Below are 141121 nucleotides of genomic sequence, written 5' to 3' on the forward strand. Positions count from 1 at the left end.
TCCTCCCTGGGAAGGAAACCTCACAAGAGCAGATGGGAGGTAGAAGTGAGACTTCAGCCTCCAGCCGAGGGCTGGTCGAGCGAGCACCAGCACTGCAGCTCTTGAATGACATGGGAGGGGCAGTGAATCAGGGTCTTGTTCCCTTTCATTCCTCCTGCCTTCCCCTGTGGAATGCTGGGATTGCTGGTGTGTGCCAACACACCTGGCAGGCTTTCCTTTTTGTTTTGCTGACACAGGTTGTCACTATGTATCCTTGGCTGGCCTGGGACCTGATATGTAGACCAGGCTTGGCCCTGGCTTCACCGATCCTTCTGCCTCTACTTGCCAAGTGCTGGGATTAACAGAAAGGCATGCATCACACCTGCCTTTTTATGCGGCTCTGGGAATTGAACTCAAGTCCTCATGCTTGTGTAGCAGGTGTTTTACTGACCAAGACATCTCTCCAGTCCCAACCTTCTCCTCCTAACTCTCCCGTCTGTTGAAGGGCCTGAGGACCATGGGCTGAACCGCCCACTGCCTGCTGAATGAAGGCTATTTTCCAGGGATGCTCACGCTTCACACCCTGACACACAGCCTGGAAGACAATGGAAATTAACAGAACTGTAACTCTCAAGTGATGTACTGGACTTCCTTGGAGCAAAGCAGATGCCCATGGGATACTGGTGTGCTGACTGGAAGCTCAGGACCTGAGGCAAGCTGTGTCCCCAGTCCCACATCTAAAACAGGGCCTCACTAACTTGCTCAGGCTGGTCTCAAATTTGCAATCCCCCAACCTCAGCCCTCATGCTGGGACCACAGGGTGTATCACCACACCTGGCCCTATAGTTTACTTTCCCTGTTTGGACCTCAAATTACTTATGAATGTTACATGACTTTTTCTGTAGTTAACTTAAATTGCTGGAGCTGTATTTAATATTGTCAATGTCAGGGGGAATATCTATCAGAGAGCATTACATGTGTGAACTTTAGCAGATGGGCTGGATGTCGGGTAACCTGTGGTCCTGGGTTCTTAGAGGGCTTCAGTCTGCTCTGGTCTTCATTCCTGCAGGGACCTTGTGGGTGACAGGGAAACTGGTCCCTCACCAAACATCAATAAACCCTGTGAGTTTGAGCAGGCAATAATACCACATGTGCCTTTGTTTAAACACCTTTTCTTGTGTGTTCATAGGGCTGTGTCTCCCTCTGCTGCTCTCCATCTTTGTTTTTTTTGTTAAGACAGTCACACTATGTAGCCCTGGCTGGCCTGGAACTTGTTAAATAAACCAGGCTGGCCTTTAAGAGATCTGCCTGCTTGTTTCCTTGGTACTGGAATTAAAGGCACCACCACACCTGACCTCCAATTTATAAAAAAGTGTCTGAGTATATTCCACATGTAGGTGCCTGCAGATTTCTGAAGACATCAGAGCACTTAACATTCTAGTAACAGCCAGGCATGGTGCGGCACACCTTTAATTTCAGCACTCGGGAGGCAGAGGCAGGTGGATCTCTGAGTTCGAGGCCAGTGTGGTCTACAAAGCAAGTCCAGAACAGCCCAGGCTAACAGAGACCGTCTTGAAAAAAAACAACCAAACAAAAAGATTTCAGTAACAGACCTTTGTCTGTAGTAGTGTGCATGTTTTCCTTCCCTCTCCCCAAATAAGGACTCATGAGATTCAAAATATATTTACAAATCAAATACCTAAGCCATATAGCTAGGTCCCTCTGACTAGCTCACAATTTAAAATAACCCATTTATACTATCTACATTCTGCCATGTGGCTGGTTACCTGTGCTACGGTACCATGTATCTGTCCTCACATCATCCTGGGTGAGTCTGCCACACCTGCCTGGCTCTATCCTAGAATCCTTTCTCCTACTGGATGTCCCACCTTCTAGTCTACCCTTCCCAATAGACCATAGGTTAACTGACCAGTGAAGCATCCACTAAAACACAAGATATTCCTGCTACACTTGTCAGCTGCCCCACGTGAATGCTGGGAACATAACTAGGGTCCTCTGGCCAAGCAGTTCACCCTCAACCGCTGAGCAGCCACCTCATCTCTCCTGCATTATGAACAAGTAACTGTAAGTGAACCTGGAAGTTTGCTGATTACTCACCAGTGAGCCCCAGGAATCCTGTCTCTGACTGGCCAGCACTAGGCTTTTTACTTGGGTTTTGGGGAATCCAAACTCAGGTCCTCCAGCTTGCATGGCAGGCACTTTATCTACCGAGCCACCTCCGCCCCTGTGTGTGTGTGTGAGAGTGAGACAGTCAGAGGGCAGCTCTGTGGAGCTGGTTCTCATTCCACCTTCATGAAGGCTCCAGGGAGGAATCTCAGGTGGCCAGGTTTGTGTGACAGGTACTTGACCAGCTGACCATCTTGCTAAGACCCTTTTGTCATTTTGAGTCTCGCCCTGTAACCCCCAATGTCTGGCACTAAATTCATGGCAATCCTTTGCCTCAGGACCCCAGGCCTGTGCCACCATGCCTGGCTCTGGTAAAGACCTTTCCCAGAAATGAAGATCAAGGGTTTTTTTGTTTTGTTTTGTTTTTAACAATATCTCTGTGTAACAGCTCTGGCTGTCCTGGAACTCACTACGTAGATTCACTATGTTGGCCTTGAACTCAGAGATCTGCCAGCCTCTGCTTCCCAAGTGCTGGGATTAAATGTGTGCACCACCACCACCGGCCTTAAGATCAAAGTTCTTGGCCTACAAATTGAATCCAGGACAGCCTAGGCTACACAAAGAAACCATGTCTCAAAACACCAAAAAAAAAAAAAAAAAAAAAAAAAACAAACAGGGTCTGGGGAGATGGCTCAGAGGTTAAGGGCACTGACTGCACCTCCAGAGGTCCTGAGTTCAATTCCCAGCAACCAACAGGTTCAGAACTAATGTGATCTGCTGCCTTCTTCTGGCCTGCAGGTGTACATGCAGACAGAGCACTGTATACATAATAAATAAATAAATCTTTAAAAAAAGAAAAAACAAACAAGATCAAGGTTCTTAGTAATGACCCTGAGGTCCAGAGAGGAGCAGGATGTGCACTTCCTGTCTAGCCCCTTTCCTCGGACATCATAAATTCAGTCTGAGAAGAAATGACTGCCACAAGTTATATTAGAAAAACACCTACAACACAATTGTTAGACACTGACACAAGAGGGTCTTACATTTCCCAGGCCTGGACTTCCTATCAAGTACTTGGCATTCTAAGTTTGTGGGGCTGGGGAAATGGCTGAGCAGTTCTGGCTATTCTTGTAGAGGATGGAAGTTCACTTCCCAGCACCCACATGGAGATGCACAACTCTCTGTAACACCCTTTCCAAGGTACCCAGCACCCCCTTCTGGTCTTCCCTGGCACTGCACGCACAGGGTGCACAGGCATACTTGCGGGCAAAACACATAAAGTCAAAACAGATCAACCTTTAAAAACAAACAAACAAACAAAGAAAACAAAGAGCCGAGCATGGTGTCTGTGCCTGTAATCCCAGCACTCGGGAGGCAGAGGCAGATGGATCACTGTAAGTTCGAGGCCAGCCTGGTCTACAAAGAGAGTTCCAGGACAGCCAGGGCTATTACACAGAGAAACCCTGTTTCCAAAAAACAAAACAAAAACCCACAAAAAAACAAAAACAACAAAAAATAAAAACAAAAATCACTCATACACATTAATAACCATTTTAAAATTATGGTGCGTGCTACTGTGCTTGGCTTTATTTCTTAGGAGTTATTTATTTATTTATTTACTTACTTATTTACAGCAGGCACAGGAATTGGCACACTTTATCAAACAGAAAACCAATAGCTGCTGCTGCATTAAAAACTAGATTTGCTTTTGCAGATGCTGTGGATAAAGACATCATGAAAGTTTTAAAATCTGTGCTTGGTTTTCCTCTAGGCTGCAGTAAATGTCAGGCAAATTAACTTTGTTTGACTTGGGCATTTTTCTCCCTTGCCTGTAAATCCAGTTTTATTTATTTTTTAATAATTTTATTTTTTATTGTGTGTGCATGTGTGCAGTGCCTAGAAGGTATCTTTTTTTAGTTTGTCTTTGTGGCTTTGGCTGTCCTGGAACTCACTATGCAGACCAGCTGGCCTTAAGCTCAGAGATCACTTGCCTCCGCCTCTGAGAGCTGGGATTAAAGGCGTGTGCCATGCCTTTTGTGGAGTCAACTCTCTTCTTTCACCGTCTCCTGCTGCAGTCTCACCAGCCCCGGGGACCCCTTCTACTATCAGGATCTAATAGGTAGAAGACACTAGCTTTCCCCAAGGCCTCAGGCAATTGACTAAGCCTTGTAAGACAAACATACTAAGGCTTTATCAGCAATCACACCAAGACTGAGGCCTCCCCACCATGCCCCGTGTCCAGGGGCTGAGGGTGAATCTGGATACTGAGGAGCAGAGGTGTACTGGCAGCAATGTGGACATCTTCCAAAGCCCAGCCATGTGCAGGTGAGGCTGTAGCCCAGCTGGCAGAGTGCTCAAGTTCCATCCCCAGTACTGCCTGATGTAAGCATGACACACACCTGCAACCCCGGCACTCAGCAGGCAGAGGCAGAAGGATTAGGAGTTCAAGGTTACCCATTGTGCAGGAGTTCAAAGTTAGCCTGGGCTACAAGAAACTCTATTCTCACAGAACATAAAACTATAGCAAGCTTGTTCTAGCAAAGTCTGAGGCACATCACCCCGTGACTGGAAGGCTGGACCGTCAGTGTCTAAGTGACAAGGACTCTCCTAGTTTCATCGATGGAGGACGTCTCAACTCAACTGGCTACCGGAGCCATGGTCTTCTGACACAGCCTGGCCAGGAGCCCAGCCATCTGCAGCAAGGAGTTCACACCTTCCGCCACTTTCATGTGAGTGTATCCGATCTCCTGCAACGTAAGCCGAAGGGAACAGGTGGGTAAGCTGGGACCCTTTATTCCTTTCCAGTTAACCAGTGGTGGGTCCCAAACGGACACACCAATCTCACAATGCAGCAGGGGGAGGGGCTGCATCAAGCTTCGCTCAAGTTCAGCCGTGCTGTAGAAGGGTGCTCCAGGCTTAGGGGGCAAGCCCAGAGCTTCCAGTTTACTAGGGTCTGACATAGCCCAGGCTGGTTTCAAGCTTAAGGATAGCCTGAGCTTCTGATTTTCCTGCCTCCATCTCCAGAGTGTTGAACTATGGCAGGCACATGGACACCCAGCTATTTTTGCTTTGCTCTTTTTTTCTGTTTTGTTTTGCCTCCCAAGTGCTGGGATTAAGGGCATACACCACCACTACCCACCTTGCTGTTGCTCTTTTAAACAAGGCCCCACTATGGAGTGCTCACGGTGCACACTTACCTAGCAGCACCCATCCTATGCAGGACTGAGGATCAAGCCCAGGGCTCTGCATATCTGAAGCATGCATTCTCCTAGCTGAGCCAACCCCAGTCAGTCTTATAAACATACATTTGTCTGCGTCGGTGGTCTCACGCCTGGGAACTCACCCAACTAGAACAAGAACTTGGCTGGCAGTCACGGTGGCCCATGTGTGCCAGTGTGCAGTGGCTTTAGCTCCAGAAGCCCAAATGCCTTTCCTGGAGAACAAGTGACCATGACAGAGTCACACAGCAGAATACTGCTCAGTGATAAGGGCCAGGCCATGGACACATGTCACAACAGATGCAGAAGGCACTGTGCACAGTGGAGAAGCCAGTGCAAGGTAGTGTGGTGGCACACGCCTGTGGTCCCGGCTCAAACTACATTGTGAGACCCCCGACTAAAAAAAAGAAAAAGGCCACTGGACTCAAAAAAAAAAAAAAAAAAAAAAAGGCCAAAGTGCACAAGCTCTTCCCAAGCTCTGACTAACCTTGATGAACTCCAGTTTCAAGTATTCGGCCATCGGGAAGGTTTTGCACACTCGGAAAATGTTGCCGATGACGTCTTCTGGTGAGTAGCCCAGGTGCCACAGGTGCGCAAGAATCTAGACAAAAGACCCAACAGGCTCTCAGCACTGAGCCGCACGGACAGGGAGATGGAGTTGGACCCACAGTGGTCCTAGCCTTCACACCACAGGTAACGGCCCGGTTCAGGGGACCAGAGGCTTTGAGGATCACCTGAACCTTACAGAGGGTGGGCCCCACAGATGCCTTGTGTCACCCAGCCCTCTGATGACCGTAGGTAGTTTAGCTCACTTCTCTAGCAGGCCCCACTGACTACAGATGGTCTGTATCTTGCCTAGATCGTGTCTCTATCCAGAGCCTTCCAGGATGACCTCACCAGCCTAGCTGCCCCAGCCTCAGGCAGAAAGAGGCCCCTGCCTAATGGGACCAGACAACCAAAGAGGACAGGATTTCATTAGTCCCTCACCTTCCCCCTCCCTGCCCACTTTCCCTAGCCTGGGGTTGTGTCTGGAGATAGCTCACTGGGTCATGGCACCTTGGGATGGACCCTGGTACTGTTAGACAGGGACAGAGGGTTAGTCAGCGGTCAGGCTCAGCTGTATTCTTCCCTCAGGAACCAGCCTCTGGCTCCACTGCAGTCCCCTGCTTGCCTGCCATTTCTCATTAAGTCCAACCTTGCCCTGACCCTGGTTGACTGAGTGTAACTTGACACAGCTAGAGTCATCAGACAGGAAGGAGCCTCAGTTGAGGAAATTCCTCCATAAGTTCCAGCATTATGGCATTTTCTCAATTAGTGATCAGTGGGGAGGGCTCAGGCCAGGGTGAGAATGCCATTCCTGGGCTGGTGGTCCTATGTGCTATAAGAACCAGGCAGAGCAAGCCAGTAAGCAGCACCCCTCCATGGCCTCCGCATCAGCTCCTGCCTCCATGTTCCTGCCCTGTGTGAGTTCTTGCCCTGACTGCCTTCCATTATGAGCAACAATAGAGAAGTGTAAGCTAAATAACCCCCACCCCCACCCTGAAATTTGCTTTTTGGTCATGGTAGTTTGTCACAGCAACAGAAACCTTGACTAAGACACTGGGACTGAGAAACCTGTGATCAGATAAAGGGTCTGCAATCACTCCTCTGGCACCTACAGTCACCCAAGCCCTCAGGCGTCTGCTCAGGGAACCAGCCTCTCCCTACCCCCAACCACACACATTAGACCCTTCCTGACCTCTCCTCTTCCAGAAAAAAAAGACTGCTGGGTTCCTGGTTGGCCCTCAACATGATTCTCAGGAAGACAGAGCAGGATGTGACATGTTCCCCTATCCAGGACAATGTGACATCACTGGAGAGGCTCTCAGGCTGAGAATCCTCTTGTAGAGGATGTAACTCCAGTAGGCCATGACGCTGGCTTCCATCCAGGTCTGCCACTTACCGTGTGGCCTGGGACAGGGAACCAGCCCCTGTCAATCAGCTTCATGGTTTGTGAAATACCACTTGGTGCCCTGAGGGTGGCGCTGTTCTGGGAGGGCATTTAGGAGGTAGAGCTTCTACAGCAAGGTTTCTGATCAATCAAGATGTGAAGCATCTTATGGGGGCTGGAGAGATGCTCCGTGGTTAAGAGCACCGGCTGTTTTTCTAGGTCCCGGGTTCAATTCCCAGCACCCACATGGCAGTTCACAATTTTAACTCCGGTCTTAGGGGCCCAATGCCCTTTTCTGGACTCCATGGCCATCAGACACATGTGATACACAGACTACATGGCAAAACACCCATACACATTAAAAAAAAAAAAAAGATGTACAATGTCTTAGCCATGCTCCAGCCCCCATGAGCTCTGCATGCTTCCTGCATACCTCTGCTGAGCTGCTTCTGTAGGGTTCTGGCTGAGTGATGAGCAAAGTAAGGAAAGTTCACCCGAAGCTGAGAGTGATTTTAAGGGTTAAGGGTAGTGACATAGAGGCCTGGAGCCCCCATGGGCTCCTGCCACTTAGGTCAAGAGACACAGGCACCATGGAAACAGGAGACAGGGGCCCACCTTGTAGGCCTCATCAATGTTGGCATCCACACAGTGCTGGAGCATCTCCTTCACCAGCAGGGGGTGGGGCTCATCACAGACCTAAGAGAAAGAGCAGGAGACACAACATCATGGGGCCCCACAGACTAGTTTTCACCAAGTCTCCAGCAACTGGAACGGGATTTAGGGACACCCTTTTGACTACCAAAGATACCCCCGAATATGACAGCTCCTGATGAGGTTAAATTGTTGATATCCAAACTGAATGAGCCACAAAGCAGCCAAAGGCCCCCAAAGACTCTCTGCTTGGGTGGCATTAAAGGCACACAGTGCTGGGCATGGTGCCATGTGCCTGTGACCTCAAAACTCAGGAGGACCTCAAATTCAAGGCCAATCTGGGCCACACATTGAGACCTGTCTCTAAAATAAATGAATAAGCTGGTGATGGTGACACACGTTTGTGATTCCAGCAGTAGGGTCAGAAGTTCAAGGCCAGCTCGGGTACATGGTCTGGGCTACGGAATCTGGCTCAAAAAGAAAAGAAAAAAGGTTGGAGAGAGGCTCAGGGAGGACAAGTCACTTCGGACCAGCCAGCCGAGGCCAGCCCTCAGCACAGGAGAGGGTGAGAGCATCTCTGCGGGGAGGTGATGAGGGAAGAATCTACTGCTGGAGAGACAAAGCTATGGTAAAACAAACAAGAGGCAAGGACCGAACACTGTCTGGAGCCCACCCCACAGAGCTGAGCACCTGTCACCTTTATCCTCCTGCCTTAGAGCCTCCTGACGGCTGGTACCACAGGTGGGCATGCCTGGTGCACATGGTGCTGGGTATGGAACCCAGGCAAGCACACTATATATTAGATACACATGCCCAGGCCTGCCTTCCCTTCTTTTTGAGGTAGGTGTTACTCTGTGGCTGAAACTAGTCTGGAACTTTCCATCCTTTTGCTGCAGCCTCCCAAATGCTGGGATCACAGGTGTGGAGCACCACGCCCGGCCCTATTTCCGTCCAACGGTTGTGCAGGTCCACTGTGCTGCAGACCAGCCCTCTCCCAGCCCTGGTACCTTGAATACATTCTCGCTGTTGATGTAGCCAAATCCTGAGAAGGTGGACTGCAAGTTGTTCAGGGCCTGGAGACAAAGGACATATCCAGGGTGGCTATGATGTCTTCCCCTGTCCTATCAGAGACCCTATGCCCACCCTCCAGCAGCTCACACCCTCCCTGCAGGGTGCTGGGTCCTCCATCTTCATCTTAGCCAGACTTGGTACAATAGTCATCCCCAACCTCAATTTGTAAGGGCAGTGTGCTGGCTAGTCTCATGTCATATGAACCGAGGCAACTTCAGCATGGAAAACACCTCCATATGATGTATTTTCTCCATTAGTGATCAATGTGGGGGGGGGGGGGGGGGGGTAAGGGAAGGGGGGGGGGACAGGGGTGGTGTCATCCCTGGGCTGGTGGTCCTGGGTGCTATAAGAAAGCAGGCTGAGCAAGCCATGAGGAGCAAGCCAGTAAGCAGCACCCCTCCATGGCCTCTGCACCACCTCCTGCCCTGACTTCCTTTGGTGACGAACAGTGGTGTGAAAGTGTAAACTGGATAAACCCTTTCCTCCCCAACTTGCTTTTTGGTCGTGGTGTTTCATCGCAACCACAGGAATCCTAAAGTCAGTAACAGTCACCCACCAACCTGGCGCATGTCCCCCTGGGCTGTGAAAATAATGGCCTCCAGGCCATCGTCTGTGTACGGCACTTTTTCCTTCTCAATGACATTCATGAGCCTGGTGAGGACCTGAGCATCAGTGAGCTTGGTGTAGCGGAGTACTGCACAGCGGGACTGGATGGGCTCTGGAGGGAGACAGCAGAGTGAGGGCTCCTGGGCAAGGCTGAGCCCAGTGCCAAACCACCAGGTAAGAAGCAGATGAAAGTCGGGAGTGGTGGCGCACGCCTTTAATCCCAGCACTTAGGAGGCAGAGGCAGGTCGATCACTGTGAGTTCGAGGCCAGCCTGGTCTACAGAGTGAGTCCAGGATGGCCTCAGATAACACAGAGAGACCCTGTCTCAACCCCACCCCCCCACCCCACCCCCGTCCCAAAGAGAAAAGAAAAAAAAAAAGAAAAAAAAAAAAAGCAGATGAAAAGGCTGGGTTTTCGGCTTTCCAAATTCCACCCATTGCTCTGCAGAGGGTCTTTTTTTTTTTTTTTGCATGTGTGTGTTCCCTTACCCCCCCAGTAAATGCCCACTTGAAATGCTTACAAGAAAACAACAAACAGAAACAGCAAAGAAGCCTGAGCTAACAACATCCAGCACACTCAGGTCTGGCCCTGCTTCTGAGGGAAAGTAAGCTTCAGGGGACGGACGCGCGCGCGCGCGCGCGCGCGCGCGCACACACACACACACACACACACACACACACACACACACACACACGAAGTTAGGGCCTCTGGGGTCACAGTGAGGAATGGGTGGGCCCTTCGGGGAAGATCACAGTGCGCTCAGGCTGGGCTGGGCAGGAATGGCACTCCAATAAGCTCTTTGAAGCTTCACAGGGGAACAAAGCAAGAAGCTGCTGGCCTATAATTCCAACACTTAGGAGTACATAGGAGGTAGGGGCAGGAGAAAGGACAGGTCAGCCTCAGGTTCAAGGCCAACCTGTGCTGCTTGAGACTCTGACTCAAAAATCACAACAAAGCCAGGCGGTGGTAGTGCACACCTTTCATCCCAGCACTCAGGAGGCAGAGGCAGGTGGATCTCTGTGAGTTCGAGGCCAGCCTGGTCTACAAAGTGAGTCCAGGACAGCCAAGGCTACATAGAGAAACCCTGTCTGGAAAAACCAAAAACGAACAAACAAGAAAGTAAAGAAATAAAAAGGAGCCTTACTAGATGCCGCTGCCCAGGTTGCCTGCTCACCTATGATTTTGTCTGAAGCGTTACAAGCCAGAGCGAAGCGTGTCGTCTTGGAGTAGATTTCCATGGTCCTCCTGAGGGCCTGCTGGGCACCGTCTGTCATGCTGATGTAAGCATAAGAGGGAGGTGGGTGCCAGGCCAAGGGTATGACCCTTGTGTTCTGGGTGACCTGGTGTTCTGGGATGGAGGACTGGACACCTTAGGCTAGCCTGGGCTACCTGGGGAAACACACCTGTCTGCTTCATCCAGGATGATGATCTTATGTCGGCCCTTGGGAAGGGTGACTTTCTGCTGGGCAAACATTTTGATTTTATTCCTCACCACGTCAATGCCCCTGAAACAGAAGGAATGCATGTGTCACAAACCAAGAACTTTTTATTATCATGGGGAGCGGTGGGGGAGAGAGAGTGTGAGAGTGTGTCTGAGAGTGTGTGTGCATGTGTAGGTCAGAACAACTTTCAAGACTCAGTTCCCTCTTCCACTTTGAGTTCTACAGGCTGAACCGGGGCTCTCAGGCTTGCACAGCGAGGGTGTTTATCCACTGAGCCATCTCGGTGGCCCTATGTGTCTTAGTAGATGCACGGCATGTGCAGGGGCCGAGGGGGCCTGTAGAGGCCAGAAGGTGCCAGAACCCCCACGCAGTTGCGAGCTGCACGAAAAGGAATCCTGGGACTCTGCAAGAGCAGCATGTTCTTTTTCAAGACAGAGCTTCTCTGTGGCGCCTTGGCTGTCCTAGAACTTGCTCTGTAGACCAGGCTGGCCTCAAACCCCCAGAGATATGCCTGCTTCTGTCTCCCGAGTGCTGGGATCAAAGGCGTGTGTCACCGCACCCAGCCTGTTTTGAGAGAGGATCTTCACATGGCATCTGGGCAGACCTGGAACTCTGAATCCACCTGCCTCATTCTCCCACATAGCACTCCAGCTCACAGGGGGCTGGGAAATCCTCCTCATACTCCTCAGGGCTCCAGGGCCTTATTTTAGCTTGGGACATGAGCTAACAGTCAGACAGGCAGAGCAGAAGGTGTGCTGTGGCTGCCGGGGTACAGAAGAGAAATAGGGAGCACTTGAAGGCAGTTTCAGTTTTGTAAGTGCAAAAAGCTGTTGCACAATACTACGAACATAGTAACATGGCCAAAGCGGTTTCAGCTGAGCATGGTGGTGCGCGCCTTTAATCCCAGCACTCGGCAGGCAGAGGCAGGTGGAGTTGTGAGTTGCCATGTGGTTGCTGGGAATTGAACCCAAGACCTCTAGAAGAGCAGTCACTGTTCTTAAGCACTGAGCCACCTCTCTAGCCCCCACTTTGGGACATTTTCATCAAAACAAGGGACTCTGTAGGTGCTCCTCAGACACTTGGACCAGGCAACAAGTCCCTTGTTAAATGTGGGGCCAGTGAAGCAAGTGCCAGGCACAAGCTAGAACCAAGTAGACCTCCTCCACTCAGGCACAGCAGGAGGCCTCCGCCCCCCTCCCAATGTACCTGTCATTTGACGCATTGAGCTCCAGAACCGCTTCCTTCAGGGCCGGGCCCAGCAGCGCTCTCGCCAAGCAGAGGATGCTGGTCGTTTTGCCAGTTCCTGGGGGACCCTGTGGGCAAGAGCTCCCCTAATTGCTTCATGCAAGAAGGACCCAGAGGCTGGAGAGACAGCTCAGCACGTATGAGCACTGGCTGTTTGTCCAGAGGACCTGGGTTCCATTCCCCGTGCCCCAAACTGACTGTGACTCCAGTTGTTCCAAGGGATCTATCAACACCACTCCACCCTCCAGGGCACCAGGCACGCCTAAGGTGCACACACAGTCACCACCACCACCCCACCCTCCAGGGCACCAGGCACGCCTAAGGTGCACACACAGATGTAGGCACAACAGCCATACACATACAAATTAAGCAACTGATTTTAATGTTGATCTTGCATTCCCACAAACCCCCACTGATAGCAGTGATCCCCTGACTCCCCAACAACCCAGCCAGGGACCTGTGGGCCTCCCCAGGGAATGCAAGATACCCAGAGGACCAGCCCCAAGTACTCACAGCGATGATGATATTGGGCACATTGCCTTCTTTTGCAAAGACCTGAGTAAAATGTTCATTAAGTTAGGTGTAGTTGTGCACGCTCCTAATCTCAGCACTGAGGAGGTTGAGACAGGAAGATCAGGAACTCATGCCAGTTTAGACTACATGTCAGAACCCTGTCTCAAAACAAATACATTAAGGCCGGGCGTGGTGGTGCAATCCTTTAATCCCAGCACTCGGGAGGCAGAGGCAGGCGGATCACTGTGAGTTTGAGGCCAGCCTGGTCTACAAAGTGAGTCCAAGACAGCCAAGGCTACACAGAGAAACCCTGTCTCGAAAAACCAAAAACAAATACATAGGGTGAGGTAGCTCAAGCCTTTAATCCTACACTTGGGAAGCAAAGGCAGGTAGATCTCTGTGAGTTAGAAGCCAGCCTGGGCTACATAGCAAGTTCCAGGCCAGCTAGGACTACACATTGAGATCCTGTCTCAAAAAAGCAAGCGAGGCTGGAGAGATGGCTCAGAGGTTAAGAGTACTGTGTGCTCTTCCAAAGGTCTTGAGTTCAATTCCCAGCAACCACATGGTGGCTCACAACCATCTATAATGAGATGTGGTGCCCTCTTCTGGCCTGAAGATGTACATGCAGGCAAAACACTATATGCAATAAGTAAATTAAAAAAAAAAAAAAAAAAAAAAAAAAAAAAAAAAAAAAAACCCAAGCAAACAAAAAACCCAAAAGTAAGCAACAACAACAACAACAACAAAACAGAGGTCAACAAGATGGCTCAGCAGATAAAGGCACTTGCAAAGGTTAACAAGCTGAGTTTGCTCATCCATTATCCGGCCCCACTGTGTAGCAGAAGGGAACCAAACGGGATCTCCACTGAGGTAGGAAGACCCACCCAAAATATGCTGGCACCAGCTGGGGTCCTGGACTCAGTGAAATGGAGAAATCGAGCTAAGTGAGCAGCAGCATTCATCTCTCTCTGCTTCCTGACTATGGATGCAATGTGAGCAGCTGCCTCATGCTCCTCCTCCAGGGCCTCCCCCGCCATGATGGACTGTGTACCCTCAGACTGTGAGCCAAAGCCAAAGCAACTCTTCTTTGCTTCCGTTCTGTTTACCAGGTACTTTGTCACCTCAACAAGGAATAGGTGGCACAGCCTCTCCTTCACAATCTCAGCCATCTTGCTCCAATCACCACAAGCTTATCAGATCTGCAGTATCACGTCAAGGGGATTGCAGAGGCCCTTACCTCCAGCCTGCTCACAGTGTCTTCATTTCCCACTATTTCACTGAGCTTTACTGGTCTGTATTTTTCAACCCTGTTTGAGGAAAAAGCAAATATTGACATGGCTATCCTGAGTACCCAGGAAACAGGGCAGAAAGGGCAACCCTGCAAATTCTGGCAGGATGGGACCATGTTGCCTGTAATGCCAACACGGAGGCCGAGCAAGGGGGACGCGAGTTCCAGGCCAGCCACATACGCAAACTACCTCAAAGACAAAGAAATAAGAAACCAGCAAGATAGCTTGGCATATAAAGGCACTGGAGGCAAAGCCAGTCAGCCTTAGTTCAATCCTCAGAACCAAGATGGTGGAAGAAAAGAACTGATTTTCCCCACATGAATACATGGGACTCGTATGCATGGCATATACATCCACGAAAGAAAGAAAGAATCATGGGCTGGAGAGATGGCTCAGTGGTTGAGAACACTGGCTGCTCTTCCAGAGGTCCAGGGTTCAATTCTCAGCACCCACATGGCAATTCACAACTCTTTGTGATTCCAGCTCCTGAGGATGCCCCTTCACACAGACATACATGCAGGCAAAACACCAATGTACAGTAGTGGCAGATACTGCAATCCCAGGTTATCTTGTGGGTGGAGGTAGGAGGTTCAGAAGGTCAAGGTTATCCTTGACTACATAACAAGTATAAGGCTAGTCTGGGCTAAACTCTGAATAAGTTTAACAATAACAGCAACAACAACAATAATAATAGTAACGGCTATAGAGATGACTCGGGTTAAGATGGCTTGCTGCAGCCAGGCAAGGTCGTGCACACCTTATCCCAGCACTCCGGGAGGTAGAGGCTGGTGAATATCTGTGAGTTCGAGGCCAGCCTGGTCTACAAAGTGAGTCCAGGACAGCCAAGGCTACAACAGAGAAACCCTGTCTCAAAACAAAAACAAAAACAAGATGGCTTGCTGCTGCAGAAGACCAGATTCAACGTCTAACATCCACACAATGGCTCACAACCTCCTGGGACTTTAATTCCAAGGGATCCGATGCCCTCTCCTGGCCTCTTCATGTCTGCATGCACACAGTGCCCATATATACACAAGAGAGAACACAAAATAAAATTAATCTCGAAAGATCAAAACCAAAAGAGGAGCAAGATGGCTCAGTGGTTAAGGGAGCTTGCTGACAGCCCTGACCACCTGAGTTCAATCCCTGGGACCCAAACAATAGAAGAGGGTTGTTCACAGCAGGGGCCCCCCAGGAAATGCAAAAAGAAAGGGCTTTAAATGAAAAAAGCTAACAGAACATTTGCTATGAATTGGCTCTTTGCCTGTCCACACGGACAGACAGACGGACACACACACAACTATAAAAGGGTGTGCACACATGACAACCATTTGCAGGGCCTGGCAGGTACCGGGTGATAAACCATGTGTACCCACTTATGCTATACCAAATGATGTAAGTGCTGCACCTCCAGGGAGTCTGTTGTGCCAGACTGTGCTACTGTGGTTCTGGGCTATGACCTTGACACCTGTGTGGGCAGTTCTTAAGCAATTTTGACATGAATATTGTTCCCTCAGGGCTGGAGAGGTGGCTCAGTGTTTAAGAGCACCGGTGGCTCTTCAGAAGACTCAGGTTCAATTCCTAGCACCCACATGGCAGCTCACAACCATCTATTGACCCCAGTTTCAGGGGATCTAAGGCCTTCTTCACCTGAGGGCACTGAAAACACCCACAGACATAAAATACATTAAAAACAAAACCAAAAATACTTGTGCCCGTTTGAAATATATTTACTTATAGAGAGGGTCTCCTGTAGCCCAGGCTAGCCTGGAACTCACTATGTGACAAAGGATGGCCTTGATCTTCCCATCCCCCAGTTCTAGGGAGAGGCACATTATCACTGTAAGCAGCTTGTGCAGTGCTGCGGATGGAAATGTGGGTTTTCTGAGTGGCAGGGAGCAGCTTATCAACTGGGCCACATCTCCAGATAGCCTGGAACTCGTGATCCTTCTGTTCCAGCCTCTTGACCACTAAGTTCTACCTTCTACCTTTTCCAGCTCTGTGGTAGTAGATTTGCCACAATCTGACCATCAGGCATTTGCTCTTCATTAGTCTTTTCTTCCTTTCTCTATTTTTGGAGGCAGGGCTTCACCCTTGCCAATCTGGAACTCCCAATGTAAGCCAGGCTGGCACTGACCTCGGAAATCCACGAACACCTGCCTCCCGAGCACTTTATGTTTGTTTTCTTTAAATAAACATGTTTGTTTGTTTGTTTATGTATTACTTGTGTGTGCCACAGCACGGGTGTGGGGGTCAGAGAACAACTCTGGGAGTCGCTTCTCTCCTTCCAACATGTAGAATCCAAGGATGAAACTCAGGCTACAAGCACTGTCCGAATTGAGCCATCTCACATGGATATTTTTGGAGACAAGTGCTCATATAGCCAGGCTGGCCTCAAACTCACTATGTAGCTAAAGATGATCCACATGGTATTCCAAGTGGATACCCATTTTCTTTGTACTTATTTCTGGGGCTACCAGGCAACATTCATGGTCCTCCCCTGGCCCCACTCCCCACCCCTGAGCGCTGGGGATGGAACTCTAGGCCCTGAGCATGCCAGGCAAGTGTTGCGCCACTGACTGGTATTTCCAGCTTGCTTAATATTTTTCCCACTATTATTCTAGATCAGTGGGTCTCAACCTGTGCGTGGCAACCCCTTGGGGCACGTTGGACCACCCCTTTAACCGGGGTTACCTAAGACCACCGGTAAACACAGATATTGACATGACAGTTCATAACAGCAGCAAAATTACAGGTGCAAAAGAGTCGCATTAGGTCAGTTGAGAACCACTGCCCCAGTCAGTCCAGATCCTTCAGTGAACTAAGGAACCTCTCTGCTTTCTGGTGCCACAGACCTTACATTTGATAAAGGAAACCTGTGCTGGGGGTAGCTCTGTGATAGAGTGTGCTTTTGTACAAATGCCTGGAATCAATTTCCAATCGCCCCCCCCAAAATAAGACTAGAAATAGTGACACACACCTGTACATAAGTGGGAGAGAGAGTAGGGTTAGAATTTAAGGTCATTCTTGACTATATATAGAAAGTTCACAGCTAGCTTAAGGTAGTAAGACCTGTCTTAAGATAAATAAAAATGTTTGGTTTTGAAACAGGGTTTCTCTGTGTAGCTGACTGTCCTGGAACTCACTCTGTAGACCAGACTGGCCTCAAACTCAGACATATCCCTGCCTCTGACTTAATGCTGGCATTAAAGGCATGCGCCACCATGGCCCAGCTGAAGCTGATCTATTTCAGATGAGATTTTAAATGAATAACAAAAAAAGTAAGTGGCCATTAGCATTGCACTGCATTGCTAAGTGACAGGTAAACTCTGAGACACACCTATTCTTCAGTTTCCATAAATAAAAACCTCTATCTGGTGGCGCACACCTGTCATTCTACCTCTTGGGAAGCTGAGGCAGGCTCACTGCTCAAAGTCCAAGACCAGCTTGGGATACACAGTGAAATCCAGGGCTGTGAACGGGACTCAGTCCGCAGAATGCTAGTTTAGCATACACGAGGCCCCGTGTTCCATGCCCAGCATGCATTATGTTAGTAATGTATGCCTGTCATCCTCCGAGGGGAGGCAGAAGGATCAAGTTCAAAGTCATCCTCTGTTACATACTGAGTTGGAGACCACCAAGGTTATACAATATACTGTTTCAAAAAAGAAAGCGAAGAAAAACAGAAACCCAACTTCAAAATGAAAAAGGGAAAGGAAAATCTGCCCTTCTGGGGACATCTGCATCTTCGGTGTCCCCCAGACCCAGCCCGAAACCGGGTCCCTGGAGCTCTCGGCCCGCCCTCACTCGCCATCACCTCTACGCGCGCGTTATTATAGTCGCGCGCTCACCACGGCAGCTCGTAGTGGCTGGCGCCGCCTGCGGTCTTGCTGGGGACAGGCGAAGGCTCCTGAGCCCCGCTCTCGGCCGCGCCACTGCCACCCTCCTGGACCTCCATTCCGGCGCCTGCTCTTCCCGCCACCCGAAGCTCCGCCCCGTGACGCTTTCACGGAAGTCTGGGCCCTGGTTTCCGGGCAACGCCGGGAGGTAAGCGGAAGTGCGTGTGTGCGGAGAGGCCTCTCGACCGGCGCCTGCGCAGAGAGAGCAGCGTAGCCACGTACTGGCCGCTAGAGGACGCTGTGGCTTCAGGAGCCCTCATTTGAGGGACGGAAGAGGAGAGAATGATGAAATCAAGGCAGGTGTTTCTTTTTTCATTCTTTTCTGTTTTATTTTCTTTTGGGTTTTCGAGACAAGGTCTCTCTATGTAGCCTTGACTGTTCTGGACCTGCTTTGTAGACCAGGCTGACCTCGAACTCACAGCGATCCGCCTGCCTCTGCCTCCCACGTGCTGGGATTAAAGGTGTGTGCCACCACACCCGGACATGGCAGGTGTTTCTAAGAGGGAACATCTTGTTTGTTTGTTTTGTTTTGTTCTAGCTGTACTGGGCTCACTCTGTAGCCCAGGCTGGCCTCGAACTCACAGAGATCCACCTGCCTCTGCCTCCCGAGTGCTGGAATTAAAGGCTTGCGCCACTATTGCCTGGCTCATCTTTATATTTAATTGTACTATAATTTGTTTCATTTCGTTTTCCTTTCACTTTCTTCGGTTTTGTTTGCTTGTGTTTTGTTTGTTTGTTTGTTTTTGTTGTTGTTGTTGTTTTTCCAGACGGTTTCTCTGTGTAGTCCTGGCTGTCCTGGAGCTTTGCTCTATAGACCAGGCTGGCCTCGAACTCACAGATCTGCCTACCTCTGCCACTCGAGTGCTGTGATTAAAGATGTTCGCCACTATCACTTGGCAAAAATATTTTAAAAGAGGTAATTTCTAGGCCCAGGCTTGGTGGCACAGGCCTTTAATTCCAGCACTCGGGAGCAGAGGCACGTAGATCTTTGTAAGTTCAAGGCCAGCCAGAGCTCTGTAGTGAGACACTCCCTCTCACCCCCCACGTCCACAAAATCCAAACAAAATCCAACCAAAAGATACTTCCTGCCCAGGCATGGTACACAGCTGCTATTTCAACACTAACAGGATAGAGGCAGAAGGATAGTGAGTTCTAGGCCAGCCTGGGGGAGATTCCGACTCAGCAAAACAAAACAAAACAAAACAAAAGAGCTGACATGACACATACCGGTAGCCTCAGCACTTTGGAGATAAGAGGCCAGCCTGAGGAACAAGAAATGAGATTCTGTCTCAAAGAAATAATAGGGCTCTTGTCAGAAGCCCTGAGTTCCATTACCCATACCAAGAGGTGGAGGAGAAGGTATTTTTCCCCAAGGTGGCATTTTCAAGCCTTAAGGCTGGTGATTTCCAAGTGGGCTTGCCCTACTGTTAGCAACCTTAGCAAAGCACTCACCGGCTCTTTTCATAGGAACCAGTCTGCCTGCCTAGACACATTCCACCCAGCCCCTCTGGTAAGCACAAAGGTTTCCATTTGAACTCTTCAGTTAAACATTAACAGTTTTGAATTGCTTGCCTTGCTTTTTGTTATTGTTGAGACAGAGTCTCTCTGTACAGCCCTGGCTGACCTGGAACTCCCTGTGTAGACCAGGCTGGACCCGAACTGGAAGAAACCCCACCCATCCACCCCTGCTCCTGTCCCTGGGATGCTGAGATTAGAGGCTGCACCACCACTTCCCGCCATGCTTTGCCTTCTTGCTTCCTCTTTAATAATAAGAAAACAAGGCAAGAACTTTCCCAGATGGGCACAGAGGACAGATTTTTATGTCACAGGATGTGGGGTGACCTTTAAGACCTCTGCTGTGGGTGGTCTGTCGGGCCCCTGTACTACACAGGCCCGCCCATCATGGAACTGTGCGTTTTCTTTACTTTTGTTTTTGGTCTGTTGATTTTCTTTCTGTCCCTGCTGACCCTGCTGGGGGACCACTTCATCTGCTGAGCAACAGGGACAGGGACGAGGCCACTGTGCACTCATGTGTGTGTGTCTTGAGTCCCTCTACAAATGATGAGAGAGAGGGGGGAATGCCTTCTTCCTTGTTTTGTTTTTTTGTTTTGTTTGTTGTTGTAATTTCGAAGACAGGGTCTCGCTATGAAGGCGTGGCTGTCCTAGAACTCACTTTGTAGCACTCCAGAGGCAGACGCAGGTGGTTCGCTGTGAGTTCGAGGCTAGCCTAGTCTACAAAGCGAGTCTAGGACAAAGGCTACACAGAGAAACTCTGTCTTGAAAACCAAAAAAAAAAAACCCAAAAAACAAAAAATAAAAAAGAACTCACTTTGTAGACCAGGCTGGTCTGCTTCCTGGAGTGCTGGGATTCAAGGCTTGCAAGAGTACAGCCTTGAACTTCTTAACCCCCTGCCTTTACCTCTGGAATGCTGGGATTACAAACAGGCATGACCACACCTAATTTACATAGTACTAGGGACAGAATTTAGGGCTGCATGAACCCTTGGCAAGGGCTGAGCCACCTCCCCAGGCCGGCTTTGGTTCTTGTTTCTTTTTGAGACTGAGTGACCACAGCTTCAGGCATGTCCTGTTTGAAGCATGCATCACCACTTTCAGTATTTTATTATGTGTGGGTTGTTTGTATTTAATTTCCTTTTTCTAGGGCTTACCTATCTACTGATTTTTTTTTTTCCTCAGAAAAACTTAATGGTTTCTGAAGAACATTTTGTCAGTTTCTTTTCCTAACTTTTTTTTAAAGAGCTTTCTTTCTTTTTTTTTCTTTCCTTTTCTTTCTTTCTTTCTTTCCTTCTTTTTTTTTTTTTTTTTTTTTTTTTCCTTTCTTCTTTTTTTCCCCAGAGTTTCTTTGTGTAGCCTTGGCTGTCCTGGACTCACTTTATAGACCGGGCTGGCCTCAAACCCACAGCAATCCACCTACCACTGCCACCCAAGTGCTGGGATTAAAGGCATGTGCCACCACTGCCCGGCCTTTTTTTTTTTTTTTTTTTTTTTTAATGTTTGGGTGTTTCGACGGCATGTATCTAAGTACACTAACAATGCCAGGTGTCTGAGGAGGCCAGAAAGGGCAATAGAACCCCTGAAACTGGAGTCACAGACAGTTGAGAGCTGCCATGTGGGTTCCGGGAATTGAACCTGGGTCCTCTGGAAGAGCAGCCAGTGCTCCTAACCACTGAACCATCTCACCAGCCCTGACCTTGTCAGTTTCTAATGATGCTTTAGAAGTTTGCACCTCTTCACTCAGAACTTGGTTCTAGAGACACTTCTCACTGAAATGTTTGCCTGAGGCTTGGTAGGATAGCTCAGTGGGTAAAGGTGCTTGCTGACAAGCCTGGTGGAACCAAGTTCTATCCTCAGGACTCGTGTGGTTGGAAAGTGAGAACTGATGCTTGTAAGCTATCCTCTGACCAGCACAGTGTGCTGTTGTACATGCATACATGGACATATACACATCCAACACACTCACATTAAGTAAAATGAAAATAAATGCTTGCACAGATGCACATAGGTATATTACTAGGTTGTTCATTAAAATGGCTGGGGAGGGAAGAGAGAAAATGAAATAAACATCCATCAGTAGTAGAATGGGAAGAGAAATGGTGACATCATCAAACTGTATAGTCACTAAAAACTGAAAGCCATCTGTCTACCTGCACTGACAGAGAAAGATCTCAATGTCTTTCCAAAAACAAAGTCACAGAGGGAGTGGTTCTGAGAATCCCCCAATGAGGGGCTGGAGTGTGGCTCAATTGTAGAGCCTCTGCCTAGAATCCCCCAGTGAGGGGCTGGGGCATGGCTCAGTGGTAGAGCACCTGCCTAGAAACCCCCAGTGAGGGGCTGGAGGTGTGGCTCAGTGGTAGAGCCCCTGCCTAGACTCCCCGAGTGAGGGGCTAGGGTGTGGCTGGGTGTGGGGAGAGACCATTTGCATAGAATCACAGACTGACCTCCAAGTTACTATGTAATTTGGGGTGGTCTTGAACTTTTGATCCTCTTGCCTCTTGCTCACAAATGCTGGGATTACAAGTGTGTCACACTGCTGGCCAGTGGTGGTGCACACCTTTAATCCCAGCACTTGGGAGGCAGAAGCAAGTGGATCACTGTGAGTTCGAGGCCAGCCCGGTCTACAATGTGAGTCCAGGACAGCCAAGGCTACACAGAGAAACCCTGTCTCAAACAAACAAGTGTGTAGCACCACATGCTCCTCTCCTTTTAAGATTTATTTTTATGTGTATGTATGCATAAGGTCTGAGTGGGGCTGTTTGTCTGTGGGATGGGGATGTGCCCTTGGATGCCATCACCAATTCTCTGGATCTGGAGTGCTAGGCAGCTGTGAACTGAGAACTGAACTGGGTCCTCTACAAAAGCTACAAGTACCCTTAACCCTGACCCATCTCTCTAGCTCTTTTTCCTTCGTCTTCTTTTTATTTTTTATTTTTGGTTTATTGAGACAGGATTTCTCTGTGTAGCCTTGGCTGTCCTGAACTTTCTTGTAGACCAGGCTAGCCTCAAACTCATAGAGATCTGCCTGCCTCTGCCTCCTGAGTGCTGGTATTAAAGGTGTGCGCCACCACGCCTAGCATTTTTTTTGTTTTTTGTTTTTGTTTTTGTTTTTCCTGGGACAAGGGTTCTCCGTGTAGCCTTGGCTGTCCTGAACTCACTTTGTAGACCAGGCTGGTCTCGAACTCAGAAAGATCCGCCTCCCTCTGCCTCCCAAGTGTTGGGAGGCATGCGCCACCACCACCCAGCTATTTTGTTTGTTTGTTTGTTTGTTTGTTTTGTTTTTGTTTTTCGAGACTTGGTTTCTCTGTGTATCCTTGGCTGTCCTGGACTCACTTTGTAGACCAGGCTGGCCTCGAACTCACACCGATCCACCTGCCTCTGCCTCCCAAGTGCTGGGATTAAAAGCGTGTGCCATCACACCTGGCTTGATTATTATTTTAAATTATGTATGTGTGTGTGTGTCTGTGTGTCTGTGTGAGGGTATGTGCATGTGAGTGCAGTTGCCAGTGAAGACCAAAAACTGGATTTACATATGGTTATCAGCTGACGTATGTGCTGGCAAAAGAACTCCAAACCTGCTGCAGGAGCAGCACACGCTCTTCCCACAGAGCCGTCTCTCCAACCACCCAGCCCTTTTAAAAATCATGCTAGGGGTCAAAGCCAGGGCTTCGTGCAGCCCAGGCTAACACACCAATCCATGAGCCACATCCCCAATACCTCAGCTTATATGTGTGTGTGTGTGTGTGTGTGTGTGTGTGTGTGTGTGTGTGTTTTCTCTCTAATCCCAACCATCTCTGTGTGTGGGCTTCATTATCTGAAGAATTCACAGTGAGCCCTTTGGCACCAGAGTCCTGGCCTGCCCCGGCGTGTGCTATGCGTGTGTGTACACACCTACGCACAGACTGCGCTGCCCTGAGGGCACGCATTCCAAGAAGGCTGAGTCTCGCAGGAAGTTTGTTTTCCTCATACCTAGTTAGGCTCAGGATATAAACATGTCAACCTTAGCTACTCTTCCAAAGCCTAGACTTCAATTTTGGTGCCTTTTTTTTTTTCCCCCCAAGTAGATCTTACTGTGTATCCCAGTTGGCTTAAAAATTGTGATCCTCCTGCCTCGGTCACCTGAGTGCTGCTGAGTGAAGCCCCTTGGGTGTGGTGATGGGACAAGCTGAGATCCAAGAGGAGGAAACAATAAACACAAAGGACTCATGGCAAGGGCCATGGTGACACACATACACCAATGTCCCAGCTACTCAAGGCACTAAGACTGGAGGATGGAAAGTTCAAAGCCAGCATGGGCAACTTAGCCGGATCCGTCTCAAAAAATAAGAAAGCAGTGATTTGTGTGTGTGTGTGTGTGTGTGTGTGTGTGTGTGTGTGTGTCTCAGTGTGTCAAGGCACTTGTCACCAAGCCTGAAGACTAGAGTTTGAGCCCATGGACCCACCTGGTAGAAGGAGAGAAGTGACCACACTACCATGCACACAGGCATATAAATAAATGTAATGCAAACCATTAAGTGGTGGGATGGTGTGAGGATTCTGCTCTATGGTAGAGCATTTCCCCAACACCCCTCCAGAGAGGGGCTAGGGCCATGGCTCAGCAGGTTAGTGTTTGCCTCTTAGGAAGCTCCAAGCTCGATCCTCAGAGAACAAGACAGCAACCTACTCCCGCACTCATGGCTGGGCTCATAGCCAATCCTTTACCCAAGATTTGTTGCCTATAACATTGAAAAGGTTACTGGTGGCGCACGCCTTTAATCCCAGCACTTGGGAGGAAGAGGCAGGCAGATCTCTGTGAGTTCGAGGCCAGCCTGGTCTACAGAGTGAGTCCAGGACAGCCAAGACTACACAGAGAAACCCTGTCTCAAAAAACAAACAAACAAACAAACAAACAAACGATGGTAAGTGGGTGGGTATAACCATGCGTGTACAAAGGTGACAAAGACTAAGTAAAGCTACTCTAAGCCCGTTGGCTCTCATCCTTCCTAACTCTGCGACCCTTTAATACAGTTCCTCATGTCATGCTCACTCCCAACCATAAAGTTGTTTTTTTTTGTTTTGCTTTGTTTTTTGTTTTTTCAAGACAGGGTTTCTCTGTGTAGCCTTGGCTGTCCTGGACTCACTTCATAGACCAGGCTGGCCTCGAACTCACAGAGATTCACATAAAATTATTTTGCTGCTACTTTGTAATTGTGATTTTGTTACTCTTATGAATTGTAATATAAATATCTAATATGTGACAGGAAAAAAAAAGCTAGGTGCACTGGCACATGTTTTTAACTCCAGTTCCAAAGAGGTAAAGACAGGCAGATACGCGCCCAGAGCTTGATGGCCCAGCAGCCTCTCCTACTTTCTAAGTTCTAGGCCAGTGAGACTCAAAACAAACAAACAAAAAAAGGCAAGAGCTAGAGAGAAGGTTAAGCAGTTTTTTGCTTTGTTTTTGTTTTTGTTTTCAAGACAGGGTTTCCCTTTGTAGCTTTGACTGTCCTAGACTTGCTTTGTAGATCAGGCTGGCCTTGAACTCACAGAGTGCTGGGATTAAACATGTGAGCCACCTCCCCTGGCTGAAGGTTAAACAGGTAAGAGCATTTGCTGCCTTTGCAGAAGCCGCAGGTTCCATCCGCACCCACATGGCGGCTTCTAGCCATCCTTAGCTCTAGTTCCAGGGGAACGGCTCTCTCCCGGCATCCACAGGCACCAGCTATGCTTGCGGTGCACATACACACATGCAGGCAAGTGAGTCAGACCCATAAAATCAAAAAGAATGATTTTAATGCCTTACAGCTGGATTGTGTGGAGGCATTCTCTCTCTCTCTCAATGTTTGTTTGCTTGCTTGTTTACTTGGTGTTTTTTTTTTTTTTAATACATTTTATGTGTATTGGTGTTTTGCCTTTTCAAGAAACAAAACAATGATGGGGCCAGAGAGATGATGGCTCAGCAGATAAAAGAGCTTCCGCCAGCGATGATGGCCTGAATACAATCCGCAGAACTCACACGATGACAGAAAGAGAACTGACTCCTGCAAGTTGTTCTTTGACTTTCATGCCCTTGCTATGTAACACACACACACACACACACACACACACACACACACACTTAAAAGCAAATGAACATTTTGAAAGTTTTAATTTTTTTTATTTTTTGGTTTTTCGAGACATGGTTTCTCTGTGTAGCCTTGGCTGTCCTGGACTCACTTTGTAGACCAGGCTGGCCTCGAACTCACAGTGATCCACCTGCCTCTGCCTCCTGAGTGCTGGGATTAAAGGCTTACCCCACCATGCCTGCATTTTTGTTTTTTCTTTTTTTTAATAAAGATATATTGGTTGCTGCTGGCACAGGCCTTTAATTCCAGCACTCAGGAGGCAGAGGAGGATCTCTGTGAGTTCGAGGCCAGCCTGGTCTATAAAGTGAGTCCAGCACAGCCAAGGCTACACAGAGAGAACCTGTCTTGAAACCCCAACCCACCCTCACCATCTGGCAAAAGATGCATTGTTGTGAGGAGTGCTAAAAATGTAGCTGAATGAGCAGTGAGTTTGCCTAACATACTTGGAGCACTGGTTTTCATGCCCAGCAGTGTGTAAAAATCCACCCACAGTGCTACATGTCTGTGCCTCAATGTTAGGGGAGACGGAGACAAGACGATCCGGAGTTTATGGTCACCCTCTGTTACAGAGTGACTTCAAGGCCATCCAGAACTACGTGAGACCCTAACTCAAAACCAAAATGAGATCCGTCTTCAAAATGGAGGTGACCCAGGGCAAGCAAGTATGACGGGAATACTACAGAGACTGAGGCAGAAGGACCGCCACAAAGTAAGACCTTCTCAAAACAACAGCAAAGCCAAACAACAAAACCCAAGGCACAGAGGGACATAGAGAGTTAAAGTACATAAAGCTAGAGATGGCACTGTAGCTCAGTTGGCAGAGTGCCTGCCTAGTGTACACAAAGCCCTGGGTTCAATCCTCAGCATTGTATAAACTGGGCATGCACCGAGCGGGGTGCAACCCCAGGATTCAGGAGGTAGAGGCAGGAAGATTAGAAGTTCCAAGCCATTTTTAAGTTCATGGGAAGTCAGGGGTCCAGCCTGGGCTACATGAGACCCTGTCGGAATATAGAGTCACGTTCGTGTGCAGTCTGGGCTACGGGTAGCTGTGGGTGACCCTCCTAGTGGACAGGGGGTGAGGGTGGGCTGACTATGGGGGCCTGTATACCAAATGCTCAGACCACGAATTTCCTTCTTTGCTCTTCTCCCATGAGCAAGAAGCAGCTTCTTTTCAAAGTGACACCTGGGCTGCTATCCCTGTTGAGCAGTTACTTTTGGAAGGCCCAAAGCCACCCTGTGACCTAGTTAGTGGTTGTGACAGGGGAATGTCTCGGGAGGAGACTGAGGGAGAGAGGTAGCTGGGATATGGTGCAGAGGGAAAGTCATTTAGGAGGCAGGTGAGCCTCCTCTGCCCCACCCCCCATCCCCCAGGTCACCAGTGCTCCCCAGAAAGCTCCCAGCCAGGCCACGTTAACCCAAGTGAAGCCTGAACACAGATCTGGGTCTAGCAATCTGGTAGGCATCACTTCCCACTCACAGAGAGACCTTGGGGACCCTGTGCTGAGATTTCCACAGCCGCCACGGGGAACTGCAAAGACTCAGGATTAAGCCATTCCACCTGGGCAGATTGTGAGGCAGCCGGAAACTGAGGCCTGGCGACCAATGCCTATACTCCTAGCACTTGGGATGTGGCCGTAAGATGAGGCGTTCAACTTCACCTTTCCCTACATAGTGAGTTCCAGGACACCCTGGGCTATATAAGACAGAGAGAGCCAGGACATGCTTAGGTGGTAGAGCTCTGCCGGTCTAGAATATCCCCCATTCCTCCAAACACACACACACACACACACACACACTCATACTCCCCACCCCTACTGGCCTAGGAGCACGGAGGGGAGCTTCTGAGGGTGGGCACAAGGCTGCTATGAGAGCCCTTGTGATAGTACAGAGAGGTGGCTCAGTGGTTAAGAGCACCAGCTGCTCTTCCAGAGGACCCACGTTCAATTCCCAGCACCCACAGGGCAGCTCAAGACTGTCAGTAAAGCCAGTTCCAGGGAATCTGACACCCTCACACAGGTGCAGGCAAAACACCAATGCTCATAAAAACAAATACAATTGTTAAAAACAAAACAAAACAAACAAACCCAAACCATTGTGGGAATCTGAATCAACTGGGGAATGAAGAAGCCCCCCGCGGGTTAGGAGAGCAGAATGCAAGCGAGGGTTAAAGAGTATTCGGAGCCTCATTTCAAGGACATTGGAATCCCGAGCTCAGAACACCCCAACACTCAACACCCGTCCATCTGCCTGGGTCTCCACTTTTAACCTATAGCCAGGTGGAGGTGGGCGGGTCCCAAAGTAAGCGGGTGTACCAAGCGTCGCAGCTTTGGACAGCCCCTGCTCAAATATCAACCGCCTGCAAATATTTACATCCTGTTTATGCCACGGCCTCCCAGGGCCTCAATTTTCATGAATAAAATATGAGTTTCTAGGCCAAGCTTAGAGGGGAAGAAACCCAGGCCAGCCAGCTGGTAGGGACTAGAGAGGTGGTTTAATATTTTGGTTGCTGTCGCCTCCCGTATGGGATTTCAGGGGACTTTTCGTCTGCAGTCGAGGAGACCAACGGCCAGAGATTTTTTTTGTAGCAATTTTTTGTATTTCTTAGTCATTTCCTGGAGTTAGACCACCAAACTTTGTTCACAGGTCTGTTTTCAAAGGAAACATTTTCTTGTTTTCTTTTTCTTTGATTAGGGTTTTGCCCCCTATTCCATTAAAAACATTTATTTACTTTTTTTTTTTTTTTTGACAGACTGTCATGTAGTTCAAACTGGCCTAGAACTCAGATCGAAAAATGAACTTGAACTTGAGATCCTCCTGTCTCCATCTCCGTTGAGTGCTGAGATTACAGGCATGCACCACTGCTCTCAATGCTGGGGTGCGGTGAGGAACCCACGTCTTCCTGCATGATAGACAAGCACTATACCCAACGAGCTCCAGTCACGGGGCTTGTTAATTTTGTATGTTTGTATGTATGTATGTATGCGTGGTTTTTCGAGACAGGGCTTCTCTGTGTAGCCTTGGCTATCCTGGACTCTCTCTTTGTAGACCAGGCTGGCCTCGAACTCACAGTGATCCTCCTGCCGTTGCCTCTGCCTCCCAAGTGCTCTGATTAAAGGCGTGTACCACAGCCATATTTATTTATTTTATGTGTGTGTATAAGTGTTTTGCCAGCATGTCTATTGGCCCTGGAGGCCAGAAGAGGGCATCAGAACCCCTGGACCTGGAGTTACAGACAGGTGTGAGCCCTTGTTTTTGTTTTTGATAGTTTCCCTTCAGCCTCCTGAACTCACAGACCCACCTGCCTCTGCCCCCCAAATCCTGGGGCTAAAGGTGTAGACCGCTCTGCCTGGCAGTTTTGGTTTAGCTCAGGGATAGGGTCTTAGTCTCAGTGTAGCCCCAACTTGAGGCGATTCCCCTGCCTCAGTTTCCCAAGTGACGACACACACACACCCCACCAAAGACTTTTATTAATATTTCTGCAATAGTATAATGGAGTCAGACCATTTCATAGCTAGGCTAGAGTAGAGACACCAGGAAACATGGGATGGGAGGGCAAAGGGTTGGTAGTAGACTGTCAGTTTAGCAGGGATTCTTTGTTGGTGGTGGGGTTTTTGTTGTTTTTTTTTTTTTTCCTTTTTGGTTTTTTGAGACATGGTTTCTTTGTGTAGACTTGGCTGTCCTGGACTTGTTTTGTAGAGCAGTGATCTGCCTGCCTCTGCCTCCCTCAGTGCTTATCAGGGATTCTTATCTGTTTAGTGTGTGTGCCTGTGAGCCTGAGACTCCTCCTCACTCAAATGGAGGTCAGAGGACAACTTTTAGGAGTGGGTTCTCTCTTCTCAGCTTGTAGGGTTCCAGGGGCAGAACTCTGGAGGTCTGGGGCTGGACTCTTTTACCCGCTGAGCTGTCTCAACACCCACAAGTACAGCTTTTATTTATTTGTTTTTGAGACAGAGTCTTTTCCTTTGTTTGTTTGTTGTTTTGTGGGAAAAGAAATTATGATTTAGAAACACTGTTGTTGGGTGTCTGGGTGCCAACCGTGCTGGTGCACGCCTTTAATCCCAGCACTTGGGAGGCAGAAGCAGGTGGATCTCTGTGAGTTCAAGGCCAGCCTGGTCTGCAAAGCGAGTCCAGGACAGCTAAGGCTACACAGAGAAACCAAAAAAAAAAAAAGGAAAGAAAGAAAGCCCATTGGGCATGGTGTCTCATGCCTGTAATCCCACGCTGGAGAAGCCGAGGCAGGCAGCCGGCTTCCAGTTCTAGGCTAATCTGGGTTACAGAGAGAGTTCCAAGGCAGCCTTGGCTACAAACTGTGACTCTGACTTAAATTAAAAAAAAAAAAAAAATGTGGATGGAAAACAAAACAGGAAGTTTCCGGCTCAAAAAGGACCATCTGGGAATGTGCTAGAAACAGGCCGGCTGCTGCCATCTCTCCCCTGAGGGGTGTGTGTGTGCGTTTTAACTCGGGGAAGGAGAGAGGAGGGACTAGGGACTGTTGAAAGCCCTGCTTTTGACCTGTCCTTTCCTGTCCCTGTGGCATCCTGCAGGGCTGTGGGCTGGCTACATGGCATTGTAAAGGGGAGGAGGCACAGCTGGTTCCCTGGGCTGAGAGGGTATAGCTGTCAGGGCTGGGGGTGAGGAATCAATTGTGTGGGTGTTGCTCCTTGGAGAGGCCTGAGCCTGCTGCGATCCAGCTGTGTGGGTTCCTGGAATGTGCAGACACTCTCCCAGGGAGTGCTGCCTGGCCAGAGCCTCGCCTGCCTCTCATACAAATGTGTCCCGGACCGGCCTGCCTCTTGAGACAGCAATGATCACTGCATCCCGGAGACCTCCTGTCATCATCTCCTACACAGACACCATCTTGATGGGCAGCTTGATGAATTTAGCATCACCACAGGGAGAATTCTGGGCATTCTGTGAGGGGGAGGGGGTTAGTGGAGACAGGAAAACTCACACTGATGTGGGCAGTATCCTGGGCTGGGGTCCTGGACCTAACACAAAGGAGAAAGTGAGCCATACACCACAACCGTGTGTGTCTCTCTGCTTCCTGACATGTGACCAGTGCATCATGCCCCTGCAGCTGTCTCTTTTCCACCACAGTGGGCTATATCCCCTCAAACTGTGAACCAAGCGAAACCCTTCTCCCCTTAAGTTGTTTTTGTCTGGTATTTTAGCTAACACTCCCCCTTTTGGCCTTTGATGCTTTTAAGACCCCAGGGAATAGTACCAACCCCATATGTTCTTTTTCCCTCTTCTTTTACAATGATTAACAATAAAGTAAAAACACTATGGTACCACAGCAGTTGGTCTGATAACATCTAATAACCCTTCTGTGTGGATATGTTGCAGTCTGGGGCTCAGGTTCTTCTCCTTCACAAATTAAAGAATTAAAAGAGCAAAAGTTCAAGGTAAAGTGAAAGTAAATTTTATGGCAAGTGTCACGCACTCTTTGAGTGAAGAGGAGCCTAGTGTTAGCATTAAGAAATCTGCCGAGGCTGGAGAGATGTCTCAGTGGTTAAGAGCACTGACTACTCTTCCAGAGGTCCTGAGTTCAATTCCCAGCAACCACGCGGTGGTTTACAACCATCTATCATGTGATCTGATGCCCTCTTCTGGCCTGCAGGTGTACATGCAGGCAGAGCATTGTATACATAATAAATAAATAAATAAATCTTAAAAAAAAAAAGCTGGGCATGATGGCGCACGCCTTTAATTCCAACACTCAGGAGGCAGAGGCAAGCGGATCTCTGAGAGTTTGAGGTCAGCCTGGTCTACAAAGGGAGTCCAGGACAGCCAAGGCTACACAGAGAGACCCTATCTCGAAAAACAACAACAACAAAAAGAAAGAAAGAAAGAAAGAAAATATGCCACAACATATTTAATACTAGGAAAGAAGTTTATGATGGAGGGGAGAGGGGAGAGAGAGGAGATGTGCCCCAGGAAGGAGAAACCAAGAGTCAGAGAGGAAGAGGAGGGGTGTGAGGAAAGGGGGGAGGGAGGGAGGGAGGGAGAGAGAGGGAGAGGGAGAGAAGGAGAGAAGCAGAGGGGGGGAGAGAGAGAGAGAGAGAAGGAGGGAGGGAGGGAGAGAGGGAAACAAGGTGGCAGGTTGGTCCTTATAATATATCTGGTGGGCAGCTGAAATGCTTATGGCACGAAGCCGGTTGCAGCAGGTGGTGATGTCAGAGGTTGCGAAGCAACCTGGAAGCAGGCTAGAGGAGCTGCTATGTGCTAACGCCTGGAGCTTGTAGTCCACTGACTTTAAAGAGACCTGGGTTTTCCCAGAGTCAGCCTGCCTCCACCTCCCAAGTGCTGGGATTAAAGGTGTGCCCCACTACACCTGGCCCAGCCTGTTTTTTTTGGTTTTTTGTTTTTGTTTGTTTGTTTATAGAAGCCAGGACCTCTGGGCAGGGATGGCACTACCCACAGTAAACAGGGCCCTCCACCATCAATCACTAAGAAAATGCCTTAGAGCTGGATCGTATGGAGGCATTTTCTCAATTGAGTGTTCCTCCTTTCAGATAGCTCTAGTTGTGTGCCAAGTCCTCTCAAGACATGCCCATTTCAGAGGCTGGATTAAGCTTCTTTGCATTTCAAGATCATCAGTGAGGAGCCCTTTAGTTTCTTATTTCCTAAAAAGAGAACCTTGGATATGGGTGTTCCCAGGTCCTAGCCTATTCCCAACATACTGGCTTTTTCCACCCCTTAGAGCACAAGGGGTTGAATCTAGGGCTTTGTACATGCTCTACAAGTGACCTACCCCTTAGCCCCCAGCCCCTCACTGGGGGATTCTAGTCAGAGTCTCTACCACTGAGCCACACCCCAGCCCCTCACTGGGGGATTCTAGTCAGAGGCTCTACCACGGAGCCACACCCCAGCCCCTCACTGGGGGATTCTAGTCAGAGGCTCTACCACTGAGCCACACCCCAGCCCCTCACTGGGGGATTCTAGGCAGGTGCTCTACCACTGAGCCACACTCCCAGCCCCTCACTGGGGGACTCTAGGCAGGTGCTCAGGTTGGAGTCACACCTCAAACCTTTTTTTTTTTTACTGTTTATTTTGAGACATAGTCTTAGTGAATTGTCCTGGGGGGTCTTTGATCACCTCTCCAGCACAGATGGGCATTTACCTCCTACATACTATGATTACAGGCCTAAGCCACCACACTCCTCTCAAAAGCAAAACAAAATAACGCGCTGCTTTCCTATTTTTCTTACAATATGAAATCAATTTTCTCTTTGTTATTTAAAGCCTGTATAGCCTGGGCAAAGTAGCATGCGCCTGTAATCTCAGCATTCTAGGAGGCAGAGGCAGGTGGATCTCTGTGAATTTGAGGCCAGCCTGGTCTACAAAGCGAGTCCAGGACAGCCAAGGCTACACAGAGGAACCCTGTCTTGAAAAACCAAAAAAAAAAAAAAAAATTTTTTTTTTGCCTGTTCCTCCTCTCGCCCTCTCCCAAACACAGGATTTCTCAGAAGAATGTTGTAGAATAGTGGTTCTCATTCTGTGGGTCATGACCCCTCAGGGGGATTGTATATCAGATATTTTACATTGTGATCTATAACAGTAACAGCAAATTTACAGTTATGAAGTAGCAACAAGAATAATCTTATGTGGCTGGAGAGATGGCTCAGTGGTTAAGAGCACCGCCTGCTCTTCCAGAGGTCCTGAGTTCAATTCCCAGCAACCACATGGTGGCTCACAACCATCTATAATGCAATCTGATGCCCTCTTCTGCAGATAAAGCACTCATATACAATAAATAAAATAAATCTTAAAAAAAAAAAAAGAATAATCTTATGGCTGTGTGTCACCACAGCATAAGGAATTGTATTAAAGGGTCTGGGCCTTAGGAAGGTTGAGAACCACTGTTGCAGAAGGTGGACCTTCCAGCAAAGGGGCCTCCATCATTATTGGATCAGCTGAGTCCCCGTGGATGCGAAGACACAGCTCAGTCCAAAGGAGGTATGAAACAGTTGTTTCTGAAGCCAAATATGAGTGCTCATGGCCTGAGAACTCAGATTTAGGCTACTTGAAATTCTGTCTTCCAAAGAGGCAGCAATTTTATTTAGTTTTTATAGAAAAAAAGCAAAGAAAGTCATACGTCAAAACACTTTTTTAATTAAAGATTTTATTTGTTTTTTTGTTTTTGTTTTTCAATACAGGGTTTCCCTGTGTAGCCCTGGCTGTCCTAGACTCACTTTGTAGACCAGGCTGTCCTCGAACTCACAGTGATCCGCCTGCCTCTCCCTCTCGAGTGCTGGGATTAAAGGCATGCGCTGCCATGCCTGGCCCTTATTTTGGTTTTTTAAGGTAGAATTTCTCTTTGTAGCCTTGGCTGTCCTGACTCACTTTATAGACCAAGCTGGCCTCCAACTCACAGAGATCAGCCTGCCTCTGCTTCTGTGAGTGCTGAGATTACAGGTGTGAGCTATCAGGTCTGGCTAAAGATTTATTTTTTATTTTATGTGTTTGAGTGTTTGCCTGTAGTGGATGTAAACATGTTTTTGTTTTGATCCCAAGTGTGAGGTGTGAAACAGACTTGTGTGAGGTGTATAGTGTTTTTCCACTGCAAACAGACTTGTGAGAGAACAGGCGATGTTTGTCCACTGGAAGAGGAACCGCCTCTTGTGGAGGAATGGTCTTTGCCAACGGATAAACATCCTAGTACGAAGTCTGAGAGGAGATATATATATATACATGAGCTGTTCATAACTCCACTTCAAGACCCTCCTAGAGAGAACCGCTCCAGTGAAGGCTTCAGGGCTCCAGGCTCTGGCTGCTGCTCCAGGCTCCGGCTGCTGTTCCCGGTTCCAGCGGCTACGGTTACAGTCACCTTCACTGAATTGCTGGTTTATTGTTTAATTGACCTGTTGGAATCCTGACAACTACGCCGGTGAAATCGCTCCAGAGAACTGAGTATAAAAAAATGTCTAACTCTCCTGTTCCTATTAACCTCTTTTCTCCCCTATCTAGGGTAGGTGGGTTGGAAGGGAGGTATAACCAAATAAAGTAGGTTTGAAACAGCTCAAAGCCTACAGTTTGCCTGCATGTACGTATGTATATACATGTATATACACCAGAAGAGGGCATCAGACCCCCTCAGACTAGAGTTACAGGCAGTTGTGAGCCACCATGTGGGTGCTGGGACAAACTGAACCTGGGTCCTTTGAAAGAACAGTTAAGTGCTCTTAACTGCATAACCACCTCCCCAACCCCAATACATGTTCCGGCTACATGAGTGGAGACATCAGGACGCCGGGTTGCAGCCAAGCCCGGAGACCTCTCCTACAGGGTTCAGATGCTATCTGAAGACACCCTTAGCTTTGTGGTTGAGCAAGCTAGTTGCCTGCTAAACTAATGCTTTTCAAAACGGCTCACCTGATCGTCACAGGAGGTTAGATCAGGTGTAGAGCAGGCAAAGGAATGGCTTAACAAAGGAGCGCTAAAGACAGCCCAAGATAAAGCCTCATTAGGCTCTGGCTGCAACATTCCCACCTCCTCATCACAGACTGAGAAGTTCTGAACAGGCCTGGCATGGTGGCGCACGCCTTTAATCCCAGCACTCGGGAGGCAGAGGCAGGCGGATCGCTGTGAGTTCGAGGCCAGTCTGGTCTACAAAGTGAGTCCAAGATAGCCAAGGCTACACAGAGAAACCCACTTCACATTGTCTTTTAGAAGGGAGAGGTGGGGAAGGCCACTGGACCCCCACCTGAGATTCCAGCCATTCCTTCCTTACAACTATGCTGTAATTACATTTAGCCTGGAGGTCCTGTCTAAGGACACGCTAGAGTATATAAACTGGGAAGAATCAGCCGAAGCATCTCAGTCCACGTGGCCGTCCAGAAGCCGTCATCCACGATAGACAAAGCCTCTCCAGTGGGATCACCCATGCTCTGTAAGTAAGCCCTATAAACAAACTCCTTGGCCCCCCCAAGGTCACCTCTAGGGCAACCATACTTTGGTTGCTCATTGGGATTTTTTTTTTTTTAGATTTATTTTTATTATTTTGTGTGCATGAGTGTTTTGCATGTATGTATATTAGTGTACCAAATGCATGCATGAGGAAGTTGTAAGCCATCATGTGGGTGCTGGGAATCAAACCTGGGTCCACTGTTCTTTTTGTTTTGTTTTGTTTTTCAAGACAGGGTTTTTCTGTGTAGCCTTGGCTGTCCTGGACTCACTTTGCAGACCAGGCTGGCCTCGAACTCACAGTGATCCACTTCCCTCTGCCTCCCGAGTGCTGGGATTAAAGGTGTGCACCACCACTGTCCGGTAGCCATTATTCTTGCTCTTAAGCACTGAGTCACCTTTCCTGTCCTGTCATTTGGGATCTTTTGAGGAGTAGATGTTGTTTATGTTGCCCTAGGGAAAGGACTTTGTTTGTTTTGCTTTGTTTGACACAGAGCCTCACTCTGTAGCCCAGTGAGCCTGAAGCTCGCTCTGCAGACCAGGCTGGCTTAGAACTCATAGAGATCTGCCTGCCTTTTGCCTCCTGAGTGCTGGGGTTTAAAGGTGCGAACCGCTATGCCTGGCAAGATTTTTTTTTTTTTTTCGAGACAGGGTTTCTCTGTGTAGCCCTGGCAGTCCTGGAACTCGATTTGTAGACCAGGCTGGCCTCGAACTTACAGAGATTCCCCTGCTTCTGCCTCCCAAGTGCTGGGATTAAAGGTGTGTGCCACCATACCTAGCCTGGAGAGAATTCTTGCAGTGAAGATGGGCCAGTGTCACCATTGTTAGCCACCATGCCATCTTGAAATTTTTCTCCGTTTTGGTGACTCTACACCACAATAATCAGCATTAATCCAGGCTTGTTTGCCTAGGCCCTGCACCCTGCAACTCCTGAGAACAACTGGTCATAAAAGATGTTTATCAGGGGCCAGGTATAGCGGTGCCCACCTTTAAATCCCAGGACTCAGGAGGCAGATACAGGCGAATCACTGTGAGTTCAAGGCCAGCCTGGTCTACAAAGTGAGTCCAGGACAGCCAAGGCTAACACAGAGAAATCCTGTCTTGAAAAACAAACAAACAACAACAACAACAACAAGAAAAGATGTTTATGTCACCCGACATTCTATGTTTTTGAAGCACAGTCTCACGGTGCATCCTTGAAACTGGAGTTCACTAGGTAGACCAGGCTGGCCTCGAACTCACAGAGTTCACCTGCTTTTGCCTCCCAAGAGCAGGGGTTAAGGGTGTATGCCACCACGCCTACCAGACATCCTCTTTTGTTGTTGTTGTTGTTTTTCGAGGCAGGGTTTCTCTATGATAGCCTTGGCTGTCCTAGACTCACTTTGTAGACCAGGCTAGCCTCAAACTTGCAGCAATCCACCTGCCTCTGCCTCCCGAGTGCTGGGATTAAAGGGGTGTACCACCATGCGGGGCCTACTACTCAGTACTCTTTAACCACTCCTGGCATAGGAAGCTTTTGATCCCCATCCCCCATCCCTTCCTCCCACCCCCCCCCCCCCCCCCACTCCCATAACTACCTCTGCTCTGTAAGCAGGGAGCGTTCTGGTTTTCCCCTCTAGAGACCTCTGTGGTAGAAGCTGCTCATTTTCTTGTCCTGTCCTTCCTTCCTCTGACCTTTGGTGGCTCTTATAGGAGCTGGGGTCGTGGCATCTGATTCTAGAAAGAAGCACCAAAGATTAGAGCCGGACTCTCACACTTCAGAGAGCAGCCCGCTCCATTCTGCCACTGCCCCGAGCCCTCTGTGGGTTGAAAAAACACCAGCTTCCATTCAGCTCTCGGTGCTCAGGGCTTCTCTCTCTACCAGGTCCTAGTGATCGACCTGAGACAGGACTCCAGCTTGGTGAGCTTGTGGGAACTGGTTACTGCTGACCGAGACCAGAGGTCATTGCCTCCGGCTATCCCCCTCACTGGACCCTAAGTGACCTGTGAGTAGCTGGTAAGATGACAGCACGGTTTTTTGTTTTGGTTTTTCGAGACAGGGTTTCTCTGTGTAGCCCTGGCTGTCCTGGACTCACTTTGTAGACCAGGCTGGCCTCGAACTCACAGAGATCCACCTGCCTCTGCCTCCTGAGTGCTGGGATTAAAGGTGTGCGCCACCACCGCCTGGCTTGACATCGTGTTTATGAGACATACGGGTGCTGGGTTTTCAGTTTTGCCAGCAGTGGCTAGATCCCAACATGAATTCCTTCCCCTGTCTTATGGGAGAGGAGGGCATACCTATGAAATCTAAGCAGCCCAGACCAATATGGCGGCTGCGTGGCCTGTTTGGACACTCCCTGCCGCATTCCTTTCCGTCATATCTGATTGTCAGAGCCCTCTCCTGGGAGGTAGCATTCTAGACAAGTTCTACGCCTCAGCCTCTGATATTCTTTCACAAAGCCCCCACTGGGCTGCCTCCTTCCTGGTAATTTGTCACCCAGACAGACCCGACCCCTCCCAAGGACTCTGTTAGCACTGTCCCACTCTTGCACCACCGTCCTGCACGCCATTCATCCTCTGCCGCCATTGCTGCCCCATAGTTTAAAAAAAGGATCTCCCTGCCCTTGTGCAGCAAGCTCAGTTCCCACTCACTCTAAAGAACTCAAGGAACTTAGGCCTGTGATTATCAGGCTACTGGTGGCCTGCACCACCACACCCGGTTTACTGTAAAACTCCTAATCCATCCACTTTCCTTCCTGTACACTTCAGCCCTACAGAGGACCAACCACTCTTTCATTGATCCCCTTGAGGGTTTGTTTGTTTGTTTGTTTGTTTTTTGAGACAGGGTTTCTCTGTAGACCAGGCTGGCCTCGAACTCACAGCGATCTGCCTGCCTCTGCCTCCCGAGTGCTGGGATTAAAGGCGTGCGCCACCACTTGCTCCTTTTTTTTTAATTCATCTGGCAAATGTTCCTATTGTTGAGACTCCCTACCTGGTCTATTGATTGGTGCTTTTTAAGGCTATGCCACTGTCCCTGGTGACATCACCTTAGAGACCCAACCTCCCCCTACATACATTGCCTCAAGGCAGGCAGAGCCCATCACTCTCTCCTGGGCCCTGACACTACCACAAAAACCAAAAGGTTGAGCCGGGCATGGTGGCGCACGCCTTTAATCCCAGCACTCGGGAGGCAGAGGCAGGTGGATCGCTGTGAGTTCGAGGCCAGCCTGGTCTACAAAGTGAGTCCAGGATGGCCAAGGCTACACAGAGAGACCCTTTCTCCAAAAACCAAAAAAAAAAAAAGGTTGGTGTCTTCACTGACTCTGAATACACACACCACACTCTCCATTCTCAGCTTGCCCCTGGGAGAGGTAGCTCTCCACCAAGGTAGCCCTCGGCCACACCTAGGGGGTGCGACAGAAGCCAAGGTAAAGGGTAACTGTTGCTGGGTATGCCTAAGCTCAAAAGTGCCACCCTGAGAGGCAGGTGGATCTTGTGAGTTCGAGGCCAGCCTGGTCTACAAAGTAAGTCCGGGACAGCCAAGGCCACACAGAGAAACCCTATCTCGAAAAACGGGGGGAAAAATGTGCCGCTCTGGCCCTATGATGCCTAACCCTTCTGGGGTTTGTGTTTCTACTCTCACAGGTCTAGCCTCTATTAGTCTAAGCGGCATGACCAGACGCTCCCTGACCTCTCAATCACTCCTGGATTAAGCAACAGACTGATCTTGACTGAAGAGTTCTCAGGACCACTTCCCTGGGTCTCCCTCAAACGGACGCCAGCCAGCGGCTCCTGAAGAGCCATGATTCGCCCTTGGGTTTTCTGTCTCCTCCTGTTCCCTTACCTGTCTGCCTGTTCGGATAGTTGGATGCCCCTCATAAACCTCACTCAGCGCCTCCTCCGAGACACTAACTCTTCCTTCTCCTCCAACTGCTGGCTCTGTTTGTCCATCCAAACCCAACGCTCTCTAGCCGTCCCAGTCCCACTAACGACCTGGACAGACTCACCCATGAAACTTCGGATTACATACTCAGCCCGGACCCTTCCTGGTCCTTATCCTATCACTGATCTTGAGAGGCGCCTCCAGAATTTCCAGCCACTAACTCCTCATTACTCTTTTGCCAACCCCGACCGACGGGCCATCGCTCTTCTTCAAGCCACCAGCATGATGGGCATACTTCCTTTACTCTCCCGCATCACCTCTGTGAAATACGCCGACGACCGCTTCTATGAATCTGCCCAGCGCCCCTTCTTGGGACCTCTCTCTACCCAGACCGTCCTTGCCTCCCAGGCCCCTCTCTGCATATCCCGCTTCTTCCAGAATTCAGAACATGCCACCTTCGTGGGCAATCTCTCTGCCTCCCTTTGCAACCACACCTTTCACCTTTCGCCCTCTGCCAAGCACCAGTCCATAAATATGTCCCGCAGCTATGCCTTTGCCGGACTGATGAAAATGCCAGGCTCTAAATGGAAAAATCCCTTACGCTTTTCGGGACCCCCTTCCCTAAAGTCTGGGGAGCCTTGCTACCGGTGCCGAGTAAATGACGTCCATTGTCACACCTACCCAATCACTCCCTGGAGGCACTGTCCTTCCCAGTCTAGCACCTGCTATAATCTTACCCTATTCGAACCGGGCAACGTAAGTCATCCCATTACCCTGTCCGTGGACACCACATACTTCAAGATTAAACTCCAGAGATACAAAGACCCCTACCCACTATTTCAGTACCAGCCTCTCATGGGGGCAGCCCTCTCTGGACAATATTCAATCTGGGAGTACGAACGCACTGTCCAGGAAGACGGGCATGTTACCCCGAATATCTTCTCACATCTTCTCACCTTCACATACTCCTTTTGTCTCAACTCCTCGGGAGTCTTTTTTCTCTGTGGAAGCTCGACTTACGTCTGTCTCCCCGCCAACTGGTCGGGCGTCTGTACCCTTGTCTTCCAATACCCCAACATCGAAATCCTTCCTAACAATCAAACCGTAACTGTCCCCCTTCTGACTAGAGTCCCCTCCTCTGTCTCCACTTCTCGCCGGAAGCGAGTCCCTCACCTCCTCCCTCTTCTCGTGGGCATGGGCATCACTACTGCCCTCGGGTTAAGCATCGCTGGGATCACCACCTCCACTGTCTATTTCCAGGAGCTTTCGAAGGCTCTCTCAGACAGCCTGGACGAAATAGCTGCCTCCATTATCACCCTCCAAGACCAAATAGACTCGCTGGCCGGTGTAGTTCTCCAAAACCGCAGAGCTCTGGACCTCATCACGGCAGAGAAAGGGGGCACCTGCCTCTTCCTCGAAGAAGAGTGCTGCTTTTACATAAACCAGTCGGGAGTAGTGCGGGATGCAGCGAGGAGACTTCGAGAAAGAGCATCTCAAGTCCAGCAAAGCTCGAGCTCTTGGGTCCAGTGGCTGGGGCTGGGAAGCTGGCTGCCCTCCTGGCTAACTTCCATCATGGGGCCCGTCCTCTTTATCGTCACGCTGCTCATTTTCGGCCCTTGTCTTCTGAAGTGCCTGACTAACTTAGTGTCCCAGCGCATGGGTTCCTTCATTCAGAACACCACCAAAGGGCACGTGGACAAGATCCTTTTGCTTCGAGATTCCCAGTACAAGAGACTTCCCCAAGAGCCCCCTGGGGAGGACGCTGCCTAGCAGGGAGGAGCTACATAACCCACTGCTAACCCATATATTTGCCATCTCTGTCTACCAGTCTGTAGAAATAAACATCATCAATGAGAGCAGCCACGGCCATGCCATTTTGAAAAGCTTCTCCACTTTGCTTACTTGGCGGTTTCCCTCAAGCCACAGTAGTCATTCTAGGCTTGTTTTTCTAGATGCCTGGCACCCACTGTCCCCTGATAATAACTGGCCATTGGAGATGTTTGTTTATTTGGGGGGGGGGTTTCAAGACAGGGTTTCTCTGTGTAACCTTGGCTGTCCTGGACTCACTCTATAGAACAGGCTGGTCTCGAACTCACAGAGATCTGCCTGCCTCTGCCTCCCGAGTGCTGAGATTAAAGGCATGCACCGACTTGCCAGGCTCATTGGCGATGTTTATGACCACCCGACACGCTTCAGTCACTGCTCACGCTATTCTCTTTGATGACTCCTTCCAACAGAAGCTTTCAAGCCTCCTACCACCCTAGCTCCACGTCTGCCCCTAGTCTGTAAGCGGACAGCGAGCTCTCCAGCTTCCCTGATCTGGAGACCTCCCTACTTAAGGTTTTTCTTGGATTAAAACTGTCCCCTTGTAGCTAGGCTTGGTGGCGCACGCCTTTAATTCCAGCACTCAGGAGGCAGAAGCAGGCCGATCTCTGTGAGTTCAAGTCCAGCCTGGTCTACAAAGTGAGTCCAGGACAGCCAAGGCTACACAGAGAAACCCTGTCTCAAAAAAAAAAAAAAAAAAAAAAAAAGAAACCAAAACAAAAAACAAACCAAGCCAACAAACAAAACGATTCCGTTGTAGAAGTTGCTCATTTCCGTGTTTGTCTGTCCTTCCTTGGACCTTCCAGCTAGCACCCGGCGGGGGTGGGGGTGGGGGTCTGAACCAGAGAAACTTCTTCAGACGCTGGCTTCCCAGTTCCAGGGACAAGGGTCAGCCTTGAATGCATCTCCCTTCCTTCTGCTGCTGCTAAGTGAACAAAACGAGATTTTTTTTTTTTTTTGGTTTTTGGAGACAGGGTTTCTCTGTGTAGCCTTGGCCATCCTGGACTCACTTTGTAGACCAGGCTGGCCTCGAACTCACAGCGATCCGCCTGCCTCTGCCTCCCGAGTGCTGGGATTAAAGGCATGTGCCACCACGCCCGGCTGAGAATTTTTTTAAAAAGCTACATTTACAAGGAACTCTATTATTCGAAAAGTGAGCTGTGGTCCTCCTACCTTATGCCATATGATGCCCCTCCTAGGCTCAGATATTTGAATACTGAGTCCCGCCTCCCGCCCCCCCCCCGTGGGCGGAGCTGTTTGGAAGGTTTAGGGGGTGTGGCTTTATTGGAGGAGGTGTGCCCTTGGAGGTGAGCTTTGAGAATTTAAAGACGCATGCTCTTTGAGTTTACCATCTCTGCCTTGTGCTTGCGGTTCAAGACGCAAGCCTTCGGCTCCTGCTGTGACTACCATCTGCTGCATGCTTCCCCCGCCATGACAGACTCACCTCTCCGGAATGGCAAAACAAAGAAATACATACGCCTTCTATAAGCTGCCGTGGTCATGATGCTTTATCAGGTCAATAGAAAAGTAATACGGAGGGTGACAGCATGAGTATTTTATCCAGCATGATAAAAAAAAAAAAAGATATGAAATGTAGGGCTGGAGAGATGGCTTAGAGGTTAAGAGCACTGTCTGTCTTCTAAAAGTCCTAAATTCGCCTGGTGTGGTGGTGCACGCCTTTAAATCCCAGCACTCAGGAGGCAGAGGCAGGAGGCAAGTCCAGGATATCACTGTGAGTTTAGGTCCAGCCTGGATTACATTTCATATCTTTCTTTTATTTTTTAAGATTTATGTATTTATTATATATGCAGTATTCTGCCCACATATGTTGCCTGCAGGCCAGAAGAGGGCACCAGATCTCATTATAGATTGTTGTGAGCCACCATGTATTTGCTGGGAATTGAACTTGTAAGGCTCTCTCTCTCAGCCTAAGCCTGGGAACATGACCCAGACAAGCTTGAGAAACTGACCCAGAAAGAATTGAAGGCCAGCTTCAGTTTCTGAGATCAAGGTGGCCAACTGAGATAAACAATTTCAACTAAGGTAAACAATTTTCAGAAAAGTACCATCTGGAAACTCTCTGGAAACTCCCCAACACCCCTCCCTGCCAAGAATAGCCCCCAAGACCAACGACCCCGGCAATAGCCAATAACATTTAGACAAGCACCCCTAGCGACCACCAGAGCCAATCCTAACATAGAGCACGCAGCCCCACCTAACCTTTGCGGTTTTAGCCTATAAGAGTAGCCTGTAACAGTGACTAGGGGAGCCTCCCTCCCCGCTGAGGCCCCCTGACGCGCGTCAGCAATGAACCTTGTGCTTTTACATCAACACTGTGGTCCTCTCGTGACAACCCCCTACCCGAGTGGACTCTAGGGTCCAACAAACTCAGGACTTTTTTTGTTTGTTTGTTTGGTTTTGGTTTTTTGAGACAGAGTTTCTCTGTGTAGCCTTGGCTGTCCTGGACTCACTTGGTAGACCAGGCTGGCCTCGAACTCACAGCAATCCACCTGCCTCTGCCTCCCGAGTGCTGGGATTAAAGGTGTGTGTCACCATGCCCGACTCGGAAGTAGAAGGATTTTAATTGCATGAATTCTCAGAAGGGCCCGAAATGCTCAAAAGGGATATGTTCCTTTACAGGGCTGGGGAAATAGGACCATGGTTAGAATGCTTGCTTCTATGAGGTCGGTTCCCAGCAACCAAGACTGGGGAGCTCTCACAGCTGCCGGCAACTTTGATTCCAGGGATCCTGATCTCTTTTCTGACGCAGGAAAAACTGCACTCAGGTGCACACACATACACATAATTAAAAATAAATCTTAGTTGGCGTGGTGGTGCACGCCTTTAATCCCAGCTCTTGGGAGGCAGAGGCAGGCAGATCTCTGTGAGTTCGAGACCAGCCTGGTCTATAGAGTGAGTCCAGGACAGCCAAGGCTACACAGAGAAACCCTGTCTCGAAAAAACAAAACAAAACAAAACAAAGCAAAAAGAACAAAATCTTTAGAGCCAGGTGTGGTGGTGAACGCCTTTGATCCCAGCACTGAGGTGGGGGTGGGGCGGAGGCAAGGGGTTCGCTGTGAGTTCGAGGCCAGCTTGGTCTACAAGGTGAGTGTCGAAAAAACAAAAAACAAAAAATTAATAAATAAAAAATAAATCTTTGAACAGGTATCCCCTTAGGCTTGGTACTATTCCTAGGGTGGAGCTGGAAGAAGAAGACAGCTTAGAGAGCCCTGTCTCCAGGCAAAGAACTCACAGAGAGTTTGGGTGCACGCCTGTCATTCCAGCACTCGGGAGGGCCCAGTTTGCAGGCTAGAGTTTGAGGTCAGCCTGGGCTACATAAATAAGACTTTATCTCAAAAAGCAGAAAACATGCAGTTTCATTTACAGACGGAGGTCTCTCAGGAAATTCGGGAAGCTGCAAGCAAAAACTCTCAGGACCTCAGAAGCCTAGCTCCAGTCAGCCAGGAGCCGAGCCTGTGTCCTTCTCATGACGTCAGCTTCCCTTCCTCATCAGCTGTACCAACCAGAGGCATAGATGCTTGACTTCCTCCTGGGCTGGAAGAATCCGGAACCAGCCCACTCCATGTGTCTGGAAGCTGCCTAGTGGTGGCCTGCCCAGCAGAGGTCTCCATGGCGACGCCACGCCCACCCCATGCAGAAGGCTCAGTTGTAGGCTAGCCAGGCTACCTCGGACCCAATGGACAGAGGCTAGCATCTTCGTCCAGAACAGTCTCGGCAGCTGGCACTTGGGAAGCAAAGGCAGGAGGACTGCTGTGAGTTCGAGACCAGCCTGGTCTACAAAAGCGAGAACAGGATAGCGAGGACTATTACACAGAGAAACCCTGTCTCGAAAAACCTAAAAAACAAACAAACAAAACAGAATCTCCATACAGTGGTGTTTGGGCTTTAAGTTTCTTTAATACCTATTGTGAAGAGGAGCCGGAAGTGGGGACTAGGGGAAAGTTGTAACTGAAGAGAAAACTCCCACGGGTCCTTCCCTCCGGAGCTCACTATAGCTGGGTCACATTGGGCTGATGTATTATATCCATAGTGTTTTGTCCAGGGTTTTAAGTGGGGTCGAAGGTCATGAATGTTTCTCATGTCATTCCAAATTCCATGGAAACAGCTTCTAATTTATTTTTATTTTATTTGTTTATTTATTTTTGGTTTTTTGAGACAGGATTTCTCTGTGTAGCCTTGGCTGTCCTGGACTCACTTGTAGACCAGGCTGGCCTCAAACTCACAAAGATCCACCTGCTGGGAACATGTCTCAGTGGTTAACCGTGCTTGCTGTTCTTGCAGAATCCCCAAGTTCGGTTCCCAGCACCCACATTAGGAGGATGGGTCCTTACAACCACCTGTAACTCCAGCTCCAGGGGAATTCAGAATTCCAAACCTTTCTTTGGCTTTGGCAGGTGCCCCAACTCAAGTGCACATACCTGCACAAAAGCAGATGCTTATAGACATAATTAAAATAATGTCAGCCATACCTGCTTGATGGTGCACGCCTTTAATCTCAGCATTTGGGAGGCAGAGGCAGTGTAATGCTGTGAGTTCGAGGCCAGTCTGGTCCACATAGTGAGTTCCAGGCTAGCCATGGCTACACAGTAAGACTCTATTTCAAAAAATAAAATAGCCGGGCGTGGTGGCGCACGCCTTTAATCCCAGCACTCGGGAGGCAGAGGCAGGCGGATCGCTGTGAGTTTGAGGCCAGCCTGGTCTACAAAGCGAGTCCAGGACAGCCAAGGCTACATAGAGAAGCCCTGTCTTGAAAAACAAAAAACAAAAACAAGACAAAAAATAAAATAAATCAGCTGGGTGGTGGTGGCACGCAGCTTTAATCCCAGTGCTTGGGAGGCAGAGGCAGGCAACTCTCTGAGTTTGAGGCCAGCCTGGTCTACAGTGTGAGTTATAGGACAGCCAGGACTACACAGAGAAACCCTCTCTGAAAAACAAACAAACAAAAAACAAAGCTGGGTGTGGTGGCGTACACTTTTAATCCCAGCACTTGGGAGGCAGAGGCAGGCAGATCTCTATAAGTTCGAGGCCAGCCTGGTCTACAAAGGGAGTCCAGGACAGGTAAGATAACATAGAGGAACTCTGTCTCGAACAAACAAACAAAAAAGACCCCTTCAGAAGGGGTCAATGGATGTGGACTCCAGGCCAACACTCTCGCTTAATTAGTGTGCCAGACGTCCCGGATCCCATTCCTGTCTCCACATATCCGCAAAATATTAAAATTATGGGCTGGGACCATACAAGATGGCACACGACTGGAATCTCAGCCTTCGAAAGCTAGAGGCAAGTGCGTTTTGAATACTGGGCCAGCGTGGGCTACAGAGGGAATTCAAAGCCAGCCTCGGTAACTTAGTGAGACTCTGGTTCAAAAACAAATAAAAGGAGGGACTGGGAATGTAATTTATGGATAGAGTGCTGGCCTAGAATCTCCCTGTGAAATGGGGTGTGGCTAAGATATGGAGATCTAACCAGAAACCCTTCAGTAAGGGACCGGCTAATTTTTCCTCCTCTGGAACAGGCTTGCCAACAGCTAGGGCCAAAGGTGCAGCATCTCTTATGTTAGTTACCCTTTGAAGTTCCGCCCATGGGAGGGGCAGGTGGAGTGCCAGAGCTGATTTCTATAGCCTGAGGCAAGTGCTCAGCCTGCAGGTTCTTGTTGGTGTTCCATGTAGGGACATGTCAGTTGGAGGGACTCCTCTGTCTATCTGCTGAAGGCACAAACAGGACTCTCAGGGACTGTGACCTGAACATATCCTTGTCCCTTTCCCTTTTGAGTAGGGTCTCATGCGTAGTGTGGGCTGTCCTCCAACTTGTTATGTAGCCAAAACTGGCTTTGGACTCCTGATCTTTCTTCCTCCATCTCCTACATGGATTATAGGTGTATGTCACCACACTTTATTTGTTTGGTTTTCGAGACAGGGTTTCTCTGTGTAGTCTTGGCTGTCCTGGACTCACTTTGTAGACCAGGCTGGCCTCAAACTCACAGCGATCCACCTGCCTCTGCCTCCAGAGTGCTGGGATTAAAGGCATATGCCACCCCACCATGTCCGGCTTTTTAAAAAATTCAATAATTTGTTTATTATTTTTAATACTTATTTATATTATGAATACAGTGCTCTGTCTGTATCCCAGGAGAGGACATTAGATTATATTATAGATGGTTGTGAGCCACCATGTGGTTGCTGGGAATTGAACTCAGGACCTCTAGAAGAGCAGTCAGTGCTCTTAAGCTCTGAGCCATCTCTCTAGCCCAAATTTATTTATTATTTATACAGTATTCTGCCCTCATGTGTGCCTGCCCACCACAAGAAGGCATCAGATCTCATTACGGATGGCCATGCCCCACATGATGGTGGCTGGGAATTGAACTCTGAACCTTTGGAAGAGCAGACAGTGCTCTTAACCACTGAGCCATTTCTCTAGCTCCCACCACACCTGTTTTATGCTGTGGTGGGGACTGAATTTACGGTTCTTTGTGTAAATTGAACATTCTGCCAACTGAACTACACTCCCAGGTCCCACTTCTCTTTCATTTTAAAATTATTTTTACATATTTTATTTATGTATTTTATGTATATGAGTGCTTTGCGTGCATGTACACCTGCAGGCCAGAAGAGGGCATCAGATCAGCATTATAGAAGGTTGTGAGCCACCATGTGGCTGTCGGGAATTGAACTCAGGACCTCTGGAAGAGCGGACAGTGCTCTTAACCTCTGAGCCATCTCTCCAGCCCCTATTATTTTATTCTTATATGCTTTATTATGTGCATATGTGTAGCTATGCATACATGCATATGTGAAGATGCTCCCAACGTCAAGAAGAGAACGACCAGAGCCCAGGAGATGGAGTTATAGGCAGTTGTAAGCTACCCAGCGTGGGTGCTGGGAGCTGAGCTCACGTCTTCTTCAAGAGCAGTATTACACTCTTTTATTTTTGAGACAGGGTCTCACTCCTTAGCTGCCATGGAACTTCTAATGTAGACCATATGGCTTGCCTCGAGCTCCAGAGGAGCTGCCTGTGCCTGTCCCCAACTCACTGAGATTAAAGGCATGCACCACCATACCCAGCTGAAATAACCACTGAGCCATCTCTCCAGCCCTCACCCTCTCTTTCTAAGACACACGCTGAAGAGGTTACAGAGAAATATGGTGGAAGCATAGTTGAAGTTTAACCATTTTATCTGTGATTTTTTTTTTTTTTTTCTTTTTGAGACAGGATCTCACTATATAGCCCTGGCTGGGCTGGAACTCTTTATGTAGATCAGGCTGGCCTTGAACAGATCTGGCTGTCTCAGTGTCCCAAATGCTAGCCTTAAAGGCAGGTGTTTCCATGCCCAGCTATTTAATTTTTCTGTTGGTGGAGATGGAAGGACCTCATTAATGCTAAACAAGTGCTTTACCCCTGAGCCACACCCCAGCCCCTCACTGGGGGATTCTAGGCAGGTGCTCTACCACTGAGCCACACCCCAGCCCCTCACTGGGGGATTCTAGGCAGGTGCTCTACCACTGAGCCATACCCCAGCCCCTCACTGGGGGATTCTAGGCAGGGGCTCTACCCCTGAGCCACACCCTAGCCCCTCACTGGGGGATTCTAGGCAGATGCTCTACCACTGAGCCACACTCCCAGCCCCTCACTGGGGGATTCTAGGCAGGGGCTCTACCACTGAGCCACACCCCAGCCCCTCACTGGGGGATTCTAGGCAGGTGCTCTACCACTGAGCCACACCCGAGCCCCTCACTGGGGGATTCTAGGCAGGGGCTCTACCACTGAGCCACACCCCAGCCCCTCACTGGGGGATTCTAGGCAGGTGCTCTACCACTGAGCCACACCCGAGCCCCTCACTGGGGGATTCCAGGCAGGGGCTCTACCCCTGAGCCACACCCCCAGTCCCTCACTGGGGGATTCTAGGCAGGGGCTCTAACACTGAGCCACGCCCCAGCCCCTCACTGGAGGATTCTAGGCAGGGGCTCTACTACTGAGCCACACCCCAGCCCCTCACTGGGGGATTCTAGGCAGGTGCTCTACCACTGAGCTAAACCCAACCCAAGAAGTGGAGTCTTTCCACTCTGCCATGATTTGGGTCCTATGTAGCTGCTCATTTAGCTACATAGAACTTGCTCTTTTCTAAACATTCCCTTCTCTACCAGTCCTGAGAGGAGGCCCCTTCTTTTCACATGGGCTCTCTTGGCTGAAGGTCTCCTCAGGGCTGGCCTAGTGCTAGCATCGTTACACGTCTACTCTTCCGTTCTGTTAAACAAAAATGGGAACACCCTGCCTCCTTTAAAGATGGGGAAACTGAGGTCAAGAGTTTAAAGTACTTCTGCACCAGGCAGAGAGAGACCTTGCGCTTTCTATTTTGAGACAGGGTCTGACTATGTAGCTCAACTTGTCCTCTGGATCGGCCTGCCGAGTGTCAGGTGCGACCGGTGTGCCTTTAGTTGGAACACCTGAAGTTCTCACTGCAGTTGCGTTATCTCCTTCCTTGTCTCTTTCCCCTAAGTCAACTCTTGCATAAAGCCTTCCTGACCGTAGCCCCGCCCCCTCGCATTCCTAAGCTTCTCTGTCTCCTAATATGGAACATTCACATAAGCAATGCACGGTTGAAAACAGAAACTGGAACACACATATGTGTCTAAGAGCTGGAGCGCGCGTGGGTGAAATCTATTTCCAAGGTCCAAGTCAGCTGTAAGTGGTCAGGTTCCGAAGACTTCTCCGCCCGCCCGCTCCCCAGTTTCTGAGCGTCAAGATTGTGGGAGAACCGTAAGACCACCACGGTGGGCACCGCCCCCAATTCCTCCTCTTCCCCCTCCCACCCCGCCACCACCGCTCCCCACTCCTCCGTCGTCGTACCCCGCCCCCCCATCCCCGCCCCTCCATCCCCGGGTCGCTCCCGGCCCCGCCTTCCCGCGTCCGCCGCTACGCCAGCCCCTTTTGTTCGCTCTCAGGCCGCTGAGCTCTCTTGGCGCTCGGCTCCTCTCGGCTGGGCTCGGCTCGCCTTGGCTCGGATTCTCGGGGCTTGGCTCCTCTTGCCTCCGCCCTGTTCGGCTCGGCTTCTTCTGGCTCGGCTCGGCTCCGCTCGGCTCGACTCGGCTCGGCTCCGCCTTGGGGCGCGCAGGCAGCGGCTGAGCCATTTGGATCCGCCCCTCCCTCTATCCCCTTCTGGCCATAGATCGTGTGTGGGGCCCGGACTCGGATCCTAGAGACCCGGTTAGGGTAGCGGCTTGCGGGGACGGGCGCAGCATCTTCATTCCCGGGACGCGCAGACCGAGAGGCGGCGAACCGGTGTCGAGTCTTGGTCGCTGCTGGAGCTCCAAGGTAGGCGCAGCTCTGGGGACGCGCGCGAGCGATGGGGGCGCGCGGGCAACAAAGGACGCAGAGTCGCGGGGGACGGCGGCACCCTACCCGGGAAAGAAAAGGGGGATGCCATCCCCGAGGCATTGTCGCTGCGTGGCCAGGGACAGCGGACAGGGTCGCCGCCGCTGGTGGGCGTGGGCGTGGTGAACCCCAACTTCCTCAACCTGGAAGGCGCGCTGCTGGGATTGGGGGCGCCCCTGGATTGCACGTCTAGATGGTACGCACATCCACAGACTGGGGTTCGGGTGTGTTTGTCGGGGGGTCCTTTTTCCAAGAGTGGTTCCAGGCAGCTGGAGAAGCTGCTGGGCTCTTGGGGGAGGCTCTCAGGCTCCGGGTAGGGTAGGGGTCACAGCCAGGTGGGCGCGGCCATCAGCCCTCATCTCCAGACCTCGCATCTGGCATGAGACACTGAGGCCCCCCCGCCCCGCCACCTGGGGTCGCCAGGTTGGTACCCTTAGCAAAACTAAATTGGAGAGCCTGGCTTGGAAGAGGAGGGAGGGGTAAAAGGGAGGCCCTGGAAGGGTGGCTTTCCCTAGGGGTGCCCCCCCAAGCTGGCGCTGGTGGCTGGTGAGGCAGCAGATTTTTTTCCCTCCCCCCAGGGAGGGGCAGCGGCGACGCAGGATGAAGGGCTGAGCCTCCAGGGCCAGCCTGCGTGGACTCTTCAGGCGGGGCCTGTGTGTTTGTCCCGGGCTCACTGGGCTTTGCCACTCATGCCTCCTCTCCAGCCTGGCCCAAGCCTTGGAAAGGTCGTTGCGGAGGACCCAGGGATGCTTGCACCCAGCCTTTGAGATCCCACCTCTTTCTTCTGGACTACAAATGGGCTGGGGGTGGGGAAGGAGGGCTTGTAGAACTTAGGCAGGGAATTGGCCTTAATCTTGACGGGTGCCCGGGCAGAGGACGGTGGGGGTGGGGCTGGCCTAGGGCTGTGCTCTGAGAAGGAGGTAGCGAGAACCACGTGGGGCTACCTTACCTCTGCTGTGAGCCAGAGGCCGCCTCTCCCATCAGTTGTAAATGTAAACAATGGGTCCTTCATTCATAAGGCTGCTGTCACCTGGATTGGCACCACCAGGGGTTGGCGGGTACACTGAACCCGAGTTGCTGTGCACAGTCCAGCCCAGCCCAGCCCGATGGGAAAGCTGCGAGCATCGAACATCGAAAGGCCGGCTGGAGGGTGGGGTAGACCTTAAAGCAGTAGTTGAGCCCAGTGCCCTGCCCAAAGGTGACGGCTGCTCCCTCCCACAAGAGCTTCCAGACGGTGGGCATTCTGGCTTAGACGGGCAGAGAAAGATTTAGGTTACTGGGACATGAAGTTCAGAGACACGGGTAGAGATAGAGGCGCCCTAACGGCAGAAGAGCCTAGGAGGAACACACACATATACACACTCTTCTGACCGAGGCCCTCAGGTGGGAATTGCCTACTCAGAGCCCCAAATTCCTAGACAGACGACACATCCCGCTGGGGGGCGGAGGAGTGGTGGTGGTGGTGGTGTGGATCAGGAGCTGCTTTGCACCCGGATGTTTGAGAACTCAGATGTGGGAGTTTGATGTCACGTGTTCGAATCCTTGCATAGCTGTATGACTTTTGAACAAGATCTTTTATCTCTGTCTCCATTTCCCCATCAGCAAAACGGTAGAACTTAGGGCATTTGCCTTTTAGGGCTTTGGAGAGAATAATGTGGTCTAGGACAGAGTTTTTGTGATTTAACTTGTTTGTATATTTGGTGGCATGGGGAATTGGGCTTCATCCCTTCTCTGGCTGAGCCATACCCCTTACCTCTTACTGGGGGATTCTAGGCAAGTGCTCTAAATACTGAGCCACACCCCCAGCCCCTCTGAGCCACGCCCCCAGCCCCTCACTGGGGGATTCTAGGCAGGTGCTCTACCAGTGAGCCACGCCCCCAGCCCCTCACTGGGGGATTCTAGGCAGGTGCTCTACCACTGAGCCACACCCCAGCCCCTCACTGGGGGATTCTAGGTAGGTGCTCTACGCTGAGCCATGCCCCTGGGAGATTCTAGACAAGAGATCCACCAGTGAGCTATATTCTAAGTTGAAAAGTTTGTTTGTGGGGTTTTGGTTTCCCCCCCCTACAGGAAGTAGCCCTCAGCCTGGGGCAGAAGGAAACTTACCCTCTGCTCTGACTGCCTTTTACCTTCACACAGCCTAGCCTCTTAGCCCCGCCCCAAGGCCTGCTCTTTTCTGCCTCTTCTCATCCTGCTAACTGCTTTCCTACCTCGATGGCAAAGCCATTATCCTCTTGTCCCCAAGTCTTCCTTGTCTCCCCTTGGAAGACAGGCTCAGTGTGGTTTCCAGTCCCTCTCTGGCCCTGTAGCTGCACAGCTGCTGCATTTACCCTGCCTGCTCCTCTCTCTGCTGCTTTCCCACCCAGTAGATCTTGGAAGAGTTTGTGCCTTTATACAGGTGTTCCTGTTTTTGGCTTTTTTGAGACAGGGTCTCTGTGTAGCCTTGGTTGGTCTGGACTCTCTTTGTAGACCAGGCTGGCCTCGAACTCACAGAGATCTGCCTGCCTCTGCTTCCCCAAGTACTGGGATTATAGGTGTGCTCCACCACGCCTGGCTTTTTTTTATACAGGTTTAAAAAAAAAAAAAAAAAAAAAAAAAAAACCACTGGGCCGGAAATGTTTGGTTCTGTCCTTCTTCCTAACCCCACTCCCCTTTTGACACAGGGTTAACTTACTATGTAGCCCAGGCTGGCCTTGACCTCACAGATATCTGCCTGCCTCTGCTTGCTGACTGCTGGCACTAAAGGCATGTACCATTATGCCTAGTGGTCCTGCCCTTTGTAAATCCATTCATTCATTTGTTGGTTTTTTGCAGTATTTTTTAAGATGTATTTTTGTCTTTATTGATGTGTATCTATGGGCCTGTATGCCATGTGTGTGTGGGTACAGCACGGAGGCCATGAGAGGGTACAGGATCCGCCCCCCAGACTCATTTTGAACCGCCTGATAGTGCTGGGAATGAAAGTCGGTCCTCTGGAAGAGCAGCAAGAACTGCTAACCCGTTAGCCATCTCTCCAGCTCCTGCTTTGTTTGTTAGAGACAGGGTCTCATATGTCCTGCCTATATAGGGCCTGCCTTAGACTTTCATAGCCCCAGTCTTGAACTATGGCTCTTCCTGCCTATATACCCCAACAGCTGGAGTGACGGGTGTGTACCACCCTTTTAGGTTTAGATGGTGTTGGGGATAGACTCAGGGTTGGCCTCAAAGTCACTCTGTAGCCCCAGGCTGGCATTCCTGCCTCCACCTCTGGAGTTTTGGGATGACAAACATGCACCACTGTGTGCTTTGTCCTGCCTCGGTTAAGTTCTTAACTGTGTGCCAGAGGGCCACACCATCTTCTGCAAAGTCAGCCTACCCTGCTTCCAGGTCTGTTTCTCTCTGCTGACACCTCAGGACAAAGTCTAAACACTGTCTGGCTTCTGGAGCCTGCACAATCGCCTGGGCCTTGCCTTCTAAGGGGCTGGCTCCTCTCCCTCCCCTTCGCCCTGCCCCTGCCCCTCCCCCTCTTGCCTCTCCCTCTCCCTGTCTGTATGCCTCCTCTACGGTCACCCCAGTTCTCTTTGCAGGCTATAAGTAGAGGGCATGTTTTGTTAAACCCAGCTGTCATGGAAGAGACACAGACTTGGAAGAGGGCCCCCGCTTCAAAGCCTTGTTGGAAGTTTTTGTTGATTTGAGACAGGATCTCATATCTCAGGCTGACTTCCAAATTGCTGCCTAGTGGGGGCTAGCCTTCAGATTGTCCTTTCTAAGTCCCGGGATTACAAACGTGTACAACCGTGGTCAGTATTTGTGAGTGTGCATGCGCGCGCCTGTGTGTGTGTGTTGGAGGGGGCAGGGGCATTTGGGTGGACAAGCACATGAAAAGGCTAGAGCTTAGCTTTGTCTTTCTTGATCACTGCCCATTTTACGTTTGTGTTCTGTGTGGGTGTGCATGGGTGTGTAAACTCTTGGGTCCATGTGGAAGTCAGAGACTACTTTCTCTTCCTGCCACGTGGTTCCCAGGGATTAAAGTCAGGTTTTCAGACTTGGTGGCAAGCCCCTTTACCCACTGAACCATCTTGCCGGGCCTTTGTCTTATTTTTTGAGACAGGGTATCTCACTTAACCTGGACTTCGAGGCTGGTTAACTCTTAGGCCCAAGGCCTCTCATATCTCCATCTCTCTAGTGCTGCAATTACAGGCACACACAGCTTTTTGACATGGCCACTGGAGATCTGAGCTCAGGTCCTCTTCATGTTTGCATGGCAAGAGGTTTACTGAGGCCACCATCCATAGCCCCACTGTGCCTGGTCTTTTTTGAGAAAGTTGTGTTTCTTTTGTTTTTGTTTTTCTTTTTTTTTTAATTTTTAAATTTTATTTTATTAATTTATTCTTATTACATCTCAATGGTTATCCCATCCCTTGTATCCTCCCATTCCTCCCTCCCTCCCATTTCCCCCTTACTCCCCTCCCTCATGACTGTGGCTGAGGGGGACTTCTTCCCCCTTTATATGCTCATAAGGTATCAAGTTTCTTCTTGGTATTGTTTTTGGTTTTTCGAGACAGGGTTTCTCTGTGTAGTCCTGGCTGTCCTGGGCTTGCCTTGTAGACCAGGCTGGCCTCGAACTCATAGCGATCCGCCTGCCTCTGCCTCCTGAGGGCTGGGATTAAGGCGTATGCCACTAAGCCTGGCAAGAGAAAGTTTTGTCCTGGGGAATCAGAGCCTCATTCTGTTAAGTAAAGGGAGACTTTAATTACATTTATTTCTTTTCTTAAATTTATTTATGGTGTGTGGTGCATGCATGTGTGCGTGCATGTGCGCGCGCACTTGTGGTATGTGCACTCCCATGTACTATGACGTCCTGTGGATATCATGGCATAACTTTGGGGAGTTGTTTCTCTTTCTACTATGCAGGTAACCGGGGATTGAACTGAATTCCTTAGGCTTGGTGGCCAATACTTTGCCCTCCAAGCCATTTCACAGTCTTGCTGGGCCCCAAAAGGAGATTTCAGAGTAGGAGAAATAAGACTTGTTCATTGAAGAATTGAAAGGGGGCCTGGGCCCCCTGGACTGGGAAGCTGCCCGGCAGCCTGCTGGTTTTCTCTGGATGTTGGTTTCGTCTTCTCTACCTTAGCTTTGCCTGTGTCCTGTCTCTCCTTGACTCATGTGTGTGGCCTGGCCCAGTATGACTGTTGCAAATTGCTGGTTTCAGCTCCTGCTCATAGGCCCCTCCTGTTGGTATCCCCCTTAGTCCTGGGTTGCCAGAGAAACCAAATGAGGGGGCTACCCCCATCTGCTTAGACGGTGGTAGACTGGGGCTTGGAACAGCTGGGATGATCTCATCAGTTACGTTTTTGGTGCATGAAGGGGTGTGTGTGTGTGTGTGTGTGTGTGTGTGTGTGTGTGTGTAACTGGAGCATGGCTGTCTATAGAAGCTGGTGGTCTGATGGGGGAAGCAGAGCGGTGGGCACTTGACCATTGTGCCACTAGATACCTTGTGGGGCTCTAGTCCTCAGCACTGTGACTTAGGAAAAACTTACCAGTGTGACCTTCTACATAAGCATGGTGGCACACGCCTCTAATCCCAGCGCAGGCAGAGGCCTGCCGATCTACAAAGTGAGTCTAACACAGAGAAACCCTGTCTCGAAAGACAAAAACAAAAACAAATGCATAAACTTTCTCATCTCTGGCGCAGGTTGAGGGGAGACCCTCTTCTCAATCAAGATCTGGATACTGGGTGTGGGGGGTGGTGGATCTAGTTGCAGCACCCTGTGTTTTCTGAGGCCCCGCAGCTTCCTTCCCTCGCTCCCACCTGCCTGGTCTTCACAGAGAAATGCGAACTGTAAGTGATACCTTCCAAAGTGCAGAGAAAGGTTAATGAACTGTTGTCTTCTGAGCAGGAGGCAGAAGAGGCCGAGAGGATCATTAACAAGACATAAATACAGGGCTGTGTGCGATCCACTCTGGGCTCAACCTAGTCGCCTCCCTAGAGTCTCAAGGGCTTAGGCAGATGCTTTACAGTTGACCCACACTTCTTGCTCAGTGCTACAGGACTCTAGGTAGGTGCCCCCACATCCCCCAGCCTCTCTCTGGGGCATTTTAGGTAGGTGATCTACTACTGAGCCACACCTCCAGCCCAGATGAGGATTGTGTTACATTCTATCTTTTATTTTATGTATATGGATGTTTGGCCTGCATGCATGTCCATGCCTAGATGTATGGAGTACCCATGGAGGCCAGAAGAGGGCGTCAGGTTCCATGGAAGTGGAGTAAATGGTTGTGAGCCACCATGTGGGTGCTGAGAACTGAGCCCAGCTCTTCTGGAAGAGCAGCCAGTGTTCTTAACCACTGAGCTGTCTCTCTAGTGCCACTTTTTTGAACCAAGGTCTCACTTCACCCAAGTTGGTCTCAGAATGACCTGGAATCCTTGACCCCCCCGCCCCCCAGTTGCAGGCGTTTACTTATTGCAAGGCTGAGCCTATGTGATCCTGAGGATGGAACCCAGGACTTTGCGTAGGTTAAGCAAGGCCCACCAGCATCTCCCCACGCTCTCCCACCCCCATCCCCCACCCCTCAGGACTTTTTTTTTTGGTTTTTTTCTAGACAGGGTTTCTAGGACTCTTTAATGGAGCCATTCAGCTTGCAGGTTTGAGCTGCTTGCCTGGCGCTGTCCTAGGTCCTGAGACGCAGACAGGGAATAAGATTTGCAAAAGCTCGGCCCCACCCTTCTGCTCTCCGTGAGATGTGGGAGAGGGCTTTCTAGGCACTGGGTACCACTTTGCAGAAAATGCGGCCATGAGTAAAACAGCACATGTGTGTGGTGGGTGCTTGGCATGCAGCCTCCATTGGTAGCCAGGGTGAGGCTGCCTTTTCGGGATGCAACAGTAGATAATACTGACCTGGATGGCAACTGAGCTTATCCTGAGAGTCAGTCAGTGCATTCTGTCTCTCTTCCATTCTTTTCTCTTTATCCCCTCAGTGTCATTGAGCTGTAGTATCAGATGTGTGGGTGGTACCCTTGACCCGCTCTGCTGACAAGTTCCCCTTTCTCCTGGCTGCCCCTTTTCAGTCCTCCCTGCCTGCCCTCCCTTCCCTTGTCTGGCTGAAGTCTCTCATGCTATTCAAGGGCCAGACCCCTGCATCAATTGTCTCTTCCTTCCTGTCCCTTGCCTGCTCAGGACGTTGCCAGAGTGGGAGAGGGTCTGGGGGGTTGACACAAAGGCATGCTGCAGGGAAGTGAGTTACCGCAGAAGGCAGTCATTTTGGGCAACACCATTGTGCCATGCTCTGAGCCTCCCTGCTTTGCAGCCTGCCCTCGGAGGAAGTCAGAGCCTTGGGAGAGACATGTATTATAGAGATCCGCAGGGCAGAGGTCTCTTGGTCAAAGCTGGGCGGGCTGATGGTACCAACGCACCTAAACTCAGAACCCAAAGAAATACCTGTGGCTTAGTAATCTCATCCTTAACTCTGATCCTAGTTAGACAGATACAGACAGCTATTTTAGGAAGAATGGTTGTGTGTGTGTGTGTGTGTGTGACATGTATGTGCTTGTGTGGATGTGTGAATGTGTGTGTCTATGAAGATCAGTGTGTGTGTGTGTGTGTGTGTGTGTGTGTGTGTGTGTGTGTGTGTGTGTACGCGCATGTATAGATCAGAAGTAGACCCTTAGGTATCTCCTTCAATCTCTCTCCACCGTTTTTTAAAAATATTGTATCATTTATTGGGGCTAAAGAGTTCTATCAGTGGTTAGAGAACTTGATGCTCTTGCTGAGGACCCAAGTTCAGTTCCCAGGACCAGCATGGCGGTTCACAACCCTCTATTACTTCAGTCCAGATCATGGGATCGAACACGCTCTTCTGACCTCTGTGGCCACCAGACATGCATGTGGTGTACATACATACATTCAGGTAAAACTCTGCAATGACGAAAGATGAATAAATATAATATAACTTTTATGAGTTATTTGTTATTATTTTGTTTATTTTCTCCTTCCCCTCCTCCTCCCCCCAACAAGGTCTGACTATGTAACCTTAGTTGGCCTGGAACTCTCTTAACATTTCTTTTTTAAAAAATGTACTACATGGGTGTGTTGGTGTTTTGCCTGCATGTGTCTATGAGGGTATCAGAAACCCTGGAACTGCAGTTACAGACAGTTGTAAGCTGCCATGTGGGTGCTGGGGATTGAACCTGGATCCTCTAGAACAGCAGCCAGTGCTCTTCACCACTGAGCCATCGCTCCAGCCCTGGGAACTCTCTTATGCAGAGTTTGCCCATGCACATTGGCACTCTTGGAGGCCAAAAGAGACCATCCGCTCTCCTAAAGCTGGAGTATAGTTTGTTGGGTGGTGCCAAGTGTGGGTTCTGGGAGCTGAACAGCAAGGGCTTTTAACTGATGAAGCATCTCTCCAGCTTAGGCTTTTTTGGGGGGAATTATTTGAGACAGGGTTTTTCTGTGTAGCTCTGGCTGTCCTGGAATTCACTCTGTAGACCAGGCTGGCCTCGAACTCACAGAGATCCGCCTGCCTCTGCCTCTGCCTCCTGAGTGCTGGGATTAAAGGCGTGCACTGCCATGCCCAGCTAGCTTAGTTTAAAACAAACAAACCAAATTATCATTACTGTGTGTGGGTGATTGTACATGGTGTGTGTGTGTGTGTGTGTGTATGTGATGTGTGTGTGGGGAGGTGTCTGTGTGTGCATGTGAGCACTAGGTTTACATGGCCAATGTCTTTACACCCATCTCACGGGTATGTTTCTGTCACTCCAGCACTGAAGAGCCATAGGCAGGAGAGAATCCACAGTTCAAAACCAAGTTGGACTACATAGTAGGATCCTGTTAAAAAAAAAAAAGTTTTATATTGACCTCTAATCTCATGTACAGAACCCCACATGGTGCCTCACGCCTCTGATCCAGCACTCAGGAGCAGGAGGCAGGAGCATCAGGAGTTCAAGCAGAGTGAGTCTAAAGCCAGCCTGGGCTACATGAGATACCGTCTCAAAAAAAACCAAAGTTGGGCCAGATGTCTTTTATCCCAGCACTGGAGAAGCAGAAGCAGGCAGATTTTGTGAGTTTGAGGAGGCCAGCCTGATCCCCACTGAGTTCCGGGTCAGCCAGGGCTCCATGAAGAGACCCTACCCTGTCTCTGTTCTTTCAGAGGGCCTGAGTTAAATTCCCGGCACCCACATGGCAGGTCACAACTGCCTGCAACTCCAAGATCTGACACTGTCCCACAGAAATAAATTATAAAAATAAATAAATAAAAGAACATCAAGTACAAAGAGACCCTGTCTCTGCTGGGCGTGGTGACGCATGCCTTTAATCCCAGCACTTGGGTGGCAGAGGTTCTCTGTGAGTTGGAGGCCAGCCTGGTCTACAACATGAGTCCAGGACAGCCAAGGCTACACAGAAAAACCCTGTCTCAAAAAAAACACCAAAATCAAAACCAAAACCAAAACCAAAAAAAAAAAAAAAAAAGAAGAGAGAGAGAGAGAGAGAGAGAGACCCTGTCTCACAAAACCAAAACAACCAACAAAGTTGGCAGTTGGACTGAGGGGCCATTGGCTGTGGGTCTGCCTTCTCTGCTCAGCTGCATGAGCAGCTTGGTGTTCCCAGCTTTATCCACTCTCCACCCTGAAGTCACGTTTCCATAGTGTCTACTTGCTGTCCCAGCTCTGCTTGGAGGCTCTCTCCTGTAGCCTCACACTGGTCTCCGCTGCTATCCCTCGCCACATGGGGTCCCCAAGACCCCAACTAGGTTCCTCATCCCCACTCTTGTCACATCTCTGCCATTGGCTTGGCAGTAGTTAACACAGCTGTGCGAGTATTGAGCCTGGCCATTCCCAGCATCCTGCTGCCTTGTAACCCTGGTGAGCTGGGGAGGGAGCAGGGTGGGGACGGGGACCCAGGCAGATGGACCTCATCTTTCTTCTCCTCCCAGGCCTGAGGCACAGCTGGTTTGAAGTTTGGACTTTGGTTCTTGCCTGGAAGTTGGCAAGACTCAGAGGGAGGGGACCGTCCTAGCCTTGCCCTTGGCATGTCTTTGGCTGGGAGGTCATAGACTCGGGTGACCGCTCAGTGACCCACTGCAAGCTGCCTGTGTTCCTTGACTCTTAGCCAAATGCAGTCAGAATGGTGTCCTGGGCCCTTAATCTCAGCGCTGGGAAGAAAGAGGCAGGGGGATGGACAGCCTGAGAACCACCTGGGCTTATTTACTCAAATATGGAAAAGAAGGGGGTCTCGAGCTGGCTCAGCGGGCATAGGGGCTTGCTGCTAAGCCCGGTGACTTGAGTTCGATCCCTTGAGCCTTCTTGTGGAAGGAGTAAAATGACACACACACACACACTCCGCCCAGGTTGTCACCCTTCACACACAGGGCATGCATGTACCCCCACCTCCAGTATTTTTAAAATGAAAAGACGGGGCCTGGGCATGGCTGGCCTGAGTAGTAATTAGTACCCTTATGAAGGGACTATCTCCTGGCAGAAGCACCCAGCGACTGAACCGGGGCCAGGGGCTTGGCTAGGATTCTGGGCCAGGGTGCCTGCATCCTGCTGTCCTCCTCCCTGTCCCGAGGCCCTATTACCTCATAGGCTTTGGGCTTTCCGTTGCCCCACTTGGCGCTGTTTCCTTCTCTAGGGCACCACCAATTCACTAGGTCAGCATCCTGCACCCTGTCCCTTTACTGAAGCTGTGGCCGGCCACCCCCAGGCAGCTGAAATGGAAACCCTGCAACAAGAGCTCCGGTTTCTTTCCAGTAAATGGCAGTTGAGGGCAGCACACAGCGGCCTGTTCCTCCGCTTGAACCCGAGTCCCCACACGATGCTTGTGTGCATAGAGCCACTGGAGGGTTGTGACGTGAGCCTTCTGAGCTCGGTCGGGTATCTGAGATATTCCTGGGGTTACGTCTTCCCAACTTAGAGATATGTACCCTGCTGAGGCAGCCATACTTAGACTACAGGTTTCTTTTTGTATTTTTAAAGATATATATTGCTCTGCCTGCATGTACACCTGCAGGCCAGAAGAGGACATCAGATTACATTCTAGATGGTTGTGAGCCACCATGTGGTTGCTGGGAATTGAACTCAGGACCTCTGGAAGAGCAGCCAGTGCTCTTAACCTCTAAGCCATCTCTCCAGCCCCTTTTTCTTCTCTTTTTGCTTCCCCACCCCTCTCTTTCTTTCTTTCCGTTTTTCTCCTAGACAGGGTTTCTCTGTGTAGCCCTGACTTGGCTGGAAATTGCCAGGCTGGCCTCAAGCTCAGAGGTCCACCTGCCTCTCCCTCCCAAGTCCTGGAATTAAAGGCATGTGCCACCTCAGGCTGTAATTTTTATATTTATTTTTTAAATTGTTTTTGTAGCTCAGGCTAGCCTCAGACGTACAATGTAGCTGAGGATAGCCCTGAACGTCTCCTCCTGCAACTGTGCCTGGTTTATGCACCTCAGGGGGTCAGACCTGGGGCTTCACGCATGCCAGGCAAGCCTTTGCCCAGCCCAGCTATACTCCTAGGTTTTGTTGTTGTTTTTAGGGTTGTTTTTCTTTTTTTGAGGGGGCATTGGTTTTCATGACAGGGTTTCTGTGTATGCCCTGGACTCGCTTTGTAGACCAGGCTGGCCTTGAACTCAGAGGTCTGCCTGCCTCTGTTTCCCCGAGTGCTGGGATTAAAGGCTTTTTTTTTTTTAATTACATCTTAGTGCATGTATATGTCAAGTTCTGCCCTTCTACCATGTGGGTTCTGGGGACCCAGCTCAGGTCAACAGGTTTGGTGACAATTGTCAGTACCTGCCGGGCCCGTTTTGCCCACCTGGAACTTGAGATCTTTCCTCCTCTGCCTCCCTTGTGCTGGAATCAATGTGTGCTGACCATGCCTGCTACCTGTATCCCACTGTACAGGTGATAACCCTGGGACTGTCAGCTGGATTCATGTCCTAAGGCCTCTTGAAGTGAGGTTGTGTTTGGACCTGAGGCTGCACAGGGTCTTACTTCATGGCCTCCGCCATCAGCCGCACTGTGGCCAGAGGCCAGTGTAGCACCATGTCACAGCTTTCCCAAGTCCTTCCACCTCCCCCTCCACCCTCCACCCCCCCCCCCCAAACCAGTTCTCTGTCCCACAGCCAGGCTGAGTCACAGAGGGCCAGCTCAGCCCTTTGCCTCCTCCCGGCTTCCTGCTCCCATTCTCCCCTCCCCCTCCCCCCTTCCGGTTCACTCTAGTCCCCTGGCTGGGATAGCTGGGACTGGCTGAATGCCGGCTTGGTTCCTTTTGCTAACTCCATGCTTTCCTTTGTTAGTTGAAGCAAGCCACGCTGTCCCCCGAGGTCAGGGTCTTGGAAATGTTTTTTTAGGGCAGAGCTACCGGGGGCTGGGAAGTAGGGAAGAGCCAGTGCTGGAGCCTCTGCAATCATGGCTGCTCCACTGTGGCTTTGATGAAATTAATTTTATCTTTCTAGTTCCTGGCTCTATAAATAAGTGCTCTTATTTATTTGTTTGTTTGTTTGTTTGTTTGTTAGTTATATATGCAGTGCTTTGCCTGCAGGCCAGAAGAGGGCATCACAGGCCATTATAGATGGTTGTGAGCCACCATGTGGTTGCTGGGAATTGAACTCAGGATCTCTGGAAGAGCAGCCAGTGCTCTTAACCTCTGAGCCATCTCTCCAGCCCATAAGTGCTCTTTCTTAAGAAATGTATTACACTTTATTTTGGAGCACATGTGTGCTGCATGCACGTATGGAGAACTGTTTTCAGGTATTGGTTGCTCTCACCATGTGGAGACTGGGGTTTGAACTCATGTCCTCAGGCTTGGCAGCAAGTACTTTTACCTTCTCTCTCTCATTTTTTAAAAATTTATTTAATTTTTTTGGTTTTTTCGAGACAGGGTTTCTCTGTGTAGCCCTGGCTGCCCTGGACTTGCTTTGTAGACCAGGCTGGCCTTGATCTCACAGCAATCCGCCTGCCTCTGACTCCTGAGTGCTGGGATTAAAGGCGTGCGCCACCTCCTCCCCCCCCCCCCCCCACCCCCCGCTTGCCTTTGCCTTCTGAACCATCTCAGCAGCCTTTCTGTCCTTTCCTTTTCTTCTCTCTCTTCCCTCACTCCTTCTCTTTCTCTCTTCTTCCTTCCTTCTCTTTCCCTTGTGCATTTGTGCATGCGTAGTCCCAGTGCACATGTATGTGTGTGTGGAGGTCAGGCGTCAACGCCAGATGTTATTCTTCCATTGCTGTCTGTCTACCTTGTTTCCTTTTTTGTTTGTTTGTTTGTTTGTTTTTTGTTTTGTTTTTCAAGATAGGGTTTCCCTGTGTAGCCTTGGCTGTCCTAGACTCGATTTGTAGACCAGGCTGACCTCAAACTCACAACAATCCGCCTGCCTCTGCCTCCCGAGTGCTGCTGGAATTAAAAGCACGAGCCACCCCCGCCCACCTCACCCACCATTCTTGACAATGCAAAGACATCTACTGTGTGCTGTGAGGAACCTGGGCACCATGCTGTACCTACTATATCTCACACTGAACCCACTGTATGCCACCCACACCTGGCACAGATGTGGCCTGGCTATTCCCAAGTCCACTGCTGAAGGAGCAGACATCTTACAAGGCAAACGTTCACAGCTGAGAAGAGTTCAGAAGGAGCTGCACATGAGGGGCCACAGCTGTCATCACAGTACTTAGGAGGCTGAGGCAGGAGGATGGATGGAGTTTTAGGCCAGCCTGGGTTACGTAGTGAGAGCCTGTCTTAGCAAAAGCCCAGAATGGGCTACTTGAATTTTTTTTTTTCCCCCACCGCCTGCACCTCACCCAGAGGACACCTGGCCCGGCAAGCATCATTCTTCCAGGTAGGCTTTTGGGACCACTGGCCCTAAACAGCTATGCTGAGCCTAGTGTGCTGCCCTCCTCTGTCTGCCTCCTAGGGGCCTTGGGCAAACCTCCAATCAGGACTGGGTATCTCCTCTCTGAGAACCCAGAGTCTCAGAGTCTGAGGCAGGAGGATGACAAGCCTGAGCAACTTAGACTCTGTCTCAAAGTAAAAAGTAAAAAGAGGGCAGAGGGGGTCAGGTTGTAGCTCAGCAGTGAAACACTTCTCTAGAACCCTCAAGTGAGGGGCTGGGGTGTGGCTCAGTGGCAGAGCATCTGCCTAGAATCCCCCAGTGAGGGGCTGGGGTGGGGCTCAGTGGTAGAGCACCTGCCTAGAATCCCCCAGTGAGGGGCTGGGGTGTGGCTCAGTGGTAGAGCACCTGCCTAGAATCCCCCAGTGAGGGGCTGGGGTGTGGCTCAGTGGTAGAGCACCTGCCCAGAATCCCCCAGTGAGGGGCTGGGGTGTGGCTCAGTGGTAGAGCACCTGCCTAGAATCCCCCAGTGAGGGGCTGGGGTGTGGCTCAGTGGTAGAGCACCTGCCTAGAATCCCCCAGTGAGGGGCTGGGGTGTGACTCAGTGGTAGAGCACCTGCCTAGAATCCCCCAGTGAGGGGCTGGGGTGTGGCTCAGTGGTAGAGCACCTGCCTAGAATCCCCCAGTGAAGGGCTGGGGTGTGGCTCAGTGGTAGAGCTCCTGCCTAGAATCCCCCAGTGAGGGGCTGGGGTGTGGCTCAGTGGTAGAGCACTTGAGCAGCATGTGAAAGACCCTGGGTTAGTCTCTACTTCACAGAAACAAGCAAAGAACTATAATACCCACTGGCTGCTGGACACATGACTGAGAGACATTCTGAGATACTGAAGTGTTTCTGCCAAGAGAATTTGTATGAATTTCTAAATTAGATCTGTCTCCCTACTTCCCTCCCTCCCTGTCTCCGTCCTTTCCTCCCTTTCTCTCTCTTCTCCCCCTCCCCCCCATGTGTGCATGTGTATGTGTTTTCTCTCTCTCTCTTTCTCTGTTCTCCACCCTCTGTCTTTCTTGGGTTTTTGAGACAGGGTTTTGCTGTGCATCCCAGGGTGATTCCAAACATACAGCAATCCCCCTGCCTCAACCTCTTTTAGGTCTTTTCTGTTAAGTGTGGTGGTACCCTTCAGATAGGTGTGGGCCAAACAAACAAATGGGACTACTGGATGGAAGAGCTTTGCTGCCTCCGTAGTGGCCTGGTTCACTAGCCAGCTGTCCCCTGTGGTCATAGGATGGTTCCTGCAGCTTTCAGCAGCCACGCCCAGGCATCCCCAAAGCAAAGAGCACATCTCATCTGTAAATGGCCCTAGTGGAGCTTGGTGAAGCGCACTTGGAATAACAATACTCAGGAGGCTGGGATAGGATTGGAAGAGCCAGCCTAGGATATCGAGAGGGGCCGTGCGTCAGAAAAACCAAAGCAAGATGGCGGGAGCGGCGCACACCTTTAATCTCAACCCTCAAGAGGCAGGCAGGCAGATTTCAGAGTTCAAGGACAGCCTGGTCTACAGAGTAAGTTCCAGGACAGGCAAGGCTACACAGAGAAACCCTGTCTTTTCTTTTGGTTTGGTTTGGTTTTGGCTTTGTTTTTCGAGACAGGGTTTTCTCTCTGTAGCCTTGGCTGGCCTGGACTCACATTACAGGTCAGGCTGGCCTTGAACTCACAGAGATCTGCCCAGAGTGCTGGGATTATAGGTGTGTGTCACATGCCTAGTGAGAAGAAGAAAGAGGAGCACGGGGGGGTGGGGGGGGGGGTGGGGGGGAGGGGGGGAGAAGGAGGAGGAAAAGGAGGAGGATGGGGAAGAGGAGGAGGAGTTCCTATACATCAGAGCCCTGAGTTCCATCCCTAGTCTCCAGTAAATCAGGTGTGGTGGCTTACTGTCACTCCTCGGGAGAAGGAGGCAGGAGTTCAGTGTCTTTCTCTACTGTGTGGAGTTTGAGGCCAGCTTGGCCTACATGATATCCTACCTTCAACAAGACAGGAAAAAAACAAAACAAAACAAAAAAAAAACCCGGCATCCTCTGATGGGGCTCTGTCAGTTTCAGGACCACTGGGGCCAGCCAAGTTCCCCTATCCTAACGAGAACATTATGACACCATCCCTCTTATGTTCTGTCCGCAGGTGACCAAGGATGGCAGAGAGGATGTGACCGTCATCTGCCTTTGTGTGCCCTCCTAGTGGCGCCACCATGCAGAAGCCCAGTGGCCTGAAGCCCCCTGGCCGAGGGGGGAAGCACTCCAGTCCCGTGGGCAGGCCGTCCATCGGGTCCGCTTCATCCTCGGTGGTGGCATCGGCCAGTGGCTCCAAGGAAGGTACGTGAGGCCAATTGTGGGAAGGGGCCTGCAACGTGGGGACATTTCCTGGGAAGACAAGAGCAAACATGGATCCCGCTCAGACAGTACCAACAACAGACCAAATGAGGATTCCGCCAGAGTCCTATATGATGGACCAATCAATTTATTGGGGTTACTTATAGGAGTGTGGGTAACTCAGAGGGAGGCGTGTCACTTACAGGGCTCAGAAAGTCATGATGTAGCCCAGGCTAGCCTCAGATATTCAGTGATCCTGGTTTGCCTCTTAGGTGCTAAGGGTACCAATGTGCACCATATCAGTTAACAGCATCATGACGGTTCCCATAGGGGTGCCGAGAGGATCATCTCCGGGAAGATTCTAGATTCTGTCAAATTGATGTTAACAGTGACTATCATAGAGAGTGTTCTAGAATTGGAAATAGTTCGGTTAGTTTTTGAGACAAGGTCTCAGTCTTATAGCTCAGGCTGGCCTTGAACCCATGTTCTGCCTCATCCTCCAGTGCTGGGATTATAGGCAAGAGCCACCACCCCCAGCTGGAGATTCACCTTTCTGTAGCCTTTGCTGTGGAAATCTTGTTTCTTCCTTTTTCCTCTTCGATGAGTAACCCAGTGAGGACTACCTCCACACAGTCCCTGCTTAGGTTACACTCCACCAAGCGGTACAGGACCCTGCCCATCTCATCCGATTGTCCTAGAGTTTTGGAGACACCAGCTAGAGATTAGCCTTCACAAGCTGGGGTTGGGTGGATGTGGTGGTGGTGGTGGTAAGATGAAGGGGCAGAAAGTCTGAGGCGATGGGGCCAAAAGGCTGAGTAAGCAGCCAGGCGTGGTGGCGCACGCCTTTAATCCCAGCACTCAGAAGGCAGAGGCAGACAGATCGCTGTGAGTTCGAGGCCAACCTGGTCTGCAAAACGAGTCCAGGACAGCCAAGGCTACACAGAGAGACCCTGTCTTGGGAAACAAAACAAAACAAAATGGTTGAGTAAGCTGCAGTGTGAGGGAATAAGGGGTGAGGCCAGCAATGGATTCCTAGCAGGCTTTGCTGGTCCATTACAGCCCAGTTTCCCCTTTAAGATGGCAGATCCCTTCATAGTTATGGGAGGCATTCCAGAGGGAGAGAGACAGAGACAGAGAGAGACGGAGACACTCATGGAAGTGATCTTACAGGGGTAGAAATAATGATTCAGAAGCTCTGAGGGCAGCAGGATGTAACTTGGCTCATGCGGAAATACTATCCATCTCGGGGCTGGGGAGACCACTTGATTTGGTAAATACTTACCATGCAAGCATGAGGGCCTGAGTTCGGATCCCCAGCACCCATGTAAAACACAGGGATGGCAGTGCAACAAGAGGAACCCTGGTGCTTGCAGGCCTGCCAGCCTCGCTGTGTTAGCCAGTTCTAGGTTCAGACAGACAGACAGACAGAGAGACCCTGTCTCAAAGAATGAGTTAGAAATAGAGGAAATTACCCAACGCGGTGGTTAGTTTTAACTGCCAACTTGGTACAACGGAGCCCTACACGGTAAGGGCTTGTGGGGGACTGTCTACACTGTGTTGGCCTGTGAACTAACCTGTCTTGGTTGGCAATCAGCCTGGGAAGACCCAGCCTAATCTCTGGCACTAATCTCTGGTTTGGGGGATCTGGACCGCATGAGTAAGGAGAGCCAGCGTGCATCCGTTTCTCTCGGCTCTTGCCTGCGCGTGCCATGTGACCAGTTCTTAAGCTCCTGCCTTGACTTCTCTGCTCTGATGGACAGTGACCTGGGACTGTGAGCTCAAATAACCCCTCCTTCCCTTAGTTGCTTTTCTTTTTTCTTTCTTTCTTTCTTTTTTTTTTTTTTTTGAGACAGGGTTTCTCTGTGTAGTCTTGCTCTCCTGGACTGATTTGTAGACCAGGCTAGCCTCATACTCACAAAGATCAGCCTGCCTCTGCCTCCCAAGTGCTGGGATTAAAGGCCTGCGCCACCACCGCCTGGCTCCCTTAGTTGCTTTTCGTCAGGGAGTTTTTAAAGATTTATTTATTTATTATTATGTATACAGTGTTCTGCCCGCCTGTACACCTGCAGGCCAGAAGAGGGCGTCAGATCACATTACAGATGGTTGTGAGCCACCATGTGGTTGCTGGGAATTGAACTCAGGACCTCTGGAAGAAGAGTCAGTGCTCTTAACCTCTGAGCCATTTTTCCAGCCCCCTCGTCAGGGAGTTTTATCGCAGAAATAGACATGAAACTATGACACTGACTTCTGACCTCCTGTGCATGCATGCACACATACATGCACATTCATGAACATGTACACACACACACACACACACACACACACACACAGAGGCAGATCTGTGTGGAAAGAGTGGGAGCTGAGGTTGGGGAGGTATCATAAGTAGGGGGTGAAGAACAGGAATTCAGGCGTTTTCCAGCATGGGTACAGGGTGTGGCCTAGGGGGACCCTCAAGTGTGTTATCTCCACCATGAGCATGAACAGTGGGGGCTGAGGGGAGGACCAGGCCAGAGAGGAAATGTGCAGTCATCCAGGCAAAGGGTGCACGCTCACTGCTTGTCATGGGGAGACCGCAGGGCCCCCTTCCTGAATCGGTACTCAAGGGTCATTTCCGAGGAGGGGCTTGAGGGTGCTGAGAAATGGAAGGGTTGAAAAACTGCACTGCGAGGCTAGTGAAGCCAATCCCTGCACCCCACACGGTACAAAGAGAGCAATGACTCTCTCGAGCTATCTTCCAATCCCCTGGGCATGCACATAACCAGATATGTGTGTGTATATATATACACACACACACATACACACACACACACACACACAGCAACAAAGACAGAATTCCAGGAGCTGGAAAGATGGGTCAGTGGTTAGGAATACTTCTTGCTGTTCTTGCAGAGGACCTAGGCTCAATTCCTAGCATTTACATTGTGGCTCTGTAACTCTGTCTGCATATACATGATGTACATACTTACAGGCAATAAAACATAAGATTTACACATAAGATACACATAAGATTTAAAAAAATTTTTTTGTTTTGTTTTTTTTCCACCCGAGACTGGGTTGCTCTCTGTCATGGACTCATTCTGTAGACCAGGCTGGCCTCGAACTCAAGAGATCAGCCTGCCTCTGCTTTGCTGAGTGCTGGGATTACAGGCGTGTGCCACTGCACCCAACTAATTTTTTTTTTTTTTTAAAGAATTTTAAGCACATTGATTAGCTACAGGCTCCCAGTAGGCTGAGCTTATTCCAGCAGGGGTGGCTTCCTGGAACCCAGTGACTGGGGAAGTGTCCCAGCCAGCCTGGCTCTAGGCCAGGACATGACCTTCAAGGAGAAAGGCCCATTGTCTCTTCTGGGTGCTTTCTACATTGGCCTTCCTCGTCAAGTGAGGTTGCACTTTCTTTTTTTTTTTTTTCCAAGTCTCTGGGATTTAATCCAGAGCTTCACACATGCTAGGCCGGGGCTCCACCCCTGAGCCACATCTCCAGCCCCTCACAGGGGTGGAGGGATTTCTAGGCAGGTGTTCTACTACTGAGCCACACCCTGAGTCTCTCCACTGGGGGATTTCTAGGTAGAGGCTCTACCATGCTTTGGGGTGTCAAAGCCAAGTGCCCTGGGAATAAGGTTGAGTAGGAGTCCTAAGGACGGCAGTCCCCCTTCCTGCTGGTGCTTCAGGTTCCCAGCTGCCCGTGGGCCTGGCCATCTGCTCTCTTAAAGTGATGGAGATGCCAGGCATGGTGGTACATATCTGAAGCAGGAGGATTGTGAGATCCGGGCTAGCCTGGGCAACATATGGGAGAGCCTGATCCACCCCCACCCTCCATTGTCTTGGAAATGTAGCTTAGTTGGTAGGATGTTTATCTAACATGCACGAAGCTTTGATGTAATGAACGCACATCTGTCAGTCCAACCTTTGGGACACGGGAAGGATTAAGGGTTAAAAGTTATCTTAGAGGCTAGTGCTTGGGGCGTATGAGACCCGGTCTCAAAACAATGTCAGTCAGCCAACAAAACAAAGCACAGAGGAGATGGGACTCTGTGATGGGACTCTGTGGGAGACACCCAGGACGATTTGAGAGATCCATGTGCGAACTGGCGCCTGCCTTGGGAAGCTGAGCTGTGGCTCCTTCCCAAGGCATGATGTCAGCTTTGGGCAGAGAGGGGCTGGCACGGGAAACAGCCTGGAGGGATGCCATGGGTAGCAGGGAAGGCCTGTAGCGGTACCCAGAAGCGTGACACAGGATGCAGCAAGGCTCCCAGGGGAGACTTCTGAGGCAAGTGTCTTCCCTGGAGTGCAAGTGGAAGTGGTTCGAAAGGTGGACAGGTATGGAGGAGGGTGGGTAGGGGGGAGCACTCCTGGAGGACGGAGGATGCTCTGGGAGGACTTTTCCGCAGGTCCCAGGATGATGGTAGCATCTTTCCTGGGCTGTGAACAGGAGGAAAGGCCTCCACTCCGTTTTGCATGTATGTGTGTGTTCGTGTCCCTGTGTACGCGGGAATCCAGGTGTGCACAGTGCAATGCAGAGGTCAGAGGACTGCGTGCATGTATGTGTGTGTGTTTGTGTCCCTGTGTACGCGGGAATCCAGGTGTGCACAGTACAATGCAGAGGTCAGAGGACTGTCTATATGTTCGTGTCCCTGTGCACGTGGGAATCCAGGTGTGCACAGTGCAATGCAGAGGTCAGAGGACTGCGTGCATGTATGTGTGTGTTCGTGTCCCTGTGCACATGGGAATCCAGGTGTGCACAATGCAGAGGTGACAGGACTGCATGGATTGATGCAGCCTGTGCATTGTTCGAGGGTCTCTCTCTTTTGGAGATGGGGTCTCACTGTGTAGTCCCAGCTGGCCTGGAACTCATAGGACGCAGCTTTTCTTTTTACCTACCTGTTTACACCAGGTTAGCTGATCCAGGAGCTTCCAGGGACTCTCCTGTCTCCACCACCCATGTTACTGTCCAAGCTCAGAGAGGACAGAGGTACATGACCATGTCTGGCCTTTACATGGTCTTGGGGACTTGAACTCAGGTCCTCATGCGTGCGCAACGAATACCTTGCCACTGAGCCATCACCTCCCCAGCCTCTGGAGTCTCCTCTAATTCCATGCCTGAGAGGCCCGCCCCTTCTGGCCCTTGGAAGATGTGCTAGGTAGCTGGGACCTGGGATTGTCAAGCAAAGAGTACGGACCACAGGCCACTATTATGTGTCTGTCGTTCAGGCAAGCCTTGAAGGGCTTGCCCCGTTGTGTTTGTGTACCACTGAGCCACATCCCAGGCCCTTGCTGGGGGGTCCTAGGCAAGCGCTCTACCAGTGAGCTGCATCTGAGCCCCCCCCATGTATGTTTATTTACTTTAAATATATTTTTATGTTATTTATTTTATTTTATTTATTTATGTTTTGTTTTTTGAGACAGGGTTTCTTTGTGTGATAGCCCTGGCTGTCCTGGAACTCTCTTTGTAGACCAGGCTGGCCTTGAACTCACAGAGATCCTCCTGCCTCTGCCTCCCGAGTACTGGGATTAAAGGCGTGCGCCACCACGCTCCGCTCATGTTATTTATTTCATATGTGTATGGTGAGTAGTGTGGGGGAGGGCTCACGGGCCACCGCAGGTGTATGGAGGTCAGATGACGAATGTCAGAGTCAGTTCTCACTCCTTCTACCACGTGGGTCCCAGGGATCGAACTCGGGTTGTGACTTGGTGACAAGTGCCTCCAATCCGAATAAGCCCTGAGCCTGACTCTGCTCTTCTGTTTTTGAGATGGTTTCCCTATGTGCTCCCCGCTGGCCTGGATCTTGTGGCAATCTTCCTGTGTCACCCTCCTGGGGACTGAAGTATAGGCTTGTTCTGCCACTCGCTGCCCATCCCTTTAGTGCCTAGTCTGAGATGTTGTTTGATCGCTGGAGGACCAGGCCTCTCCATTGCCTTTACTACTTTCAGTCAGCCAAGGTCACGAACATTCCTTCAAGGCCGGCTCCTCCAACTCTCTCTCCTGACCACATCCTAAACTTTTTAAATGGCGTCAGGATGGGGAAGCCAAGATGAGGTTTTCCGGGGCTGTGTGGCAGGGGGCAGGGCTACCTTCTAACACTTCTGAGCCACTATCGATCTGGGAGGCTGGGAGGCGGGGACCAAGGCCAGCGCCTGCCTGCCTGCCTGCCTGCTGCCCTGCCCTATGGCCAGTGCCTGAAGCTTTTCCATGGGGAGTTGGCTGTGTGCATTTCAGGGTAAGCAGCCTGCCATATCCCACCCCCCACCCCCAATCCCCACCCAGGTTCCCCAGCTCTGCTGTGGACGGACCCTGAGCGGAGAGAACAGAGGATGCTTTTGAGTGGCATTTGACTCTGGAGGGATGCAGAGCCCTCCTGGATCTGGAGGGAGCCGGTGGAAGATTCCTTCAGGGAACAGAAGGGGCCTTGCTGGGTTAGGTGTCTGCCACGAGGGGCGGGGGGGGGGGGGTGCAAACTGCAGAGGGCTCTTCCTAGGTAAGAGGGACAGACTCAACCTTCCTTGGTCTCCATGTGGGTGGGAACTGCCGGAAGGCTGATTGAGGCGGGTTGTCATTCTGAGCAGATTCATTTCTTCTTCTTTCATAACCTGTGTGTGCCTTTGAGAGCCCCTGAGGAGAGAAACAGACTTGGAAGAGAAAAAAAGCACTCGGGCTTCAGGGCATGCATGTCTGTTTCTTGAGGGAGGGGAGGGGAGGAGACACACCCCAGGGGGACACCCGTAAGGAAGGAAAGTCTGTGTTGCTGTGAGTTGTATATCCCGCTCCCGCCCTGGGCTGAAGTCTCATAGCCTAGCAGGTTGGCTGTGCAAACTAAGAAAACCCTACATCATGGAGTTGGAGGAAGGGGAGAGATGTTAAGTGAGGGCCTTGTGGGTTGCTGCCCTGTGAGGGGTTGTTGGAGCTGTCACAAGTGGACGGGCTGGCCTCATTAGGTGGCACCAGGAAGATGCTGTATCAGTGGCGGTGGGGGTGGGGTGTGTGTGACCCACCTCACCTGCAGAGATTGCAGATTCAACAATAGCTTCATAGGCTCACTCTATGCACGTCCCCTCTTGTGAGCTCATGGCGCTCATTAACATATTAAAGGCTCGGGGAAGGCCTGCAGGGAAAGGACCCTTAACTTTGTGTAAGGAGTTTCTTATTTGAGTTTTGAAGTTAATCATATTACATGACTTAGTAACCAGCAGCCTGTGTTAGTAGATCTCTGTCCCTAACTGGAATTTAGAGAGGCGACCGTCTTCTAGAAGGCCCAGGACCTAGCACAGGATGACTTTCTTCCCTCCAAGGCCATCGGGGCCAAGTCAGGTCCCAGACTTTATGGTGTGTCGTTTCTGTAGGTCCTGGTAAGGCCCATGTGCATGTGCTGTATATGTGGCTGTGCCTGTGTAGGCCTGGGGCTGCTGTGGGATCCTTCTGCTTCCCTTTCACCTTAGTCTTGGAGGCAGGGTCTCTTAATCAGACTCCGAGCTCATCAATATGGCTAGTCTCATCCACCGGTCCTCCTCTGGGGCTCCTCTGTCTCCACCTTCTGAGGCTGGCATGGCATGTGCCCACCCCCATTTATGGCGGTTCTGGGATCTAAACACAGGTCTTGGGACTTGTAGAGCAAACACTTAACCATTGAGCCATCTCCCTAGCTGTTTTCTTTCTTCTTCTTCTTCTTCTTCTTCTTCTTCTTCTTCTTCTTCTTCTTCTTCTTCTTCTTCTTCTTCTTCTTCTTCTTCTTCTTCTTCTTCTTCTTTCTTCTTCTTCTTCCTTTCTTTTTTCTTTTTGTTTGTTTGTTTTTTGAGACAGAATTTATAGAGATCTACCTGCCTCTGCCTCCCTGAGTGCTGGGATTCCAGGTGTGTGCCACCACGCCTGGTGACCCTTCCCTTTTGATCCTTCATCCTACCTTTCTTTTTTTGTTTTTGTTTTGTTTCGTGTTTTGTTTTTCGAGACAGGGTTTCTCTGTGTAGCCTTGGCTGTCCTGGACTTTCTTTGTTGACCAGGCTGGCCTCGAACTCACAGCAAATCCACCTGCCTCTACTTCCTGAGTGATGGGATTAAAGGCGTGCGCCACCACCACCTGGCCCGTTCTACCTTTCTAAAGTGCTTGGCCACCACATCCAGCCACTCAGAATAAACCCTACTGTGCCTTTCTCATGAAGGGAATCACTGTGCAGGAAAAGAACAGACTGCTCGAATGAGGTTTTGTTTGTGTCACTGAGGCCTGGTTGGGGACCGCAGCGGTCAAGACCATCGCGTACGAGTTAGGGAGTTTGAGGCCAGCCTGGGGTACATGAGACCATCTCAAAAAAATTAAAGTAAGGCAGTGTGGTGGCACATACCTTTAATCCCAACATTCAGCTGGCAGAGGCAGGTGGACCTCTAAGTTGGGGTCCAACCTGGTCAACAATGGGAGTTCCAGGACAGCCAAGGCTGGATGGAGAAATCCTGTCTCAAAAAAAAAAAAAATCATATATCTTATTTATACATATATCTTACCTAGCATACATATATCTAACCTAGTTGTCTCATGGGGAAACTGAGACACTGGTGTGGGGGGAGGGTTTAGCCAAACCTAGCCAGTGTGTCACAAGTGACTCTGGTGGGGGGATAGGGTGTTGTATCGGGGGTATCCTGTGTTCTCCCATTACCAGGCAGCCAAAAATCTCCCTGCCTGTCTCTGTGGGGAATTTAAAAAGAGTTTGGTCCCTGTGAGGCAGGGGCAGCTGGGAGGACCCAGGGTCGGGGGTGGGGGAATAGCTAAAAGAAGAAAAGCAGATCAAATCAAAGGCTTTCGACATCACAGTCTTGAGACCTGAGTCGTAGCAGCTGTCGAAGCAATTGGTTGGAGGACTTATGACCCTTGAGAGAGATTGGGGTCAGGCTTAGATTATCTGGGGGTCCTGTGGACTGAGACAGCTGAGGGTAGGGACAGCTGAGCTGGTAGCTTCTTTTTTTTTTTTTTCTCCATAAAAATAGCCATAGTAGGTCCCCGAGACCCTGGAACCCCTTCTTGTGCCTTAGGCAAAGAGGACAGGTAAAGTGGGGGGTCCTCAGTAGGGCTAAGGTGAGTCGGTCACAGTAGAGGCTTTACAGAGTTACAGCTCATAGCTGCGTAGGCCTGCCAAGCACACTTCACAGAATCATTTTGCATTCATTTATCTCTTATGGGGGGCCGGGGGGGGGCGGCATTTGTTCCATGGCACACACATCTAGAGGTCCCCAGAGGTCAGAGGACAACCCGTGGGACCCAGGGATTGAATTCAAGTCATCGGGCTTGGTGGCAAACTCCTTTACCCACTGAGCCATCTTGCCAGCCCATTGTTTGTTTGGTTTGGTTTTTTAAGTCCTGAGGATGGAACCCAGGCCTCATGCAGATGCTGTTCCCTGTCAGCCACATTCTTACCCCTCCGGTGTGGACTTGGTAGATGGTAGTGTGTCCCAGAGAAACAAACACTGGACACACTTGGGTGAGGGGGGACCAGAAGACTAAGGAAGGAAAGACTTTGAGTTGCCCACTGACCACGGGGAATACACCACAGGTTATCCTGCGGACCATGGCCGCCTCAGTTTCCCTCCCATAATAATATCACCAACACCCTCTGGCTGCCTGTTCCCCGTCCCCCCCCCCCCCGCCCCAGTTCCCAGGCTAGCCCTAACTACTGCCTCTTAACTTATCCACAGGGTCTCCCCTGCACAAGCAGGCATCGGGCCCCTCCTCGGCCGGAGCCGCCACCGCCGTCTCTGAGAAGCCAGGTTCAAAGGCGGCTGAAGTGGGTGACGACTTCCTGGGAGACTTTGTGGTGGGCGAGAGGGTGTGGGTGAACGGCGTGAAGCCAGGTGTGGTGCAGTACCTGGGTGAGACACAGTTTGCACCTGGCCAGTGGGCCGGCGTGGTGTTGGATGACCCAGTGGGCAAAAACGATGGAGCTGTGGGTGGCGTGCGCTACTTTGAGTGCCCGGCTCTGCAGGGCATCTTCACACGGCCCTCCAAACTGACTCGCCAGCCCACGGCTGAGGGCTCAGGCAGTGACGCCCACTCAGTGGAGTCCCTCACTGCCCAGAACCTGTCCTTGCATTCCGGCACTGCCACGCCCCCACTCACCAGCCGAGTCATCCCCCTGCGGGAGAGCGTTCTTAACAGCTCCGTGAAGACAGGCAATGAGTCTGGCTCCAACCTCTCCGACAGTGGTTCTGTAAAGCGCGGTGACAAGGACCTCCACCTAGGCGACCGGGTGCTGGTGAGTATGGGTGCCACCTGCCTGGGTACTCCACCTCTATTTTTTCTACCCATCATCCTCTCATGGATACACTAGACCCCAGGGGCTAAACAGAGGAGGGGCGCAAAGGGAACTTGAACAAGGCCTGTGCTGAGGCCACATTCCTCATTGGTACCACACAGAATAACAGTGGAAAAGCTGCATGCTCTCAAGCCTATTGCTAGGCCTGTGTATTAACCTTTCTGGGTCTCAGTTCCCATCTCTGTCTGCCTCTGTGTGTGTGTGTGTGTGTGTGTGTGTGTGTGTGCGTGTGTGTGATGAAATAACTAAGATGAGAACAACGTTTTTTTTTTTTTTTCCTGAGACAGGGTTTCTCTGTGTAGCCTTGGCTGTCATGGACTCACTTTGTAGACCAGGCTGGCCTGGAACTCACAGATATCCGCCTGCCTCTGCCTCCCGAGTGCTGGGATTAAAGGCCTGCGCCACCACACCTGGCTAGATGAGAACAATTTAAGGGGGAAAATGGGTTTAAGCATGAATTAAGAAAGGGTTAGGGCCTGGCGTGGTGGCGCACGCCTTTAATCCCAGCACTCGGGAGGCAGAGGCAGGCGGATCGCTGTGAGTTCGAGGCCAGCCTGGTCTACAAAGTGAGTCCAGGATGGCCAAGGCTACACAGAGAAACCCTGTCTCGAAAAACCAAAAAAAAAAAAAAAAAAACAAAAACAAAAACAAGAAAGGGTTCAATTCAAAATCAGCCAGCTCCATTGCTTTGGGCCCCTGGTCAGGAGGACACAACATGGCTGAAGGGCATGGTAGGAAAAAGCTGGTGACCTTGTGGCTGCCAAAAACAGAGGGAGGGGGCGATGGGGGAGCAGAGCACAAGCTGAGTGTGTAGTTTAGGGATGAGATGTCAAAATACCCACAGCTACTTCCTCTGATCAGGCCCCACTTCCTGTAACCCACCCAGCTACAAACTCATGGGTGGGTGAACATGGACAAATCGGTGCCCGCATGACCTACTCACCTCGAGTAGTGCCCCAGCTGGGGACCAGGCCTTTAACCAAGTTTTTCTTTTCTTTCTTTCTTTCTTTTTTTTAGGGAGCATTTAAATCCAAGCCATTCTTTCTCGCTCGCTCTCTCTTCCCCCAGCACCCCATAAACCAATATGCCACCACACACCTGTCGTCTCAGCCCTGGGGAGGTAGAAGCCAGAGGATCGGTTCTAGGTGACCCTTCTGCTGAGACTGGAGGGCAGGCCTGGTACTTCTGTTTCTCTTTCCAGCCTCTGCTATTCCATTCTCCTGAGGCTGATGGCCAACATTGAGGTCTCCATGGTAGAGGCATCCAGAACTTTCTGTGGGGAAGATGGCCAGTCATCTGTGAAATAGGAGAAGGCACTTCAGACTACCATTGAATGTAGGACCATGAATATCCACATCACTACAGATATCCGTTTGGAGACAAATATGTGCATATGAATATTCATGTACTCATGAATATTCATCAGGGGAAAGGGGCTCTGGGGGAGTGAAAAAATATGATTACTGAAATAAGAAAATTCCCCAGACGTGTTAGAAGATTAAGAGAATTTAGGAGCGGCGAGGCATGTCTGTAATCCCAGCATTCTAGCGGGAGAGGCAGGAGGATGGACAGTGAGTCTGAAGCTAGCCTAGGCTACAAAGTGAGTATCAGACCAACCTGGGTTACAGAACAAGACCCTGTCTGAACAGCAAACAAAGGGCTGGGGCTCAGTTGGTAAGCGCTGTACAAGTGCAAGGGCTCGAGCTTAGCTCCCAGAACCAAGGTGAGACGTGTGGGCTGTGGGGGGTCCATGCCTGTAATCCCAGCTCTGGGAAAGCTGAGACAGGAAGATCCCTGGGGCTCGCTGCCCAGCAGCCTTGCTAGATCTATGGGCTCCAGAAACCCCGTGTTAAAAACTAAGGCAGAAGCTGGGCGTGGTGACGCACTCAGGAGGCAGAGGCAGGCAGATCGCTGCGAGTTCGAGGCCAGCCTGGTCTACAAAATGAGTCCAGGACAGCCAGGGATACACAGGGAAACTCTGTCTCAGGAAAAAAAAAAAAAAAAAAAAGGAAAAGTTTTAGTTTTCCAGGCAGTGGAGGTGACTGTAGTTCCCGATAGCATATTTTACATATGTGTACACACACACACACACACACACACACACACACACACACACACGCACGCACGCATTGCAAAGGTATCATTAGCATTACTGTGTACCTAAGGATAGCCTTGAACTCCTGATCCTCCTGCCTTCACCTGCTGAGTGCTGGGGTTACAGCACGCACATCTGGCACACATCTGGTACAGCAATGCTGGGGTTGGATTCCAGCGCCTCCTGCATGCTAGCTGAGCACCCTACCAGCTGAGCTGCACCCCCGGGTCCCTTTTAGGTATTTTATCACGAACCCTAGAGGGGTCTTCAGGGGCTCCCTATACTAAAGAACGAAAGCCAACAAAGCAAAACAAAACAAAAAAAATGGCTATATCAAGGAGCAGAAATGATAGTTCTGATCTGAACAGTGTGTGTTGTAGACACATGGACACTGTATTCCATTTGTAAGTACAGCTATTGTCAGTCTTAAGAAAATGAGGATCGCTGAAGTGTGAACTACTCTTACGTGTCAGTTAAAAATACACCAAAAGTTTAAAACAGACGTTGCAGCAGAAAGCCAGCTATTTAGAGAGATGGCCATGACTACGGAATTGTTCCACCGAAAGAGGAAATAGTGTTTATTTTGGGGGGAAAGAAGAGAGACTTCTGGGGTTTGGAAGGTATACTGCAGCAGTTCTCAACCTGGTGGGTCACATGAGACCATTGGAAAACACAAGTCTGTATTATCACAATTCATAAGAATAGAAAATTAGAGTTATGTAGTAGTGACAGAAATAGCTGTATGGTCGGGACCACCACAGCGGAAGGAGCTTTATTAAAGGGCTGACGCATTAGGATGGTTGAGAACCACTGGTGTACTGGTTACTTTTTGTTTTTGTTTTATTTTTATATTGGTTGGTTTTAACTGTCACAACCTAGAATCAGTTGGGCAAGGAGTCTCTAATGAGGTCACCCAGGCCACACTGGCAGATGTATATGTCTGGGAAGCAGTTTGTCTTAATTGTTAAATGATCCAGAAAGACCCAGCCCACTGTGGGTGGCACCATTCCCTAGACAGGGGATCCTGAACAGGATAAAAACAGAGAAAGCAGCTGGGCGGTGGTGGTGCACGCTGTTAATCCCAGCACTCGGGAGGCAGAGGCAGGCAGATTGCTGTGAGTTCAAGGCCAGCCTGGGCTACATAGTGAGTCTAGGACATCCAGGCTGATACACAGAGAAACCCTGTTTCCAAAAAAAAACAAAAAACAAAACAAATAAAAACAGAGAAAGCTAAGTGAGTGTAACAAGCAAGCAAAGGTGCCGGGCATGGTGGCACACACCTGTAAACCCAGCACTCAGAAGGCAGAGGCAAGCTAATCTCTGAATTCAAGGCCAGCCTGGTTTACAAAGCAAGTCCATGACAGCCACGGCTACACAGAGAAACCCTGTCTCAACACAGCCCCTGCTCCCCCAAAAAGAAAAGCAAGCAAAGGGTGCGTTCATTTGTTATCTTTCTGCTCTTGACTGTGGGTGATTTTGTTGTTGTTTTGGTTTTGGTTTTTCAAGACAAAGTTTCTCTGTGTATCCTTGGCTGTCCTGGACTCGCTTTGTAGACCAGGCTGGCCTCGAACTCACAGCAATCCTCCTGCCTCTGCCTCCCGAGTGCTGGGAATAAAGGTGTGTGCCACCATGCCTGGCTCTTTTTTTATTTTTAAAGATTTATTATTATTTTTTATTTATTATGTATACAGTGTTCTGCCTGGATGTCCACCTGTAGGCCAGAAGAGGGCATCAGATCTCACTTTAGATGGTTGTGAGCCACCATGTGGTTGCTGGGAATTGAACTACTCCCCTGGAGGAGCAGTCCGTGTGTTTAACCACTGAGCCTTCTCTCCAGCCCACTTTTGTGTTTTTAGAGAGAACATATGCCAAAGCATCATGCAGATGCTACATACATGTGTTTATTTAAACATCACAAGAATTCTTTTGGTCAGTGAAGATGCTGAGGTTTGGGGAGGCTCTGTAACTTGCTCTAGCTCATACAATTTACACCAAGTTTGAGTTTAGTTCTGTGTGTGTCCCTTCAAGCCTGTGCCCTTCTATGTAGCAGCCATGTGACCCACTGGAACCTGTGTCCCTCCCAGCTGTCTGTGGGCATCTCCTCTTTGTCATCTGCCCTCTGCCAGGCTCAACCTGTGTCCCCTGCATCCTCTGGACCTGCCTCTCTCCATGTGCCAACAGGTTGGTGGGACGAAGACCGGTGTGGTACGATACGTAGGGGAGACGGACTTTGCCAAAGGCGAGTGGTGTGGTGTGGAGCTGGACGAGCCCCTCGGGAAAAACGATGGCGCTGTGGCAGGCACCAGGTATGAGGGGTGAAGAGAGGGTGGCAGAGAAACCTTGGGCACAGTGTACCAGACACCGCGATGCACATGCTCTTCCTCCTAATATCCTGTCAGGCTAGGCAGAGGGAACCATCATCCCCTTTGATTGACAGAAGAACTAAGGCCAGAGGTCATTGTCATGGGCAGACACTGAGAGTCCCTCTCTTCTGTGTCCCCTTTGCCACACAGCAGAGTGCTGAGTCAGGCAGAAATAATAGGAAGAGAGAAGTGATGCAAAAGAGCTGCAGGTGAGCCAGGCAGTGGTGGCGCACGCCTTTAATCCCAGCACTTGGGAGGCAGAAGCAGGCAGATAGTTGTGAGTTCGAGGCCAGCCTGGTCTACAAAGCGAGTCCCGGACTGTCAAGGCTATAGGAGACCCTGCCTCAAAAAAAAAAAAACAAAAAAACAAAAACCAAAAAGAGCTGCAGGTGGCCTGCACTCTCATATTCTGCCCTCTCCTCCTTTTTTTGATATAGTCTTGTGTAGCTCAGGCTGGCTTCTAATTTACTATGTATTGACCTCTTTATCCTCTTGCCACCATGCCCTTTCCTTCAGGGATTTTCTTCTCTGTGCAAGGCATCCTCATGAATAGAGAGCTGGATTGGGGGTGGGGTAGACCAACATCAAATAAGGTTAAAGCCAGGGTATTCTAGATAGTCTGCTGTGTAGTGGACAGCATGTTTCTTAACAGTATTTTCAGAGCTGCTCACAGCTATAAATTCTTGTCAGTCCTGTCCTCCTAATCCCCCTGCCTCCACTTCTCAAGTGCTGGTATTGCAGGCGCGCACCACCATTCCTGGCTCTTGCCTCAAGAGGACTTTCATTTTGGGATGTATCTTTTGGGCTCTGAGATGAAATAGAAAGCAGGGAAGACGCTAAGTAATGATGGCATCACTGGCTCTATCCTGTTCCCCAGGTACTTCCAGTGCCCACCCAAGTTTGGTCTCTTTGCACCCATCCACAAGGTCATCCGCATCGGCTTCCCATCTACCAGTCCAGCCAAGGCCAAGAAGACCAAGCGTATGGCTATGGGTGTCTCTGCCTTGACTCACAGTCCCAGCAGTTCTTCCATCAGCTCTGTCAGCTCTGTGGCTTCCTCTGTTGGTGGCCGGCCCAGCCGTAGTGGCCTGGTAAGGGTAGAATTTAAGGGTTGAAGAAGTCTTATGTAAGGGTGGAGGTAGGATCAAATCGAGTCCTCTCCTGTCTCCAGCTCGCTCTGATTCCAGGCATCCCTTGATTGGGGTTGGGGGGGTGAAGGAGTGCGATCTCTTCATAAGAAAAATTGATCTGTTTATATTTTTTGTTATTTGTGTGACTGATTTCCTGGTCTCCTTCCCTGGGTAAACAGTGTGGGGTAGATACAGACAAAGAATTCCAAAAGACCGTAAGGAGAGAAGAGGAGGTCACTTGGGTTTGGGTAGAGGGACTTCAATACAGCTTGGTCTACGGTGAAGCTGACTAAGGTGAGGCAGCTCTGTTGAAGGCTGACTCCTAGCCATCATGTTGCCTTTGAGAGTCAATCAGCAGGTGAATTTAGGGCATCCTGGGGGCCACTGACAGGGAAAGACAAGACCTCCCATTCTGTGTTAGTATGTGTGAGGCCAATGGGAGCAAGCTGAGCTACACCACCGCCATTGTCTTAAGCCTCATCCACGCTCACTCTCCACAGCTCACTGAGACCTCTTCACGCTATGCCCGGAAGATCTCAGGCACAACAGCTCTGCAGGAGGCCCTGAAGGAGAAACAGCAGCACATCGAACAGCTGCTGGCCGAGCGTGACCTGGAGAGGGCTGAAGTAGCCAAGGCCACCAGCCATATCTGTGAAGTGGAGAAGGAAATCGCCCTGCTGAAGGCACAGCATGAGCAGGTGGGTGGGCTGGCAGGCTCCAGAGTGCATGGAACACCTCTTCCCAGAGGGCTGGAGAAGCTACACATGCTCATGAAAGCTGGAAACCTAGTGAGTGCACACTGCACAACTTAACAGCCAGCTCAACAGCTTGAAAGCGTCTGGATTAGTGAGCTCAGTTCGTTCGGGCTTCTGACAGGCAGCTTGTCTTGTTTGAGAGCTCTCCCCTGCTTCTGGAAGCTTCAGAGGAAGGGCCATAGGAAACCTTGTCAGCTTCAGGGACTTCCTGGAGCCACTGAGTTGTTGATTTTCTGAGTTTCCACAAGCTTCTCTACAAGTTGAGGTGTTTTATTTCCCTTCAGAATATCGTGCATTTTAGCAGACTTCCTCTCCAAGGTAGGATTGCTTTGAGGGGCCCATGTTGGAGGGAAGTCCATAACTACTACTCCGCCTTTTGGCCAAGATCAAGTGCAGAGCTAGCCTTTAAACCTGCGCTTCCCAGCACTCGGGAGAGGCAGAGGCAGGCGGATCGCTGTGAATTTGAGGCCAGCCTGGTTTACAAAGTGAGTCCAAGGCAGCCAAGGCTACACAGAGAAACTGTGTCTTGGAAAAACAAAAACAAAAACAGAAACAAAACAAAACAAAGTATGCGTCACCACACCCTGCTTTCTTTCTTGAAACAGAGTCTTACTATGTAGCATAGGCTAGCCAACCTCAAGATCCTCTTGCCTCAGCTCTCCCTCTCCCCCCACCCACCTCTCCTGAGTGCTGAGATTACAGGGCTGTGGCACTATGCCTGGCTTAGTGCTTGTCTGTTGTATGAGGTCCTGTCCTGGTCCCTGCGCCCATGTGTAAGCTAGCTCATCCTTCTCCGAGTGCTTGGATTAATGTTTACATCAGGGTTGGGATGTAGTTTAGTCGTAGAGTATTTGCCTAGAGTATCCAGGTGAGGGGCTGGGGGTGTGGCTTAGCATTAGAGCACCTGCCTAGAGTATACAAGGCTCTGGGTTTGATCCCCAACATTAAAACAAAACAGGGCTGAAGAGATGGCTCAGAGGTTAAGAGCACTGTCTGGTTTTCCAAAGGTCCTGAGTTCGATTCCCAGCAACCACATGGTGGCTCACAACCATCTATAATGAGATCTGGTGCCCTCTTCTGGTGTGGAGGCACACACGTGGGCAGAATATTGTGTAAATAATAATAAATACATAAATCTTAAAAACAAAACAACTATCATAAAGCCAGCCTGAGCCACCTAGAAATAGAGCAAGATGCCTGGTGGTGGTAGCACATGCTTTTTTAATCCCAGCACTCGGGAGGCAGAGGCAGGCAGAGCTCTGCGAGTTCAAGGCCAGCCTGCTCTACCAAGCAAATCCAGGATAGCCAAGGCTATTCAGAGAAACCCTGTCTCAAAAAACCAAAAACCAAACAAACAAATAAAATTTAAATAAATAAGCAAAGTCAACTTCATATATATGTTCAGAGGAGCTTAGGATAGCACCACCCCTCCCTCCCCCCACCCTGTCTTGGGGCCTCTGTTTACTTCCGTGCTGGGGTGCTGGGTTTCCTCTCTTCCTGTCTGGTTCACTCACTAAGCCTGCCTTGTTGGAGCTAGCAGGAACAGAGAGCTAGAACCCCTATACTGTAGCGCCCCCTGCCTCTGTCCTGTCCCCAAGGGCAAGAATTGACTTGACCCCGTCCTGGCCTTGCTCTGGGACAGTATGTTGCAGAAGCCGAGGAGAAGCTGCAGCGGGCGCGGTTGCTTGTAGACAACGTGAGAAAGGAGAAGGTGGATCTGTCCAATCAGCTGGAGGAGGAGAGGAGGTACGTGAGGGGCGGGGCCTGCTGGGCCGTAAGTCAGCCTGGGCCGCAGAGTACAACAGCCTTCGAACACGAACAGGAAACAAACGAGGTAGCAGGTTTGGGGATGTGCTCAGTGGGTGGAGCGTTTCTCCAGCGTACACCAACCCTTGGGTTTGAGTCCCAGCACGACGTAAGGATGTAGCATTATATGCCTGTAATCTCTACATTCAGAAGGTGGGAGTGGGCCGGGCGTGGTGGCGCACGCCTTTAATCCCAGCACTCGGGAGGCGGAGGCAGGCAGATCGTTGTGAGTTCGAGGCCAGCCTGGTCTACAAAGTGAGTCCAGGACAGCCAAGGCTACACAGAGAAACCCTGTCTCGAAGTGGGAGCAGAAGACCGGGAATTCAGGTCATGGTCAGTTACATGATGAGACCAGCCTGAGCTACATGAGACCCTGTCTCAGAGCGAAAAATACACACACACACACACACACACACACACACACACACTACAGCAAGGTTTTGAGCCAGGTGTGGCTCACATTTACAAGCCCAGCACTAAGGAAACTGAGACAGGAGGATTGCTAACAGTTTGAGGATAGCCTGGTCTACATAGCATGTTTCATGCCAACCAGAGCTCTGAAGGAAAGACTGGGCTATAACTCAGTGCTAAGGGGCCTACTGAGTTTGCATGAGGCTGAGGTGTATGTGTGTGTGTGTGTGTGTAGGCGCTCGCGTGTGCCCACCTGTTACTTGGGGCGATGGGTCCCTGGTATTCACAGCAACTGGAGTTAAGCCAACTGTCCTTGCTAGGCTCAGTGACTTGTCATAAGACAGATACCTGGGGTGACCTTGGGGAGTCACATCCCAGGGAGTATGCATCCTCGCCATGCATCATAGGAAGCCAGTTCACAGCCACAGAACCCCTCAGCTGGATCCTACATGTGGCACTCACAGCTCCTATCCTAGGGCTTTACATGTCAGGAAACAGAGGACCAGAACAAGCAGCAAGCAGTGTCCTCTGAAATGCCCTGGGATGCGAGCCTGCCTAGTACAGGGTGCTGCATGGATGTCACCTGTCTCAGGGTGACAGTCAAGAGCAGGCAGGTGCTGCCCCCATGTCATGGGTGGAGAAGCTGCAATCTAAGGATTGCTGGGAAGAGATTCATTGGGGACACTGCTCCATTCTGCTTTCTACAGTGGCGTGTGTCCATCTGACTTGTTCTGCTCTTGTGGTATGTGTGCGTGCCTGGTGTGTGTGTGTGTGTGTGTGTGTGTGTGTGTGTGTGTGTGAGAGAGAGAGAGAGAGTGTGTGTGTGTGTGTGTGCCCATGGTATGTGTGTGTGTTTGTGTATATATGTGTGCCCATGGTATGTTGTGTGTGCCCATAGTATATGTGTTTATGTATACCCATGATATGTGTGTGTATGCTTGTGTGTGTGCCCATGGTATGTGTGTGTATACCGACGCTGTGTATGTTTGTGTGTACCCATGGTATGTGTGTGTGCTTGTTTGTGTTTGTGTGTATATGTGTGCCCATGGTATGTGTGTGGGTGCATGCATGCACATTTGTGTGGAAGATCAGAGATTAGCCTCACATGTTGTTCCTCACATGTCATGTGATTCTGAGACAGCATCTCTTACAAGGATGGAGCTTACCAAGCGATCTAGGCGGCTGGTCAGTGAGCCCCAGGGCTGCTGCAGTCTCTGCTTTCCCAAAGCCGGCATTGTAGATGTACATGCCACAGTGCCAGGTTTTTTTTGTTTCTGTGTTTTGAGGCAGGGTCTCTCTCTCTCTACATAGCCCTGGCTATCCTGGAACTCACAATACAGACCAGGCTGGCCTTGAACTCACAGACATCTGCCTACCTCTGCCTCCTGAGTGCTGGGGATTAAAGGTGTACACTGCTATGCCTAGCTTGTTCAGAGGATCAAATGCAGGTCCTATTCTAAAACAATAGAACCGATAGAATAGGGGTGTGTGTGTGTGTGTGTGTGTGAGAGAGAGAGAAAGAGAGAGAGAGAGAGGGAGATTTATTACAGCTGTGGTCCAGGTATTCCAGCAATGTTCATCTTACACAAAACAGCCAAAAATCTGGTAGTTGTTTAGGCCATGAGCCTGGATGTCTCAGCAGCAGTCCCTATCTGGTGCTGGAGAGACACTGGTTTTCAGTCTGTGTTGGAATCCTGAGGAAGTAGGCTCTAATTCAGGTGAAGGACTGCCTCAGCTGTAGGATAGGTGAACTTGCCATCAAGAGTGAAAACAAGCCAGGCTCAGTGGCGCATGCCTTTAATCACAGCACTCGGGAGGCAGAGGCAGGCAGATCTCTGAGTTCAAGGCCAGCCTGGTCTACAAAGTGAGTCCAGGACAGCCAAGGCTACACAGAGAAACCCTGTCTCTAAATTTAAAAAAAAAAAAAGAGTGAAAACAAGCAGGCAAAAGCAAGAGCCTCCTTCCAGGTCCTCTGACGTGGGCTGCCAGCAGAAGATGTGACCCAGAAGTAGGTCTAGTCTTCCCACAGCATTGATCTGATTGAGAGAGCGTCTTACAGGTGTGCCTAGCAGCCTGCGCCTAGGGCCAGATAAAGTCAGGTTGACAAGTGAGCGTAGCCGTCACACCTGGCAAGTGCTCTCTCCATTGAGTGAATTTTCTCTCCAGACTCCATTTTTTCCCCACAAGTCAAGGTCTTCCTATGCACAGTTCACGGTCCTCTTGCCTCAGTCTCCTGAGTGCTGGGATCACAGGTGTGTGCACTTGGCATGTCTGTCACTTAAAGTTGTTTTACATCTAATTGAGTGTTGGGGGAGCGGGGCACACATATGTGAACATCAGAAAACGACTTGTGGGTATCAGTTCCTTTCACTGGGTGAGTCTTGGGGATCGAACTCAGGTCGTCAGGCTTGGCAGCAAGCCCTTTTACTCGCTGAGCCATCTTGCTGGCCCATACATTGAGTTTTGAGACTGCCCCAGGGATGGATCAGAAGTTCCCCCAGTTCCTCCTGCTATTCTAGAAAAGCCCTTAATTAAAGTCCTGTCAGGGACAGGAGCGCACTGATGCAAAACAAGAGAGCCCTGCAAAGATGCAGGTGTGTTTGTCTGTCAGCCCCAACAAGAGACACAGGGTCTGTCTTATGCCTGCTGGGACACAGAGCTGGTCCTGTCACCTCCTTCCCAAAAGATGACAATTTCTGGTGGCAGCCTTCAATCTTGATACCCCCATTTGCTGTCTCTCTAAGGGAAATGAGGGTTTATTTATATCGGCATGTAGTCCCAGCCCACACTTCTGGTTGCCATGGTGATGCATCTCAGGCCAGAAAACAAAAAACAAGTCTCTGAAAGCATCATGAGGTGGGGGCTGGGAGATGGCTCAGTTGGCGACGGGCCTGCTATGCAAGGGCCTTGGTTCAGATCCCTAGCAATATGACAGGCATGGTCACACAACGTCTGTGACCCCACCACAGACTGTGCAAAGACCTGCAGATCCCCGGAGGGCTCCCTAGCCAGACAGTCTATTCAGTTAATACCACAAGGTTCTATGAGAGATCCTGCCTCAAAAGGTGAGCCCCAGGCATGGTGGTGCATACCCCAGCTCTGGGGAGGCAGAGACAAGCGGGTCCCTGTGAGCTCAAGGCCAGCCTAGTGTACATAGATTCCAGGCTCGGCAGGGATACATAGTGAGACCTTGTCTCAAAACAACACTTAACAAGAGCCCACAACAACAAAAAGAAGGTGGGAATGTCACCCTGATGTAGTTCTGGGGTGATGGCTCTGTGAGTAAGAATGCTTTTGCCACAAACAGGACCCGAGTTCAAATCCCCAGCACGCACGTAAAGCTGAGTATGGCCATCTAGGCCTATAATCCTGGTGTTGGAGGGATGGGGCAGAGCCAGGAGGTTTGCTGTCCTCCAGTTAGCTTCAGGTTCAGTAAGAGACCCCTTCTCAAGGGGGTAAGATAGAGAATGCTAGGATAAGACGCCCAGTGTTGTTGGGCATGGTGGCTCACGCCTTTAATCTCAGCACTGGGGAGACTGAGGCAGGCGGATCTCTGTGAGTTCAAGGCCAGCCTGGCGTACAAAGTGAGTTTAGAACAGCCAAGGCTATACAGAGAAGCTGTGTCTTGGGGGGGGGGGGCGGGGAGGAATATGCCCAGTGTCCTCTTGGGGCCTCTAAGCGTATGTGTGCACACACATAACACCAAACTGTGGCCTGCCTCCTCATGTATACCCACACGCACACTCATATATACACACACAAACACACACACCATCAAACCATGCCATCCTCCACTCACTTGCTCATACATAGGTTATGTATAAGCTAAACATTTTTTTTTTTCCAATTCAGAACAAGGCATTGTAGCAGCTGTGTTCACCAAGGGCCTAGGTGCCGGTCCCAGCATTGGGTAGCATTGTTTTCTGACCTCAGGTTCCTCATAGCTATTACCATATGTTGTCAGTGAGCCCCATTTGTAAATGGCAGTGTGCGGTAGGGTCCCTGTCCTGTGCTTGTTTGGCCTGTGTACGGGTGACCATGTGTCCCCGAAGGGAGTTCCCCTGACTCTCTTCTGTGGGCAGCCCAGGAAATGCATTCTGGGACCTCAGCTCTCAATTTTGAAGACAAGAGTGGAGTTAATGAAAAGGAAAGCCCCTTGGCATCCCTCATCCTCTTTGCTGAGTTAGGGCCACGTGGCACAGTATGGCCCATGCTGATTGAGTGTTTTGAGGCAAGGTCTCACTATGTAGCTCAGGCTAGCTTCCAAGGCCCAGCCCTCCTGCCTTGACCTCCCAGGTCTATGTACCACTGCACCTGGCTCAGACTATTGTCCTCTGTTTTCCATGGACATCCTGAAAAGAAGGAGGCTTGTGTTCAGTGCAGTAGGCTTCCTGAAAGCTCTGCCCCTCCTCAAGTACAGGATTCCAGGTAGCTTCTGGCTCTGTGGGGACAGCCACTTCTGTGCTTGAATCTTGGTCCCTGAGATGCCTCCTGCCTCCATCATCTCTGTATAACTAGCCTGGTACACATCCATTTGCCTTTATGCATACACATCTGTGTGTGTGTGTGTTTGTGTGTGCGTGTGTGCATGTGTCCGTGTGTGTGTGTGTGTGTGTGTGTGTGTGTGTGTATGAGATAGAGATGGGTGGGACTATGGATGGAACCAAGGGAGCTCTCAGGCAGATGCTCTACCACTGAGCCACACCCCAGCCCCTCACTGGGGTATTCTAGGCAGGTGCTCTACCACTTGAGTCACACCCCAACCCCTCACTGGGGCATTCTAGGCAGGTGCTCTACCACTGAGTCACACCCCAGCCCCTCACTGGGGGATTCTAGGCAGGGGCTCTACCACTGAGTCACACCTCCAGCCCCTCACTGGGGGATTCTAGGCAGAGGCTCTACCACTGAGCCACACCTCCAGCCCCTCACTGGGGGATTCTAGGCAGAGGCTCTACCACTGAGCCACACCCTAGCCCCTCACTGGGGGATTCTAGGCAGGTGCTCTACCACTGAGCCACACCCCAGCCCCTCACTGGGGGCTTTGAAGCTGGTACTCTATCACTGAGCCATGTCCTTGGCTGCCAAAGCCTACCTCTGCCTCTTTTCCTCCCTGCAGGAAGGTGGAGGACCTGCAGTTCCGGGTGGAAGAAGAGTCCATCACCAAAGGAGACTTGGAGGTAACCGGTGCAGTCCTCTGCTGCTCCCTTAGCCCTGTGGGCCCAGTCCTTGCCATGGGAAATTGTCTTGGTGTCCGGGCAGCAAGCTTGCACGTCTTTGGGGAGGCCTGGGTGGTTGCAGCAGAAACACTGGGAGGAGTCAAAGGCCCCCCCTTCCTTCAAGGAGTGGAGGAGGGTCCGGCCTTAGGACATCTGGTATTAGAAATGCCCATGGTTGTGTTCCAGGAATCCAGGGGGTGCTGTGTTGGTGGTTGAAGGTAGGGGTCAGGGCAGACCAAGGTCACTTAACACTTTAGTTGTTAGGTCACTTTACCTAACAACACAGGAGCCAGACTCCTGGCATCATTGACACAGGCCTGGCTAGAAGGAGCAGTTGGGATCACAGGGCTCACCAGCTGGCTAGGGCTGTATCTCAGTTGGCTGAGTGCTTGCTTGGTACTCACGCCGAAGCCACGAGTTATATCTCCAGGACACATAAAACAGGCATGGTGGCACAAGCCTGTTACCACAGCACCGAGTGAAGGAGGGGGATCCAAATTCAAGGTCATCCTCAGCTATATAGTGAGTTTAAGGCTAGCCTGGAGGCAGGCGTGGGGAGGCAGAGACAGAGGCAGGGGGGATCTCTGTGAGTTCAAGGCCAGCCTGGTTTACAAAAAGAGTGCAGGACAGCCAGGGACACACAGAGAAACCCTGTCTCAAAAACCAAAGGGGGCAGGGGATTAGCCTGGGCTATATGAATAAAAAGGGGGCATGACAGAGTTCGCAACCGCAGAGGCTACCCCCAGTGCTATAACTAACCAACAAGTGAGTCAGCGACTTTTCAGGTCCCGACCCAGTCTGTAGGCCTTGCCATCTTGCCACCTGTATTCATGGCTTGGACACAGCTGGATTATTCCTTGTGCTGAGTTAGAGGCTACGGGCCTCAGGTCCATGGGGGTGGGGATCTAGCTCTGTCCCCCAACCCCCAGACCTGCAGAGACTTCTGGGATCAAGAGGCCACCCTTGGCTATCTTTCCTGTTGTGTCTCTTGAAGCTTCCTGGGAAAGGAAGAGAGGGGACCCCCTGGAGCCACCAGGTGAGGCAGGGAGCTAAGCTCTTCCTGCCCTGTTTCTAGACCCTCTGGAAGCCACATCCCTTTGGCAGGCCTCAACTTCCTCCGCTGCAAAATGTGGAAGATCATTGCAGGCTCTCAGGCCTGAGTGTCCATCCCCAACACCGTGCCCCACCCCGTGCAGGGGGGAGCTTGTTCAAATACAGCTGAGACCTAAAGGGTCTGCATCTGTGACTAATTCCCAAGCTCCTGAGGGACCTTAGAAGTCACAGCCATACGTCATTTCTGGGCTCAACTCAGATTGATCCGGACTTGGTGGCAGCCTAGCTTTGTAGGATAGCTGAAGCAGGACAGTTGCAAGCTCAAGGCTAGCCTGGGCTACATATCAAGCCAAAGTCAACCCGCACTGCTTAGCAAGACCCTGTCTGGAAGCACATGAAAAGGGCTGGAGATACAGCTCAGTTGGTAGAGTGCATGCTTAACATGTGAGAAGTCCTGGGTTCAAATCTTGGCTTGGTAGTGTATGCCAGTAACCCTACCCTAGGGAGGTAAAGGCAGGAAGATAGAAGTTAAAGTCATCCTCGGCTACATGGCAAATTCAAGGCTAGTCTGGTCAATGTATGGCGTCCTAAGCCAAGCAGGATTACGTAGTAAGGCTCTGTCTTTTAAAAAACAAAAACAAAGTCTGGGTATTATGGTACACATCAGAGGATGGGATGTTAATCCCAACCCTCAGGACATAGAAGCAGGAAGGTCAGGAGTTCAAGGCCAGCCTCAGCAACTCAGTGAGTTTGAGTCCAACTTGGGATGAATGGATAAATGAGACTTCAAAAAGAAAAAAAAGAAGGAAGGAGAAAAGAAAGAAACAGGAAAAGGCGTAGGGGGAAGGACAAGTGTCCTTACTCAACCTGAAACTGTTGTGATTTTTTTTCCCCCTAGCCAAAGAGACAGGACAGGTGGTTATGTCTGGCTGGCTTCTCTGAAGGACAGCAACCCCCCTGAAGGGGACAGATGGGTGGGCTTGTGGGAGAGGGGGAGAGGGGCTGTCAGAACTCAGCCCCTCCACCTGCTCCCATCAACAGAGGCTTAAGCGGTAAACAATTGCAAGGAGTTGGAGCCAGGGCAGCGTCAGGTGCTCACAGATCCTCCGTGACTCCCGGTCAACCTGTCTGTCTGCCGCCTGTCTGTCTGTGCCTCTTCCCACATCTGCTCCCTGTTCCAGCCTGCCAGATGCTACCACTCAAGTTATCCCCTGCAGAGAGTCCAATTGGTCCCAGGCTTGCCAATAGGACAGGACAAACAGTGTCACACAGCCAGTTTAGCCAGAGAGACTGTCACATCCTGTTTGGATTTTTTTTTTTTTAATTCCAAAGACTAAATTGTGACCATATTTAGGGCAACCAGAATGTGAACCGAGCTAAAGCCTAGTTTATCCCCACATAGGTTTGTTTTGGGTTGGGTTTTTTGAGGCTGCCCAGGCTGGCCTGAAACTCACAATTCTCCTGCCTCAGCCTGCAGGTGCTAGGATTATAGGCCTGTAGGCACCTTGCCTGTTTTCCCAACCCATTTTTAAAGACACCAAGAGGCTCAGTGGCTAAGAACACTCAATACATTTCAGGAGAACGTGGGGTTCAGTTCCCAGTTGGTTTACAACCTCCTGTTTCTCCAGCTGCAAGGGTTATAGTGCCCCCTTGTGGCCTATGTGGCACCTCCTGGCTGGCTGTTATTAGGCGCCTGGGGGCCAGTCATTCAGTCTAATGGCCGGCCACTTTCTCCCCTCCACTACCCCATTCACCCCCCTCCTCCCCCCAGACAAGGTTTCTCTGTATATTTAGGTCTCCTTTCATAGACCAGCCAGGTCTCAAACTCATAGAGATCCTCCTGCCTCTGCCTCCCAAGTGCTGGGATTAAAGGTGCGTGCCACCACCGCCTGGCCTGCTGGCTGCTTCTTGCTGGTATCTGAGTATTATCCCTGATGTCTAAGCCCCGCCCATCCCTTCAGATTAGCTACAGGATTGTATTTATATCTGTGTGTGTTGGGGGGGGGGGTTGTTGCTTTAACCTGTGCTTCTCTAAGGGTGAGCAGCACCCTCCCCATTCTCCTGAGTCCAGTCTGGTCTCCTAGGAGTACCCCAGTAGCATGTCCTCCCCACCTCCTTGCAAACTTGCAGAGATCCATCATGGGCCCTCCAAATGCCAGCCTTGTGCCACCCAGAGAATGTCACGCTTTGTTCTCGAATGAAATGGGTGTTGTAAAGAGGGGACAAAAGTGCCCTTGTGCTTGCAGAGACCAGGCGTCCTTTGCAGATTCTGGGGAAGGGTGAGGAGGGGGGAGGGAGGTGGACCAAGCGAGGCTCTGGGAAGGGCTATGGGCATCAGCTCCGTCCCCACGCAGGAGGCCTGCCAGAGAACCAGGATGGTATGGGTTGATGTAGCCAGGCATGGTGGTAACCTGCCATCCCAGCACTAGGGAGGATGAGGCGAAAGCATTGCAGGTTCTTGAGTTCCGGGCCAAGCTGAGCATGGCACAGCCTTCATACTTGGGAGGTGGAGGCCAGCCTTGGCAACCTAGTGGACCCCTGTCTCATAACAACTAAACAAAACGGAAGTCAGGATGGTCTTGGAAACCCTGTCCTGTCGGATGTCCCCCTTGAATGCCGGCCTGGGAGTCCTGAAGTCCTGGGACGCTCCATTCATTATGTGTGCCGGATGCTGTGTCTAAGACAATTTAAAGGTAGACATGCAAACCCAGCACCTGGTAGGCTAAGTCTGATTACAGGTTCAAAGGTCAGACTGGGATACACAGAGAATTTAGGACAGCCTTGACTGTATAGCAAAGCCCTGTTTCAAAAGACCAAAAAAAAAACTCGTGTAGTAGTGCACGCCTTTAGCCCCAGGACTCAGGAGGCAGAGGCATGTGGATAATTTGTGAGCTCAAGGCCCGTCTGTATAGGATACTGAAGGCCAGCCAGAGCTATGTTGTGACCAGAAAAGGGAAAGGGGGGAGAAAAAAAAAAAAAAAAACAGGAAGAAGAAGAGCAGGCAAGATGGCTCAGCAGGTAAAGGCAATTGCTGCCAAACATGATGACCAACCTGAGTTTGATTCCCTGTGATCCACATGTGGAAAGAGAGAACTGACTTCTGCAAGTTGTGCTCTAACTGCCCTCATGTGCACTAGGGCACGTGTGTGTGTGTGTGTGTGTGTGCGCGCGCGCACGCACACACACACACATACACACTTCACTAAATGAATAAATAAAGTGCAATTAAGAAAAAAAGAGAAGACCCTTAAGCCCAACAGGGGGAGGAAACTGGGGGTACCCTTTGCCAGCACATTACCAGAGGCTGGCAAGGGATGGTTCCCACAGCCTCCTCTGCCTAGAACATATCCCCCCAGGCCAGCCACAGTGAGGGGAGGGCACCCAGCCGCCCTCCAATACCCCCCCCCACTTCTGAGACTTTCTCTCTCTTCCCCCAAGCAATCCCAGCTCATTGGTCTATTTTCACAGTCTTTTTCAACGAAGATGACGCCTCCTCTCTTTCTCTCTCTCTCTCTTTCTCTTTTCCTTTCTCACTCCCTTTCTTTCTTTCTCCGGCTTCCTGTTCCCTGGACCCTCTTCCCCACACCCCCGCCTTCCTTGCCTACCCTGTCAACCCCCTCCCCCTCCCCCCTGGGTGGAGCAGACCCAGACCCAGCTGGAGCACGCGCGCATTGGGGAGCTGGAGCAGAGCCTGCTACTGGAGAAGGCGCAGGCTGAGCGGCTGCTCAAAGAATTAGCGGATAACAGGGTAAAACGCGCCCACCACTGCCACCCGCCCGGCCAGCGCCTTGGCCCCTTGATGCCCCCTTTGCTTTTTTTTTTTTTTTAACCCCAAATCATTCCCTCAGCCATCATAATGACTGCTCTCACTGTTTGCTTTTCTGGATGCCCTTCCGTGCTCCCCCTCTGGGAGGGGAGGTCGAGATTTCGAGTGGCCAAGTGGTGCTCTTAAGGAAGGGGGTCTTGGTCCTCTGGGATAGCTCCTTGCGTTTAGGCATCTCTGTGAGACCCTCCCCTGTGTCTCCCTCCTATCCGTTGCCACAAAGAAGCCATGTAGGCATGGTCTGCCCCTTACTTGGGTGGCTGCGAGCTTCCAAGTGCTTCCACATGCTGCTGAGGAGGGTCAGTGGACTGAAATGTACATTCAGAGTGCTCTACCCCAGAGGCCCTTAAGGTGGCAGCAGAGGGCTAGCCTGGAGGACCTGGGGCTCAGGAAGTGGAGCTTTGCATACCTTGGGATATACCCAAAGGATGAGATTATGTCAGCCTCAGAGTCTGGCCAGAGTCATAACAGTGTGCTAGGGAGAGCCTGAGAAGCTGCATTTGGGAGAACGGTCCAGTCAGTTCTAGGGTGTGGTTCTGTGCCCAGCCCTCCAGCTTAGCTCTCCCAGAAGGAGTGTGACCAGGCAGCAAGCACGGATGGAGAAAACCACCCTGCAGACAGATGGAGGCTTGAGTCAAGGGTTCAGTTTCTGCTTAGTGGCCATAGCACTGTGCAGGGCATGTGAGTATGTGGTGACGCATGGCTTTGCGTGCACACCGGCCATTGCCTGGTGATCATAGACACTTGGGTGCCAGGATGCTGTGTGCAGGAAACACGCTAGGTGAGTGAGCGCCCTCTGCAGGCCCCTGGGTGCATAGCTCCACCAGGCTGCAAGTCAGAAAAGAGTTTATCCAGCCTACCTGTAACCCCAGCACTTGGGAGGCTGAGGCAGGAGGACTGCTGAGATGGGCGTACACACAAAGTGTTAGCTTCTACAAAGTTTTAAGCCCAAACCTCTCTCTCACACGCTGACTTCACCCCATCATTTGGGGGTACAATAGGATCCCTGAGAACAGCTAGGGATAGGCACCTCCCCATCATGGCTGGCATGTCCCCTGCACCCATCCTTGCCCACTAACCTGTCTCCCTTTCTCTCTCTCCCCGCCCCCCGCACCCCCCACTAGCTAACCACAGTGGCTGAGAAGTCTCGGGTACTGCAGCTAGAAGAAGAGCTGAGCCTGCGACGAGGCGAGATCGAAGAGCTGCAACAGTGTCTCCTCCAGTCAGGCCCGCCACCGCCAGACCACCCAGAGGCCGCTGAGACCGTGAGGCTGCGGGAGAGGCTGCTGTCGGCCAGCAAGGAGCCCCAGCGAGACAGCACGCTGCTCCAGGACAAATACGAGAAGATGCTGAAGACCTACCAGGCCGAGATGGACAAGCTGCGGGCGGCCAATGAGAAGTACGCGCAGGAGGTGGCCGACCTCAAGGCCAAGGTCCAGCAGGCCACCAGCGAAAACATGGGACTCATGGACAACTGGAAATCCAAGTTGGACTCCCTCGCCTCCGATCACCAGAAGTCCCTGGAGGACCTGAAGGCCACGCTGAACTCCGGCCCCGGCGCGCAGCAGAAGGAGATCGGAGAGCTAAAGGCTTTAGTGGAGGGCATCAAGATGGAGCACCAGCTGGAGTTAGGCAACCTGCAGGCCAAGCACGACTTGGAGACGGCCATGCATGGGAAGGAGAAGGAGGGCCTGAGGCAGAAGCTGCAAGAGGCCCAGGAAGAGTTAGCCGGGCTGCAGCAGCACTGGAGGGCCCAGCTGGAGGAGCAGGCCAGCCAGCATCGGCTGCAGCTGCAGGAAGCCCAGGACCAGTGTCGTGACGCCCAGCTGCGAGTGCGCGAGCTGGAGGGACTGGACGTGGAGTACCGAGGCCAGGCTCAGGCCATACAGTTCCTCAAAGAGCAGATCTCGCTGGCCGAGAAGAAGATGCTGGATTACGAGGTGCTGCAGAGGGCGGAAGCCCAGAGCAGACAGGAGGCCGAGCGGCTGAGGGAAAAGCTTCTGGTGGCTGAGAACAGACTGCAGGCCGTCGAATCCCTTTGCTCGTCCCAGCACAGCCATGTAGGCTGCACTCGGCTCCTGTGGGGCCTGGCTGGGGAGGGGCTGGGAGGGTGTGGCCTCTGTGTGCAGGTTGGGGAGCATTTTTCTTGTGTCTGGAGCTAGCCAAAGGGGGGCTCAAAAGGACGTCCGTCCTCCTCCATCAGAGCCATTGGGACCGGTGTGGTCTGAGTGGACCCTGCTTGGTTCTCCATAGACAGGCTTTGAGAGCCGCTGAAGCACCATTTTGCTAGTCCCCTGAACCCCCGATCGGTATAGATTGGCAGGCTGAGGCTTAGAGGATGGCAAGTTCAAGGCCCGCCTCAGCAACATAGTGAGATTCTATTCCAAAGTTAATTTTTAAAGAAATGGGCTGCAAGGCCAGGTGGTGGTGGCGCAAGCCTTTAATCCCAGCACTCGAGAGGCAGAGGCAGGTGGATCGCTGTGAGTTCAAAGCCAGCCTGGTCTACAAAGCAACTCCAAGACAGCCAAGGCTACACAGGGAAACCCTGTCTTCAAAAACCAAAAAAAAGGGGGGGGGGCCCTGCAAGTGCTATACACACTTATAACTGCTGAGCCATGTCTCCTGTCCCCAATAACTCATTTAAAACAATCTTATAAGGGGCCAACTAGAGGCTTGACTATTTAATCCTTGCACGGTGTCTCTGCATTGAGAGAATCAGGTGTCTGTAGCTCCAAGTCTTGTGTGAAAGGACCTCTCCCAGGAAGAAACCTGTTTTTCTCTTCCTATTTGTTGTTTGTCTGAGGTAGGATCTTGTGTAGCCCAGGCTGGCTCTCAAACTAACTCTGTAGCCGAAGATAACCCTAAATTCTTTTTTTTTTTTTTTTTTTTTTTTTGATAACCCTAAATTCTTGATCCTCTTGCCTTTACCTCTCAAGTGCCAAGATTATAGATTTAAGCCACCGTATTCCACCTTGTTAATACATTGGTGTAGGCACTGGCACACATGCGTGCACATGCACATGTGTGTGTGAGGTGTAGACATGTAGAGGTCAGAAGTCATCCTTGGGTGCCGTCTACTTTGTGTTTTTGACATGGTTAGTTGACCTGGAGCACCTGGGGTGGGCTAGGATGGATGGATGGCCACCCTGCACCAAGGATCAGCCTGTGTCTGCCTCCCAGCGCTCGGATTACAAATATTGTGCCCAGCCTTTTCTTCTCTTCTCTTCTTTTCTTTTTGTTTTTGGTTTTGTTTTGTTTCCAAGACAAGGTCTCTCTATGTAGCCTTGGCTATCCTGGACTCACTTTGTAGACCAGGCTGGCCTTGAACTCACAGCAATCCGCCTGCCTCTGCCTCCCAAGTGCTGGGATTACAGGTGTGCGCCATCACGCCCAGTTTATGCCCAGCTGTTTTTTGTGGGTTCTGGGACCTGAACTGAAGCCTTGCTGCTGGCGAGGCAAGTACTGAGCCAAGTGAGTCGTCTCCCCAACTCCTCGGTTTTTTTTTTTTTTTTTTTTTTTTTTTTTCAATCAGTTTTCTTTGTTGGCTTCTGGGGTTATTATTAATTAAGTATTGGGAAGAGGGCAGGTAAGGAAGTCCATAGAGGGGCCAGCCCTTGATGGGTCATCCAGTCCCTGCTGTGTACATTCAGGGCTTGTTTTATGACTGGAGCATCGTTTCCAGTGTCCTGGAAATGATTGGGAAAGACTCCTAGAGCAGATCTCAAAAAGCAAAACAAAACAAAAACAACAAAACAAACAAACAAACACCATACCAATTTAATATAGTAAACATTTTAAGCCAAGGATATAGCCAAACCACTTACTACTGTAATTCTAACTACTGAGGAGGCTGAGCTGAGGCAGGAGGATCACAATCTTAAGGCCTGCCTGAGCTACAGAATGAGTTGAAAGCCAGTTTATGCATTCTAATGAGTCAATAGGGAAAATTAAAAATTAGAAAGGGTTGAGGGTGTAGCTCAGTGGTAGAGCCCCTGTCTAGACTCCCCCAGTGAGGGCCTGGGGTGTGGCTCAGTGGTAGAGCACCTGCCTAGAATCCCCCAGTGAAGGGCTGGGGTGTGGCTCAGTGGTAGGGCACCTGCCTAGAATCCCCCAGTGAGGAGCTGGTGGCAAGGCTTAGTTATAGAACACTTGCCTAATTTGGAAAAGGTCCTCTTCTCCTCACTCCCAAAAATAGCAGTTCAGGGGCTGCAGGGGAATCTTTTAAAGCAGCTGGGAAACCAACTAGGGCTTCCCTTTTTCTCAAACAGGCTAGTGCAAGCATCTCCGCTCCCCCTGCTGGCATATCCAGGCCCTGCATCCCCAAGGTCCCTTCTCACAGGTTAAGGTGCACACAGTACAAGAGCTAGCGTGGGTAGGGTGGCAGGCGTGTCCTCTTACAGGACTGTCCTTTCAGGTGATCGAGTCCAATGACCTTTCTGAGGAGAAGATTCTGATGAAGGAGACCGTGGAGGGTGAGTAGCCTCGGGTAGGCGTCCAGGCTTTGTGTGGAAAGATAGCTGGGTGGTACCTTGGAGCCAAGTCACAAGGTCTGCCACCAGCTGCTTACTGAGAATCACCTGCTGTGTGCAGTCACCCCTCCAGAAAAGGGTGTTGTGAAACCAGGGGAGGAATGGAAATCTCAGTGCCTGGTGGTGGTGGCGGCGGCACACACCTTTAATTTCAGCTCCCGGGTGGCATAGGCAGGTGGATCTCTTGAGCTCGAGGCCAGCCTGGTCTACAGAGTGAGTTCCAAGAGAGCCATGGCTACACAGAGAAACCCTGTCTCAAAAAAAAAAACAAAACAAAACAAAAAAAAAAAACCAACAAACAAACAACCCTCCCCCCAAATTTTATTCCCAGGTGGCACATGGCTGCAGAGAATCGACTTCTTCTATGGGGTGCCCTCTGACCTCCACCTACAAGCTGCAGCACACACCCACACACACAATCCACACAATCAAATAAGTGGAAGTTGGAAACAAAAGATATGATAGGAAAGGGGAAATCAGAGGATGTATGCAGAAACTGCAAATCTGGGGCGCTTCGGTCTCCCAAGTGGTAAACTGCTCTCGCCTTGGCAACAGCTCGCTCAGGAGAACATAAGCCTCTACACGCAGTGCTGGCTCCTGTACCTTGTTTACTTCTTACTTGACTTTTGAAAAATTAGATAAAGGCTGGGCTGGAGAGATGGCTCAGTGGTTAAGAGCACTGTCTGCTCTTCCAAAGGTCCTGAATTCAAGTCCCAGCAACCACATGGTGGGTCACAACCATCTATAAGGCAACCTGATGCTCTCTTCTGGCCTACAAGCAGACAACACTGTATACATAATAATAAATAAATCTTTAAAAAAGAAAAATTAGATAGAGACTATCCCAACACTAGGGAGGTGAAGGCAAGATTGCCATGTGTTCAAGGCTAGCCTGGGCTACATATCTCAAAAAAAAATATGTGAGATAGCATGCCCGTGAGATCAAGTCTAGCCTGGGCTATATATGTATCAAGATGCTATTTCAAGAAAAGTTGGTATAAATTGGGGCTTGGGTGGAGTGCTTAACTAGCATGCACGAAGCCCTGGGTTCCGTCCCCCAGCACCATGCACGCCTGTGATGCTAGAATTTGGGAAGTGGAGGCAAGAGGATCAGAAGTTCGGGGTTATCCTTAGCTATGCGATATGTTTGAGGCCAGCCTGGGCTATATGAAAGAGATGCTTGATAGATAAAGTAATTAAAGATTTATTTATTTATTTATTTATTTAGTACACAGTGTTCTGCTTGCATGTGAGCCAGCAGGCCAGAAGAGGGCACCAGATCTCATTATAGATGGTTGTGAGCCACCATGTGGTTGCTGGGAATTGAACTCAGGACCTTTGAAAGAACAGCCAGTGCTCTTAACCTCTGAGCCATCTCCCCAGCCCTAGATAAACTAATTGACTTGAGACCCGTCAGTATGTTTTGAGGCGTCTTCCTGACGGGCTTGGGAAACAATCCAACACACTGGTTCTGTGTCCACCATCGCCATCTTTATTTCACGGCTCCTCCATCTTTTGCTTGAGGAAACCAAAGAGATGGAGGCTCCCGTGGTCCCTAAACTGTGCACTGCTGGGCCGTCCTCAGGGTGGGTGACTGAGAAGGTGAGAAAAGATCCTTGACACAAGAGGTCAAGTGTGACCCCTCTTAGGAGGGGTCGCTCCTTGCCCATACCATTGGCCCTCCTGTATTCACGGGTCGCTGTCTTCCCTCTCTGTCCTAGGCCTTCAGGACAAGCTGAACAAGAGGGACAAAGAGGTGGCAGCCTTGACATCCCAGATGGACATGCTCAGGGCCCAAGTAAGTGGTAAGTCTCCCTCCCGAGGGGCAGACGTGGAGGGTTGGTGGAGGCTGTCGCAGTGGTTCTGCAGGCTGGGTTGAGCTATCTGCTTGAGAGGTGCTGTACCTGAGCTGTACCGAATGCAAACACTACTTTCTCCCCAGAGCCAACTGAGTTCATTACCCTACATCCCATCAAGTTTTTTCCATGGCCTTCTGGAAGACTTGAGTTTCTCACAGGCCTCTTCCACACAGCCCCTAGTCCCCAGGATGGATAGCATGAGCCGCAGGAAGCCCGGCATAGGGCTGCAGACCTGCACTCCCACCACTCAGGAGGTAGAGGCCGGAGAATCAGGAAGTGTAAATCGACCTTAAATTTCTAAGGAGCCGGGTGGGATGGCGCACACCTGTAATCCCAGCACTCGGAAGGCAGAGGCAGGCAGGCTTCTGTGAATTCAAGGCCAGCCTAGTCTACAAAGTGAGTCCAGGACAGCCAGAGCGACACGGAGAAACCCTGTCTCGAAACACCAAAAACATACAAATAAAATGAAATTCTGGCCACAGCCTGGGCTACATAAGACTGTCTCAAAAGAAATAGAATATGGAACCTGGGCCACAGTTGATTGCAAAGTACACCAAGAGGGCCTGGGGACGGTCAGAAGTCTGGATTTGGTAACTGTGGGGCCCACTGATTCAATGTGTCCTTGGCATTGCTCCACCACCACCGCTACCCCACTCCTGGGGGACTGTCCTTAACCGCCCCCCCCCCCCACTCTCTTCTAGTCCTAGTTACATTTGCCTGGCCTCATGGGTCTTGACAAAGGTCGGCGGTCTCTAGATTCTGCCAAGGCCAAGCGAAGCCTTAGCTTTAGAGCTTTCCTTGTCTGGATAACAATATAAACATCTACAGAGGCTGCCGTGAATTCCCTCCGTCCCCACTCCCTGCTTTGTGTAGCTGGTGGTAACTGTTTGTTTGGCTAACACTTCCGGGTCACAGTCCATCACTGAAGGAAGTCAGGACAGAAACTCAAGCAGGAGCTTGAAGCAGAAATCACAGGGAAGGTTGCTTGCTGGCTTGGTAGCTGTCTGGTGTGTTGACAGCTCTGTTAGGCAGCCCAGGACCACCTGGCTGGAGAATGGCGCTGCCCACCGTGGGCATTAATGAACAATTAGAGCAGTCCCCACCAACACACCACAGACCAACCTGAGAGACAGTTACTCAGTTGCAGTCCTCTTTTCAGTTGGTTCTAAGCTGTGTCCAGCTGAAGGTTAATGCAAACTAGGATGCTACATTTTTCTCTTTTTTTATTTTTCTTTCTTTCTTTCTTTCTTTTTTTTTTTTTTTTTTTTGAGGCAGAGTCTCATGTAGCCACAGCAGGTCCCGAATTCCCAACGTAGCTGAGGACGACCTTGAACTTCTAATCTTCCTTCTGCCGTCCAAGTGCTCAGATGGCAGGTGTGGGCTTCCATGCCTGGCTTGTGTGTGCTGGGGATGGAACACGGGGCCTCATGCATGCAAGGCAAACACTCCAGTAACTGAGCTACATCACCACCCAGACTTGATGCTTTTTCTTGTTGCTGTTTGTTTGGGACAGGGTCTCTGTAGCCTAAGCTGGCCTGAAACTCACTATGTAGTCACCATGGCTTTGAACTCATCGTGATCCTCCTGCCTCAAGGCTGCGCAGTGCTGGAGTTAGAGACTTGTGCACCATGCTTGGCATGGCCTGCCTCTTAGAGTGACATTACTGTCACCTCCCACCCGGGTCAGACCAGCTTCTCTTTGGTGTTTGAGACAGGATCTTCAGGAACCCAGGTTGTCCTAGAACTGAACTGGCCTTGAGTTCCTGATCCTCCGGCTTCTACCTCTAAAGTGCTTGGATCACAGGCCTGTTTGGTCTCATTCCAGTTTAGGCAGTGCTAGGAATCGAACCCAGGGGCCTCTGAGTTGCTGAGACCAGCACTGTACACACTGAGCCATGCCATCAGTTCCTATCTGTGTTTGAGCTTTCTCCTTTCCCTGTGCCTTCCCCCCAGCCCTGGAGAACAAGTGCAAGTCAGGAGAGAAGAAGATAGACTCTCTCCTGAAGGAGAAGAGGCGCCTAGAGGCGGAGCTGGAGTCCGTGTCTCGGAAGACCCATGATGCCTCGGGCCAGCTGGTCCACATCAGCCAAGAGTTGCTACGGAAGGAGAGGTGAGATTCCTCCTCCTCCTCTTCATCCTTTTCTTCTTCCCTTTCTCCTCTTCCTCCTCCTTGTTATCTTCACTATTATTATTAGTAGTAGTAATAGTATTTGTATTACTATTTGTATTTTTATATGTATATGAGTCTTTTGGCTGCATGTATATCTGTGTGCCCCACATGTGCCTGGTGCTCACAAAGGTCCGAAGAGGACGTCAGATCCACGGGCATTTGAGATACAGATGGTTCTGAGCCACCACATGAATGCTGGCAGCAGAACCTAGCTCTTCTGCAGGAGCAATAAGTGCTCCGAAGTGCCGAGCCATCTCTCCAGCGCCCCCAGAGTCCTAACCACAGCTCTCTAAGCACAGCATGTGGTGAAGATGAGTGTAGCCCTAACATCGTGGTCTTATGGGTAATCTCTCCACTTGAAACATCATTACATTTACTCGGAGAGCTTTTACATTTCTTTTTGAAGATTTCTTTATGATTTTTTTTTTTAAAGATTTCTTTATTTATTATTATGTATACAGTGCTCTGCCTCCATGTACACCTGCAGGCCAGAAGAGGGCATCAGATCACATTATAGATGGTTGTGAGCCACCATGTGGTTGCTGGGAATTGAACTCAGGACCTCTGGAAGAGCAGTCAGTGCTCTTAACCTCTGAGCCATCTCTCCAGCCCCCTTCTTTATGATTTGTGTGTGTGTGTGTGTGTGTGTGTGTGTGTGTGCGCGCGCGTGCGCGCGCCTGTGTGCCTGTGTGCCTGAATGCGCCCCGTGTGTCCGCAGCTGCCTGTGGAAGCTAGAATGGGGTATCAGATCTCCTGACATGGGGTTACAGATGGGTGTGACCGTCTGATACAGGAGTTGAGAATTAAACACAGGTCCTCTGAAAGAGCAGCCAATGCTCTTAACCACTGAGTCATCTCTCCAGCCCTGACTTTTGTTTTCTTGAGACAGGGTCTCTCTGTGTATCGCCTTGAACAAGTCCTCCGAGTCCTCCTGCCTCAGTTTCTGATGTGTTAGGGCTATAGGGCTGAACTACTATGTTCAGTTCATCTAATATAAGTAACAAAATGCTTTTCAGCTTTGTTTTTGTTTTGTTTTCATTTGTAATTGATAATAATAACGTGCACTCATATTTATTTATTTGTTACTTGCCTGTGGGAGGTTGTGTGTGCCACAGAGTGTGTGTGAAGGCCAGAAGACGATTTCAGGAATCAGTTCTCTCCTCCTGCTTCCACTATCCGGGCCCCAGGGATTGAACTCAGGTCCTCAAACTTTGTGACAAGTGCCTTTACCCACTGAGCCACCTCGCCTGGCCTCTCTGACTCTGAAATGGTGTTCTCATTTATTCCCAAACCCAGACTGATAGCTCCCTGCACAATTTTGTGTGTGTGGTGTCAGCATCCAAGAGATTTCCAGGGCTGGAGAGAGGGCTCAGAGGTTAAGAGCACTGGCTGTTCTTCCAAAGGTCCTGAGTTCAATTCCCAGCAACCACATGGTGGCTCACAACCATCTATAATGAGATCTGGTGCCCTCTTCTGGCCTGCAGGTGTACATGCAGACACAACATTGTATACATAATAAATAAATAATGCCTGGGTGGTGGTGGCACACACCTTTAATCCGAGCACTTGGGAGGCAGAGGCAGGCAGATCTCTGTGAGTTTGAGGCCAGCCTGGTCTACAAAGCAAGTCCAGGAGTAACACAGAGAAACCCTGTCTTGAAAAACCAAAACAAACAAAATAAATCTTTTTTTTTTTTTAAAGATTGATTAATTGATTATATATATATATATGAGTGCTCTATCTGCATGCCAGAAGAGGGCATCAGATCCCAGGATAGGTGGTTTGAGCCACCATGTGGTTGCCAAGAATTGAACTTAGGACCTCTGGAAGAACAGTCAGTGCTCTTAACCATCTCTCTAGCCCCAAATAAATCTTTTTTTTTTTTTAAACCTGAGTCAGAGGATATGCCTGCTGTTCCAGCTGATCCTAGTTTTATTCCCAGCACCTACATGGTGACTGACCAACATCCATACTATACCTCCAGTTCCAAAGGGTCCGACACAGTCTTCTGGCCTCTGGGGACACCAAGCATGCACATGGTACACAGACATTCATGAAGACCAAACACCTTTACACATAAGACAAAAGTAAACAAATCTTTTTTCTTTTTTTTTTTTTTTTGTAAACAAATCTTTTAAAAGGCAAAGAAAGTTCTAAGAACAGCCAAGTGTTCTTGATCATCCTGCATCCAAACGCAGTTCCTCTTGGGTGTGGTGGACCCAAGCTGCCATCCTTCTTGTCTCTGGTGCACCAGTGCCTTGTGGCTGGCGCCCCCTGGTGGTCATGGCTGTCCACGCAGATGCCTCATACTCCCGTTATGTAGGTGAGGTGCAGCGGAGCTGATGGGGTTCTATGGCTGTCTGCCCACTCCAGGAGTCTGAACGAGCTGAGGGTGTTGCTGTTAGAAGCCAACCGTCACTCCCCAGGGCCCGAGAGAGACCTGAGCCGGGAGGTGCACAAGGCTGAATGGCGGATAAAGGAACAAAAACTGAAGGATGACATCCGGGGCCTGCGTGAAAAGCTGACCGGACTGGTACGTGGAGGCAAAGGGTTGGGCTGGGGAAGAGGACTGCTAGGACTCTCCTGCTGCCAGGGCAACCTCCCAGAGCCACAGGAGGGTTGAAAATCCAGACGTCTAGGATCTCAAGCACGGAGCAGGTGGATGGGCCCCAGTACCCTCCCCCCTTTTTATTTATTTATTTATATTTATTTAGGGTTTTCTTTCTTTTTTTGTTTGTTTTGGTTTTGGTTTTTTTGAGACTGGATTTCTCTGTGTCATTCTGGCTGTCGTGGACTCTCTTTGTAGAGGCTGGTCTCGAACTCACAGAGATCCGCTGCCTCTGCCTCCTGAGTGCTGGGATTAAAGGCGTGCGCCACCACGCCCGGCTCCAGTAGCCCACTTTTTAGACATCAGAACTAGAGATGCCCCTGGACCAACACAGAGTCTGCTATTTCCAGAGCCAGAAGGGCAAAAATTACTCATGAATAGAGGATTTAAAAATCTATGCAAAGCCGGGCGATGGTGTCGCACACCTTTAATCCTAGCACTCGAGAGGCAGAGGCAGGCAGATTGCTGTGAGTTCAAGGCCAGCCTCGTCCACAAAGTGAGTCCAGGACAGCCAAGGCTACACTGAGAAACCCTGTCTCGGGGGGGAGGGGGCAGGGAAATCCATGCAAGCCAGGTGGTGGTGTTGCGTGCCTTTAATGGTGGGGAGGGAGGAGACACTTGTAAGGGGCTAGGCAGAAGTGGGGGGAGTGTCACATGGACTTGGAGATTGGGTCACGTGGACGCAGTCAACTGGGTGTCGGTTGATTCTGGTTAGTTGGAACAGGACTCCCACACCTCCACCCTTCCAGGACAAGGAGAAGTCCCTGTCAGAGCAGAGACGCTACTCCCTCATTGACCCAGCTTCAGCACCCGAGCTGTTGCGACTGCAGCACCAGTTGGTGAGCACCGAGGATGCACTGCGGGATGCTCTGGACCAGGCCCAGCAGGTGGAAAGGCTGGTGGAGGCCCTGAGGGGCTGCTCAGATAGGATTCAGGTGAGCGAGCGAGTGCACGGGCGCGGATCCCCCACCAGGAGGAGGGTAGGCCCATCCCAGAAACTCCTATCCGAAAAGCAAGCAAGCCTTGCTGTCCAGGGAGACCCAGTCTATAAAGAAAGGGCTTTGGTTTGGAGCCTGGCTGGTCCCACTGGGAAGGTGGCTCCCCCTTGTGGTTGCATGCGGAACTGCATCCTGGCAACCTACTCAGCGGCTCCTCCCCTTCCCATCCCTCATTTCATCACAGACCATCAGCACTTCCGGTTCTGCCAACGGTATCCACCAGCCAGACAAGGCCCACAAACAGGAGGTAAGCACGCCAGCAGCCTGTCTAGGCCACCCAAACCAGCAAGCGTCTGAGAAAAACCCTCCGGAAGTCACTAAATACACAAAGGAACAAGAATGCTTTGTGTGTGTCCGGTTGCTTGCTTAGGAAGAGTCTAGTACTAGTGCACCCCATCCAGGAATGGTCCTGCTTTTGTTTTTTGTTTTTCCTGAGGTTCTGGGAATGGAACCAAGGGCCTTAACATTGATCACACGCCCCGCCCCTCACTGGGGAAATTCTAGCCAAGAGTTCTACTACTGAGCCACACCCAAGCCAAGGATTCTAGGCAGGTGCTCTACTACTGAGCCACACCCCAGCCCTTGGTTTTAGGAGACATAGTGTCCCAGTTTCCAGGCTTTCTCCCAGCATCCGCTTGCATTATTGCAAATCCCTGTGACTTAGCGCCTGGTTTTAAGACCACTGATGACCCTGGCTAGCTGTGTGACCCAGGCAGGTAGGGCTGGAGTAAAGACAAACTCAGCTTAGCCCTTGGCCTTCCAGCCATTCCGTATTTAACGAGAGTCAGCCTTGGGAACGAGGCTATCCCTAGCCAGGGAACTGACGACCAGGCAATAGCGGGGCTGAAGTAGGCCAGGGGTGGAGTGGCAGTGTAGCCGCCACCCTGGGAACTGCTATTTAGACCACATGACACGACCTTGTAAGAAACATGGCCATTTTAACTTCCGGATGGGGAAACCGAGGATTGCAGATTGCTTCTTATTTCTTCTGATTCATCCTCAGAAGCTTGGGTTTCCTTGTAGAATTCAGGATTTTTCCTGCTATGGGGACTTTGACCCAGGCTGTTCTCTTCCTTTTTGTCCCTCCCTCATCTGCCTACTCTTCCTTCAAGACTCTTAATGATCAAGCCCTTGCTCTTTCTAGGACAAACACTGACCCTAAGGGACACCATGGACCGGCCCCATTCACACCAGAGCTCTGCCAGGCTTCCGAGCAGCGCCACCTTCAGGCAGGAGCCAGAACTGTCCCTTTGGAGATGAGACTGTGTGTTCACGATACTGTCCTCACTGCTGCAGGACAAGTCCCGCCCGAACCCCCTGCCGGACCAGGAGGCGTCCCACAGACACAGCCTTCCACAGAGTGCGGTACAGCTTGGGCCTGACCCCGGAGAACCTCTCTTGTCCCAAGGAGCTTCTCGACTTTGCAGAGGCTGAAGTGATCCCGTCGGGCCTCTCTTGGCTATAGCAGGCTGTCCTGAGGCTTGTCCTGGGCACCTGGGTACCTCTCTGCTCTCCCTTTCCTTCTGGTGTCCCCAGGTCCCCTGCAAGTCCCCGAGGAGTGGAGCAAGGTCCCTTGCCTGGGCACATCCATGTTGAGAAGGGTTTCAGCCCTCAGAACTAGGGAGGCGCCACAAGCCGAGCCTCTTTTACACAGTGGTACAAGGTCGCTTGGGCCTCTTTAGCCAGGGAAGATTTGGGGGAGTGACAGGCTCCTTACTCCTCGACACCAAGCTAGTCTGTGCACCCACGTCCTACCTGCTGCCCAGAAAGCACTGAGCAGGCAGCTACAGTATTAGGTGGGCACACATCCTTCCCCCCTTGACCTTGAGCCAGGCCTGGCTTGGGCCTTGGAGCTTTGAACAAAGCATCCGTATGGTGTTTTGCTGGGTGAGAGAAATCAAACCGGTTCCCCTTATTTCTGGGAACCGCCCCGCCATGTTACTCCAAAGACCCCAGCAACCCACGGAGGGCCCTGCTTCTATCTTCCCAGGGTGGGAACCACAGTGGGTGACAGGTAAGTCCTTAAGGATGGCCCAGATGGCCTCTGCGAGCACCACCGGGCACCAGTAGGTGGCGCTCACACTCGTGGCTCTTATGGAGGAGTTGAATTAGCCCCCTCAACCCAACCCCCACCCCCTGCTTCCTGTTGGCTTTTGGGTAGCACTTCGCCTTTAACAACCGCAGCCTAGAGCCTAGAATTGACGCTTTAGTGGCCCAACTGCAGAGCCAAATATTGCTCTTTCCAGCACAATCGGGCAGCTCACGGATTAGGAATTAACAGCCAAAGGCTCCCACGGTAGGGACCAGAAGGGGCTGAGCCCCCACCCTGGAGTGGGCTTGCACCTGGTAGGGTGTGCAAGAAGCCATTTCCCCACAAGCACTGGCCTCGGAAGGGCCCCTCAGCCTACCCGGTGTGGCCACCCAGCTGTGGCTCAGCCATTTCTCCCCTCCCCCTCCTCTGTCCCTGTTCCCCCTCCTCTCCCTCCCCCCCAGTGGAATCGTGGAAGTGTGGCAAGTCCATGTTTGGACAATAAAGCTTGTGACTGAGGTACAGGGCTCCTGCTGTTGCTTGCTTCTTGTCTTGGACACCCTGGGGGCAAGAGCGGGTCCTAACTTTGCTCTCAAGTGCCCCCAGCTAATTTTTACTCAAATGTGCAGGGTAGGTGGAGGGAGGGGGTGCTTTAGAGAGACTGCATTTGAAGGAGATGGGCTACATCCCTAAGTATTAACACCAGAGTGTGTCAGCTGCCTTCCACATGTATGTACATGCACCTCAGTGTGTATGCATGCTCAAGGGCGCATGCGCACACACACATACTTTTTAGTCTGTAGGTGTCATAGGTTTCTATTGATGTAATACAACACAATGACCAAAAGCCACCTGGAGAGGAAAGGGCTTAGCTCAGCTTACAGTTCCACGTGGCATTCCATCGCTGAAGAGGGCAGGGCAGGGCAGGAACCGGAGCAGACACTAGAGAGGGCTGCTGCTTGTTGGCTTGCTCCCCACAGTTTGCTCAGCTTGCTTGCTTACACATACCAGGGCTGCCTGTCCAGAAGTGGCACTGTCCCCAGTAAACTACCTCCTCCCACATCACTGGGTGTTTTTTTTTAATGCCCCCCCCCCCCGGACTTACCTACAGACCAATCTGCTGGGGGCTGTTTTCTCAACTGAGGTCCTGTCCTAGTCACTTTTCTACTGCTATGACAAAATAACCACAACCAAAGCGACTTAACAGAATGTGAGGCTTATGGTTTCTAAGCCTGAGCCCATGGTGAGGAGAATGGCGGCAGGCAGCCAGGCGTGGTGCTGGATGGAGGAGCCGCTGAGAGCTCACATCTGACCCACAAACCCAGGGCAGAGAGCGAGAGAGCCAGCGATCCGCCCGCCTCTGTGTGCTGGGATTAAAAGCGTGTGCCACCACTCCCAGCTTGGCATGGGCTTTTGAAACCTCAAAGCCCACCCCTCTCCATCCTTCCCAAACGGTTCCACCAACTGGGCACCAAATATTCAAACAGGAGCCTATGGGGGGATAGGCGGGGAGGGGGGGCACTCACATTCAAACCACCACAGTCCACTCCCTGACCCCCATTGGCCTGTAGCCATATCAAAATTCAAAATGACGCTGTTCCAAAGACTTCAAGGCAATCTCTTGATTGTAACCCCACCCCCACCCCCCATCCTCACCCCCACCAAAACCAAATTATGTGCTTCCTATAAGTGGTGGGTTAGAAGAACTACCAAATTAGACTTCTCCGTGGGTGGAAATAAAGATTTATTGGGCAACGAACTGCCAAGGCTGTTTCTGGGAGGGGTGGAGGCGGGGCAGAAAGAAGAGAAAAGTGATGGAAAAGCAAGCCGATTTTATTTATCTTTTTTTATAGATTTATTTATTTATTATTACTATATATACAGTGCTCTGGCCTGCATATACACCTTTATGCCAGAAGAGGGCAGCAGATCACACTATAGAAGGTTGTGAACCACCGTGTGGTTGCTGGGAATTGAACTCATGACCTCTGGTAGAGCAGTCAGTGCTCTTAACCTCTGAGCCATCTCTCCAGCCCCAGCAAGCTGATTTTAATAGGACAGTGCGGGTGGGAGTGGATCTGAGCTGATGTGAGCTATTGGGATTGACCAGGAACTAGGTGCCCTTCCCTAGGTATTTGGCCTTTGGGGGAAGATTATGGGAACTTCCTAGAGGATTGAGGGGTAGTTCCTGGTACCCAGAAACTTGCCTTTCAGTTTGTTTTCTAGATCACAGCCCTAATTCATTAGAGGGATCCCCAACAACCACAAGACTGCTGTGGAAGTTTTGGGTTATGATATGTAAACCTGTTTCCTGTTTTTGTTTGAACCCCAGGTGTGGGATATAGGGGCTCTGCTCCAGATTGTCCACAGCGCTGACAGTTGCCTCCTGAGAGGGCGCATGATGTTTGTCAGCTGGGAAATGCCTCATGTGAGGGCGTGGTCTTTGTCAGTCGGGATAAAAGCCAGACCCAAAGTGAGACTGAGGGGGGGCGGAGGCTCTGAAAAAGAAAGCTGCTGGTGTTTCTCCCTGCTGCTCCTGGTTCCTGTTGATGCAGTTTGACAAAGAAGTTAGAGATCTCCACAAGCGAAGAGTGGACTCGCCCCAAGGAACCAGATGACCCTAAACAGCAGGAAATAGCTAAGGAAAACTACGCCCCCCTTTCCCTACTAACTTTCTTTCTCCCCTACCTGGTGTTGGGGTGTTGGAAGGAGTGGAGTATGGAGAAAGAGATTTAAGGAACCCAAATAAAAATAGAGCTGCTGGGGCTGGAGAGATGGCTCAGAGGTTAAGGGCACTGACTGCTCCCCCAAAAGGTCCTGATCCTGAGTTCAATTCCCAGCAACCACATGAGGCTCACAACCATCTATAATGTGACCTAACTCCATCTTCTGTCCTGCAGGTGTACATGCAGACAGAACGCTGTATAAATAATAAATATATAAATAAATATATATTTTTTTAAAAAAAATAGAGCTGCTATTAGACTTTCTTAGAATCTCCTCTGACAACAAAATTAATCCAAAACTTCAGTTTAGTCTCAGGCAGAAAGGGCAAAAAATATGCCAAGAATGGTTCTCCAGCCCTCAGAAACTCCTTGAGCTGGGCCTCCACAGTCCACAACTCTCAGCACTACTGCCCTTCACACCTCTCCTGGGATTTCTCATTAAGCTCGATTTACAGCATTCAATGTTTTCCTAGTCTTCCTAGTCCAAAGTCCCATGCAGGGGACCAGGCTGAGCTGGGACTTCGGGGCCAGTCTGGAGTGTTCTGCGTATTGGTCCATCACACACACACTGGGTATCAGATGACAAGAAGATGTGGGGACCACGGCCATCCTAGTGCTTGGTGTCTGTCACTTTAAAGGCTCCAGGTTGAGCTGGGCATGGTGGCGCACACCTTTAATCTTAACACTCGGGAGGCAGAGGTCAGGCCGACTGCTGTGAGTTCAAGGCCAGCCTGGTCTACAAAGTGAGTCCAAGACAGCCAAGGCTACACAGAGAGACCCTGTCTTGGGGAAAAAAACAAAATAATAATAATAAATAAATAAAGGCTCCAGGTGAGGGGTTTGGAGTGCCTGATGAGAAATAATTTTTCTGATATTTTCAAACACTGGTATGTCCCTAGAGTCTTTCGGTTTTTCAAGACAGTGTTTCTTGTCACCTTGGTTGTCCTGGAACTTACTCTGTAGACCAGGATCCATAGAGATCCACCTGCCTTTGCCTCCTGAGTGCTAGGATTAAAGGCATGTGCCACTCCCACTCAGCTTTCTACTCCGAGGAATAAGTCACATGCTAGTCTCTTACTGCATGGATGGTGCTAGACGGATGATGGTGTCTACAGGAGCCATCACCCTCCACCCCAAAAATGGACTCAAAAGGTAAAATGGAGACTCTGCGGGCAAGACACAGAAAAAAAAAAAAAAAGCAGCACTACTTTACCCAATATGGAGTAATTTACAGCAGGCCGTAGCCTGGCCTTAGCACTAGTTCATTTTTCATTTTTCATTTTTTATTTATTTTTGGCTTTTCAAGACAGGGTCTCCCTGTGTTAGCCTTGGCTGTCCTGGACTTGCTTTGTAGACCAGGCTAGCCTCGAACTCACTGTGATCCGCCTGCCTCTGACTCTCGAGTGCTGGGATTAAAGGGGTGCACCACCACGCCCGCCTTAGCACTAGTTTAAACAGTAAAGTAAAGCCAGCTTAGGTGGCATGAAGGAGGGAGAAGAAGAGAAGGAAGGGGAGAATGTGGAAAAAGAGAGGGAGAGGATGTTGAAGAGGGAGAGGAGAAAGAGAAAAGGAAGAGAAGAAGAAAAAAGGTTAGTGAAGAGGGAAAAGTGGGGAGGAGGAGGAGAATGAAACATAATTTAGAAAGACAAGCCGGATGCGGTGGTGCATGCCAATGGAATCCCAGTACTCAGGGAGGCAGAGGCAGGAGGATCAGTGTGAATTCGAGGCCAGCCTGGGTCTACAAAGCAAGCCAGGACAGCCAGAGCTACACAGAGAAACCCTGGCTCAAAAGAACAAAACAAAAATGTAAGAAAGTCTAAGTCTTACCTGTAATGCACAGAACTCACCACAAGATGTCGCCCTCCGCTCTTGCACCTTCTGGTGTAATGTACAGAACTCACCACAAGATGTCGCCCTCCGCTCTTGCACCTTCTGGTCTGGCGTCATCTCTATGGGGCTCAGAAGGCATAGGACCTGACTGGCAAGCTAGCACAGAAAAGGGACAAGTGTCTCCCTCCTGGCCTTAGAGTTTCCTGTCCCAAGGACCTCTCTGTGGGTATCCATCTGTCCACCCATCCGTCCCAGCAACAGAGGCACATTCGTCCCTCTCCGGGACCCCTTCAGGTAGGACTTGATGCACCTGGGCTGAGATCCCTCTTTCTGTACCCCGGCTTCTAGTTTATCACTGAGAAGTGACTCAAAATGTCCTAGTTGGGGGGTCCTTGCTGAATTCTAGCTCGTCTCTGGAACCCTGGGCAAGGCTTTCTGTCCTCTGGAGTGACGGCAGAACAAAGAGCTCCCTGTCCCCATGCTGTCCCCAGGGTCACCTCCCTGGCTCAGCATCTGCCCTTCCTTCTGCCCCACTGGAACCACTTTGCACCGGTTTTCCCCGGACGGTTTGGCGCACCAGGCAAATCTCCCTTTGTTCCTCCTCCACACACCGCCCCACACTGCACCCACCACTTTCTGTTTTTCACCCCTTGTCAAAGCTCTGGTTGTTAACTTGACACACCTGGGAAGAGGAGACCTCAGTTGAGGTGTTGCCTCCACCAGGCTGGCCTGTGAGCCTGTCTGGAGGGGTGGGGGTGGGGGGTGGGACCAGAGTGTGTCTGGGAGGCATTTTGTCAGTTAGGATGAGCAGGGGCTCAGCCCACTCTGGGCGGTACCATTCCTAGGCAGGTGGGTCTGGCTATATAAGGAAGGTAACTGAGCAAGCCAGTAAGTAGCTCCCCTCCATGGCCCCTGCCTTGACCTCCTGCCCCAGCTTCCCTTAATGACTGATGTATTCTGTAAGCCAAATTAAACCCCCCCCCCCAATTTGATTTCGGTCAGTGCTTTATTACAACAGTAAGCACATTAGAACACCCCCTTCGGGCTGGAGAAATGGCTCAGAGGTTAAGAGCACTGCCTGCTCTTCCAAAGGTCCTGAGTTCAATTCCCAGCAACCACATGGTGGCTCACTACCATCTATAATGTGATCTGATGCCCTCTTCTGGTGTGCAGGCATGCATACAGGCAGAATACTGTATATATAATAAATAAATAAATCTTTAAAAAAAAAAAAAAAAAAAAAAAAGAACACCCCCTTCATCCTATCTCAAACTCTTCCTGTACTGCTACCCGCTCTGGCCTGGCCCTCAGTTCCTAGCTCAAGCCTTACCCCTCAGAAAACCCTTTTCATGTAAGCACATGCCCCTACACTCATACACCCCTACAAACACACACACACACACACACACACACAACACACCTACACACACACACCCCTACACACATGGACATCCACTAATACATTATATGTGAACGCACACACTCATAATTATCCACACACCAAATACTCACGTGTGTGTACATATCGATGCACAATACCACACACGTATGCATATAAACATAGGCACACATGTATCTATACATACAATACATACATTCATGTAGCGTGATGGCTGCTCTTGGTTGTCAGCTTGACTGTGTCTGGAATTAACCAACACCCAGACATGTAGCACACACCTGTAGGGGATTTTTTGCTTAATCTGAAGTAGGAGAAGACACACCTTCAGTCTGGATCTCGAAACGGGAAGCGGGAAGGCGTGCCTTCAATCCAGATCATCTGAGCTGGGAAAACACATGCCTTTAATCTAGGCCACGCCACGCTTTCTGCTGGAGGCCTACGGACCAGGAAGAAGGAAGCGTTTGCTCTTTGCTCTCACCTTGCTAGCTAGCCCACTGGTCCCCGGCGTTAGAGCACACTTCTTCAGGATTCCAGCAGACACTGCGACCTCCAGCCTCATGGACAAGCAACTGCTGGGTTCCTGGACTTTCTGTTCACAGGCAGCCATTGTTGAAATAGCTGAATACAGCCTATAAGTCATTTCAGAAAATCCCCTTTGTTGTGTGTGTGTGTGTGTGTGTAGACATTACTATGTATATTATACACACATACATTCGTGTAATATATAGTCATTCTAGCGGACCCTGACTAGTACATGCATACACACATATATATTTTTTTTGGTTTTGTTTGTTTGTTTTTTGAGACAGGGTTTCTCTGTGTGGCCTTGGCTGTCCTGGAGTTGCTTTGTAGACCAGGCTGGCCTCGAACTCACTGCGGTCTGCCTGCATATACAATATATTAACACGTTTATATATGTGCATATATACCTACACTTGCAACCCATTGTATACACATGTAAACACATATACACAATAATAGCACACACCAACACATCCCACGCATAACATATGCCTCTAAAATACACATGCATGCTTGGATACTCACACACACACAGACACACAGCTCACACAATATACATATACTCAAGCACACGTACATGTACAAACCAAACATGTATATATGTATATACACACCCTGTGTGCTGCACATAAACACAGAGATATCAGATCTGTGTGTGTGTGTGTGTGTGTGTGTGTGTGTGTGTGTGTGTGTGTGGCTATATGTCTGTCTATCTCTCACTTTGTCTCTCTGTCTCTCTCTCTGTGTCTGTCTGTGTGTCTGTCTCTCTTCTGATTTATTCTTTTGTTTTGCTTTGTTTTGTTTTTGAGACGGGGTCTCCCCCATCCCAGGCTGGCCTCAACTCTGAGAATAACCTGCAATTCTTGATCCTCCTGCCTCCACTTCCCAAGTGCTGAGATGACAGATGACAGAGAACCCATCACACCTGGCTTCTTTGGCCATTTTTTTTCTAGAATCTTCCAGCTCTGACTTGGACACTTTCTTGTTTTGAGACAGGTTTTTCTCAATCCCCCTACCTTCTGAGCTTCTATCATGTTTAGAAAACAAACATGGCAGCCTCCTCACCCCAGGCCGACTCCCCCTAAAGACTTCATCTCCTGGGTGGCCCTCCTGCATCCAATTAGACTTTGCCTGAATCTTTAACGTTGATTGTACGTTGATCGTTTGAAAAAAAAAAAAAAAAGTCTTTTAATCCAAGCTCCAGGCTTTGATCTCCGATCTCCTGGAATCATCTTTATCTGTCACTTAAATTTTATCGTTATTTTAAATCTCCCCCTTTCTAATGTGGCAAGGGTACCTTTCAACTCCCTCTTCCTGGCTCCTAATTTTAATTCCCCATGTGTTGATTGAGACTCAGACTCCAGCCCCCTCCTTTGCGGCTTCCACTTTTTCATCTCGCTGCCATTGTTCTTGTTTCTTTCATCTGAACTACTTTTCTCTGCGTAAAGAAAACTCCCGGGACCGCAGCTGGGGCTCAGTGTGGCGGGCGCTTGCCTAGTGTGCACAAAGCCCCGGGTTCCATCGCAGCACTGCACGAACCGGGGATGTTGGCAATCTGTGGACGCAGGAGGTCATCTTCTGCTACCTAGTGAGCTGGAGGCCAATGGGCGCTACAGGAGATCTTGTCCAAAACAATTTAAAACAAAAGCACCTACTTTGACTTATTTTTTTTAACACCCAGATCCGACCGCACCTACTTAAAAAAAAAAATTTTTTTTTTGAGATGATTTGCTTACTTCACACATTCATTCATTGGGAGTACACAATTCAAAGGGTTTTTATTATAAACCACAAGTTGTACACTTATCACCATAATTCTAGAACATTCTCACCACTCCCAAAAGGAACCCCACCCACCTTAGCCACCACCCAGCTGCACCCCATCCATTCCACCCAGGGGCAGTGGTGTGTTCCTGGGCAAACGGTTGGTTTTTCATCTTTCAAGAATAAGAAGTGTGGGGAAAGAGGTCCTCCTCAGTGACAGTCATAGGGGAGGGGAGTAAGGGGAAAATGGGAGGGAGGGAGGAATGGGAGGATACAAGGGATGGGATAACAATTAAGATGTAATATGAATAAATTAATAAAATATATTTTTTAAAAGAAAAGAAAAAGTTAAAAAAAAAAAAAAAAGAATAAGATGTGCTAAACTTTCCCACCGCCAATCAGTTAGAAGAGAGTTTAGAGACTGGGTACCATGGAGCACGCCTGTCATCCCAGCATCCAGCAGGCTTAGGCGGGAGTATCGTGAGTCTGAGATCAGCCAGGGATGACAAGACCCTGCCTCAAAAATGAAACAAAACCAGGGGCTGGGAAAATGGGTTAGTCAATAGAGAGGTTGGTCTGAAAATATGGTGACTTGAGGTTGATGCCAGTATCCACATAAAAACCATTCAGGAGAGCCGGGCATGGTGGCGCACGCCTTTAATCCCAGCACTCAGGAGGCAGAGGCAGGCGGATCGCTGTGAGTTCGAGGCCAGCCTGGTCTACAAAGCGAGTCCGGGACAGCCAAGGCTACATAGAGAAACCCTGTCTCAAAAAAAAAAAAAAAAAAAAAAAGTTCAGGTATGACATCATCATAAAACCATTCAAGCATGACGTTATCATAAAAACTGTTCAGGCATGACATCATGCACTTGTAATCCCATTGCTGCAGAGAGGGAGACAGGGGACTTTGGGTGATCACTGGCCAGTCAGGCTTGCCAATTGGGTGAGCACCTATCTCCAAAACTGTGTGCCTGCAATCCCAGCACTTGGGAGGCAGAGGCAAGTGGATCTCTGTGAGTTCAAGGCCAGCCTGGTCTACAGAATGAGTCCAGGACAGCCAAGGCTACACAGAGATACCCTGTCTTGAAAAACCACAAAAACAAAAAAGAAAGCTATCTGATATCAACCTCTGGCCTCCATGAGCATGGACCGTGTGCACTCATGTGACCATGTACACACACCACACGAACACTAAATGATAAATAAAGTGAACAAAACCTCCAGACCAATTTGTAGGCTTAGTGCCATGTGACACAGCTGCCACCCCAACACATGGTGGGTGGAGACAGGAGGATCAGCATATCCAGGCTAGTGTGGGCATCATAGTGAGTTTCAGGCCAACCTGGACTCTCTGAGACTCAGTCTCCAAAAAACAAACCTTAAAGCACCTGCCTAGAGTCCCCCATGAGGGGCTGAGTGTGTAGCTCAGTAGTTTGGGAGGTTGGCTTAGTAGTTACAATACTTGCAATATAAGCAAAAAAAAAAAAAAAAAGATGGGAGCTCAGATCCCTGAACCTACATAAATGCTGGGTTGGCACAGAGGTTCCCCTGTAATTCTGGCCTCAGACAGCTGAGGCAGAGGATTCACAGAGCAACCTGGCCATTGAGAGCAGCCATATCAGTGAACGCTGGGCTCGACTGAGAGACCCAGCCACAAAAAAAAAAAAATAAGGTGGAAAGAGTGGTCAAACATCTACCTTGGGCATTATCCACATGCAGGCACACATGGGCCCATACTCCCCCCCACACACACACACACACACACACACATGTGCATCCCACATATATTCAAACATGCACACATACTTACACATGCATTTCACACAAGAATGAACACAAAAAGAAGCCAGTTGTGGTGGCGTACACCTTTAATCCTAGCACTCGGGAGGCAGAGGCAAATTTTGTAAGTTCAAGGACAGCCTGGTCTACAGAGTGAGTTCCAGGACAGCCAGGACTGCACAGAGAAACCTTGTTTGGAGAAACCATCATCATCATCAATAATAATAATAATAATAATTGTGTGGGTGCAATGACTATGCTTGGTTGTCAACTTGACTACATCTGGAATTAACTAAAACATGGAAATGGAGGCCAAACCTGTGAGAGATTTTTGCTTACTTTGAAGTAGGCAGATCAGGATTTTTGTGGTAGGAAGACACATGTTTAATCAAGATTAAATGCAAATTAAATTAATCATTTGAGCTGGGAAAACCCACCTCTAATCTGAGCCACACCTTTTTCTGGAAGCATATATATTCCCCAGTGAGGGGCTGGGGTGTGGCTCAGTGGTAGAGCACCTGCCTAGAATCCCCCAGTGAGGGGCTGGGGGTGTGGCTCAGTGGTAGAGCACCTGCCTAGACTCCCCCAGTGAGGGGCTGGGAGTGTGGCTCATCGTGTGTAAGGCTCTAGGTTCAAATATATATAGTGTGTGTGTGTGTAGAAGCTAATTCTGTAAGTTGCCTTACTCTAGAGGACCTTGACTAGTACAGTATGTCTGTACATGGGTACGTGCATGTGACTGCAGATTCCCATGGAGTTCAGGAGAATACACTGGCCATCTTGGAGCTGGAGTTACAGGTGCTGGTGATTCCATACGGATGGCGGAAATGAACTCAGGTCCTTTGGTACACATTCTCAACTGCTGAGCCGTCTCTCCAACCCTTATCTCTTGATCTTAATATACCTAATTTAACTACTTTTAAAGATTTATTCTTTTATTCATGTGCACGTTTATAAGTACAAATGTGTGCTTGTTGCCCACAGAGTCCAGAAGAGGGCGCTGGATTCCCTGGAGCTGGAGTTACAGGCAGCCATGAGTACCTAACATGGGTGCTGAGATTCAAGCTTGCATTCTCTTCAAGAGCAGCGAGAACCCTTAACTTCTTGGCCGGGCGTGGTGGCACATGCCTTTAATCCCAGCACTCAGGAGGCAGAGGCAGGCAGATCACTGTGAGTTCGAGGCCAGCCTGGTCTACAAAGTGAGTCCAGGATGGCCAAGGCTACACAGAGAAACCCTGTCTCGAAAAACCAAAAAAAAAAAAAAAAAAAAAAAAGAACCCTTAACTTCTGAGCCATCTCTACAGCCCCTACCAATAATTTTTTTTTTTTTTTTTTTGAGATAGGGTCTCACTATGTAGCTTTGCCTGGCCTTTATGCTGTGTAGACCAGGCTGGCCTCAAATGCACAGAGATCTGCCTGTCTCAGATGCTGGGATTAAAGATGTGCACAGGGGGCCGGGCATGGTGGTGCATGCATTTAATCCCAGCACTCAGGAGGTAGAGGCAGGCAGATCTCTGTGAGTTCAAGACCAGCCTGGTCTGTATTGTGAGTCCCAGGACAGCCAAGGCTGTTACACAAAGAAACGCTGTCTCAAAACAAACAAACAAACAAACAAAAGGTGCACACAGGGGCCTGGAGAGATGGCTCAGAGGTTAAGAGCACTGCTCTTCCAGAGGTCCTGAGTTCAATTCCTGACACCCACATGTGGTTCTTAACCATCTATAGTGAGATCTGGCTCCCTCCTCTCGCAGGCAGGCACACATGTTGTATACATAATAAATAAATCTTAAAAAAACAAACAAACAAACAAAAAAAAAACAAAGATATGCACAACCTTGCCTGGCTCCCATGGTTAGCTTTTGGAGAGCACTAACTCCATAACCGAGGCTGGTCTCAAACTTGCAGCATCCTTCTAGCTACCTGAATGTTGTTGGAATTACAAGTCTGGGCCACTATGCCTGGATAAGTGGTTGTTCCTCCTCCTCCTCCTCCTCCTCCTTCTCTTCTCACACAGGGTTTCTCTGTGTAGCCCTGGCTATCCTGGACTTGCTTTGTAGACCAGGCTGGCCTCGAACTCACAGAGATCTACCTGCCCCTCTGCCTACTTGAGTGCTGGGGTTACAAAGCGTGTAACACTGAGCCTGGCTTGGGTTTTTTTGTTTTTGTTTTTAATTATAGTAATGTAAATCCCTAAGTTAATTTTACAGTGTTAGCTATCAAGGTTTTGAGCCATCAAGCTCTAAGAAAATTTATTCTAAAACACCTTATATTTTGTTTTGGACTCTTCAAATCGTGGTACAAGGACAATTAGCTGCCCATATGGGAAAACAATAAAAATAGATTCCCACCTCCCACATAAGCAAAAGCCAGCCCTAGATCAAACAACTATGTGTGAAAAAGTAGAGTTGTAAAACTTTCAAAACACAATATAGAACAAAGAAATGTACGTGACTAGGAGAAACAAACACTGGTGCAAACTGTCTCTTTTTTAAAAAAATTATATATATATTTGTATTTTATATTATGTTTATGTGATGTTTTGAATTATATTTATAGACACACACATATATTTATACTTGGTTGGTTGGTTTTTTGAGACAGGGTTTCTCTGTAACAGAGCTCTGGCTGTCCTGGGACTCGCTGCCTAATCCAAGCTGGTCTCAAACTCACAGAGATCCGCCTACCTCAGCCTTCTGAGTGCTGGGATTAAAGGTGTGTGCCACCATGCCCAGCAGAAATTCTCTATGTTTTTATTTATGTGCATGCATGTGTTTCTGCTTGTCTGTATATGCACTGTATCACAGAAGTATCTATGGAAGCCAACAGGGGGCATCAGAGGCACCGGACATGAGATTTACTGGGCCTGACAGGTGGTTGTGAACTGTCTGGTATGGGTGATGGGCAGGGAACTCAAGTCCTCTGCAAAAGCAGCAAGTGTTGCTAACCCCTGAGTCACCCTTCCAGCTCCTCATCTCTCATTGAAGATTATTTATCAGGGGCTGGGGAGATGGCCCAGCCAGTAATATGCTTGCCTTGCAGGAGCAAGGGCTGCATCTAACCCCCAGAAGCTGTAACAAAGTGAGGCTCAGTGGGAATGCTCTTGTAATCCCAGTATTGGGGAGCCTTGGGCCTCTGAGTTCCAGGTCCGTGAGAAACCCTGTATCGTACAACAAGATGGGGACAGAGAGGTGACTCAGCAGGTAAGGATACTTGCCACCTAAACCCATGACCGGAGTTTGATCACAAGACCCATGTGATTGAAGAAAAATGCTAATAAATTGTTCTCTGACCATGGCATGCGCGCGCGCGCGCGCGCGCACACACACACACACACACACACACACACACATACACACGGAGAGAGAGAGAGACGGAGGGAGAGGGGGAGGGGCTCTATCTGTCCTGCCATATTTGTCAGATTTGTGTGTTTCTTTCAAGCTGAGTTCACCTCAGAGTCCATAATGAAAGCTGATGCTCCAGCCATCACATCTGTATTCTAGGTGGCAGAATGAAGAACATGAAAAAAGGAATGTTCCAGAATTCCCACAGGTGTTCTCAGTCACACTTAACTGGCCAGGTGTTGGTCTTTTGAATACACCTATTTGGAAACCACACTGTAATTCCAGTATTGGGAGGCTAAGACAGGAGGATCAAGAGGTTTTTTGTTTGTTTGTTTTATAACCTAAACTACATAAGAAGATCTTTATATAAACAAAAAGCCCAAGGGGGTAGGCCAGGCCTGTAATCTCAGCTACTTACTAGGCTGAAGCAGAGAAGAGAAAGTTCAAGGCTACCATGGACTCATCTAAAAACAAAATGGGGGTGGCCATAAGGGTTTAACTCAGCAATAGAGCCCCTGCCTAGAATCCCCCAGGGAGGGTTGGGGTGTGGCTCAGTGGTAGAGCACCTGCCTAGAATCCCCCGGTGAGGAGCTGGGGTGTGGCCCACCGTGTGAAAGACCCTAGGTTCAATCCCTGTTTTTGTTTTTTTTTTTGGTCTTTGTTTTGTTTTTTGAGACAGGGTCTCTCCGTGTTAGCCTTGGCTGTCCTGGATTCACTTTGTAAACCAGGTGGCCTCGAACTCACAGTGATCCACCTGCCTCTGCCTCCTGAGTGCTGGGCTTAAAGGCGTGCGCCACCAGCCCAGCCCTCAATCCCTGTTTTTAAGATATCTGAGAAGCAAAAATCCCATGGGGCCTGAGGAATGCCGGGTGACAGTCTTAACCATGTATTTCAAAAACAGGCATTTGGAGATAGCTGGTTCTGTGTGCCAGAAACTGGAACGTACACAAAAGGGGGTGTCGCAGGATATCTGATCACACTGGGAACCCCAAGATTTACCGGATAAACCTGTTTTTAGTTGTGGTGTGGTTTAGCCTTAGCCCACACCTTTAATCTAAGAGCTTTCTGCTTGAATATTGTAAACAGGATTAAATAAAGTCAGCCATAGGCCCGGTGTGGTGGCTCACGCCTTTAATCCCAGCACTCAGGAAGCAGAGGCAGGTGGATCTCTGTACTCCTGATTAAGCCAAAACTCGGGAAACCAGAGCATCCTGGGAGGAGATAGTCCGATGCCTGATAGGTTGAGGAGTGAAGCAGTGTGGAGGAACTGGAACTCTGGGTAAGACTCCTGTGGGCAGCAGGTTGAGCCTGAGTCCCTGAGGGCAGAAATGGTTTCCTTTATTTCCCCGGCTTGCCCCCACTTAAAAAAAGAAAAAGATTTTTTAAAAAAATGGTTGTGCGTGTATGTGCATGTGTGTGCCGTTGCCAGAGGGGGAGCTCAGATCCCCTGAGCTGGAGTGACAGGCAGTTGTGAGTAGCCCTGTGTGGGTGCTGGGAGTGGAACTTGGAAGCGCCACAAGAGCTGTACATACCCCTAACCACTGACCCACCCTCTCCAGCCCCTCCATGTTCCCTTTCATTGTATGAAATGGGACAGAATTTAATTCCACCATGGAAACCCCAAATGAGCTCTGGAAAATCCCTCCCACACCAGACCTCACCTTTGTCGTCTGAGAAATTTACACACACACACACACACACACACACACACACACACACACACACACCGTGCCATATCCTTCCCCTTATAAAGGAATGAGAAGAGACCCTCTGAGGTTCCTAAAGCCCAGAGCTGCGCAGAGTAACTCCTTAGAGATGATGCCGTATATATGTATGTCCCCTGTGCCCTGTGAGTTCACAAGGGGCAACTGAACCCCAAAGAGCTAAAGGCCCAAACATGAGTGTTCAATCAATCTCAACCTCTCCCCCGAACCTGTGTCAGAGTTTCAGAACAAAAGGGCCCTGTTCTCCAGGAGTGAGGGGCCCCACCGGAGGAGGAGGAGGAGGGGGTACCTGATGCCTTCTTTGCTATCTCTGCAAATGTTAATTGGGGGAAATTATGCAAAGACTAGAGATGCTCATTTGCATGTTAACGAGGTGGCCACATTAAAAATAGCAGGAGGAAGAAGTTAAGTTTGGGATTGAAGTGAGCCTACCATTCCCTCTCCTGTGGAAGATCTAGGCTACTGGGATGTGGAACCTGTCTCTGGGACAGGAGCCCCCAGCTCTGATAGCTTGGAACCCCAATACAGTCCTGCCCCTGGAGGGGTGGGCGTCCAGCTAGCATCCTCTCACACACTAGACAAAGATCCCCCCCCACCCCCCGAGCTGAGGGCCGAACCCAGGGCCTTGGGCTTGCTAGGCGAACGCTCTACCACTGAGCTAAATCCCCAACCCCTGGACAAAGATTTCAAAAGTCACTTCTGACTATGCCTCTCCTCTGCATGGAGCCTGCGGAGTCTCCCTGTTTCCCACAGGGTACCAGGTCCGTCAGCCTCCTCTGTGACATACCAGCAATACCTACCTTCATTCTGTTTGCCTAGCCTCCCTCTTGCCGCGGGCCTAACTACAGAGACATTTTGGCTGCCTGGAGCAGCCTGGAGCAACTGAGCGGCAGATCTTTTTCACAGAGCCAGCTACAGGGTCTCTCAAGTACCAGGGCATGGGCACGTTGTTTGTTGTTGTTGTTGTTTTGAGACAGCTCTGGCTGTCCTTGAACTCGCTGTGCCTCCCAAGTGCTGGGATTAAAGGTGTGTACCACCACTGCCCTGCAACATGCTGACTTAAACCCCTCCCCCCAAAAAACCTTATTTTTTAATTCCAGTACTCAGGAGGCAGAGGCAGGTGGATCTCTGTGAGTTCGAGGCCAGCCTGATCTACAAAGCATGTCCAGGACAGCCAGGACTGTTACACAGAGAAACCCTGTCTCGAAAAACCTGAAAGAAAAACAAAAAACAAACAAACAAAAAAACTTCTTAGCCGGGCGTGATGGCACACGCCTTTAATCCCAGCACTCGGGAGGCAGAGGCAGGCGGATCGCTTTGAGTTCGAGGCCAGCCTGGTCTACAAAGTGAGTCCAGGATGGCCAAGGCTACACAGAGAAACCCTGTCTCGAAAAAAAAAAAAAACTTCTTTAAGATTTATGTATGAGCCAGGCATGGTAGTGCACGCCTTTAATCCCAGCACTCAGGAGGCAGAGGCAGGTGGATCTTGTGAGTTCAAGGCCAGCCTGGTCTACAAAGCAAGTCCAGGACAGCCAAGGCTTCACTGAGAAACTCTATCTCGGGGGGCGGGGGGCTGGGGGGGGGGAGATTTATGTGTGTGTAGTTGAGTGTATGTGTACGTACCACACACATATAAGCCTGAAGGAGCTTGCGGAGCAGGAGCTCACAGAGGTCAAAAGAGAGTGTCGGAGCCCTCGGAGCTTGAGTTACAGGCGTGGGAAGCCACCCAGTATGGATGTTGGGAACCAGACTCAGGTCCTCTGCGAAAGCAGTGCATGCTCTAGACTGCTGAGCCATCTCTCCAGCTCTGCCAAGCTAGTCCTTTTCCTGTTGTTAGGACAGGGTCCCGTATAGCACAGGCTGGCCATCAACTCACTGTGTATCTGAGGACAGACCTCAACCTTCCAATCTCTCTGCCTCCACCTCCTGAGCACCAGTGTTAGGGGTGTGTGCACGACCAGGCTAAGTTTACGCAGTGTGGGGATGGAGCGTGAGGACTCACGCAGGCCAGCCAGATACTTCATCCACTGAGCCACACCCCCAGCCTCTCATTATCTTGACTTGGCTTTATCTCCAGGAATCACTCAGAGGTTGAATGAGGTCTCTGGGTACCAAGTTCTTGAACTTTGGAGACTACTCCAGGATCTAAAACAGCCGACCACTCAGACTCAGGCTGTGTCTCTGTGTCCCTGTCAGATAGCCTACTACACAGAGACGGTGGAACCAAGCATGAGAGACAGTACTCTGGGCCCTCACTTCCGTCCAGCCCCTCCTTAAGGACTGCCTCTGAGAAGAGAGGGGCCAGAGAGGGAGACAGATTATAAACTATAAAGCAGTCGGCGATGGTGGTGGCAGTGGTGGCACATGCCTTTAATCCCAGCACTCGGGGAGGCAGAGGCAGGTGGATCTCTGTGAGTTTGAGGCCAGCCTCGTCTACAAAGTGAGTCTAGGACAGCCAAGGCTACACGGAGAAACCCTGTCTTGAAACACACTCCCCAACAAACAAACAAGCCACATAAACTACTGGACTTTCCTGATTGCAATAAACAACCATTGAGGGTGGCCAAAAAACAAACAAACAAACAAAACCAAAAAAGCCCACATTCCTCTCTCAAGAAGACTCCTTTACCCTTCCCAGTTGACAGGCAGGGCCCACGATCTACTTTTCCATGGCTTATATCATTGAGCTCCTAATAGCCTTGTGAAAAAGGACATATTTTAACCCATCTTGCAACCAAGAACACTGGACACAGAGAGGTTCTGTAACTCTACAGGGTCACGCAGCCAGCAGGTAGCAATGAGTTCCGGGTTGTACGTCCTTTTAGTTGATATGAAATCACATTACAGAGTCTGGCCATCCTCCTGCATCAGCCATTCCAAATCTGCAATTACAGGCTTTCAAGACTGTGCCTGGCTTGAGCCTGTATTCTTTTTTCTGTTGTTTTTTATTGAGACAGAGTCTCATGTACCCCTGGTCAATGTCAAACTCTCTGTTTAGCTAAAGATAACCTTGAACTCGTGATCTGCCTGCCTGTACCTCCCTGAGTGCTGGGATTATAGGTCTAGGCTACGATGCCTGGTTTATAGTTTGTTGTTTTGGGGTTTTTGTTAGTTTGTTGTGTTTGATTTTTCTAGTCAGCGTTTCTCTGTTGTAGCCTTGGCTGTCCTGGACTTGCTTTGAAGACCAGGCTGGCCTCAAACTCGCAGAGATCCGCCTGCCTCTGCCTCCCCAGGTGCTGGGGTTACAGGTGTGTGCCACCGCGTTCTGCTTTTGTTTTTGTTAAATTGAGACAGGGTCTCACTTAGCTCAGGCTGCTCTCATGCTTGGCTTTGTAGCCAAGGATAACACTGAATTTCTGGTCCTCCTGCCTCCAACTCCTGAGTGCTAGGACTGCAGGTATGCCCCCACCCACTGTATCTGGCTTACCCCATACTGGGGATATAGAAGACATGGCTTCATGAATTCTAGGCAAGCACTCTGCCAAGTGAGCCATATTCCCAGCCCTTTTGCTGGTGACTGCTTCCTCCACACCAGACTAAAGAGAGAGAGGGTGAAGGAGCCCCATTGGAGCTGGGATTCTGGCCCCTGCCCCTTTCCACTTCTGTGTCTGCTCCCTTGGCTTACCCATCTTCCACAAACCCAACCCCCTCTACCCCCTCCAACCCCTAGCTCCTCCCAACCCCCAGCCCTCCAACCTCCCCACCCCCCAATTCTCCCACTCTCCTACCTCCCCTACACCCCCCATCTGCAGCTCAGCTGGCCCAACACTCCCCCTCAGTAGCCCTGAAGGCAGGCAGGCAGTCAACCTGGGTTCTCAGTAGAATTAAAATAGACCTGACCCAAATTCAAATACAATGGCAGCGCTGAAACAGGGCTGCTGCATCCGTCCTAGTAGGAGAAGAAAAGACTCGTTAAGATTACCTTTCAGAGGATCTTAGATCTCCAGGTAGGAAACCAAGTTGACCCACGCCCAGAACACTGACCTTGCCTAGGACCTCAGCAAGTGGGGCAGGAGGTGTAGCTCAGTGTGCACAGTGCCTGCCTGACATGTGTGAGGTCCCGAACTCTAGTCCTACCTTGCATTGTCCCCAGCCTCTCAGTAAGATTAAAATGAAGGTGAGCATGGTGGCACAGGCCTTTATGGTAACATTCTGGGGACAGAGGCAGATAGATCTCTGTGAGTTCGAGGCCAGCCTGGTTTATATAGTGAGTCCCAGGCCAGCCAGGGTTACACAGAAGATACCTTGTTTCACAAAAACAAAACAGAAGATTAGCTGAGTGGTGGTGGCTCTTGCCTTTAATCCCAGTACTGAGAGGCAGAGAGGCAGGTGGATCTCTGTGAGTTCGAGGCCAGCCTGGTCTACAGAGAGAGAGAGAAAGTTCCAGAATAGCTAGGGCTCCACTGAGAAACCCTGTCTCAAAAAACAAAAAACAGCCGGGCGGTGGTGGTGCAAGCCTTTAATCCCAGCACAAGGGAGGCAGAGCCATGCAGATAACTGTGAGTTCGAGGCCCGCCTGGTCTTCAAAGCAAGTCCAAGACAGCCAGGGGCTACACAGAGAGACCCTGTTCTCGAAAAACTACAAATAAACAAATAAATAATGTAAAAACCAACAAAAAACAAACAAAAGACTACTATAAAGCCAGATGTGATGGCACACATCTGTAATCCTAGGATTTAAAGGGGTCTAAGCTCATCTTTGGCTATGTAGTAATTCTGAAGCCAGCCAGGGCTAACCTGGTGAGAACCTACCTCAAAACAACAACAAAATAAAATAAACCCCTGGGGCTGCCAGCTGCAGAGCACCAGCCTAGCATATGCGAGTGTGTGTGGAGCAGAAGTGGAGGATGGGGGTGAGGGAGTGGGGGGTGGGGGTAGGGTGGTAGAGTTTGCTGGGTGCTAAGCTCTGAACCATCCCACAGATAGAACCTACAGATTAAAGGGGTCGTCCATCTGAGCTTCATGTCCCCAGATATAAAACAGGAATGTTGCGGAGTGTGATGGCTGTACCCCTGCCATCCTTAGCCTTGGGAGGCTGAAGTAGGAAGATTGCCCAGAGGTCAAGGCCAGCCTGGGCGGCAGCAAGAGACTCTATCTCTACAAACAAACACAGGGTGGAGAATGGTTAAGAGCACCTACTGCTCTTGCAGGGAACCTGAGTTTGATTCCCAGCACTTGGTCATTTGGCTCACAAGTACACATAACTCCAGCCTCGGTGGGTGGGTGGGTGGGATGTTGACATCCTGTTCTGGGCACCTGCGGACAAATGCACAAACCCACACAGAGAGACAATAAAATGAAACAAACCTTGGGGCTTCTCCAGAGCTTGTGAAGGGTCCTGGGACCAGGACATAGCCCTCCCTCCCTCAGTGGCACTCCCATCCCCCTGCTGTCCCTCAAGCTCCGGGAAGCAGAGGCCTCATGCTTGGCTCTATCACAATATTTACCAACAGCATTGCAATTGAGCCAGACGGCTTGGCAATTATAATCACGTTATCATTATTGCTGATAATTTTGATCGTAAGCATAAATTATAAACAGGAGTGAGGGGCCCAGCGGGTGGGGCACTGCACCTCTGGAAGGCAGTGTGGGGCAGCCTCTTCTACACTATTCCTCTCTGTGAGTGTCTACTTCCTGAGGCCTGACCTAGAGATATTGATGTCCCCAAGTGGCTTTTCCAGCCGGGGTCCCTGGGCCGTCCTGACTGTCTCCTTCAAAGCCCCACTCTGCCGCACACAAACTATTAAGGTGCAATTATGAAGGAGCCGGGTGCTCCAAATTGATCTCTCAGTAACGCCACAGCTGCAACCATGGAGACGGGCCGAGTCAATTACATGCCTGGCTCTGTTCTTCAAAGATTCCAGAGGAGAGGCGGGGGCAGGGAGTGGAGAGAGGCAGACAGGAAGTCGGAGCTGAGGAGACACCCAGAGACGGAGGGAGACAGAAATGGGGAAATTACATAGTCCCAGAGACACCTCAAGAGAGGCAGGGAGCCTGAGACCGGAACGTGATCTTGAGCACAGGGCTGAGAGACACTGTGGTGAGCAAGCAGGACGGTGTTCACTATAATCCCAGCACTGGGAAATTAGAAGCAGGAGGATTGATAGTTTGGGGCCCGGCTGGAATGCATAACACCTTGATGGCCAGCCACAGCTACCTAGAAATAGAGCAAGATGCCTGGCAGTGACGGCACATGTCTTTAATCTCTGCACTCCGGAGGCAGAAACAGGCAGGTCTTTGAATTCAAGGCCAGCCTAGTCAAAAGGGTCAGTTCCAGGGCAGTCAAGGCTACACAGAGAAACCCTGTCTCAAAGGGATAAAAAAAAAAAAAGAAGGAAAGTGAGAAATAGACCAAGACCCTGTTTCAACAACAACAGAAACAGAGGACTTGTGGGAGCCTACTTAAAAAGACAGAGCCAGCTGGGCATGGTGGGGCATGTCTTTAACCCCAGCACTCCAGGAGGCAAAGGCAGGTGGATGGCTGAGTTCCAGGCCAGCCTGGTCTACAAAGCAAGTCTAGGACAGCCAAGGCTACACAGGGAAACCCTGTCTCGGAAGAAACAAAACAACAACAACAACAACAACAAAAAAGACAGAGTCTAGGACTAGAAATGGCTCTGTGGTTAAGAGACTGTCTGATCTTCCAGAGGTCCTGAGTTCAATTCCCAGAAACCACCTGGTGGCTCACAATCAGTCTATACTGGGAGCTGATGCCCTCTTCTGGCGAGCAGGTGTACATACATGTAGACAGAGCATTTATATGCATAAAATAAATAAACTAAAAACAAAACACAGAGGATAGGGCTGGAGCTAGGGCTCAGAAGTTAAAACCACTTGTTATTCTTGCAGAAGACTAGAGACTCTGGTTCCCGGAGCCCATGATGAGCAGCACCTACATATACCTAATATTCAGAACTAGTCATGGTGACACATCTCAGTGTTCTAGAGGCAGAGGCAGGAGGCTGGGGCAGTGGTTCACGTCTTTAATCCCAGTACTGGAAAGCAGAGATAGAGATCTCTGGGAGCTGAGGCCAGCCTGGAACACACAAAACCCTGCCTCAAAAAAAGCCCCAATATAAGCCAGGCGTGGTGGCGCACGCCTTTAATCCCAGCACTCGGGAGGCAGAGGCAGGCGGATCGCTGTGAGTTCGAGGCCAGCCTGGTCTACAAAGTGAGTCCAGGATGGCCAAGGCTACACAGAGAAACCCTGTCTCAAAAAAAAAAAAAAAAAAGCCCCAATATTTCCATACTCTGAATATTACTTTCCGTTTGGCCTCCATAATAGAATGAGAGGTATATTCTTTCTTTCTTTTTTGTTTTTTGTTTTTTGAACAGTTTATTTCTTTATATAGTATTCTGCCTGAATGTACACCTGCAGGCTGAAAGAGGACAGTAGATCACATTTAGATGGTTGTGAGCCACCCTGTGGTTGCTGGGAATTGAACTCAGGGTCTTTGGAAGAACAGACATTGCTCTTCTGAGCCATCTTTCCAGCCCCCTCTTTTTGGGTTTTTGAGACAGGGTTTCTCTGTGTAGCCTTGGCTGTCCTGGAACTCACTCTATAGACCAGGCTGGCCTCGAACTCAGAGATCCGCCTGCCTCTGCCTCCCAAGTGCTGAGATTAAAGGTGTGTGCCCTCATACCTGGCCAAGTTATATTTCTTTCTTTCTTTCTTTCTTTTTTTTTTTTTTTGGTTTTTAGAGATAGGTTTTTCTCTGTGTAACAGTCCTGGCTGTCCTGGCCTCACTTTTGTAGACCTCGAATTCACAGCGATCTGCCTGCCTCTGCCTCCCAAATGCTGGGATTAAAGGCATGTACCACCATGACGCCCGGCTTTGTTTGTTTGTTTGTTTGTTTGTTTCATTGAGATGTAATCTTACTTTGTAGCTCAGGCAGGCTTTGAACTCATAGCCATCCTCCCGTCACACTCTCTCAACTTCTGGGATTGCAAACATTTGTCAACAGACTTAAGTTTCTTTTTTATTAAAAACAAAACAAAACAAAACATTTTTACACGTGCTATATATTTACGTGTCAGGGGGGACGTGTCATTGAGCACCTGTGGAGGTCAGAGGGGAACAAGTAGGATCTGGTACTCTCCTTCCGCCATGTGGATCCTGGAGGCCAGACTCAGTCCTTCACTCTTACGTGACAGAAGTCAGTTGTATCTTTATCTGTTGAGCCATCTCTCTAGCCTTTAAGATTTCATTTTTTTAGCCAGGCAGTGGCGGGAGGCAGAGGCAGGTGGATCACTATGAGTTCAAGGCCAGCCTGGTCTACAAAGCAAGTCCAGGACAGTCAAGGCCACACAGAGAAACCCTGTCTCGGAAAAAAAATTTTTTTTTCATTTTTTTAAAAGGATAAACAGTAATTACAGATGAAGCCCCAATCCCAAAGATAGCAGAAACGGAATGGCAGAGATATACAATCCTAGTGCCCTCCCATCCCCCTCCACCCCCCTACCTCCCTACCCCCTACCATCCCCCAACCCAGTCTCCCTCCCTAGATGTTGCTGAACTGCCCTACTTCTGTGTCCTGTGGCTTCCAAGCCTTTAAGCCCTCGGGTACCAGGTACCCTGCTCTCACGTTTTTTCCCTCTTGTGGTCTAGCCTCAGGCATTCTCTGAGCATCACAGACGGTTGCCCTCTCACCTCCCTCTCCCCATTCCACCCTGCTTCCTTAAGTCCAGGGAATAAGGAACAGTGAGAGGTCGTCCAGAATAGTCCAGAATATGGCATAGATGGAAATCACACTGGCTCAGAGGAGGGCAGAGATCCAGGTCTCAGGGAGGCTAGAGACTAAGTCCTGTGATCAGTTGTCCCTGGTGACCAGCAGGGAAAGAACAGATCTTGTCACAGGAGCCTGTGGAGTGACAGGGAAGCAGGGTGTCCCAGTGCACCCACTTTTACAAAGTAGCCAGTTGAGCTCAGTTGGTAGAGGGCTGGCCTAGCATGCAGAAAAGCCTGGGTTCTACCCATGAACCAGGCAGTCGCAGAACTCAGGAGGTGCACGCAGGAGAATCCTCCTCAGGCCAGCCTGGGAACATGAAATCCAGACACACACACACACACACACACACACACACACACACACACACACACGGTCTAGTTCAGCATGGTTTTATGGGAAGTTCAGGAAGATAAGGCCCAGAGAGGCTGGTTAACTTAACTAAGGGTAAAATGTACTCCACTGGTAAGTCCATATTGCACTGGACGGTGACAGTACACACCTGTAATCCTTTAATCCCAGCGAGGCAGAGGCAGGTGGATCTCTGAGTTCCAGGCCAGCCTGGTCTACAGAGTGAGTTTCAGGGCAGCCAGGGCTACATGGAGAAACCCTGTCCTGAAAAACAAAATGCAAAAGTTCATAGCATGTGGCTGAGTGGAATCTGGGACATGGAGGGGAAGGTGGCTGTTGTACCGACCGTTTCCTGTTCTCTGCCTGGAAATGTGTGGTGTATGGCTGGCTGTTTGGCTTTTCTGGAAGCCAACAGGAACCCAGAGTCTGGAAGGAAGCACTTTAAACTCACCCCTTCCTCCTATTTCTGCTGCCCTGGATTCTGTCGGCAGACAGAAGGATTGAGCTCAGAGGGTCTTCTGCCCCTGTAGGTCTCTACTCCACAGGCCCTAAGGGCTAGAATTTGGGGTGAGGGAAATACTCCTTCTAGAAACCAACAGACCAGCAGCAGCAGCAGCAGGGACCAAAGACACAGCTCCAGGATGTCACCTTCAAGAGCCCTCAGAGTTCTTTTTTGTTTTGCTTTTTTTTTTTTTTCCCAGACAAGGTTTCTCTGTGTAACAGTCCTGGCTGTCCTGGACATGCTTTTGTAGACCAGGCTGGCCTCGAACTCACAGAGATCTGCCTGCCTCTGCCTCCCAGAGTGCTGGCATTAAAGGCGTGTGCCACCTTGCCCAGGCACTTGCAGAGTTCTTTTGATCAGTTCCTGGGCCTCAACTTAGATAAAACCAGGTCTTTGGTTTGAGGAGGAAAAGAATTTGAGGATGAGCCAGTGTGGAGAAGCATTGGAGTTTATTAAAAATAGAAAGAGCCCAGGCGTGGTAGCACATGCCTTTAATCCCAGTGCTTGGCAGGCAGAGGCAGGAGGACCTCTGAGAGGTCAGCTTGGTTTAAGTTGTGAGTTCGAGGACAGCCAGGGCTCCATAGAGCCTGCCTAAGGGTTGAGGTGAGAAAGGTGTTCACTTAGGGGAAAATGAGACACACATTTTGTCTGGGTGTGAGTTTCTCATGGAGTCTCGGGAGAAGACAAACGTGCCATTTTGATGGTTCAAAGGGTTGCTAAGGAGCCAGGCGTGGTGGCGCACGCCTTTAATCCCAGCACTCGGGAGGCAGAGGCAGGCGGATCGCTGTGAGTTCGAGGCCAGCCTGGTCTACAAAGCGAGTCCAGGACAGGCAAGGATACACAGAGAGACCCTGTCTCGAAAGCAAAAAAAAAAAAAAAAAAAAAAAAAAAAAAGGTTGCTAAGCAACTTTCTCCCCCTCTGAAATTTTTTTTTTAAACATTTATTTAGGTGTTTATTTGAGCACATTCACATGTGCTACAGTACTCTTAACTTGGAGGTCAGAGAATAAAACAACTTGTGGGAATTGGTTTTCTCTTTCTACTATGTGGGGCCAGGGAATCACACTTTGGTCACTAAGGTTGGTGACAAGTGTCTTTACCTACTAAACTATTTTACCACACAAACCTCCTTTGATAATTAGGATTATGGGATGGAGGTCTTGGTCAGGATGACAATCTGATAAGGTAAAACCAGGAGCCTATGGGGTTTTTCCTGAGACTCAAAAAAAAAAAAAAATTATTTTTTAAAAACAGGTTTGGGGCTAGAAAGGCAGAAAGGTCTTAAGCAAAAGTTAAATTCATGGATTCTCACTTGGAGAAACAGGCTTCAGCCAGATTTCAGGGGACTCCTTTCCTTTCCCACACCCTCTTAATTTTTTTGTCCTTTTTTTTTTTCCATCTCTTTTTGGTTTTTCGAGACAGGGTTTCTTTGTGTAGCCCTGGCTGTCCTGGACTTGCTTTGTAGACCAGGCTGGCCTTGAACTCACAGTGATCAACCTGCCTCTGTCTCCCGAGTGCTAGGATTACAGGCATGAGCCACCACGCCCAGGTCTGGCTTTTTTACCTGGGTTGTAGGGATCAAACTCAAATCCTTGTGCTCTAAGAACCTAAACTACAGCCGGGCGTGGTGGCACATGCCTTTAATCCCAGAACTCGGGAGGCAGAGGCCGGAGAATCTCTGTAAACTCAAGACCAGCCTAGTTTACAAAGCGAGTCCAGGACAGCCAAGATTACACAGAGAAACCCTATCTCAAAAAACAAACAAACAAAAAACCCCCCAAAACCCCCCCCCCCAAAAAACAACAACAGAAGAAGAAGAAGAAGAAGAAGAAGAAGAAGAAGAAGAAGAAGAAGAAGAAGAAGAAGAAGAAGAAGAACCTAAGCTACTCCCAGCACTTGGGAGGCAGAGGCAGGAGGATTGCTTTGAGTTCGAGGCCAGCCTGGTCTATACTAAGAGTCCAGGACAGCCAAGGCTAAACAAAGAAACTGTGTCTCAAAAAAGAAAAAAACAGAACAAAAACCTAAGCTACTGAGCTACCATCTCAGACCCTTAACATTTTTATTTGTTTTTCTTTTTGACAAGAGTCTCATTATGTAGTCCTGGAACTCACTTTGTAGACCAAGTTGGCTTTGAAGTTGCAAGGATCCATCTGCTTCTGTCTCCCAAGTCTCAGGACTAAACCTCTTTATTTTTTATCTTATGTGCATTGGTGTTTTGCCTGCATATATGAGTGAGAGTGTCTGATCTTGGAGTTACATACAGTTGTGAGCTGCCATGTGGGTGCTGGGAATTGAACCTAGGTCCTTTGGAAGAGCAGTCAGTGCTCTTAACCACTCAGCCATCTCTCCAGACCCAAACTCGTTTTATTTTAAGGCAAATTCTTTTTTTTGGTTTTTCGAGATGTTTCTCTGTGTAGCCTTGGCCATTCTGGACTCACTTTGTAGACCAGGCTGGCCTCGAACTCACAGCGATCCGCCTGCCTCTGCCTTCCGAGTGCTGGGATTAAAGGCGTGTGCCACCACGCCTGGCTTTAAGGCAAATTCTTATGTAGCCTGGAGTAGCTTTAAACTTTTCTTTCTTTCTTTTCTTTCTTTCTTTCTTTTTTTTTTTTTTTTTTCCTGAGACAGTTTCTCTGTGTAGCCTTGGCTGTCCTGGACTCACTTTGTAGAAGAGGCTGGCCTCGAACTCACAGCAATCATCACCTGTCTCTGCCTCCTAAATGTTGGGATTAAAGGCTTGAGCCACCAAGCCCGGCCTTCTTTTTTTCTTTTTTCTTTTTTGGTTTTTCGAGACAGAGTTTCTGTGTAGCCTTGGCTGCCCTGGACTCGCTTTGTAGACCAGGATGGCCTTGAATTCACAGTGATCTGCCTGCCTCTGCCTCCCAAGTGCTGGGATTAAAGATGTGCGCCACCATACCGGGCTGCTTTTTTTCTTTTTAAAAAATTTTATTTGCCTTCATTTTATGTGCATTGGTATTTTGTCTGCATGTCTGTGTGAAGGTGGCAGATATTGGAGTTACATACAGTTGTGAGCTGCCATGTGGGTGCTGGGATTTGAACCTCAGTCCTTTGGAAGAGTGGTCAGTGCTCTTAACGGCTGAGCCATCTCTCCAGCCCTCAGATAATGAATTTTCAATCCTCCTGCTTCAGACCCCGAGCAGCTGGAATAACAGGCATTGTCACTTGTACTGAACAAGGAATATTGTGATCTTACACCTAAGTATCTAGCAGGTGCCTAACAAATGATGGCTGTTCTCAGCGTTGTGCGCTGTGGGAGTCGGGCTGTGGTTGGCAGAGAGGCTATGGGAAGGAGGAAGTGGAAACTCAGACAGGGGAACTGCCAAGGCAAGCCCCAGGTCACTTGGGTAGAAAGTAGAAGAGCCGGGATTTGAACTCACACAGTCAGCTGGCAGACCACTGATAGCTGTACTGGCCTTGGTGTCACACTAGGGCAGATGCCATGTAAGTGGGTCAGAGGGACCATTTAGGTGGCCTCAAGGCATCCTTCGGTCTCTAGGGGCTATCACCTATGGCCTCCTTTGTGAGCACAAGGGCCCCTCTGGTTTCTCCTTGGCCTTCTGAGACGAGGAGCTCCCCAGAGATGTTCATTCAAGGTTACTAAATTGTCACTAAGGTCTGGGCTTAATATGTATGTATGAGGAGACCTGGAAGGAGACCAGGTAGGCTCTGTTAAGATCTGGTAGACTCTCTGTGGGCAGTGGTGGCGCACGCCTTTAATCCCAGTATTTGGGAGGCAGAGACAGGTAGATCTCTATGAGTTCAAGGCCAGCCTGGTCCAGAAAGTGAGTCCAGGACATCCAAGACTACACAAAGAAACCCTGTCTTGAAAAACCAAACCAGAAAATAAATAAATAAAGGAAGGAAGGAAGGAAGGAAGGAAGGAAGAAAGAAAGAAAGAGAAAGAAAGAAAAGCCGGGTGTGGTGGCACACGCCTTTAATCCCAGCACTCGGGAGGCAGAGGCAGGCAGATCGCTGTGAGTTCGAGGCCAGCCTGGTCTACAAAGTGAGTCCAGGGCAGCCAAGGCTACACAGAGAAACCCTGTCTCGAAAAACCAAAAAAAAAAAAAAAAAGAAAGAAAGAAAGAAAGAAAAATATCTGATAGGTTCTTTTTTTGTTTTGTTTTGAGACCGGGTTTCCCTGTGTAGCCTTGGTAGTCCTGGAACTCACTCTGTAGACCAAGCTGCCCTTGAACTCAGCTATCCTCCTGCCTCTGTCTCTGGAGTGCTGGGACTAATGGCGTGCACCACCACTGCCTGGCAGGATCATGTAGATTCTTGTTTGTTTATTTTTATGATAGCCTGTTATGTAGCCCAGGCTGGCCTCAAATTTACTTTGCTGCTTTGGATGACCTTGAATTCCAATCCTCTCCATGTGAGTGTCAAACTCTCAAACTCTCAACCATTCTGTTGCCTCAGACTCCCAGGCCCTGGGATTATAGATGAGAGCTGCTAAGCCTAGCTCTTAAAAAGAAAAGGAAAGAAAAGAAATATTAAGCCGGTCATGGTGGCACATGCCTTTAATCTCACTATTTGGGAGGCTGAGGCAAGCAGATCTCTGTGAGTTTGAGGCCAGCCTGGTCTACAAAGAGAGTTCCAGGATAGCTAGGGCTACACAGAGAACCCCTGTCTCAAAAAACCAAAAGCCAAAACCAAAGCAAACCAAAAATATTATTTTAAAACAAGGAGTCTCTAAGCCCAGACTGGCCTAGAATTTTCTTATGATGCTCAGTCCACATGAACTCGTGATCCTCCTGCCTCAGCCTCCTGAGTGCCGGGTCTACAGGCAAGTTCTACCATGTCCGGTTTCTGTTTACCTCTGACTTACTGCACCTGAGGCAGGACCTCCCTGGGTGGTTGGGGGAGTTTCCTGGTACATGTCTCTCTTTCTCTGCTTTGCCTACTCCAGCAAAGGCTTAGCTGGGGACTAAGGGGACCACCTGGTTACCAACTGCTGGGTTGACTTGGAGCATATGGCTTTAGGGAGGCTAGGGGGAGGTGTCCCCCTCCATTTAGTGGCATACAGGAAGTCAGATGGAGGGTAAATTAAAAACTGGGTCCCAGAACTCTCTCTGTGCAGTAGCGTCCACTAGTAATCCCAGTATTTGGGAAGTAGAGGCAGGAGGGTCAGGAGTTAAGGTCATTCTCAGCTACCTCCAGTTTGAGGCCAGTGTAGGGTATTGGGAAACCGTCCTAAAACAACAGCAATAAGGGCTGCAGGACGCAGTTGTGTTAATAACGCGGTTGCCTTGCATGTAGGAAGCTCTGGGTTCCAGTCCTCCCTGGGGTAGGTGAAAGGCTGTAATCCCAGCACCTGGGAGGTGGAGCCAGGAGGCTCAGGTGTTCAAGGCTATCCTCAGTTTCAGTTCCTAAGTGTTCAGGACCCTAGTCAGTTTGACTGCTGCCTGGGCTTTATGAGATCCTGAGATGAAAATAAATAAATAAAAAGGCCTGGGTCAGGCCATCCAAGATGGAAACCTGGGGTCCCTCCCTTCCGACCTTGGACACTGGGGGTGGGGGTGGGGGAATAAGAGTGACCAGCAGGGCAAGCCATCCAGGGATCCTCCAGCCGTCCTCTGAGTGACCTTGATGTATCCCCGATCTCCCAGGGGATGGGGTTCTAATCCGCGGCTGGGGGAGTCTCAAGGCTCTAAGGTTGTGAGTCCTCCCCCACGGTGGCACGGGGCGGGCCGTGCGGGCTAATCCCGTATGTAAATGACAGCCAATGGAGGGTGGTGTTGCGCGGGGCTGGGATTAGGGCCGGGGCGAATGGCTGGCAATCTTACTGGGATTACAGAACAAAGAGAGAACCTCCCAGAGCCCGGGCTCGGCTTCGCGCTCGCTCTGCGCCCCGCCCTCCGCCGCAACCCGCGCCGGGGGTGGGGGCCCCGCGCAGCCCCCGGCCGGCCGCCCGCACCGCGTCCGCCCTCCTTCCCTCCCTCCCTCCACTGATCCTGTCCCCCATTCCCGGATTATTAACTCAGCAACCAGAGGCGACTGGATTTACCGAGTCCTGGCCGCCAGGCCGGGGCCGGGGCGCCCGGAGCGCTTGGGGATCCTGCAAGGTAAAAAAGGAGAAAGTTTGACTGGGGGTGGGGTGAGAGTGGGGGATGGGATGGAGGATGATGGGGAGGGGGTGCTCCGGAGCTTGCCTTGGCCTTGAGCCCCTATTTTGTACACCTCCCCCCTTTCAGTGTGTTGTGTGCATGGGAGGTCCCTTCCCCTCCCCTCCCCCTCCAGGTGTCTCAATTCTAAGGCCCGCCTTTTGGGGTGTGTGTGCACGTGATCGGGATTATAATTCGAGTTTGGAGGGGGATGGGTTGGGATGGTCAGCCTCTCCCCTCCGGATACCTGCTGGAATCGGGAAAGCAGTCACCCCTCTCACCCTCACATTCCCTGGAGGTGGAGAGAGAGGCGCCCCACTGGCCTGGAGCCCGGCAGGCCTGGATACAGTTGGGCGAATGAGGTCAGTGGTACTGCCCTGCCGTGGGAGGTTGGTGGAGGGGGCGTCGGAAAGAAGCTTTCTTCCCCCCCCCCCCCCCCCCCGCTCTTTTCCTCTCCTGTCTCCCAACGCTCAAACTGAGTCCGCGCACT

At 50.2% G+C, this 141121-nt stretch overlaps 4 protein-coding genes across 7 annotated transcripts in view; 3 read left to right on the top strand and 1 right to left on the bottom strand.

Annotated features, from left to right (window-relative positions):
* Positions 1 to 4715: 4715 nt before the first annotated feature.
* Rfc2 (replication factor C subunit 2) lies at positions 4716 to 18073 on the bottom strand. Its single transcript, XM_051161355.1, has 11 exons — positions 17923 to 18073; positions 14020 to 14089; positions 12783 to 12824; positions 12231 to 12337; positions 10986 to 11087; positions 10757 to 10857; positions 9537 to 9694; positions 8913 to 8978; positions 7870 to 7950; positions 5812 to 5925; positions 4716 to 4853 (listed from the first exon to the last, which is right to left on the bottom strand). Exons 1-11 carry the CDS (start codon positions 18027 to 18029, stop codon positions 4743 to 4745), a joined length of 1059 nt encoding a protein of 352 aa, XP_051017312.1. The 5' UTR covers positions 18030 to 18073; the 3' UTR covers positions 4716 to 4742.
* A 21181-nt stretch (positions 18074 to 39254) lies between these two features.
* LOC127203369 (syncytin-A-like) lies at positions 39255 to 41124 on the top strand. The gene has a single exon (XM_051162141.1). It carries the CDS (start codon positions 39274 to 39276, stop codon positions 41122 to 41124), a length of 1851 nt encoding a protein of 616 aa, XP_051018098.1. The 5' UTR covers positions 39255 to 39273.
* A 9239-nt stretch (positions 41125 to 50363) lies between these two features.
* Positions 50364 to 109082, top strand: Clip2 (CAP-Gly domain containing linker protein 2). 4 transcript variants are annotated; one of them, XM_051161335.1, is made up of 17 exons: positions 50364 to 50511; positions 66527 to 66717; positions 76384 to 76940; positions 81277 to 81401; positions 82336 to 82549; positions 83089 to 83286; positions 84986 to 85089; positions 90677 to 90737; positions 95473 to 95577; positions 96777 to 97712; positions 100067 to 100124; positions 101903 to 101986; positions 103993 to 104149; positions 106583 to 106742; positions 107567 to 107752; positions 108000 to 108062; positions 108960 to 109082. In XM_051161335.1, exons 2-17 carry the CDS (start codon positions 66594 to 66596, stop codon positions 108969 to 108971), a joined length of 3144 nt encoding a protein of 1047 aa, XP_051017292.1. In that variant the 5' UTR covers positions 50364 to 50511; positions 66527 to 66593; the 3' UTR covers positions 108972 to 109082. The 4 variants fall into 4 exon arrangements, 3 of the variants coding, with proteins under 3 accessions (XP_051017292.1, XP_051017294.1, XP_051017293.1); XM_051161336.1 differs by lacking the exon at positions 50364 to 50511 and adding an exon at positions 50636 to 50767; XM_051161337.1 differs by lacking the exon at positions 95473 to 95577.
* A 31663-nt stretch (positions 109083 to 140745) lies between these two features.
* Gtf2ird1 (GTF2I repeat domain containing 1) overlaps positions 140746 to 141121 on the top strand; it is an 82575-nt gene continuing 82199 nt past the window's right edge. Inside the window, exon 1 of the mRNA XM_051161350.1 lies at positions 140746 to 140993. Coding sequence (XP_051017307.1) covers positions 140853 to 140993 — 141 coding nt within the window. The 5' untranslated portion in view covers positions 140746 to 140852. The remainder of the gene's footprint in view (positions 140994 to 141121) is intronic.

The sequence above is a fragment of the Acomys russatus genome, chromosome 19 (genome assembly GCF_903995435.1).
Source record: "Acomys russatus chromosome 19, mAcoRus1.1, whole genome shotgun sequence".
NCBI classification, from domain to species: Eukaryota; Metazoa; Chordata; class Mammalia; order Rodentia; family Muridae; genus Acomys; species Acomys russatus.

Bases quoted from the DNA above. Each gene is read 5' to 3' on its own strand.
- Rfc2 (XM_051161355.1), bottom strand. From the start codon at position 18,029: ATGGAGGTCCAGGAGGGTGGCAGTGGCGCGGCCGAGAGCGGGGCTCAG. The intron at 14,090-17,922 runs GTGAGCGCGCGA...TTCCTCAAACAG, and splicing joins AGCCACTACGAGCTGCCGTG to GGTTGAAAAATACAGACCAG. The intron at 12,825-14,019 runs GTAAGGGCCTCT...CATTTTACTCAG, and splicing joins ACACTGTGAGCAGGCTGGAG to GTCTTTGCAAAAGAAGGCAA.
- LOC127203369 (XM_051162141.1), top strand. From the start codon at position 39,274: ATGATTCGCCCTTGGGTTTTCTGTCTCCTCCTGTTCCCTTACCTGTCT.
- Clip2 (XM_051161335.1), top strand. From the start codon at position 66,594: ATGCAGAAGCCCAGTGGCCTGAAGCCCCCTGGCCGAGGGGGGAAGCAC. The intron at 100,125-101,902 runs GTGAGTAGCCTC...TCTCTGTCCTAG, and splicing joins GATGAAGGAGACCGTGGAGG to GCCTTCAGGACAAGCTGAAC. The intron at 101,987-103,992 runs GTAAGTCTCCCT...CCTTCCCCCCAG, and splicing joins GCTCAGGGCCCAAGTAAGTG to CCCTGGAGAACAAGTGCAAG.